The 144179-nt window shown below is 35.1% G+C and overlaps 1 protein-coding gene across 1 annotated transcript; it reads right to left on the reverse strand.

Annotated features, from left to right (window-relative positions):
• Positions 1 to 5004: 5004 nt before the first annotated feature.
• CD2AP (CD2 associated protein) lies at positions 5005 to 116007 on the reverse strand. Its single transcript, XM_081032300.1, has 18 exons — positions 115615 to 116007; positions 91607 to 91767; positions 76177 to 76330; positions 68203 to 68303; positions 64965 to 65085; positions 48411 to 48598; positions 46198 to 46276; positions 45702 to 45796; positions 44476 to 44580; positions 43055 to 43091; positions 41954 to 42016; positions 26340 to 26505; positions 25837 to 25979; positions 18791 to 18903; positions 17989 to 18090; positions 16270 to 16451; positions 12507 to 12570; positions 5005 to 8197 (listed from the first exon to the last, which is right to left on the reverse strand). Exons 1-18 carry the CDS (start codon positions 115616 to 115618, stop codon positions 8156 to 8158), a joined length of 1920 nt encoding a protein of 639 aa, XP_080888426.1. The 5' UTR covers positions 115619 to 116007; the 3' UTR covers positions 5005 to 8155.
• Between the last annotated feature and the right edge of the window lie 28172 nt (positions 116008 to 144179).

Below are 144179 nucleotides of genomic sequence, written 5' to 3' on the forward strand. Positions count from 1 at the left end.
CAGGTAGTGTGGCTTCGTTCCACAAGCCCTGCCATTCTGCTACATAGGATTTGGGCCTAAGATGATCGGATAGACACTTCAGAGAAATCTGCTTCTGGAACAAGGTCTGGGGAGGCATGTCACACACCTCAGGTTGTCCTTCATTTTATTCCAAACCTCAAAACGTTTAGTAGGTATTGTTATTACAAATTGGTTCCTTATTTGGGAATGTGTTTATCTTAAATCTTTTTCAATCTACTATTATTTCATTCTATTTCTCATTGTTTTCAAGGAAGAGGATAAAGTGTCATTACTCTGTCATATCTGATTTTATTTGTATTGTTAATTGAGTATTTCTAAAAATACACTATATTATGAAATGTTAACAAGTGATCTCCTTTATTAAAAAATTAAGCTACTCAGTGCTCTTACAATAGTTTCTGGAAAAAACACAAATACATGGAGATTAAACAATATACTTTTAAAGAACAACTGGGTCAAAGAAGAAATTAGAGATCAAAAGATACATAGAAACAAATGACAATGAAAATACATCCTACCAAAATTTTTGGGATGCAGCGAAAGAAGTTTTAAGAGGGAAATTTATATCATTACAGGCCTATCTCAAGAAACAAGAAAAATCCCAAATAAATAACCTCATGTTACACCTTAAAGAACTAAAAAAAGAAGAACAAGTGAAACCCTAGGTCAGCAGAAAGGAAATAACAAAAATCAGAGCAGAACTAAATGAAATAGAGAACAAAAAAACAATAGAAAAAATTAATGTGACAAAGAGCTGGTTCTTTGAAGAGATTACCGAAATCGACAAACCCTTGGCTAGACTAAGGTAAAAAGAGAGAAGACACTAACAAAATCAGAAATGAAAAAGGAGAAGTTATCACAGACACCACAGAAATACAAAGGATCATGCAAGAATACTATGAAGGACTATATGCCACCAAATTCAATAACCTAGAAGAAATGGACAAGTTCTTAGAAACATACAGCCTTCCAAGGCTGAACCATGAGGAACTGGAAAATCTAAACAGACCAATCACCAGTAACGAAATTGAACCAGTCATCCAAAACCTTCCCAAAAGCAAAAGTCCGGGACCAGATGGCTTCACTAGTGAATTCTACCAAACCTTCAAACAGGATCTAATACCAGTCCTGCTCAAACTCTTCCAAAAAATTGAAGAGACAGTACTCCCTAACTCATTTTATGAGGCCAACATTACCCTGATACCAAAACCTGGTAAGGACAACACAAAAAAAGAAAACTACAGACCAGCATCTCTGATAAATACTGATGCAAAAATCCTAAACAAAATTCTAGCAAATCGAATACAACAATGCATTAAAAAGATTATTCATCACGACCAAGTGGGGTTCATCCCCGGGGCACAAGGATGGTTCAACATCCGCAAATCCATCAATGTGATACATCACATAAAATAAAGGACAAAAATCATATGATTATATCAATTGATGGAGAAAAAGCATTTTACAAGATACAACATCCATTTATGATTAAAACATTTAATAAAATAGGTATAGAAGGAAAATACCTTAACATAATAAAGGCCATATATGACAAACCCTCAGCTAGTCTCATAATTAATGGTGAAAAACTGAAGCCCTTTGCTCTACGTTCAGGAACACGACAGGGCTGTCCCCTACCACCTCTGTTTTTCAACATAGTGTTGCAAGTCCTTGCCAGAGCAATCAGGCAAGAGAAAGAAATAAAAGGCATCCAAATTGGGAATGAAGAAGTTAAATTGTCACTCTTTGCAGATGACATGATGCTATATATAGAAAACCCTAAAGACTCCACTAAAAAGCTATTAGAAACAATCAATGAATACAGTAAAGTTGCTGGCTACAAAATCAACGTACAAAAGTCCACTGCATTCCTATATGCTAACAATGAAATCTCAGAAAAAGAAATACATAAAACAATTCCTTTTGCAATTGTAGCAAAAAGAATAAAATACCTAGGAATAAACTTAACCAAGGATGTGAAGGACCTATATGCTAAAAACTATGACATTTTTGAAAGAAATTGAAGAAGACACAAAGAAACAGAAAGACATTCCATGCTCATGGATTGGAAGAATCAACATAGTTCAAATGGCCATATTACCCAAAACAATATACAGATTTAATGCAATCCCCATCAAAATCCCATTGGCATTTTTAAAAGAAATAGAACAAAAAATCATCAGATTTGTTTGGAACCACAAAAGACCCCGAATAGCCAAAACAATCTTAAGAAAAAAGAACAATACTGGGGGTATCACACTTCCTGACTTTAGCTTGTACTACAGGGCTACAATAATCAAAACAGCATGATATTGGCAGAAAAACAGACACATAGACCAATGGAATAGAATTGAGAACCCAGAAATAATACCACATAAGTATGGACAATTTTTGATAAAGAAGTTCAAAACATACAATGGAGGAAAGACAGCCTCTTCAAGAAATGGTTCTGGGAGAAATGGATAGCCACGTGCAAAAGAATGAAACTGGACTGCTATCTGTCACCACGTACCAAAATTAATTCAAAATGGATCAAAGACTTAAGCATAAGACCTGACACAATAAACTGCATTGAAGAAAACATAGGTACTAAACTTATGGACCTTGGGTTCAAAGAGCATTTTATGAATTTGACTCTAAAGGCGATGGAAGTAAAAGCTAAAAAAAACGAAATGGGACTATACGAAACTTAAAAGCTTCTGCACAGCAAAAGAAACCATCGACAAAATAAAGAGGCAACCAACTGAATGGGAGATTTTTGCAAACAGTGCCTCTGATAAGGGGCTAATATCCAAAATATACAAGGAACTCATGAAACTCAACAACAAAAAAACTAACAACCCAATTGAAAAATGGGCAGAAGACCTGAAGAGACATTTCTCCAAAGAGGACATACAAATGGCCAATAGACATATGAAAAAATGCTCAACATCACTAATCATCAGAGAAATGCAAATAAAAACCACAATGAGATGTCACCTCACCCCAGTCAGAATGGCTATCATCAACAAGACAAATAGTAACAAGTGTTGGAGAGGCTGTGGAGAAAAAGGAACCCTCATACACTGTTGGTGGGAATGCAGACTGGTACAGCTGTTATGGAAGGCAGTGTGGAGGTTCCTCAAAAAATAGAATTAACCATATGGCCCAGCAATCCCTCTCCTGGGTATCTACCCCAAAAATCTGAAAACATTTATACGTAAAGACACGTGTGTTCCAATGTTCATTGCAGCTTTGTTTACGGTGGCCAAGACATGGAAACCACCAAAATGTCCTTCAATAGATGAATGGATAAAGAAGTTGTGGTATATATATACAATGGAATACTATTTGGCGGTAAGAAAAGATGATACAGGAGCATTTGTGACAACACGGATGGATCTTGAGAGTATAATGCTAAGCGAAATATGTCAGACAGAAAAAGAAGAGAATATGATTTCACTGATATGTGGCATATAAACCAAAAACAGAAGAAAACGACAAACAAATGAGAAACAAAAATTCAGACAGACAATAGTTTAGTGGTTACCAGAGGGTAAGGGTGGTGGGGGGAGGGAGATGAGGGTAAAGGGGATCAAATATATGGTGACGGAAGAACTGACTCTGGGTGGTGAACACACAATGGGATTTATAGACGATGTAATACAGAATTGTACACCTGAAATCTATGTAATTTTACTAACAATTGTCACCCCAATAAATTTTTTAAAAAGGGAAAAAAAAAGTTTCTTTTAATAACTTTATTCACACAATTTTCTAGGAACTGAAATGTAGCCAATAAGTAACACTTGTAACCTGATAGGAAAGAATACCATCTAATCGTTGTAAAACAAAAACATCTTCTGTGACAGAAAAAATTATTGGCTCTATACAAAAAATATTACCACGTCTACATTTTTTCCCTTATGTACAATCAGCATATTCACAATAATAGGTGACAGTAGTAAAATAAAAGCAATAATGGTTAGGATTCTGAAAAAAATTTTAACACCCAGACCGAGCCTACAGTCCTGTCGCTTGAATCTTAAGAGTCATCAAACCAAATTAGATCCATTTGAGTTAAATTGCTCTCTGCTTCTATTTCCTAGAATGAGACTAAATCCAAAAACTCCTACCTTCAGACAAAACAATCTGCACAGAGGCTGAATTAGACCACCTCTAAAGCCCATTCAAACAGTAAAATTCCATAATCCAAAACTTGACCAGCAGGTACCGTCAAAGGCCTCATTTATGCCTCGTGTTCGAAAAGGCAAGTAATTTTAAAATGAGATTGTTTCAAGTAAATGCCTGTCACCCTTATTTTCCATATCGCTTCACAATGGTGTCTCTTTACTATGAATTCAGATCTCCCAGTGGATTTCTAGAAGGCCTGGAGTCACGTATGCGGCCTATTTTCAACCAGAGTACATAGGCCATGCCATTCCCAACTCTGCCTTGTTCTACCTTGTTTCTCATGTTTACCAGGACATTTTAAGTTCAGAAACCCAAGAAGTTTATGAGCAAGTTTACGCTTAAGGAACCCAGCAATGGGCTCAGGCATGACTTGTAGTTTTAAAATCCTTATGGATCCTGTTTCCATCTTCTTTATACTCCATTAAGTTTCCTTCTTTCAAATCAGTTTTTTCCAGATGACAGAAGAATGTAACTGTGGTGAGTTCCCGTGCTGAGACTAGTTCTTTTTGTGTCAAAGTTTTTAAATCTCAGTCTCTATGTTAATAACTGAATTTAGGCAAGATACTCTCCCTCAGGCCAATCACTGGGTGGTCAGGGAGGCAGGATTTGTAAGACAGTAACATCATATCCATCACTGTAAAATACTTTTGAGAGGAGTGAAAGAGCAGCTTCCATTTGTTTTTAAAAATCTACTCTATGCCAAGCACTCTTCAAGATACTTTAAATCATTTCAAATTCTCCCAGTATTCCTGTGAGGCAGAACATGTGATCTCACAGTTCCAGGTGGAAAAAGACTCAGTAAACATCACACAGGTCTAGAACTTTTAATGCTTTCATTTAACTGTTTACATTGTCTGGTTTTTTTTTAGAAAACTCAAAAGTAATATAAAATAATTTTCATTATACTCTGCAATAAGCATATATGCTAAAGTTAATAAAAAATAACCAATAAGGACTGACACAACTGGCAATACTATTCTTTATTAATTTTTCTTTTTGAAGGAGAAGCATGCATTTTTACAGCACCTGTAAACAACTCAGTGAGTTTTGAGTTTCTGAGTTTCCCCCTATCTATGTTTCTACCCCTGCCCTGGAATGTTAAGGTCCCACAACACCAACTGCATTACGTAACAGTGACTAAAGGCAGGTCAGGCAAAATAAGGATAAAATCATTTTATGGCTAAAAATATTCATAGCAGCAACTTTTAAAAGATGATTTTTATTAAATCAAGTCATTGCACTTGGTCATTTTATTGCTACAGCAAAACAAGGCCATTACCTTTTTAACACTTCTCATTTCTGATTTTAACTGATTGTCTCTTTCTGTTCATACACTTCAAGTTTAAATGCAAGCATAAAATGTTTACCAACAAATCTAGAGAGCACTTGGGTTTTTTTCTTAATATGATCACAGTAAGAAGCATAAGAGAACCAGCTGTTATACCAGACCCATTTCTCTTCCTATCTGCAGTTAATTTTTTCTAAAGAGGTTTCAGACTTAAATTTTGGAAAGAAGCTTAGTGATATCTCTCTCTCTCTCTCTCTCTCTCTCTCTCTCTCACACACACACACACACACTACTCCTAATATTGAAATGTAATTAGTAATATTGTGTTTCAAAGAATAGCAAACCTGAATAATACATTCACTAATAACTTGGCAATGACAGAGTCTGTGCTGTTCACCTCTCGTCTGTCACTTATACTCATAGAAAAAAATAATGATTTATCCCCAAGTAAGGCTTTTGTTATTACATACCATTCTGTGATATAAACTTTATCAATAGGAATACAATTCCCATATCAAGAACGAATACTGGTAAACGGCTAGATTAAAAGAATCAGTTTTCCCTTTAAGTTTGAATTTGTTTGGTTTTCTTTACTATTTGGTCAAAGGCAGAAAAATACAGATAGTACTTTTCTATTTTAAGGAAGTATAAAAGCAAATACTTTAAATGTGTTTCCATACTCATGACCATCTTGATTTGACGTACTAGTGAGAAAATGACCAACAAAAACTTTAAGAACAGCCTGAAATCTGCTGGAAACTTCCTCCGCCCAATTATTAGGCTGAGGAGGGGTCACTTCATAGATGTTTCCAGGCAGAAAGCTAGCGGATGATTTCTAGGACACATTGTTTTTATGTTTACCTAAGGACTGTCATTAAAAGAAAATAAGATCTAACTTATTTAATAAGGAAATCATTCATTTGACAAGTCATTTAAAAACCTTAGGAATAAACAATTTTGTTCAGTAGTGACCTCTATCAGAAGACCTTAAGGATTTCAAAGAGTTAAAATGTACATACTCAATACAATCAGGTTTCCCCAAAAGCATGAATTAAGTTGTGAATTTAACATTAAGTAATTATATACTGGAATTTCTATTATTTTCTACTTCAGTTCTTTTATTAGAAAGAGGCTGACAAAATTTCATTAACACAAGATTTCAGTAGTATAAGATCAAAACTTAAAGAAAAAATATTGATTTGGTTTAAAATAACATAAAATGGAAGTGTGAGAGATGGTACTTAAAATCTGAAAATTATTTGTTATAATAAATCTTAAAATCTAAATTTTTGCAAATGAAAAGTCAGATTTCTACTTTTAATATAAAACCCTACATTTTGAGAATGCAGATACAACATCTAAAATTTTTCAACTTTTCGTAAATGACTTTGAAGAAACTGCTAATTCATCCATCTTGTGAAAATGAATTTTGAATAGTCAATTATAGTTGGTTTTAAATAAGCTGAGATATTACATTTTATGATATACTAACACTCTTTTTAAAGTTGTTTACAACTTTATGACAGTCCAAAATATCTCCACCACTTAGTTTGGTCTATTACATAAATTACACATTGTAAAACCTGAGTATTTACATAATGACAACTTGTCAAAGTATGACAAACCTTACACTGAACTTTAAATTTTGAGTTTTGTTTTCTTAATATTACTATTAGAAAAAATCGGGGGGGGGGGCATAAAAAAATTAAGTCACAAGATCATGAAATGAGTAATATTTCTGTAAAATAAGCAGAAAAGTACAGCAATAAGGCTGGTGTTTGCATACTATATGTGCTGTAGTTTCTAGGCACAACACGTTAAGGGTTAAATTGACATTTTTAGTTGTTCAGACCTAATGAATTTATAATATAGCTCATATTTTCCCCAATATATTTAATAATCCAATACCTCTTAACTAAATTCCTTTTATGAATTCTATAGTGCAAGCGATATAAAATATTCTAAAAGCTGAAGAAATTATTTATTTCATTAGTTATTACTGTAAGCATGGGTGAGTAATCTGGTATATAGCTAGGAAACTCCTATTTCATCACCCAGACTATAAACAGCACTGCAAACAAACAGGCACAACAGTGTAATCCTGGGTAAGAAGCTAAAAGTGTGTGTGGGGGGGTACCTATCTATATCTATTTATAGATATAGATAGATATATACATACATACATACACACACACACACACACACACACACACACAGAGTTTATATCCCTTATGTATTATGTATGGGAAAAGTAGTGACTACAGTTACTATAAAGCTAATTTGTCCTCTCAAATAGTATATTTTACAGATTATTTGTAAAGATATCACCATATTTATAGTATAGATCTCTTTAAAAATAATACAAGTTTCAATAAAAAAACTATTGTGAACTTTCCTTTTTATACAGATTCAGTAGTATTTTCAAGCAAACTAAAAAAAAAGTTTGCAATCCCAGCATATAAGAAATAAGGCCTCTTTTTTTCATATTGGCAAAACAAAATATATAAAAAAAAAAATGTACCCTCCCCCTACTTTTCTAGACATTATAGTTCATATATCCATATTTCTTTATCACAACATCAGCATTTGTTATTTTTAAGTAACAAGTCAGTCGAAGTTCATAGTGTTGCTTCTGAGTCCCTGTAACAATAAAAACTCCGGGTCCGTGCCACTTCAAGAAGACAGGACTGCTTTTTTCAGCTTCTCTATTTCTACCTGAAATACAAAACACAAATTGAGCAACAGATAAAATATTTTCACTTTAATAAATAAAGTTCCTTTATTTTACGTCGTTAAAAACTGATCACACTTGCGAGCCTCTGGATGTTGATTTCCATTCTAAAATCCAATTCCCCCCAGTATGCACAGAAAACTTCCAATGGTATAATATAAAAACGTTTAACAGAAGAAAATGTCACAATGTAAGTTCCTAAATGGCACGTAACAACAACAAAAAAGGAATTACAGGTGCTTAGGCCAGAACAATGTTAAGTAATGTCAACATTTAAAAGAACTAAGAAAATCAGCCCTACAAAGAACAAGAGAACCTTTGAAACCAAATTAAGAAATGTACACATACTGTAATTAAACAAAAGAGACAGTACAGAACAGTGAAAATAAAAAAAGACCAGTTTCATTCTGTATTTTTTCACTTACAACTGTGCGATATTGGTAAATCACTTAACAAATCACTTGGTCTCAAATTCCTCATCTGTAAACAGTAAGTTCTGTTCTCTAAAGCACAGAAATATATTTAAGATTCAGTCAATGTGTTGGAAATATTTCTACCTTTAGGCAAACTGTATCCTTAACAGAAATTCACAATTCTGAAAACTTAAGAAAAAATGGAAATCCATTAAATTTTCACAATAACTAGTTATTTAATTTTGACATATTACAAATAATTAAGTTAAGACTTAAAGAGATTAAATACCATGCCAATGGTTCCATGCTAACAAACAGCACAGAATTTGCACAGATAAGGCGTAAGGCTCTAAAGCCTAGTTTGCATATTCTCTTCACAATTCTATCATGTTTTGATCATCTTTAACCTTTCACTGCATGTGGAAATATTTAGGCCTTACTTTCTAACAGCATCATCTCTCTACCCAACAGGGCAGACAAGTAATACATTCTATGACTAACCTCTACCGTTCATTACTAAATGATGAACATTTCACCATAATCAAAAAGCAGAAATCAGTATGTTCACAATCTCCTAAGGGATTCTTCTTGAATCACCATTCAAGAATGGTTGTTAATTCCAGGATCTTTTCTAATATTATTCGTCAGCTAATAGGATTATTAGCTAAACATTTTAGCAGCTTTGGACTGGGAAAATCTCAAGTCTTCAGACTAGATTGAAACAAAAATCCCCAAAATCTTCAGCCTTATGTGCTATTATTGTCTCTATTCTAAAGTACATTAACCAACTGTACCAATAATAATGGGCGAGGATATATAGAAAATAGTAAGAAATAAACATTGGTGGAAGACAGAGTAGGGTGTAGAAACAACCTTGTATGTAGTCAGTAATACTCTTAACAGACTGCTATTTGTCATAGATTAAGCTATCAGGCAAATACTTTTATTGCTAGTTTCTCATCAAGCTCTTTTATGTTCGTTGTTCATCTTAATTGTTTTTATCACTCCTCAGTATAATTTAATACTATATAATGTTAACTTCAAAGTACCACTTTCAATCTTTGGGGAAATAGAATTTCTCCTTTAACTATATGATCCTAAAACTCGAATGCCTGAATAAGCGTGCTTTTATAAATACAAGAGTCAAAACTTTCCTCATTAGGAAAAAAAATGTGTAAGTCAGCGAGAGGCTAAGTGACAGCTGATTTTGCTGGGTTTGTTAATCAAATGAAATTCTTCAAAAAAGAAACAATACATTTGACTCTTGTTACAATTTTTATGACAAATTAAATCATGTATTGAAACTTAACATTGTATTAGCTCCTCTTTGTTTACCTTATTATCTTATGTTCATATATGAATATAAATGTGTACATGTAAAATAGAAGGAGTGGAAGGATTTTTTTTTAATTTCTCAATTTCTACCATGGTACACATTGGATATTTAAGACCTTTTTAACATGTACCCACTAACATTTATCAATGTGACAAAAATTTATTGTCTATCTAATATGTACATAGCACTGTGCAAGGAGCTATGGGCAAAGATAAAAACAGACACAGATCCCACCTTCAATAGTCTGACAGTCTAAAAAATGGGCAAACTAAGTACATAATGTAACAGCGATAAGATAGAAAATTATAACTTATTCATCTCTTCCAAAACTAAAGGACATGTATTTGGAAGAAGACAAATTACTTTTAATCAGAAGACTGGTACCAACTGATACCGGGTGACTTGTACCAAGGTGATTCAGCTAGGCCTTGAGAATGTAGAACTTGGGCATGAGAAGATGAGACAAAATAAAAATCTAGGAAAATACAATAAGAGTAAAATTCAGATGACTAACTGTAAGGGACAATTGAGGATCACAAATGAGGAAAGAAAGATAAACCACGATCAAGCACAAAAAAACTTTATATGTCAAGTAGAGAAGTTTGAATTTTATTCTGTAAGTAATAGAAAGTTCTTGAAAGTACTGAGCAAAAAAAATTAATCTGAGATAATGAGAAAAACTTAAGCAGGCTACCCAAAAGATAAAAGCATGATAAAAGGACAGAAATAGTGGGAAGAACTGGATAAGGGTTAGGATGTAAGTTAATAGGACTGAAAGCGAATGAAATTAGAAGAGAACAGAGGTTATCATTTTTGCATGCCTGTAAGAGGAGCAAAACCATCAACAAAAACAGAAAATCAGAAGAACAGGAAGGGCAGATGATAAATTTAATGGGCGACATACTAAGTGTAAGTTCCATGGAACAGCCAGGGAATCTAATGGCTAGAATAACACAGAATAGAAGCCAGGAAAAGAAGAATTAGATTTAGGTGGAAGATGAACTAGAGCTAATCACGATATTCATGAGCCTAGATAAGAAAAGAGAGCAGGAATGCAGAAAAAAAGGGGGCCTAGGACACCACTGAAGGAATACCTCATTTACATTAGAAGAAAGGAAGAGATAGAGAAGTTAAAGACAGAAGAATGCAGTATCACAAAGACCAAAGCAAACTTTTGAAAGAGTGGCAGTGATAAAAATGTGAAATGCTACAGAAACTGCAGACATTGGAGTTGCCATCAGAAAACCAAAAATGCAAGGAATTAAGGACTGAATTAAAGGTGAAACACTTAGAGACTGCAAATTTATGCTTTTCTGTTTGTTTTGCAACAAATGAACCCAAATGAAAAGAGAAAACTACAGTGGATCAAAAGGAAAGCTGGACTGAAAGAGGTCTTTTCTTTGTTTTATGAATAAAGGAAAAAAAATGAGTATTTTCATGGAAAGGAGAAAGAGCCAAAAAAGGGTGATATAAGAGTAAAAATAAGAGTTTTGATAATTTACCTAAGACCTTCACATATATCACCTTAACTAAAACCAAAGGAGGTTATGTGACTTCCTCAAGTTCAAACAGTATAACTTAATCCCTAATAGTAAAGGTTCTAAAGTCTGGCTGCTTCTGTTAAAAATTTCAGCTCCACTAGTGACTTAATTATTCTAAACCTTAGTTTCCACACCCTTAAAATAGGAACAATAATCCTTACAAATTGTTATGTGTGTCCAATGAGATAATGTATAGAAAGTCTTAAGCATAACTGACATATGGTGTAGAACTGAAAGTCACGAGTAAAGTCAGAAGAGGAGCTCAAGTTTTTTAACAGAAAGTCCCATGTTCTCTTTGTTTCACAGTGTTAACAAAAGAAATAGGTAAGTAATGAGGCAAAGTAAAAATACAGAAGAGTATAAAATACTTAAAAACAAACAATGGAAAAAGCCTCTGAAAAATGTCAGGACACACTTTCCCTGACACACGCAGAAAAAAAGACTACAAATGAAAACCAAAGTCAGTGAGAATGGAAAAAAAGTTAAGGAAGATAAAATAAAATAAGTGAAATGGTAAGTCATCAGCAGAGTGAAGACGATAATATTATAAAGTAAACTCTCAGTAAGAAATCAAAGTCAGCAAAATCTACAGCTATCCCACCACCACCAGCTCTGCCCCTACAAAAAAATGAAACAAAAAGAAAACAGACAAAAGTTAAAAACTGTGGGAAAAGAGAACTATAGCTCAAGAAAGAAGCAGTGTTGAGTGTAAACGATCTAGAACTAGACACTCTTAAGAGGCAAGCACCATGTTTGTTTTGTTCCATGCCTCATGCACTGCCAATGGGAGTAGTGCTCAAAAAATATTTACTGAATGAACGAATGGAATGTGACAGTGACAGGGAGTCAACAACAGATTAATTAAATGGCTGCCAAGCAGCCGGGAGTGTCCAACTGAAGTAGGACAGCGTAATTTGTAGTGGAATCAATCACCCAGCTGGGTTGGAATAAACATGTCTGGTTTATGCTGACCATAATCTCAATGCTGGGAGAAATGAATTACCTCTAGATTATTTCTCATTGCCTTCTCTTCTTCCAAATCTTTTCGTAGTTTTTCCAGTTCTTTCCTTAAAAACAAAGCATTTATTTTTAAGTCTTTCAATTATACAACATATTTGACTAATATTAACAGGATCTCTGTTGCCTGACATCCCAGAACACTGGGAGAACTTTTTAAACAAGAGCTATTTTGATTGACAAAAATTTCAAAATCTCTAGTTGGAATGGTTCCATCTGACAGTTAAAAACTCACCAAAACCATGACAAACCTATCTGAGATTTAAAAAAAAAAAAAAAATTTAAGTGAATACAGAACAGCTCATAATAAAATAAAGAAATAATAACTGGCCTTGAGAAACAATTTCCTATATTCAGTTATCACGCATTTTCCCAGAGCCTAAACAATTTGGGAAGATGAATGTCAAAACATGTCACAGTGTAAGGCAAATTATAGTTTATTTAATAAGATAACCTGGACTTTATACATTTCTCTATTTTTTAAAAATTAAATGTTACATTAAAATTCCAAAACCAAACCAATAAGCAAAAAACTGTAACCAACAATCCCTCTTTCATAACCCACATTTTCATTTTTCTGGGCTCCCTTCTCTTTACATAGTCATTTTTTCCTCCGTAGCTGTAAGTATATAATTTTTATTGTATCATTTCACAAAGTATTTTGAAACATTTCCATGCTACTGAAATTTTCATATTCTGAAGATAGTTGCTTCATACTCAAATATCCAGGGTTTTTTGGTTTGGTTAGTTGGTTTTGGGGGGAAGCTAAAAAAAATGGGAAGAATAGGAACTTTTATTAACATCACGAATACATCAGTATATCAAGTTTCTAAATAAAAAGGTGTGGACATTTCTGGCCTCTCAATACATACTGGGAAAACGCTCTTCAGGAGTATTGTCAAAATAATAGCGTGAGAAACTCGTGAAAACTCATGAACAATACGAAAAAGAAAGGAAGTTTGAAATTATATTGTTTTAAAACTAATTTTTTTTGTGGTTTTAATGATTAGAAAACCATTTCTCTATACTGGCAGTAAATTTTCCACTGATTATAATTTTTAAAATAATATTTAACTCAAACTTTTCACCTAGAGCCTATTTTGATGTGATATAAAATGTACTTCTAAGCTAATTAACTTCCCGTTTCCATAAGGTTATCACTAAATTAAATAATGCTTCCTTTCCAATTATTCTATTATTCTGAACTTATTATACATTTTATTTACATCTAAATTAGGATTTACTTCTAGACTACCCTGCTTTATTTATCGATACATATAACAGTATTATATTATTCTAATTATTTGGTTTATGATCTGATAATTTAGTACCAGTCTCACATTTTTATTGCTCTTTTTAAAAACACATTTATATAACATAAAACTTTTATGTAACATTCTGTTTCCTTTTCACAGGAACAGGATCAAACTATACATCTTCTATATTAACTTTTCTACTGAAGAAACAGATTATTAATGTATTTCTCTGTCAATCTCTTTGGATTTTTCAATGACTTATTCCATCCATTTCAGATTTTAATACTGAATGCATCAAGACTATTTATGTATTTGTAAGCTACAAAGATATAATAATAAGCTAAAACCTAAGAACTCCAAGTTAGCTTAGGAAATAAAATATTATTACCAATACCTCTGATATCGAAAGTGACTCTCCCTCCTCAGTCCCATTTCTCCCCCCTCATTCATTGGAAAAGTTTTATAGTATTTATTGTACCTTTCTTCTTTCTAATTCTATCACATACACAAATATATCATGAAACAACATACTGTTTGGTTTTGTACGCTCTTCAGCTTTATATAAATGAAATACCATATACATGTCTCTGATTTGCTTTTCCCACCCCCAACATTTTTAAAATTAATTCATGTTCACACATGTAACTAAAATTCATTTATTTTTATTGCTGTATATTGTACAGTATTTCTCTGCATCAATATACACACGTGCACATATATATCATATGTATTATATACATACATAATCATATAAATTATATATGTATATATGTATATACAAATATATGTATATATATATATGTGTTGCTCTCCTGTGATGCTCTTCTTCAGATTAAAACTGTCATCCATTTCATTTTCCCAGAGTAAGACTTCGAAAGTATCTTACATTTTTAAATATATATAAATCATATTTTTATTCATCTTACAGCTAATTTAAAAGCACCTACAAGCAATTTATATACATAATTATTAGTTCACTGAAAATACTACATGTGGTATCAAAAATGTAGAATGTCAAAATCACCAAATCAGGAGACTTCTTGGATACATGGGGCGCTTAGTAAATATATACTAGATGAATGAACTTACAGTTTATAATGTGCATATTACAGAATCTTTAAAAAAATTTGCTCTCAGAAGAGCAATTAAAGAAATTTAATTGCAATTAAAGAAAATTTAACTCTCAGAAGAGATAAACTGAAGGAGTCAACAAAAAGCCATCATGTATTTATGCAATTAAACACACTCTGTATATGATATACATATGCATAATATACAGGGTGCCAAAAAAATTTATACACATTTTAAGAAAGGAAAACTGTATTAAAATTGCAATGCTCAATATATACCGATAACAAAAGATGAATACAAGTCACGTTTGACTTCTGCAATTACAAGAGGTGCTCAAAGTGGTTACCATCAGCGTCCAGACACTTCTGATTACAGCGAACTACTGCTTGAGCAATGTTGACCAGTGTCCACTTGTATACAGTTTTTTGGCACCCCCAGTATACAGTTTTAAGTAGCCATTCAAGATAATTTTTTTATTTCTATACAACAGACGTCTATGTAAGTACTCTGCAAACTACAAATACACCATATTATTAATCTCGATATTATTTCTAATAAAGAATTCAATGCCTACTGCGTATTGGGGGAGAAATGGTACATACAAGCTCAGAGGTAACATGGTCTCTGGTAGTGACTTGTATACCAGATTCCATTATTCCATGAAATCCTTTTAGAGGCTACAGGAGAAGGTGAGAAAGGGGAAGAGCACCTGAACCTTCACCCCCAGTTCATTAGTTTATCTGATTTTTGATCTGTTTACCCACTAGGCTTTTGCAGAATTATGTTTAAAAGATTAACAAGTTTTAAAATTCAAGTAACAATGGTTATAGAAATGATCTCTGACAACAGAAGATATGGCTTTTGAGTTCTAGCTCTGCGATTTAAGAGCTGTGTGATCTTAGGTATATAGTTTTACCCCTCTGAACCTTTACTACTTCATTTAAAAGAAGGGAGGAAGGCAGGGTAATCTCTTTTAAATTTATTTTAGCTCTAAAACATACAGAACTTTCACTTAGGGTTATGTCTTACTATATACCATTATCAAAAACTTTCAGAGTTAAAAGAGCCAACCCACTTGTTTTATAAATACCCAACTCAACCCTAGCAGAAATGGCAATCAAATTCCTCTGATAAATAAACTAAATATACAGATATACCACAGATACAAAATACAGCATGGTTTTCCTAATATTTTAAAACTAATTAACCCCGTTACTGGCCAGATTTCTAGCCTTAAATTATAGGTACACATGGACCTTTCCTAAAATTGGGCTACTAGCACAAGTTTTCTAATTCAAGCTTTTTGCCAAGAGGAGAGAAGCACTATTAATGAAAATTTCTTTGAAAATAAACTTGTTCAATTTAGAACAATTCTTTACATGTGCTAAGTAGTAGTCAAAGAAGAAAACAAGGGCTACTTACCCATGATCCTTTTTTAGTGCTTCCACAAGGCACAGCAACTCAATCATCTCAGCTCGAAGTTCATCCAGTGAATTTTTCTTCCCATCATCTGCTTCTACTTTAGCTTTGGTTTCTAATGGAGTTAAAAAAGCAGCTGTATTTGGTTTAGAAGCACTTGAAGGTGTTGAAGGGTACACAGATGGCTGAAAACGATAAACAGAAACATTTCTGATTCTATTTGTACTCATATGTATCATATTTAACTTCGAAAGATTTTCATACCAAGGAGATAAAGTAATATTTCAAAATAAATGGTAAATTTGGAAATACTAAAAGCAGTGCGATGTTCACAACTGGAAAAACCACCAAATAAACTTGCAATCACTAGAGGTTTTTGTGAAGAAATGTCAAGGGTTTTTATAGAAAAGAAAAATCCATTAGATATATCTTCTGAATGGTTTGCCTAGTGGAACATCTAGAATAATACACAGTCCCCTCTTATCTAGTTTCACTTTCTGAGGATTCAGTTACCCGTGGTAAACTGCAGTCCAAAATACGAAATGAAAAATTCCAGAAATAAACAATTCACATTTTAAATTGTATGCTATTATGAGTCATGTGATGAAATCTCAAGCCATCCTACTCCGCCCTGCTCAGAATGTGGATCCTCCCCTTATTCAGTGTATCCACACTGTACGTTTACTCTACCTGCCTGTTTATCACTCAGTAGCCATCTTTATCAGATCAACTGTCATGGTACCACAGTGCTTGTGTTCAAGTGACCGTTAGTTTACTTAATAATGGCTCCAAAGCACAAAAGAAATGATGCTAGCAATTCGGATATGCCAAAGAGAAGCCATAAAGTGTCTTCCCTACCTAAAAAGGTATGTATGTATAGCAAAAAGTATAGCACATATAGGGTTCAATTCTATCTATGGTTTCAGGCATCCACTGGGGTCTTGGAACACATCCTCCACCAATAAGGGGGGACTACTGGATCAGCATTAAGGTATTGTTTTGATCCTCAACATTAAGTAGTTATTATTTAGAATATCCAAAGAGCTTCATTTAAAAGTAATTATGAAAAATTTAGTAAGTGCATGGAAGCAGCATTAAAATGAATACATGGTCTGATACCCTTTTACTATTTCACTAAAATAACAAGTAAATTTTCAGACTGCTAATAGCTGAGAGAATCAGATTAAGTGTATCTGATCAACTTCAATAGCAGCCAAATGCCCTGCAATGAATTTGAGGAGGAACATGACATTCTTAAATGTGAGTGCCAGTTGTGATAATACTACTACCTTAAATAAAAATGACAAGAGTTTATAAGAGTCTTAACACATATATGAGACGGAAGAATCCATGTATTCTGCCATTCATTCCAGTATATATTCACTGCTTATTATGGTGTCAAGCATCAACCTAGGTAAGAAGTAAACAAGTGACTGCTTCTGACCTAATGAGCGTATGTTTAATGGGAACATGAAACTGATCTATGCCTTAAAAAATATGAACTATGTAACATCTATATAATTCATTTAAAATAATGTAAGCTCTTCTAAAAAGCGATCTACAGAGAATAGTGTGACTTACCTTTACTAACTCAATTTTTTTATGAGGAATTATTTTATTTCTTGGCAGAAGAAATAATTCTTAAAGGACACTTTAAATTCCAGTTTTTATGTTCACAAAGAATCTTACTGTGCAAATCTTAGAACACAATGTACACCTCACCTTTGGAGAGTAGCATGAATCCTTTTTAAATTCAGATGGCTTTATGTTGGCACTATCTTCTTCTTTTGGTGACTTCAAGATTTTTTCTGGGCTTTGAGTTGGCTAAATGTTATTTTGAAAAATCAACAAACAGAAAACACCAAAGAAGGAAAAGTTAGTGAGTATTTGAATAATAACTTTTATCACTGTTTTCAGCAGGTACTGTTCCAGATATTCCATTATTACTAACAAGATGTTACATAACCTCACGCTAAATAATACACTTGCATTATCTTGAGGGAAAAACCAGCTTGCCTCCTTAGCAATAAAAATTTTCCCTACTTAAGTAATTTACAAGCACCATAGTGCTTAAGAGCAAAATATATTAACATTAATGTACTACCAATATCATGGGCAAGTGTACAGAAAGCATAAAAAGAAGTTACATATTTAAATACCAGGGTTACTACTACAAAAAACACTACTTCAGGGTGAAAAATGTTCTCATTCTTCCTAACATGAATATGTACCACTAAATTCTAACTATTGTTGTTGGACGGGTAGATTACACAAGTACCCTGTCCCCTTTTGACCGTATGCTCTGTGGTTATGGTCTGAGGATAACTCTTTATTTCTGATTCTGCAACCTTCCATTCCAACCTCTGCTGAAATGAGCATGATTCTTTAACACAACCATTTGCCACCTGAGTGTAACAGCTATCGTCCTGATTTTTAAACTAGTGAAGCTATAAATCCTCCCTTACTCTTAACTTCAGAATGACGCCAGATTTGCTGAATTCCCTACTTTACAACAATAACTCACAGAATGTCCACCATTGAAGCGGCCAGGCAACCGTCTTCCAGGCATCTTCGGTCGATTTGCAGTGAGATGTAGCAAGTTTTCTGAGGAAGCTATGTCATCAAAATTTACAAGATCTGGAGAACAAAATTAAACATATCTACTAAGAAATAACTTTACATTTTAAAAGGTAAGAGTGTTTCTGGATTTTTAATAAACTATAAATTAATAAGAGTACCACTAGGACTCACAAGTTGACCTGTGCTTTTCATATGCATTTGGAAAACAACACTCACCCTTAAAAACAAACTTCCTCTTTACCTGATACATTTTACAGCATAAGACTTTATTAATATTATAAAGTTCATGTTTAATAGACTTAGACCTCAGCAAAAAGTTCTTCTTAAAAGATATAAATCTGTATCATTAGCTGTAGTATAAAAAAGCTGTCACCTTAAGCTCTTGCTTATAAAAAAACATAATTTACTTCTTCAACTCATAATTAATTACAACATATCAGGAAATTAACACATAAAATGTGTTTTAAACTTGAGTATTTAAACTAATACTCAAATTTTAAGGAATCATCTGTATCTGGGACCCTGCTGCTTTCCCACAGCATTTCTCAATGTAAGGTGAAAGTATAGTTTAATGTGTCTTTATATATGTGTGTGTGTGTGTGTGTGTGTGTGTGTGTGTGTGTACACACATACATACTGTACTGTGCTGGGACTTAAACTATTTATAGTTCACTGCACTGGTGTTTAGACATTACCTTATTTAGGAATCGAAAGACAGTTATAAATCTAAGATAAATAGGTCATCAAGGGAAAATGCTATGTAGATTATCCACTTGTTACCCCACCATAAAGGGCGGACCTTTAATCCAACAATGGGTTTAAAGACAAACCTAGGTAATTCGTATATCTGAAATAATAGTATATAATACCTTCCCTTTTCCTAGATGATCCAGAAAAACTTGCAAAAGGAGCTGGTCTTTAATTTTGAAACCCAGGTAGCTATAATTGATATAAGAACCCTAAGTGTAACTCTAGACACTTCCACTGTCAATATTATCTTCCTTCAGCCCAGATTCCAAAGTAGGCGTATAAATCACAGTCAAGATACTCGATATGACAGCAGATATCTTTGGCCTTGTCTTCCAGGTGTGGACTCATTCTTCACATTACCATTGCCTGGATGTTTGTAATGTTTTCTGTCAAATATTTAGACGTCCCACCTCACTGATTTATTTCTTAAAAGAATCTAAAGATTCTTAAAATTACTGCCCTCAAAGCTTATTATCAATTTTCGCATTCAAAGTAATTCATTGAGATCATTTTTGTCAAGGGACGGAAGACACAAAGAGCAAAGGCAGAGGAAGAGGTATCACTGTTTGGCAATATGCATTTTGTAATAACATTAATATTTGTTGACCTCTTAATTCTCCATCTTCACATTCTGAGATTACTTTGTGTGTTCTACCTTAGATCTGACCACTAAGTTAATAAATACATCACGACAGGCAATCTAATGTGCTCAGTTTAATTACTGTCTTTAGTCATTCAATAATTGTCTATAACTAATTATAAAATATGACAAACCATAAGAAACAGTGGTTTTAATGGAAAATGCATTATACTATGGGTTTAATGAAAGAAAAATATACCAAATATACTTTCTAAATATTTCACTATAAAAATGCAACTCAGTACAACACTTAAAATCTCATACATATATAAATGAAAATTCAATGTCTTATATGATACTCTCTATAATGGCATTATCAAGGAAATTAAATATCTCATTTTATTTGTAAATTTCATAAACAAAGAAAACAATCAATATGTTAAAAGATGTTTAAAATATATTGAAGGTTGGAGAGTTAAAAACTGCTTTTCACACTGATAAATGTGCATTGACAACCTACCAAAAATACAAAAATACAGAAAGCTTGAAAAGTACAATCAGTCTAATCATTTTGGCCTGTGAAGATTATTTTCAAATGCATATTTAAGCAACTTGCAGAAAGAAAAAGAAATAAACAGAAAAACACAGAACGGATGAAGATAAATAAAATTCAAAGGGTAAATAAAAGGTAGATCTAAAAATTATATATCATGCTCATGTAAAAAGGCCTTTCATATGTCCAATTTGGGGCTACAACAAGACAAATAATTTTACTATTCTAAAACTCTCTCAGGTCCTCCATTTAAGCCATCACGTTAGTAAAATAAAAGAGTGCACATTTTCAACTCATGATATATTTGAACACTTTTAAATTTACCTAAGAGTGATACCAATGGATTTATACTGTACACATGGCATAAAAGGCACGACAATCATTTAACTCTTGCAATCACATTGCCACATTGTCAGCCATTTTACATTTCTAAAAACTGCCTAAGAAGACAAGGAATTTTTAAAAATCAAAATGAAATATCAAATTTTGGGAGAAAATAAACTGACTTTTATGGTTGTGAAACAAAAACCTTTTCTCAAAAGAGTATCTTCAACTAACTAATCAGGAAAATATTTCCAACATGAATTTCATTTTATTTTAAAATGGAAAACCAAAGGGTTAGAATACACAGACAAACACGTACACTTTTAGTAAAATTACAAAGAAAAATCAATGTGCACCACCTATTTATACGGAATATACTATTTTGATTTCTTTTATAAATTGTTATCTTACCAAAATGGAGAAAGGTAGGATAATTTCCTGACACGTAAGAAGGGAAACATGGCAAACAGGCTAGGAAACAAAATCTGGAAAGAAAAGTCAAGGATAGGAAATGTCTAGAAAAAAGACTAAACCAAAAAAATTATTTTACAAAGCAGGAAAAAGGAACAGTTGTAGAATGAATAGTACCATTTCAATATTTAGCATATACCTATTGTAGATTACCTAATTTGCATAAGATGTGTATTAAATTTTAGATTTATTCTTGTCTTTCAAAAGAAAAAACTATGAGTATTAATTTCAATATACATTAAACTAGAACGAAGCCTCTTTTATTACTCAATGAACACCAAGACAGCTTCCAAAAAGATGTTTTAGTACCAAAATTAGAGTAATAAACCAATGTATTAATGTAATATAGTTATAACTAAAATTAAACCAACCTTTTAGTCAAGTTTTAGTCTTCAGCGTATGACAGTAATTACAATGAAAGACAATTTTAATTCTATGGTTTAATAAAAGAAAAATACGAGTATACCAAATATTCTTTCTAAATATTTCACTATAAAAATGCAACCAAGTACAACACTTAAAATCACATACATATATAAATGAAAATTCAATGTCTTATCTGATACTATCTAGAATGACATTATCAAGGAAATAATTATTAGAAAATAAAATTTTAATCTCTGGTCTTCCCAGTAAATTCTACATTTTGGAGTATAGCGTTTTGTTTTTGTAATCTAGTTTAGATACAGGCTCACTTTGCATCATGTCTACCATTCAACAGGTAGGCAATCTTATTAGAAAAGTCCCACAATAAATTCTTTCTGGAAGAAATAAATGAATAAACATTGGTAAAGTAATTCAAATGAAAATAGATAATCTATCAAATAGAACTGAAGAAAAAGAATGTTTCCCTATTTAATTAACAATAAAGGCTTTTGGATCTCTAAATGTATCTTTAATGTATCTCTAAAATTTCCTTTTAACCCAAGAATTTACCACAGAAAAACAATCAAAAAGGATAAAATCCTTCATTATCGTGCTTTCTCAATGTAATAGCTATGTTAACACTAAATTTTCTATCTTGTATTCTAAAACCAATTGTAAACCAATTTTACTTCCTGGAAAATTAACTTTTTTATTTCAGTTTAGACTATGTAAATTTTATCATTAACCAGTAGTATCAATGAGATCATTCTAACCAATTTTTGATGAAGTATTTGGAAAAAAATTAAAACATGGTTCTAAGAGCTCTGTAATTTGTAGTATTATCTTATATCATATATGAGGATATACCTGGAGGAACTTTTCAAATAAAAAAATAAAACCAAACTGATTGTTCTAGGAATGTTTTCCTTGTATGTACAAAAGCTAAGTCTGTATTTATTTTTATATATATATATATATATATATATATATATATATATATATATATATATATACACACACACATATATATGTATGTTTATATAAGGCTTTCAATACAGGAAAATCATATTTGAGAGTAGAATCAGGAATTTACATCCTTTATAGATGGGAACAGAAATCAAACGAGATGGATTGACAACAGAGGAGGGGGAGCAGAAGGGAAATAACATTTTATAATAACTTCCATGTCAGGTATTCTAATAGGTATTTAATTTGTATCACAGATTCACTGGGTCATTTAATTGTTAGTTAAGCAAGGAAACAGATTAAGAGAAGAAGCATGCCAATGATCAATCAGCTAATAAGTTATAATCCACATTTTTTTTAAGAGCAAGGTCAGTGTACTTTCTACTGTAACATTTCACCTCAAATAATTATTTTACATAATAATGAAACTCCGAGATTTTCATTTTAAACTTTCTGAAACTTATGTTAAAGGGCTAGTTTCACATGCTGCTTAAACATGTAAAACCTCAAACTGAGCCAAAAATATAAATTAAAATATGCCTCAACCTGATGTAAAACTTGAGGCTGTATTGATGCAGAACACAGTTTCTGTCAACATCTCAAAGAGGTGAAACACTTTTATGCTACAAGAATTAAGAATATATAATATTCTAATAAAAAAAGGAAATAAGGAATAGCCTCTGAGTTGAGGTTTGAGACATAAACTATTTGCTAACAGCAGCTATGCCTTTTGTTAGCATACTACTTGTTGACTAAAACAGTACTGTGGATAAAACACTTGCTCAATAATTATTTGCTACTTAATATGAACTAAATTTCCAAAATTTGTATTTTCTGAACTTTACAGTATATAAATGTATTACCACCAAAGACAGCCTGATAGCAGAAGGTATAAAAACAGCAGCTTGCAAATTATCTGCTGTTTTTTTGACCATATATGTAAGTCTCAGGATATATTCCCTTATTCATTTGATGAAAAAAAACAGAAATTACAAAATTTCCAACCCTCTTCCACAAAGCCTCTTTGATTTTTAATGAAAGAAAATAATAACTATGGATATAAGAATTGGGACCAAAAACAAAGAAAAAAAATAGAACTTTTCAACCACCAATGGTTTGCCACTGTTACATGTAATTTCTAATTGAAATGTAGCAAAGGAAATAAAACTTACTGGTGATTGTATATAGAAAAAGTTTTAGGAAAAGTGAAAATTTGTTTTAATTTACTTAATTTTTTTTTGTAATTTCCATGACCTTGAGACAACTAAATAAAGCAAATATTCAAGAACGATACAAAGTAACAGAAAAAAACATAGGCTCTAAATATTACTCCTTCAGCTCCCAAAGAGACTTATCAAAATTTGAGACTTCTGATGAACACCACAGAAAATTGTGGAAATTGAAGATAATACCCATGAACTTTTGATTTCCAGAGTAAAAACTGCACATTTTTCCCCCAACTATTACTTTTAAAAACATTTCTAGCTATATTTTAAATCAAATAGAAAACAGTAAGAATTGATAGAATTATATTTTTAACACTAACCTCAATAGAAATTAAAGGGTATTTTTAAAAAAACATAGTGGATTTTTTTTGTTTTTATTTAACAGTATATAATAACAATTTTCATCAGGTAGAACATACTGAATATATTTGCGTGAATGCCTCTAAAATACAATCAACATCTCAATTTCCAGAAATTATTAATGAATACAGGTTCATCCAGAGTAGGCAGGATCCAAATACACGATGAAAAGATCAATGAAACATTCAAATTTAAAAACTGAGGGAAGCCATGTTTAGAACTTTTGTACTGGCAAATTGAAAATAGGGAAGAAAAATAAAAATCACCTAAAAGTTTTTGAAATGTAGTAAGTAATACATTGTCCAATATAGTGGGGAAAAAAATCTAAGTGTACTGACCTTGAAGTTTAAATGTATGAAATGCTAACAATGAAGCTAAAAATACATATTTAAAGACATTAAACTTTTTAAAGAATATCATAGAACGCTTTATATTAAAAAGATTTAAAGAGTTTTCTTCTGATTTATGTGATCTTGGACACTGATGTGTCTATAGCTTAATTTGTTCAAATGCAATTAGGTAAAAAGAGCATCTGCCTCTTAGAGTTACTATAAAGATAAAATAAGAACATGTATGAGAAAGTGCTTTGAAAACGTACAAAAACTAAAAACAAATTCAGAGTACTATACAATAACCACTACCACAAAGTAATGAGTGTATTGCTTTTAACAGTGAGACTTATCAAGATTTCCCTGTTTCGAGTTTTCTATTTTATAACTAAGAGGTACAAAAGACCAGGAGACAAATGAAGACGATTAATGGGCTGAAAACTCAGTGCTAAAACTTAAGGAACAACATTTAGCTAAGGAAGTAAAGCCTGCTGAGGTAAGGATGTGGCTGTCTGTGTGTGTGTCTGTGTGTTGTATGTGCTCGAGCGTGTGTGCGCGCGTGCGTCACGAAAAGCCGTGTGTGTGTGTGTGTGTGTGTGTGTGTGTGTGTGTGTGTGTGTTGAAAAGCTTTAAAAAGTCTATTTTCCTGAATTAGAAACAAAACTACATTGAGATTAAGTGGAGAAAAAAAAGTCTTCTTAAATATAATCTAATGCTGGCATTGAAAAATCACCTCTTTATTTTTAAACTTTTAAAACTAAAATGTATTCATATCTGCCTGACTTAGGTGGTATGGTCATTTCATTATGAAGGGACAGGGTAATAAATAGATGATCTCTTAATACCCATCTCAGTCCTCTAACTAGTAACAAACTTACGTGAATCAGAAATATTTTGCCCGTTTATCTTCTTTCAGTTTTATTTTTCCATTTTGGCTGTTACACAAATTTTAATTTCCACTGTATCTACCCACAAACAAACTGCATATACAAATTTCTTAAATAATTTCTGAAAACTATATTGGCAACTTTTTTTTATGTTCCACCTTTCTATATGTTAACTTACCTGTTTCTTTAGAGCTCCTAACTGTAAATGAATCTAGGTCTACTGATTTTGGTCTAAGTGGTAGCTGTTCAGAATCTAGCTTTGGTTTTGATACTGGCTCAGTTTCAAATTTCGATGAAATGGGAGACACTTCCCCATTAATCCTGAAATGAGAAAATCAAACATCGGCAAAAATCACTTGTATGTGAAACATGACCATTTTTTTAACATTGTTCTTTAATGACACTAAAGATGTTACTACATTAATACTAATTTTTCTTTCCATTCTATAAAATTATTTTCATTAATGTTAACCTCTACTCTAAGACTAATCACAATAAAATCACAACTGCAACTTAATATGAGTATATTCACCCAGTGTGAATATAAGATTAACATATAACAGAGAATTATTAAAGTCTATAAAAAAAGGAAAACAAATACTTTAAAAATTACTTTGATAGAGCCATTTATGTCAAAGACAGGTACATTAATAAACTAACTTAAAACTAGGTAAAACCAACCTGGCCACGGGAGGTGGTGGTGGAACTGGCTTTTCAGGTCGCTTTGGATACATTGTTCCAGGAGATCTCAATAAATTATTAGCTTTGGTGGGTGGAGTAGGCTTCTTGGGTGGGACTTGTGGAGCAGCTGGTTTAGAAGGTTTCTGTTCCAGCCCTGATTTTTCATCTGATTATTTAAAAATATTTAATAAGTTATTAACAATCAGTACTAGTTAGGTTTTTCTATTACTTAAAGCTAACATCAGGCTGGAGAAGTGTGAAACAGAAGAGAGAAATTACTTGTGTATGTGTGCACAGTTTTACCTGTTTTAAAGTTATAATTCAATAAGCCTAAATATCTTAAAAAGTTTACTTTGGTGGGAAAGGGGATCACTGATAAGATTCTGATAAAAAGAGAATGCCTGAATCTATGTCTTCCCAATAATCTTTGCTTTTAGGGGTGACATTCTACTTAATTATAACCATTTATGATTTTACTCTAAGCAAAGAACGATATTATCTAGACTTAAATCCAGACCACATTCTGAAAATGAAGTAGAGAGAAGTGAAATTGAGCAGGAACTTTAGCGTCATTTAACATAATTATTTACAAAATGTCACGATGACAAAGGAAACAATTCAATTGTTAAGAGAAACTAAGGCTGAGTTGATTAAAGATGAGAAAATTATAGGTTTATATTTATTAATTCTCACCATTGTATTAGGAATTTTACTAACAAGATTTCATTTAGTAATTCTATGAAATAGTAAGAAAATATGCTAGAAAAAAAAAAATCATCTGCATGCCTGGGAGACTTCCACATCAATTTGCCATCAAATTCCTTTATCTCAACTTTCACAATATCCCAAGCCAACCACTTTTTATAAATCTTCTATCAACTATCTTGTTCAAACCATTAAATTCTCTTACTTGGGCCACTAAGATGGTCTCATAATCGGTCTATTTTTCAAGCAATTATTATAATCCATACAGCAACTGAAGTGATCCTTTTAAATCACAAAGATTATTTCATACCCTGTCTGTATGACTCCAGTGGCTTCTAATCACATTTATATTAAATTTCATATGTCTTACCATGGTCTGTAATGCCCTGCATAATGTGATGCATACTACAAATCTGTTCACCTTGCAATGGCTAGAATGATCCTTTTAAGGTATATTTCTTATCATGACACATCCCCTTCAAGCACTCAGATTATTTCCATGACACTTAGAGACAGTCCAAAGTTATTCTTTGGCCTTCAATTCCCATGTCACTTTGTCCCTGGCTCTCTCTTACAGCATCACCTTACCACTGTCTTCCTTACTAACTTCTTCTTTGTATTTCAAACATCCCATGAACACTGTGACCTCACACCTTTGCATTGGCTGTATTGCTGGCCTGGAGCTCTCTTACCTAACCATCTGCTTGGCTTGGCATGACCCTTCATTTCACTGAGATTACTACTGAGACATCACCCATCACAGAAACCTTCCTTCACTGACTACTGTCTAAAATAGCATTTCTCCTCTCTTCTCCCACAACACTCCATCCCCTTACCCTGCTTCATTTTTCAAATGCAAAAAAAAAAAAAAGAAAAATGCTGAAAAAAAACATTGAAAACAATTTTATACCATATTAATAAAAACAATTTTATCACCAATAGGCATGGTACTACGCATATACATGATGACATACTTGGTTCCTGATCTTTGAGGTACTAAGAACAAGTATTAAAACTGACACGTGCACAAATTAGAAATTTGTGATACAGCAGTAAGCAAATGTGTTGTTAAGGCATAGATGTAAAAATGAGAAACTCCTCAGTGCAACAGTGAGTAATTTTCAAAATTTACTTGGTCTTTGAAAACAATGTCTATCACAAGATCACAAATAATTTCATGAGATTTCACACCAATCAGAAATCTGGTGATTATGAATCTTGAACAAACACTGTAAGCCATGGGTAAACAGCTCCTTCAAAATCAGATTTCATCTAACAATGAAAATACAAAATACCATTGTTTCAGTTTTATCATTTATGTATAGCTTCCTTGGATCATCTGAAATATATCGTAGTCTATTAAAACCCTGGTCATCTAAACTTAAATTTCTGCAAAATATTAAAAAAGATGTTTTATATAAAATATCAGGAAAATGTTAAAGGATAACTTAAACAGAAATTCATTAACTGAATATACTCCTTTTAACAGATATATAACAGCTTGAAATCAATTGCGTAGCTTATTCTAAAATAAAAGAACACATATTCGTGGAAATGCAAAGTAACAAAACAAAAAGATTTATCATTCCTGGCATAACCATGATTAGATCAATTATAGTATGTTGATTTATTAAATAACTAATATAAGGTGGCAATGTATTTAAATGCTAGATTTTATTTACTTTTATTGAGGTAAAACTTACATAACATAAAATTGACCATTTTGAAGTGAACAAGTCAGTACTATTTAGTATAGTCACAATATTTTGCAACCACCACTTCTACCCAGCTGTAAAACCCTTCATTCCCCCCAAAGAAAACTCTTATTGATCAGTTACTCCCCATTTCCTCTCTACTCAGCCTCTGGCAACCACTACCCTGCTTTCAATCTCTACAGATTTTACCTATCTGTATATTTCATATACATGGAAAATCTGGGTATTTCATATACATACCGTATTTGCCGGCGTGTAAGACGATTTTTTGGCCCCGAAAAATATGCCTCCAAGTGGGGGGGTCGTCTTATACGCCAGGTACACTTCAGATAGATTGCCCATAGTGCTTGCCCCGTGCCATAGTGGCCTCCCGATGCCCGCCCACTTCATTCCACATACCGTTCAGGCATCAGCAGCGCTGCTGGGTGTATGGTCAGCTGTGTGCGATTTTGCGAGTGTGGTAAATTCGGGTTACCGTATATTTCTTTACATATGCATTGAAGATTCGCGATTCTGCGCTATCATGGTGCCTGTTAGAATGTTGAAGAGCTCGCACTTGCGCACTAGTGAGGTCCCAGGGAGATGCTGATGCAAGGGTGGACCAGACTGCTATAGTGACAGGGCGGCAAACAGGGAGCAGGGACCAATCAAATCAGGCTTTGTATACAGCCAACAGCCAACCACAATACTGCACCATTGTACAGTACAGCATAGAAAATGTCGACCAGTCAAACCCCTATCATCCCTATCATGGCACCAGCCAAAAGAAAGAAGTATGATGCAAATTTTAAACTGAAAGTTATTTGGTGTGTGGAAGGTGTGCGGAAGAGGGGGTAGTCTTATACGGCGAGTATATAACAAACTCTGTATTTTGAGTGGAAATGTTAGGGGGTCGTCTTATACGCCCAGTCGTCTTATACGCCGGCAAATACGGTATACAGTATTTGACCTTTTTTGTCAGGCTGATGTCATGTAGCATGTTTTTGAGGTTCATCCTCATTGTAGCATGTATCACTATTTTATTCCTTCTTTGTCACCGAATAATATCCATAAACCATTCATTCACCTGTTGAAGGACATCTGGGTTGTTTCCACCTTTGGCTATTGTGAACTATACTGCTATGAATATTTCTGTACAACTGTTTGTTTGAATACCTATTTTCAATTTTGGGGGGTATAAATCTAGGAGAAATGGCTGAGTCATATGGCAAATCTATATTTAACTTTTTGAGGAACTACAAAAAGTTTTTTCCCTGCAGCTGAAACATTTTGTATTCCCATCAGCAATATATGAGAGGTCCAATTTCTCCACATCCTTTCCAACACTTGTTATTTTCCACTTTTATTTTAGCCATCCTAGTGAATGTGAAGTGGTAGCTCATTGTGGTTTGATTTGCATTTCCTTAATGACAAATGATGTTGAACATCATGTCACGTGCTTATTATTATTAGCCATTTGTATATCTCCTTTAGAAAAATGTCTGTTTCAGTCCTTTGCCCATTTTGATTGGTTGTCCCTGCTGGTGAGTTGTAATAACTCTTTATATATTCCAGATTTGGGACCCTTTATATATTCCAGATACAGGATAATGGATTTGCAATTATTTTCTCCCATTCTGTAGTTTGTCTTTTCCCTTTCTTGATAATGTCCTCTGATGCACAAAAGTTTTTTATTTTAATGCAGTCCAATTTAAATATTTTTTCTTTTGTTGTCTGTGCTTTTGGTGTCATTATCTAAGAATCTACTGCCAAACCCAAGGTCATGAAGATTTCCTTCTATGTTTTCTTCTAAGACTTTTAGTTTTATTCCTCTTACATTTAAGTAAATAACCAATTTTCAGTCAAATTTTGTGTATACAGTATGAGACAGAGGTTCAACATCATTGTTTTGCATGTGGATATCCAACTTCACGTCAAATTTTAGTTTAGCTAGAAATTCACCAAAAATGAGAAAATTTAGATTAAAGGAAAAAAGTCTTATTGTTAGCTATCTGAATGCCCAAAGGAAGAGATATGTGATACAGATATGATAATTTAAGATAGAGAAAGAAGCAAGAATTATCCTAAGTATATAAAAAAATTTCATACTAAAATTATATGGCAGCTAAAAAATATAGCAAAATAACTGAAATATGTCCTATCTTATGTACTACAGAATACAGCAATATATTACTAACACTGTACATAGTTAATCTATTTATTAATTCAGATGAGGGTTAGTTCCCTGTTGCATGACTAAGAATAAAAAATATAATAATGAAATGATTACAAGTGCATAAATTCTGACTCAAAAGTAAAATATTCCATTCGTTATCAGTGGTCACTTAGAGATTTAGTAGAGAAAAACACAGTACTATCCAAAAAATACCAACCATATTCTTAACTGAATCAATTTTCCATACATTTTAAGACAAAAGAAATCTACCCATATTTATCTCACTGAAGTGACCTGGAGTATAACATATTTTCAGAAGCATAAGTACAAAGCTTAAGAAGTTATCATCTCATGAACATACCTGAGTGACCACCACTCAGACCAGGAACTGATCATTTGCCACACTGAAGTTCCCCTCATGTCTCTTCCCAATTACTACCCCACTGCTCCTAGCCAAAGGTGTCTTCTTACCCCATAGACTACTTTTGCATATTTTAACTTTACATCAATGAAATCAATGATTCATGTTGCTGTGTGACACTAATTCATTCACTTGCTGCTATACAGTATTCTGGTATGAATATACTTAAATTTCTTTATGCATTCAACTGCTAATGGACATTTGCATTGTTTCCAATTGGGGACCAAGATAAATAATGCTATGAGAAACTTCTTTACCTGAGTCTTTTGGTGTACATATGAAGCACACATTTCTGCTGGGTATATAATTAGGAGCAAGCATGCTGAATAACAATATATGGATATACTGAACTTTAGTTCTCCATATTAGATACAATAGCATACATTCTTACAAACAGTGTATGGGAGTTCTGCTGATCTGTAACCTTACCATTTAGTACTATTAATTTTTTTTTTTTAATTTTACCCATTTTGCTGAGAATCTTACTTTGGTTTAAAATTATATTTCCTTGCTGAGCAATGAAATTGAATAACTTTCATACTTTGATAAAGCGCCAATATTCTTAACTATATTTTTGGGCTGGTTTTTTTCTTAATTTGTGGAATTCTTTACATATTCTAAATGAGCAATAATTTGTCACTTATCTGTGTTGCAAATATCATTTCCTACTCCGTGGTGTAATTTTTTCATCCTCCTAGTGGTGTCTCTGTAACAGATATTCCTAACCTTAATGTAGTCTAATCAATCTTTTTTGCCTTACGGTAGGTACCTTATGTGTCTTGTTACAGTTCCTATTCCACGGACATAGAAATACTTGCTTATATTATCTTTTAGAAAATGTAGAGCCTCGATCCACATGGAACTGACTTTTATGCATTTTAGAAGGTAGGGTTCAAGTTTTCGTTTAGTATTATTTATTGAAAAGAATGTCATTTCTCACTATTCTACAGAGCAACTTTGGTCATAAGGCAAGCACTTAACAATCTATTTCTGGATTCAAACGTGTACACAATGGGAGGTAGAGGTTAAGATTTATATATTTCTTATATGGATATCAATCAACATTATTTATTTCATCCTTTCTATACTACAATGGCAACTTTGTTATAAATTGCATGGCTTTAATTAAATGTCTCTCTTAAATAATGCTTCCTGTTTTATTATAGTCTACTTTGCCAGCTATTAATATAGTTACACCAGCAGGAGACTTGGTCCTCATTTGTCACTGCCAAAAGAATCTTTTGCCTCAACTTCAACTTTTACCTACTGCCTTGGCTTTTATGATACCACCTTCTGATCGTTCTCTGCCTGTCTTTATGACTACTCCCTATCAGTCTTCAAGAGTTCCAGTTCAGCTAATAACTTCTTATATGTACACATTCTAAGACTCTATACAAAGTTCTCTTCCCATTCTCACTCAGCAATCTTCTTCGACAACCTGACTCATATCCATAAATTTAACAGCTAACTTTCCAAATAGCACTTTCCCAATAAATGCTTAATACAAACTCTTCGCAAAAGTTCATCCTGTATTTCCAACATCCTTATCAAATTCCATGTGAAAAGCTGAACTCATGCATATTCTTCCCCAGAAACTGTCTCGATTTCATACTTATCTCATTTCCCCATCCTCAGAAACGTTGGGATCCAATTAGTCAACAAGATGTCCTAGTGTGAAAACTAAACCACCTTTTTTATGTCAGACCCTAAATATATCTCAGCATCTTTCACAGATAATGTAGTTAGTGCTCTCAAATCCATCCTACCTTCGTATGATTACACCAAGCCAGGAAGAGCACAAGAGACTAATTGGTCTGTAAGTGAACATGTGCCCAAAGTTGGTCCAAAAAACTGAAAAGGACTTACATTCCAAGGTTGTGGAGAGGTTTTCCTCTCTTTCCCATCAAGCGGACAAGAAATCATGCTGCCCTGATTGCCACTGTCAGCATTCTTGTGACCACAAAGGGAACCAATCTGAAGACAAAGTAGACACTAAGGATGGCAGAATGGAGAGAGAGAAATATAATCCAGGTCCATAATGAAATTATTGAGGTGGGGGTTGGTCGGCATATAACTCCTACTTCTGGACTTCCAATAACATATTCCCTATTGTTTAAGTCAGTTTGAATATTCCGTTCTTTACTCTTGAAACATCCCAAATTCCCTTTTATTTGTACAACCACTACCTCTATCTGAACAGCACAAGGACAAAGTTTCAGAAAAACGTATCTGAACGCATCATGTGAGTGTTTAAATTACATAAATATTGTACTGAGTATCCCCTATGCCCTATACACCTACTGTTCAAGAAACTACACAACCAATGTCAAATAAGACTCAGACACCCCCCCCCCAAGGTTTTGTTCTCATGAAGTTTAGTGGTGTGTGGGGGAAAAGGACAATATAAAAGAAATATCTAAACTAATATGTGACATACAAGAATGTGAAGTTACCTACTTTTATATAGTGAAAAAAGAAGACTAGTGTCAAGAAAGTGACATTAAGCTGGACATTTTAACCGGAACCTGAAAAATAATAAGGAATTAGCCTGAAAAAATTCTGAGGGCAAGAAAAAGACAGGAGTCCACGGGAACGGTACTATACCATGTGACTGTGAGAAGAACAAAAATGGGTATTCTATGAAGATCACATAGTAGAAGATCACATAGCAGACCGTACTATACAGTGAACAAGAAAAATGAAGTATAAGATATATTAGAAAAGTCAACATGGCCCAGATCACCCAAAACCTGGAAGGCTAGGCTAAGGCTAATGTAATCAAGTCTCCTTTTGAGAAGAAAATACTGTAAGTTGGACTTTTTTTTTTTGCAATAGGAAGCACTCATACAAGTTGATGTGTTGTTGTATATGACACACACACATTTATATGAAACGCATACACTTTATTTCCATACTATAAATTCTGAAACCCTTATCACTACTGTAAATAATTTTTGGAGCAGGACAAGATATAAACAAACAGTAAATAACCTTCCTTCGCATACCATCAAAAGGCCTTTCCTAAACTACACAAATGGTTCTCAATTTTGTCTTCAGAATAGAACCATGTGGAGAGCTTTATAAATATTGTGTTTGCCCCAAAATAAGACCTAGCCAGATCATCAGCTCTAATGCGTCTTTTGGAGCAAAAATTAATATAAGACTTGGTCTTATATTATGTCATATAAGACCGGGTATTTGTATTATATTATACTATACTATTACATTACATTACATTATACCCAGTCTTATATTAAAATAAGACCGGGTCTTATATTACTTTTTGCTCCAAAACACGCATTAGAGCTGATGGTCTGGCTAGGTGTTATTTTCAGGGAAACACGGTACTAACATCTGAGTCCGAGCCTATAAAAATTCTAAAGAAGACCCTAGACATCAGCATATTATTTTCGACACCCAGGTAATTCTAATGCCACTAGAATTGAGGACATCTGTACCAAGCTACCCTTCTAGATTAGTTTCTCAAAACTCTTCCGAGGTGCCTGGAGCCACTTCCTGAATATGCTATGCTTTCTCTCATTCTTTTCATATTCTGTGGAATCACCTTCACTTTTCCAGTCAACACATTCTGCTCATTTTCTAAATCTCTGCATAATTATAACTTCATTATTGTGCATATTAACCATTCAACTACCAACTGTCAAAATATCATTTTAAAAAATGAAACAAATATTTTAATCTTCCTAGTAACTAGCAGAAGCCAGCTGTGTCATACATACATACTGATTGATTTTATATTATTGCATGTTTAACATTTGGTTAAGTCATTTTAGGTGTGGGTATAAACAAACAGTATTGTTTGCTACTTCTTAAGAGGTCAAGATTATTTTTAGGTTCAGGCTGAAGTGATATATTACAGATAACAAAATGTTTTGTGCAGTACAGTAGAGATACGTTATCATTTCCTTTCTGGTAAGCACACTAAATATAAAACACAATAGAGTCCTGCCACAGCTCTCAACTCAGAGTCCATATACTACATACAGATTGTGTCACATATGAAAAGGCATTTGAGTTTAGTACCTCCAAAAATAAATGCCCTTAAATGAGTCTTAAACACATGAATTTTTATTTTAATTCCACATTAAAGTGAACTGGATTACACCAAGGTTTGAGAGCACATAATAATTTCAAACCCTACGTGTATTTTGAACATTGACCTCTAAATCACTCTGCCATATGAAGAATACTGATTTAAGAATCCATGGCCAGAGTATGAATTGGAAATCCCACACCTTTTTATTACATTTCAATTTTTGTAAAGTTTTTACTCTGTAAATTAAGCATTCCTTTATTGGCTCACATAAAAAAGAGACGGCTCCTGAGCAAAGATGTAAAGTAGATACCTCAAGATTTCCATTTTAGGCAGTTGAGTTATGTTCCAAGACCTACCTAGTCTGCCAACTTAGAATTCAACATTAGGCAAAAATATCTATCAAGAATGAGGAGAAAAAAATATTTTCAAATAAAATATGTTCCATCTTTAGGTCCCCTATATATGTATTTGGCCGAAAGTATAAAATGCCAACAATTGGAGTACAAAAAACACAATGAATGTGAATAAATTCAACCAACACTGACTGGGAATCTACAGCACACAGATGATGGCTGAAGCCACAAGCTTTTTATGATTAAAAGGATCAATAATACCACAACAAAAGATCCAACTCTGAGAATCCTTATTAATTTTTAGTTCAGTGAGTGAATCAATGAATTAATGATGCTACTAGCCCTCTGCATGGGAACCAGCAGCATCCAATGACTTTCTGTAAGAGGCAAAGTCTTAAGTCTTAAAGAGTCGGTAGAGCCCAATCCTTTTTCAAGGAGATGTGGTAAGATTTACTGGGGTTGAAAGTCCCAGAAATGAGCCAACTAGAACCTCAGTCTGGTAGCCTTCTGTAACAGTAGTGTATTACTAGCATGTGACTTACAGCAACTATAATTTGCTGCCCTTCAATGTCAAGCTAAAATCTGTGCCAGATGCAAAGATTTAAAAAAAAAAAGAAAGAAAGAAAGAAAGAAAGAAAGAAAGAAAGAAAGAAAGAAAGAAAGAAAGAAAGAAAGAAAGAAAGAAAGAAAGAAAGAAAGAAAGAAAGAAAGAAAGAAAGAAAGAAAGAAAGAAAGAAAGAAAGAAAGAAAGAAAGAAAGAAAGAAAGAAAGAAAGAAAGAAAGAAAGAAAGAAAGAAAGAAAGAAAGAAAGAAAAAAGCAACTCTCAAGAAAGAATATCCACCAGCACAACTCTTCCTTCCCATTGCTAATTAGGAAACCAGATTGCCATTATTAACATATTGGTGCTTAGTACCTGCTTGGAGGGGTTTATTATCTGGTTATGTTCTCAAATACAAACTGAAAGAAATGCTCCTCAAGCAAATCTGAGCACAGATTCACCGTCTCTAATAGAAACACGGAACCAGGCTAGGCTGCAGCAGCCTGTATATTTTTCCTGTGGATGCGAATGGGGCCGTGGGGAAGGACATGTTAGAAGGACTTACTAAGCCTAATAGAGCTTTTATTACATCCTACCCTACACATTTATATGCCACCCTACCTGGCACTCTAAAATAAACATCAGTCCATCCCTTCCTGTCATACTTATTTCAGACCAAGAATGAAATGGACTACTGGAAGGTATGTCCAAGAAAGCCTCCCCGAAAAGCAGGAGAAAAACTTGTACTCCAAAGTGTTGATATTGTTACTCTCCTGAGGCACAGCATGTCAGGCATTCATGGTACGTCTGAGAAAATAGGAAGCAGGACAGCACTAAGTAGGTTTGAGAAAATCTACATGGTGGCTTAGGGCAGGGAGTACACAGGGAAGATTTAAACTCCATTTGAAAAACCATCCCATGAAATGATAGGGAGTCACTATTAGGTTGGTGCAAAAGTAACTGCGGTTTTTGCAATTTTTAACCTTTTAAATCCCAATTACTTTTGTACCAACCTAATAAAAAAGTCAAGGGTAGGATGGTAAGTTTCATGTTTTCCTGTAGCTCCTTTTGTTCCCTCCCCAATACAGCAAAGCTTTTCAAAGGGTATCTTTTGTGCAAATAAGAGACATATGTGGGATATAAAACTGAAAGCAACAGAGGAACAAGACAAACAAAAACTCAGACACAGACAATTGTTTAGTGCTTACCAGAGTTAGGTAAAGGGAGAAAGGGCGTGGAAGAAGAGGGAAAGAGGGGTCAAATATGTGGTGATGTATTATAGAAATGTACACTTGAAACCTATGTAATTTTACGATTGTCATTCCAATAAATTAAATCAATCAATCAGTAACAGGAGAATTAAAGTCCTGAACACACATACTGGTGGAATGTACTGTATTTCCTGTCAGAAGGCTTAGGCTCCTTAGCTTGGCCCTAGCTTGTTTGAAAAAGCTCCCTCTGTTTACTGTGGAACAAGGGTGGTACTTTGATTTACCCTTACTTTTATTTAAAAAGAAATAATTTAATCTGTACCAGTATTTAATATTCAGATTGAAACTGGATCTCTACCACGCATGTGTCCAAAGGTTACTAAGCAAAGCACTGACATTTTCCCTATTCCTTGCACCAGATCTACTAAAGCCATGTCAGGTTAACGAGAACATTTTGAAAATATTAAGAATTGTTTCCCTTGTTATATACTTGTCTTCAGTTATAAAAAAAAAAAAAATGTCCTATATTTGCACACTTAAACTTTGAAACCAACACTTTAAAACAAGTTTTAAAATCTTTTCATTTAATTTTGGTGTTAAGATTTAAAAATTTTAAAATGTCTTTTATATTTACTCACATATTTACCATTTCTGGCATTCCTCATTACTTGTGTAGTACATCTGAATACCTATATAACAGCATCATTTTCCTTCTGCCGAAAAGAACTTTCAATATTTCCTACCTAGTATTAATACATACAGGTCTGCTGGAAACGAGTTCTCTCACATTTTGTCTGAAAGCTTCTTGCCTCCATTTCTGAAAGGTATTTATTTCTTCTAGGTAGACAACTCAAGTTGATAATTATTTTCTTTAGACTCTTTGCTTTTCTCTTTACCGCTGCTTTTTAACAAATTTATTATGATGTGCCTTAAGGTGGTTTCCTCTGTTTCTTCTGCTTAGAGCTCACTGAGCTACTTGGATCTGTGGGCTTACAGTTTTCACCAAATTTAAAAATTTTTCAACCATTATTTCTCCAAATATTTTTTCCTGTCCCCACTCTCTGTCCATTGCTTCAAGAATTCCAATTACACATAAGTAAAACCAACTGGTATTATCTCTTAGGTCACTGATGTTCCGTTCATTTTCTTCTAGTCATTTTTCTATACATTTTAGGTAGTCTCTATTGCTTTACCTTCTAGTTCACTAATATTTTCTTCTGCGATCTCCAATCTGCTGGTAATTCCATCTAGTATTTTTTCATTTCAGATATTGTATTCCTCATCCGTAAAAGTTCAATTTGTGTGTGTATACACACACACACCCACACACACTCACTCCCCCCACCATTTCTCTCACCATTGTATTCAAATTTCTTCTACTTTCTTGAATATATGGGATATGTTTATAATAGCTGTTTAATGTCCTTGCTGCTATTTCCATTATCTCTTGTCATTTCTGGGTCTGTTTAAATTGACTGATTTTTTTGAGTTATGGGTTACTATTTTCCTGTTTCTTTCCATGTCTGGTAATTTTTGATCAGATAATAGACACTGTGAATATTTAACACCCTTGGATGCTAGATTTTGTTACACAGGCATACCTCGGAAATACTGTAGGTTCATTTCCAAACCACCACAATAAAGCAAGTTGTAATCTTTTTGCTGGTGAAGGGTCTTGCCTTCAATTTGTAAAAAACACAACATCTGTGAAGCATAATAAAACCAAGCACAATAAAACACAGCGTGCCTGTATTCTTTTAAATTGTATTAAATTTTGTTCTGGAATTTTCCGATCTGTTTCCAAGGTAGGTACAGAGTAGCCTTTAGTCTAAGGTGCAATATACAGGATTTGATGGATTCTATCCAATACCTTATGAGGTCTTTCCACTGTGGCTTGTGGGAACATAAATTTGTGAGTTCCAGAAACTGCTTCACCAAATGCTTTCCAGCAGCTATTTCTTTAGCGATAGAGGGTCTCTTTCAAGTGTATGTAATCCAGTACTCAGCCAAAGCCTCGTGGTAAGCTCTAGAGTGATCTCTGAGTGCTCTCTCTATGCAGTTACCTCCATTCTGACATTCTGTCCCACAAACTGTACCTTGGCCTCCTAAATGCCAATCTCTATACTCTTCAACTCTGCAGAAAAACTGGACTAAATCTGGCGTCTTCGTTTCTGCTGCCTGTAAACTGCTTCTAGACAACAAGCTGGTGTAATTTTCGGGCTTCCCTCATTGGTTTCAGCGATAACTTCTTTGGTAATACGCTACCTGTTGTCCAGTGTCTGAAACTGTTTCATATATTTTGTCCAATTTCCTAGTTGTTTAACTGAGGAGGGAAAATTCAGTCCCAGCTATTTCATCATGACCAGGATTTTGAGCAGATAAACATAATAAAAATGCATAACCTTCCCTTTTGTTTATAAGATAAACAGACTGATTTCAGGGAATATGGGAAGTCAGTATCTGAATTTTAACAAACTCCTGGCTACTATATGGAGAGGACTATAAAAGAAATATAACATAGATAATGAAGCCAGCAACACTCTTCTTACATTTGGTTCTACATATCTTTGAGATTTTTCAGGTAGGACAGATATTATAACCAAGTACTAAAATAAACTGATCCAAGACTCAGACCTAACCATAGCAATATCACAAAGGACTAATCTGAGAAGTATTAAATTTTTTTCATCATAAATAAAAATTCTCAAACATAAAAAAATAAAGGCATATAAAATCTTCCACGCTGACTGAGCACAAATCATGAGAAAGAGAGAAACCTATGAAGGTGCAAAACATACTCAGGAACAAGAGTGTGGTTGCTGCATTAGTGGGTGAAAAGCTTTAGAAGATGATAACAAACATGTAATTTGGGATCAGTTCCTGATAACACCAAATACTAACCAGAATGTGGAGCAACTGGAGCTCTCAATCATTGGTGGGAATGAAAAAGGGTACAGACACTTCAGAAGACAGTTTAGCGATTTCTTATAAAACTAACATATGCTTACCATACGATCCAGCAATCACACTCCTTAGTTTTTACACTGGTGAATTGAAAATTTATATCCATACAAAAACTTGCATGCAAATGTTTACAGCAGCTTTATTTGTAACTGCCAAAGCTTGGAAGCAACCAAGATACCCTTCTAGTAAGTAAATGGATTAACTGGTACATCCAGACAATGGAATATTAATCAGTATTAAAAAAAAATGAGCTATTAAACCCTGAAAAGACATGAAGAAACTTTAAATATGTATTATAAAGTAAAAGAAGCCAATGTGAAAAAGCTACACAATGTATGATTCCTACTGTATGACATTGAAAAAGGCAAAACTATGGAGACAATAAAAAGATCATTGGTTGCCAGGGATTGGTGGCGAGGGAGAAATGAAAAGGCAGAGTACAGAGGATTTTTAGGGCAGGGAGACTATTCTGTGTGATATTACAATTATACATTTGTCAAATTACGCATTTGTCCAAACTCATAAAATGTACAACACCAGGAGTGAACTCTAATGCAAACTATGAATTTTGGGTGATAATGGTGTGGTAATGAGGTGCATTGATTGTACCAATGTACCATTCTGCTGCAGGATACTGACAGTGGGGAAGGCTGTGCACTTGTGGGGGTAGGGAGTATATGGGAACGCTATACTTTCTGCTCAATTTCCCTATGAATCTAAAACTGTTCTAAAAAAATAGTCTATTAAAAGAAATGAATTTGGTAACAATGTGAAATATAAGCCAGATAAGGGACTAAAGTAAGACAAAGAAGTTAAGAGAATACAATTTTAGGCAAGAGACAGATCTTTCTGAACAAAGGAGATATTTTCTCCAAATTAATAACAAAATAATATTTTTAATAAAATACATATGGTACCTTGGAATAACTCTCCAAATTTACATGACAAATACAGGCAGTGAAAATTAAGTAATACAAAACAGGAAAATATATTCAGTTTTTCATAAAGCTATCTTTATTTCAATAAAAACGGGCTTTTTATTTGCAAAAATAACAAACCAAACCTGAACAGAAAGGGGGAAAACTAATAAAAGAAAATAAACTAATATATGCTAAATCACTTCCATGTTTTAAGTAGGAACATGCTCTTAAACATAAGAAATTTTTTTTTTATTTCAATTGGGACGCTATGCAAATAATAAAAGTATAACTATTTATGCTTAGTTTTCTTGTACTTATTTGAAATAACTATAATTAAATACTACATCCTTACTGAAATAACGGTTTAACATTTTAATGACTGTAAATTGGTCAGTTTGAATAAAACCTAATTTCCTATCTTGACAAACTACTTCCACCCAGAAAACTTCAAGCATTGCAAAGTAAATACTGAACACCTATTAAAAATCAGTGTAAATAACTTGATATAAAGAGATGTTTTTCTTATGACGACACCAAAAGTTATTTTTCTGAAAGTGAAAATAATTAGCCTCACCTTTTTCTTCAGGCTTTAAAGGAAAATACTTCTTCTCTATAGACATCAGCTCGGGCTTTGGGGCTGGTGGGGGGAGAGGGGAGGGGCAGTTAATACTTTAAAAAAAAAAAATTTTAGAGCACAAAGACAATTGTACTACTAAAAAGGTTAACTTAAAAATAACAGATGAAAAGAGGGTTTAACAGAAAAAACAATGTACCAGAATCCCTAAGCCCTGTGCATGACCCTACACCTGTCACTATTACCGTAAGTAAATAACTGCAATCTCAGTTCCTTCTTTGTCAAATGAAGGCAATCATATCCTCCACACCACCACTGTCCAGTAGAACTAATTGTAATGATGGAAATGTTCTATTTTTGTGGTATCCAATATTGACTACTGATACTTGAAATGCTGCGATGATGGAATTAAAAGTTCCATTTTAATTAATTTTAAAAGCCCCATGCCTTTTTACTTGTGCTTTCCTTGCTCAGGTCAGAAAACACAAAGCTGAAAACCATGGAGGAACGGAGAACTTACATTATTTTAAAAAAGCAACTTTTTCAAGAAAACAATTTTACAATATTTGTAAAAATCAGAAATTTAAATCTAGAACTTATAGAAATAGACAAAGAGCCAGATTACAAAACATTAACTCTGGAAAATGCTTCTAAATTTTCAACTGTTTTAAAAAAATAAACTCTTCTAATTTGTTTAATCCCCAGCATACTCTCTAAAGGAAGAGTAAATAAATAATCAGTTCTTTGTTTCAGACGTTGACAAGAGGAATTCACCTGAAAAGATACAATAAATAACTGGCCAGGTATATATATCAAGTGTTCTAAAAATATTTAAACTTAATCAATTTTCCTAAGTCAAAATTACATATAACTAAAGTATCCAAATTATTTTCAAGATTTCTATTTTACATAGTTTGTACTTTAAAAAAATACTGATATATTAATGTATGTGAACACTCAATTTTTGTATTTCTAAAACTCTGCATATAGCACATACGTTTTTTTTGGGCAATAAAAATGATTTACATAAGACCCAACTTCAGCATTTTAGAACTTAAAAATATGAAAAACAGCAAACTGAATAATGTATTTCTTACATACCTGGACCCTTAGCAGGAGGTGGTGGTTTCTTTGGTTTCTATAAAATAATAACAGTGAAAATAGTTGAAAACTTACATACTAAATGTAGTTAAAATACATTCTGATAAAGAATAATCAAAATTATATGAACATCTCTCCTCATCCCATCCCTGCCAAAAACTATAAAATAATATCCTAACAACTCCACGAAAGGTCACTGACAAAAAATGTACTGAGTAGAACAAATACCTCCTTGATCAAAATTCAAATATTTCAAAAATTATCACTGTTAGGTAAACCTAAAAAATTTTAATGAGCAAAAATGTTCTGTCCTGTCTCCCCTAGTTTAAGATTCCTGGGCACTATTTTACCCTCTTTTAACAGCTGGGTTTGGTAGGAAGGGAGAGATGGCAGCGAAAGAGGAAAGAGACTTTGTTTAAAAAAAAAAAAAGAAAAAAGTAATAAATATATCTAGCTTTCATTCTTCACTCTTCAGAACTCTCACAGATAAGATTAAAGGCAACAGTCTGGTTGTCCTCAATTCATTCAAATTCTCTTAAATTTTATAAGCATTCACTTATTTTTAAGACTTCATTTAATGCCTTCAAAAACTTGAGACACATTTCTAAGTAAATGACTTTGGTTTTTGCAAATTAAAAATAACTGATAATCAACAAATAATACTGTATAAATATCTAATAAAATACCAAGAAAAGAATGTTTGTTAAGTATAAAAATAAAGCACACTGAAGGCTGAATCATTCCTGAGTCAAATCTAGCAAAGGAAGGGCCTCAGACAGGGTAAGCCTCCACAGAGTTAAACCTTTAGTACTTTACTTAACCTAAAGACTGAAAAAGTTAGAGCTTTCTGCATTGGCTTAAACTAAATATGGTAGACTGTCTTGCTGTGTATGTATTCTCTGTCCAACCCTCCTTCCCTCTACGTATTTTAAAAACTCAATTAAATCCATCCCTCCATGGGGGGGAAAGAAGGGATCAAGTCATACAAAAGCAAAAGATCTCTGATGAATGACTCAAGCCTCACTTTATTCACTGTGAAAAGTAAAAGAGAAATTAAATCCTATAAGGAGGCAAAGACTGCTTTTTACCAGCCCAAAAATACATTGACAGGATAATAGCAACATCAACATTATCTTAAAAATTTTTCAAATAAAAATTGTATGTCCAGCCTTTTTTCTTTTAATTATAATAAAGTAATGAAGTCTAATGTTACTCACCAATACAGCCAGTGGGTAAAGAAAACCAGGAATAAGCCACAGAATTAAAATATTGTCTTGTTTTACTATCATTCAAGTAACTTTTACCTGATCTAAAACACCCCCAATAAAATTATTCAGTAACAATGTAAAAACCCTGTTTTTAAAGAAATACTGGCAAAAGGTTCTTGAAAGTATTATTATCATTGAAAAATAAAAGCTTACTGGAAAGTCCTTGTCTAGTTCATTGATCTGAACAGCAAAATTGTCTGGAAATACTCCTTCTTTACCGTTAAGTTCACCCTTCCACCAGCCAGCTTCTCCAGTATCCTAAAATACAAAATGAAGAACAAGTAAGATAATAGGGGTTATCTTTAAATAAGGAAAAAATTTACAAAATAGGTAACTACTGAATTCCATTATTTTTACAAGAAAAAGAAAAGACCTAAACAGATGAGGTCCTCCTAAAAGAAAATATTCCTTGCATATTACTTCTAGCAATAGTTAATAAAATTAGGTTTATTTTTTTAAATAATTCAAATAATTTTAAAATTTGGTTTATAAGGATAAAAAGTTTGCAGAGGAAAAGGAGAAAGGAAAAGGGAAAGGAAGTGGGAGAGGAGGATGTAAAGAGAATATAAATTTCCAAACTATCTTACTTAACATTCTTCTCAATACTTTATATAGTAAAAATTAATTGCATTATTCATTTGCTTTAGAAATTAACAGAATCTGCTAGAATTTCTTCCAAATACCATGCTTCCGGAGAAATTAGGTATTATCAGTGCAAACTGTGTGAATATTAAAAATTACACTGAACCATCTGACAGTTAATTTAAAATGGGAAATTTTTAAAAAATAATTCTCTAGAGTTATAGCAAAAACAAAATATTTATAAATATTCCTGTATTACAGATAGTAATTATAGGCTTTTTGCACACCCCCCAATACTTCTGGGTTTTTTTCTTTTTCCTTAATTCATTTTTGCCTTAATTCATTCCAAGTTATAAAACTACCTTATTCTTTTAAACAGCTGCGCTCTTTTCCACAGTATGAAGTTTCATAACCATTTAGATATTGATAGACATTTAAGTTGTTTCCTTACTTTTCTTTTTATATTACAAACAACACAATATGCATTAGGTGGGAAAAAATGGAATGAGGTGGAGTAGGAAGTGAGAATGGAAACCTGGGGGACGAGGGAGTCAAGTTAGGGAAAAAAACACTATGATGATTCCTAATATATCAATTAGAACTAAGAAAGACAATAAAAGTTTCCTCAAAGAAAAAATAACTTTCTGAGTACTTACTATGTGCCAAGTTCTCAGGTCACAGAAACAAACAAGACAAAGTCCCAGCTGTTCTAGAGCTTACATTATAAGGGGAGTGTAAGAAGACAGAAATATTTCTGACTAGATTAAATGATTCAGTGAAAAACAGAAATAGCTTACCTTACTTATCAAATGGATTATCTCTCCCTCTTTAAAAGTAAGTTCATCTTCATTAGTACCTTCATAGGCAAATAATGTTCTACAATATTCCTTAGCTAAAATAAAGAATGTAAATAATGTAGCATATATAAATTGATTCTTTCAACAAATACTAAGTCGCTATTTTGTGCAAAGAAATGTACACTAGAGGCTATTAAAATGAATTTAATATTTTCAGTCAATACTATAAATTGAATTAGGTAACAATTTCATTAATCATTCATTCAAATAGTTACTAAGTTACTACTATGCTCTAGACACAGTTCTAACCGCTGGGGTGAGGGGATACGTCAGTGAATAAAGAATATTAAAATCCTTGACTTCATGGTGCTTCTGATCTAGTAGGATTTAATATGCTGATCAAGTAGTACAATGTTAACAAATGTCTTCATTAAATCTAACAATATATTTGAGCATGCTTCATTCCAGGTATGAAAATTTTATTCAAATAACTCACCTTTAATTTTACCGTCAGGGTCTGTTTTTGTTACCTCCACACTCTGAGTTCTGGATCCTAGTGACTGTATGATTAAGGGCTAGAACAGAGAAGGATGGCGTCAACTATTTTAAGTTAGAATAAGTAGAATATTGTTAAACAAAATTTCCATTTACAGTTATCCAGCTTTCCCTAATGGTACTTATAGCCAGGTTAGTCATGTGAATGAAAACTCTGCCATGAAAAAAATAAAGATCTCAAAAGCTACTTAAATGATAGCTCAGAACTCTTAACACTCCCAATTTTAAGAATACTGATACCAATTATACATACTCCAAATTTAGAATCTCTGACATAAAGGATAACAGCATTTGAGAATTTAGTATGCATCAATCCCTGAGCTCAGAACTTTACATACATTATAAATTAATTCAAGAACACTCTGCATAAAGCAGGTACTATCATTTACTCCTTTTATAGATTAGGAAACAGTTAAATAACCTGCCCACAATAGCAATTTAGTAGTAGAGCCCAGATTTAAACCTGGAAAGTATTACTCCAGAAAGTGGGCTCCTAAACACATCACTAACCTTCCTTACAATGAAATAGAGAAGAAAACAATCTTGATACTTCGTTGCTGCTATCTGAATAAAAACATTTACGTAATGTTATAACCCTTATTATAATTAAAGTCCAGTAGACAATTTCCCACTGTAATTTACTATAGTTGTCCTTCCCCATCTTAATACTAATATTTCCTTGAGTTCTCCCCCCCAAAATAACACTATATTGGACCTCAGATTTCATTAGTTAAAAATCTGAACATACTTTCTCTGTGTAGTCTGTTTATCTTTTAACATACTCACTTTAATTTCTCCCATTTTAACCACAGTATCTTCCAATCTGGGGTCACCTATAAACAGCAAATGTGCTCCCCACTTTATCAATTCCTAAATCAGTGATCAAAGCAAGCCTCACAAGGCCATCATAGAGGGTGACCCTGAGACTACTCTAATAACTCTGAAATAGTGAACATAAATGGCAAATAAAAGATTACTAGTGTAGCCATTAATCAAATAAAGTTATTCAACATAATCATAAGCTTTAGAACTGGAAAGGCACCCAAGATCATGCAACGTGCCTCCTAATGCAGACAGTGCTGCTCCAACATTCCTAGCTGTGTTATATGGCTTACAGCACCACTGCAAAAACCACAACAACTCCAATGTTTACCTTTCCAACCAAGAATTAATTAGGCCCCATAATCTTAATGCCTGACAGAGCTAGGATAGGGTACAAAGTACAAGTTCTCTTTCCTGTACTCAAATCATAATTACATGAGAAAATATGTATCACATTAGGAAAGAAAAAAAAAAAATGTTGAAACTAAACCCTTCAGGAGAAAACTCCAGAAATATTTCACCAACAAAAACAGTCTTAAAAGTGCAATATAACTAAAGTAGGCAAGTGAATACTGAAATACCTTGAACTCTTAACTTTAAATAAAGACACATAAATGAGAACTACAAAGGAAAGAATGTCGTGAAAGTTAGGGGAAAAGCCTCCTCCTATCTGAAGTACTCAATCTGAAGCTACAAAATATTAACACCAGGAATAATACCTTTGAAATATTATGTTCCAAAAACTGTAGCTATTTTTCCCCAAAATAAAAACTTAAGGTTTATTTTTCAAATCTCTTACTAGAGCTTATCATTTATGGTATACTCACTCTGATTTATTTCACAATGCCAGTGAAATGTTAAAGAGAAATAAAGTTCTCTGTACATTTAGAGAGAATTAGATTTCACCATTGCTAACAAATCAGAGGTAAGTTAAGCAGTGACTAATTAATTTAATAGCTCACTGTGAACCGTTTTAAAATGGCCCATTTTAGGCTTACTTCAAATTAAAAGAAAAAAACATAATTTTAGCTTTTAAAAGCAAAAGAAAGCCTTACTTTTTCTATTTTTACAGTAACTACAACTAAAACTCTAAAGCTTCCACTAAGAGGCATTTCTGTTAAATTTACCAAAAAAAAAAAATCTAATTTTATAGAAATCAAACATAAACATTAATCACTGTAAACTTAAAAAGAGTTTCTCAGTCTTCTCATTCATAACCAATTACTGGTGATCTCAAAAAAGGAAATTTAAAGTTGCAGGGACTTACGTTTACATTTAGAAAATGCTTAAGCGAGTGGAGTTAATCTAAGTAAAGCCCATCATCAGAATTACCTTTTCTGTTTTTTTCTCTTCTGTTTCACTACTGGATGTTCTTGTTCTAAGTTTCACAGAGCCTTCTTTAAAAATATCTCCAAATCCAATTCCTCGAATTTTCTTTGGCTGTGTAACTGATCCAGGTGCAGTTTCATTCCCATTTCCCAGAGAAGGTAAAGATAAGGCAGGCCCAGTCAAAATAGTTTCTGAAAGAATAATTTGTTTTTGAAGACTGACACCTAGAGTAATGAAAATCTTGACATTCCCCTTCCACAGTGTTTATATTTTATACCTCCTAATAAGAAATGGTAGAATAAAAATACATTAAACGACTGAGTACTAAAATATCTATGCAAGAGTTAAGATGCACTTTACACTGATTTTTTTCTGGATGTTGTGCAAAACAGTAACAATTTACGTATTTTTAATTAGTAAAATGCTAATTAATAAATCCAGGGAATCCTATTATACAAGATCCTTCACAAGAGCACAAGTTTACAGCTCTTGGATAAAGACGATATGAAATGTAAGACTACAACATTAAAGAGAGAAAGTTAACCATTTTTAAAAGTTGTATGATTCAATCTGATCGAAGTTAGGGTGAGTTTCCGAATACAAAAACTGGTAATATCAGCAAATTTTTATTTACTCATAGATGACATAACTTAAGTCTAAATTTGAAGCAGTCAATGAAATCTTAAATTGTCATAATGAAAAACTATTAAAGAAAGTTGAACATTATATGTGTTGTTTCTACATTCTTGCTCAGCACCAGAAGTTTTGATTTAGAGGATTTAATGAGCCCATGAACCACCCCATGGAAAACTATGTAGGAATTTTTTCAGTTCACTTTTCTGGGTAAAAGCAGCACAGTTCTTATCAGATTCTCAAAGGACTTTATAATCTAAGAAACGATATTCTTGAGTAAATCATTCAAGAAAATTCCAGGAACTTTTCCGAATGGGGGTGAGGGATGGAGAAAAACACGTGATGTCAGTTCATTGAACTAAAAGAGTCTGCTGAAGTTTAACAGTAAGAATAACAGCAGGTAATAATAAAAATGGTAGTTACCATTTATTCGGGGCTTAATCTGTACCAGGCAGTTGCTAAACACTGTACATGAATTATATCTAATTTATATAACTACGCAACTTAACATTACTCCTCATTTGGAAAAAAAAACTGGGCAGAGATGTTAAGAGCTTTCCCAAGGCCATGCTAGTAAGCAACAAGGCCAACATTTAAATTGAAGTCTAGATGAACCCAAAACCAGTTTTAAACATTTTAATATAATAATTCAAACAACTAAAGCCTCCAATCACACATTTTAAAATATCTGAGAAGTTAACAGAAACAACTTTTATGAACTTAAGAAATGTAATGCTACCAAGCACAATGATTTACTCTAAACACTTTCAATATTAGCCTAAACCACATATATTTTTGGTTTTAATTTTTTAAATAAACTTTATTGAATATGGTTACATACTACAAAATGAACCCATTTTAAATGGACAATCCAATAATTTTTGACCAATGAAATGTATGCACCATGTAGCAACAATCAAGATATAGAACACATCTGTCACCCCCAAAAGGACACATACACCACTTGTCAATCCTTCCTACCCTGTAGCCTCAAGAAACTGCTGATCTTCAATCTGTCCCTATTGATATGTCCTTTTTAGAAGTTCAAATAAACTTAATTATATAGCACATAAGTCTTTTCTGTCTGCTGCTTCTGCTAAGCAGAATGTGGGTAAGTCATCCATGCTGCTCTACACTTCCATATTTCATTCCTTTTTATTGCTGATCGGTATTCCATTATACAGATATATCACTATTTATCTACCATTATGATGTTAGCTGGAGGTTTTACCCAATTTTAGAAGTTCCCTTCTGTTGCTATTATGGAGAGTTTTTATAAGTGTAGAATATGTAAAATTGTCTTTCTACATCTACTGAGATGACCATATGGTTTTTCTTCTTTATACTGTTAATATGGTAGATTATACTAACTTTCCAATGCGCAGGATAAACCTCAGTAACCATGATTTATAACTGGAAGTTGAAGTTTGCATTTTTTTGGCCACCTTTACCCATTTCACCTACCCCACACCTAATTTCTCTGGCAACCACTAACCTGTTCTCTGTTGTACCAATGAGTTTGGGGATGTTTTTGGTTTTAGATTCCACTTATTAAGTGAGTGCACATGGTATTTGTCTTTCTCTGACTTATTTCACTTAGCATAATACCATCAAGGTTCATCCATGTTGATGCAAATGGCAAGATTTCATTTTTTATGGCTGAATAATACTCCACTGTCTATAACAGGGTGCAAAAAAATGTATACACATGACTTGTATTCATCTTTTGTTATTTGTATATTATAATTTTAATACAGGTTTTTCCTTTCTTAAAATGTGCATATATTTTTTTTTTGGCATCCTCTGTATATAACACATTTTCTTTTCATCTATCATTGGATGGACACTTAGGTTTTTTCCATGCCTTGGCTACTGTAAATAACGCTGCAATGAATATGGAGGTGCAAATATCTTTTTGAATTAGTGTTTTTTGTTTTCTTTGGATAAATACCCAGAAGTGGAATTTCTGGGTCACATGACAGTTCTATTTTTAATTTTTTGAGGAATCGCCCTACTGTTTTCCTTAGTGGTTGCAGCAATTTACATTCCCATCAACAGTATACTATGTTCCCTTTTCTTCACATCCTTGCCAAAGCTTATGTCTTTACAACAGCCATTCTAACAGGTATGAGTTGGTATCTCATTGTGGTTTGGATTTGCATTTCTCTAATGATTAGTGGTGTTGAGCACCTTTTCATGTACCTTTTGGCCATCTTCTTTGGGAAAATATCTATTAAGATCCTCTCCCATTTTTAAATCAAATTGTTTTTTTTCCATATTGAATTGTATGAGTTTTTTTATGTATTTTGAATGTTAGCTTCTTACCATATATGATTTGCAAATATTTTTCTACCATTCCATAAGTCGCCTTTTAATTTTAGTGATGGTTTTTGGCTGTGGAGAAGCTTTTTAGTTTGATGTTATCCCACTTATTTATTTTTACTTTTGTTGCCTTTGCTTTTGGTGTCAAAACCAAAAATCACCTCCAAGACCGATTATCAAGGAGTTTACCACCAATGTTTTCCTCTGGGAGTTTCATGGCTTCAGGTCTTATGTTCAAGTCTTTAATCCATTTTGAGTTGATTTTTGTGTATAGTGCTACTTTTTTATTATTATTATTTTTATTTTTTAGCATTCAATTTTATTAACTTATTAGCTATACCTCATTGTTTTCTTAGGGGTTGCTCTAGCTTTATCACATGCATCTGTAAGTCACCAAAATATACATTCAAATAAGATTATACCACTTCACGTATAACAGCCCTACAACAGGAACAATTCTATTTCAGGTCTTCTGGGTTTGGAGCTATTTTCATACATTTTTATTTCTGTATAAACTATGATTCCCATACTACATTATTTTATTTTAGTCAATTATCTTTTAAAGGAATTTTAAAATGGAAAATAGTGTTTTATATTTATCCACATATTTATCTACATTTCTGCCAGTCTTCATTCCATTATATAGATCCAAGTTTCCATCTTAGTATCATTTTCCTTTTTCCTGAAGAACTTTGTTTTGATCATTCTTTAGACTGTAGGTCTGCTGGCAATGAGTTCTCTCAGCTATTGTTTTGGGGCTGAAAACTTTTATCTCACCTTTACTCTGAAGAATATTTTCATAGAAAATGGGATTCTGGGTTGACCAGTTTTCTTCCTTCAGCACTTCAAAGATGCCCTTCTATTGTCTTCTGGCTTACTTAGTTTCTGAAGACTGACTTGGATGTTACATAGTTTCTGAATCTTCTGAATCTGTAGATTCTTATTTTAATTCTCCTCTATGTGATGTGTCTTTATTCCTCTAACTCCTGAGATTTTTTCACTTTATTGCTTATTTTCAGGACTTGATTATGGTGAACCTTTGTAAGCCCTCTGTGTGAGGCTACCCTTTTTGGATTTGTGGATTTATAATTTCCACCAAATTTAGAAATTTTTTACCATTCCTTCGTTGATTTTTTTTTTTTCCACCCTCTCTCCTCTCCTTCTGGGACTCTGGCTACAAATGTTAGACCATTTAAAATTATAAAGTTGATAAAATGCTTTGCAGTCTGTATGCTCTTTGTGCTAGTTTCTGGATAGATTCTAATGTCATATTTTCAAGTTCAATAATCTTTTCTTCATTAATTAGTCTATTGTTAAAATTTCCCATAAAGGGACTCATTTCAGATATTGTGTTTTCCTATCTCTAGTAGTTCCACATGGTTCTTTTATTCTATCTTCTATTTCACTCCTCATTATATTAAGTTTTCCATTATATCCTTGAGCATACTGAGCATTTTTACTATAGCTATTTCAATATCCTTTTGTACTATTTCCATCATTTCTGGTTCTCTTTCTATTAAGTAATTTTTCTTCCAGGTTGTGGACATTTTCCTACATCTTTATAGCTTATAGTTTTTTTGGTTGTTGAGTGCCAGATTTTGTTGCAATAATTTAAAAACCATTGATTCTCAACCTGGGGTGATTTTGCCCCCCATGGGACATGTAGCAATGTCTGGAGACATTTCTGGTTATCACAACTGAAGACTGCTACTGACATTTAGTGGGTAGAGATCAGGGATATTTGTAAATATTCTATATGCATTGGATAGTCCCCCAAAGCAAAGAGTTCTCTAGCCTCAATGTCATCAGTGACAAGATTGAGAAACCTTGCTTTAATGAGTGATTTTGTTTTCCCCCAGCAAACAGGTAAGTTACTTGCATATTATTATGAAGCTTTCTCAGGGCAGTATTAGAATAGCCTCCATCTTAAAGCTAAGATAGCCCACTTTACCCTGAATTGCCACGTAGTCAATGAAGTTTCTCAAATCCATATGGAGAGAATTCAAACAATCTTTGACCTCGTGTCAGCACCAGGAATTATTCATGTTAATCCTCGGTATTGCTCTTTCTTCAGAAATCCTTAATGTCTTAGCTTGTGGGGTTTCACCCTACACATTCCAGATTGATCTTCATCCAAACCCTTAATCACATTTCTGGAACTCTCTTTCTGTGTCTCTCTTCAGGTATTCTGTTCCATAAATTCTAATTTACTTGGGCTTCCCTGGACTTGCATCCCTAACTTCTCAACTCAACAAAACTGACCACCTTCTCCTGAGGTCCCCCCTTCCTGCACTGCAGTCCAAAAATTACCTACTGACAGAAATCCAGGGCAGTGATACAGGGTTTTCCTTGATCCTTTTATCCCCTTTTCTCAAGAGGGTATTACTAAACCATTGACTGATAAAGGCAACTTTAGCAGATAACTATAAGGTGCAATTTTCAGTTGAGTACTTATGGACATAAAATAAAATCTCTCTTTTAGATTTAGTTACTGTAAACTTTACCAGTCATTAAAACAAGTATTAAAATAAACGCTTAGATATTAAAGATACCTAGTACTAATGGATAGGCTGATTACTTTGGCTCATTGAAAACTGTCAAAACTACTATATCGTGTATTAAATAAATGGTTAGAAGAAAGCATAGAGCAATGGTAAAGCAGATGAACTCTAGAGTCAAACATTCTTGATTCATATCTCACTTCCTCCCCTGTATGTGCCCAGCTTCTTCACCTGTAAATGTGGTATTTCATACGATTGCTATGAGAAATTAATTGATTCCTGTAAAGTGTTTAAAACAGTGCCTAGTTCAGTGCCTATTATTTTTAATGAGTTTAAAAATATATTATTGAGAACCATTCAAGTAAGAGAGAGTACAATCACACAAAAGGAGCAAAAAATAAAAAGGAAAAACATCTTAGCCAGAAGAGCAGGAAGTGAAGGGAACAAAAAGGGGGGAGGAAGGGTAGAAAGGATGTCTCATAATCAAACAAAAGAGAAATCTTACCTATACGGTATTGCTAATATTTTTAAGTGCAATGTTTTATCCATCACATTATCCTTGAACTGCTAAAAACTTGTAGAAAAATTACATCTGCATTTTATGTGTGGCACTGTCAGTCATAAAACATACAACAGCAGGTCTTCCTATTAAGACTAAAACTCTCCCTTCCTCCTTGTCTTATTGAATCTCTACAGCAAAAGCTACTTGAGGATATTATCTCCATATAAAATGACTTAAAACAACCATGAGTTCCAAATATAATTACTTGTTGAAAAGTGCAATCAAGAACTCTTATGTGAGCTAGACTGAGTGCTAAAGAAAAATAATACAAAGTAGAAAGCTGATGAAGACACAAAGCATTTAATGGAAGCAATCCAAGTTCACTATTAAAGTGAATGTGGAAATAATGCAGAGTATCTTATACCAAGGTAAAACATGTAAACCAAGAACTTCGAACCTACTAAAATCTGACATAAACCTACTGACATAAACGTAATGACATAAATTCTCCCTTTTTACTCTAGAGAATAACATCTTTTACCATCACTCAAGAAGAGTTTTAAGGGGCTGGCCCAGTGGCTCAGGCAGTTGGAGCTCCGTGCTCCTAACCCCAAACGCTACCGGTTCAATTCCCACATGGGCCAGTGGGCTCTCAACCACAAGGTTGCCAGTTCGATTTCTCGACTCCCGCAAGGGATGGTGGGCACCGCCCCTTTGCAACTAAGATTAAACACGGCACCTAGAGCTGAGCTGTCGCTGAGCTCCCAGATGGTTGGTTGGAGCATGTCCTCTCAACCACAAGGTTGCCAGTTCGATTCCTCGACTCCCCCAAAGGATGGTGGGCTGTGCCCCCCTGCAACTAGCAAAGGCAACAGGACCAGGAGCTGAGCTGCGCCCTCCACAACTAAGACTGAAGGGACAACAACTTGAAGCTGAACGACACCCTCCACAACTAAGACTGAAAGGACAACAACTTGAAGCTGAACGGCACCCTCCACAACTAAGATTAAAAGGACAACAACTTGACTTGGAGAAAAAAAGAAGAGTTTTAAGATAATCCTGCGTTTCCTAAGAAAATATGTGTGTGTGTGTATTACATGGACTTAAAATCTGAATTCCTTAGTTCCTAAAAACAATCTTCAGAAAGAGCATCCATCTGCAACAGTTAACTTATAAAGACTCATTACATACTACCCGTAAAAGCATCAAAGCCAAGAACAGTCTTTGCAGCTACTCACCAGAAGGAGGATCAAGGTGAGTGTTAATACAGGGTTACAGACCCCGAGGTAAGTTGTGTACCCCCTTGACTCCTGGAGACTAAGCTGCCGACCACCACATTGCTGTCCACCAGCCTTGGCACACCCACCATTCCACGAAGATCCTGTGCCTCACTGCCAACTGCGCTGTATCTCCTTTTGCAGAGCCTGAATAATCAAATGAAACCTCAGCTGACTCCTCCTAAAAGAATTCTTTCTACTCATAAGAGAACAAAATTCCTGAAGAACAATCCATCAGGGTTTCTTAAACATTTTGTGCCATGTATTCATCTCTCTAGCAGCCCAGCAAAGCCTAGAGGAATGCATGGCTCAAAACAATTAACAATCTCTGTTGGGACCTTTTTAGTCTCCTCAGAATTCTGACCTCTCCACTTGGCACCTCCTTCTTAGCATCTCTCCTTTTTAATAGAAGAAATCAAAAGTCAAATATCTCTCCCTCCACTTCCCAGCACTAACTCTGATGTATCGCCGTTGACACTAACCATGATACCTATAGTGTGAATCTCATTCCCTCCACATGTAGTTCAGTTTATAGATTAAAAGAAGTATAAAGAGAAACTATGTACAATAATCAAATTGTAGTGGACATGGCATTCCAATACTGGAATGCAAAAAAAAATAATAGTATTTTATAATGTACAATGGACTATAATTCTTCTAACAGTGACTAGAAACACACACTATTTTACTGATTAAAAAGACTGTCAAAATACCAATTATAGACAGCTCTTTGTCAGGACACAGAAAGAATGGACATCAATTCTTTAAGTCATAATGCGAAAGATCAACTCTTAAATTATAATTTAAAGGATTATGTTTAAAGGATTTAAAAGTAATTTAAAGGATTACTTTTATCACTAAAGTTCTAAAGTCTTTATAAAGCACTCATTTCCTGGCATTCAAATCAATATGTAAAAGCTTTCTGCCTAAAAATTAGAGTTAAAAAAAAAGGGGGGGGAATTATAGTGCACTGAAACCACTGACTTACCACTCCGTAATCACAAAGCTCTACATTTAGAATGCACTGTTATTGTAAAGGGGTTAAGCAAGCAAGGAAGTACATTTTTAACAGATACAATTCTACAAGGTTACTAAAACTCAAATAAGGCTGAACAGTGCATGAAAATGCCCGAAGTACTTATAAAAATAATGAACTACATTCAAATTTAAATGCTTGTTTGTAGTGATCTCATGTGGACTTAAATTTTTTACATATTTTAAGTGCTCAGTTTACATGGCATCATAAAAATCATTCAACATAAGCTTCAATTAATACCAAGTGTTAAATGTTAGAAATAAATATCAGAGGATCCAACACCTATGAAACATAAGTAATTCAGGGGACAGTTTGCTAAGTAATAAGTGTACCATTAAATTTAAGTCAGACGCTTTCAGTACTTATGTTTCTTCTCATTGTTTTTACACATCCTTAAAATATAAGTTCTGACTTCAGAAATGATACCAAATGTTCTCAAATAAGTTAACATAAAATAGTAAATCTATTTGTTATGACTCCTCTATTTATTCCAATCTTAGTGATTTTCTACCTTCAGTGGAATCAGCATCTACACTGAAGGGTGATTTCAGCATCTCAAGCCTATCCCACCCTAACTCAGAGTAATAAAAATTGCTCTGTTTAACACATTATCATGCCACTACTATTCAATTATGGTTACCTCCACATAAAAAGCAAGGAAATTAAAGAGGAAAAAAGGGTAAAGGAGTAAAAATAAGATAATTGGTGGGAGAAGAACTAGTATCTACTATGCTTCAAAATTTGCCAAGTATGCCACGTTCACTGAAAAATAGCACCTGAAAAATAAGGGTATGCTTTATATGAGGTACCAATTCCAAAGAGACACTAGATAGAAGGTGACCAAACAAAAGACAAGCTTTTAAAGGATTCAACTATTTGTTTCTTTAATTCACATAGAGTAAAGCCTTAGAAAAGTTCAGAACATTAAAAAGTCCACTGCAAAGCTAGAGAATATATACAGTGGAAGAATACTTAGAAATGGGAGGCAACTTAAAAATGGAAACTTGGACCATCCAGAAGGCTACGGGCCATTACCATTTCATATTAAATAGCCATGAAGTTCATGTTCTTTACATTAGTTTTAAGCTAAAAATACATCTGAGCTCCTTTGAGAAGTTAACAAACTATAAATAAGGGATTCTTAAAAGTAGATCCATTATAATATATATGGTAGACAGTTTTCTTGTTCACAACTATTTGGTGCCACTCCTTGCAGGAAAATTATATATGCCCATCTGGGGCACTTGGGCATTGCCATGACTGTCCAATACACTAATACACTAATACAATGTTAGTGGAAGTGACATGTATCAGTTTGGGGCAGAAGTTTTACAAGCCATGCTCCTATTTCCCTGCCTCTGCAAGCCTTCAAGTGTGTGTCAGAAAAGGAGCCACTAAGCCTAAGCCCTAAGTGACTATGTTGTTGTTTTAAGCCACTACGATTTTCTGGTTGTTTTCACTGCAGCATAACCTGAACAACATATTATGCTACCTTTTGTTTGAAGAGCAGGAAATATGTTTTTATGTACCTGCAAAAACAAACACTGTGAGGATAACAAGAAAGCACAAATCCTTTCTGATACAGAGCACAAGAGAAGACTCGTTGAATGGAGACAATTATTCTAACATACATCTTTTCAAGATGCGTATTAAATTTTGAACCAGGAGAATGTATTATCTAGCCATACATATGTGACATATATAGTGTGGCCTTATAAACTATAAACCTCATGAAATAATGTAAAATTTTATTGATATGATTATTACATATAATTTTCAAAGAGTGCATAGCTTTCATCTGCTTTTCAGAGGTGTTTATGCACCACAAAATAAGAAGAAACCAATACTCACCCTCTATATAATCAAGATGGTATAACAGATTCGGAATACAAGTCACCCACAAATCCTGAATGATACACGTTTGATTTTGTTTTCATAACACAGTGCTTTCATATAGGTAAGCTAACCATAAGAGATTCATCTACTCTCCCTACAAATAACCAGTACCATTCCCTTGTGCCACAGGAAAGAGATGACATAATCAATTGATATGATGGAAGGCTACCTGTTCTATACATAAATTACGAAATTTTATTTACACTATTCCCTCCCAAAATGCTGGAACTGTAAAAAGTCATGTAAGTAAAATGAGAGAAAGTATAAAACTCAAATAAAAATTATGCAGATCATAATTTATTTTGGAGGTCTCTATACCACATAGTGAGGGAACAAAGAAAAGTAAGGAATAGTCTTGCCTATAAATAGCTGACAGCCTACTGGACAGGAAAGATATATAAACATGTACAACAGGTGTAGGTGCCACAGTAAAAGTCTGCATAGAATGGCAAAATGAACTTCAACAAGTAGCCAGGCCACTCAATGGGAAAAGGATAGTCTCTTTAACAAATGCTACTAGGATATCCACATGCAAAAGAATGAAGCTGGACCCCCTTCTTAAACCATATGCAAAAATGTACTCAAAATGGATTAACAACCTAAACATAAAACCCAAAATTATAAAATTTCTAGAAGAAAACAGGGGAAAAGCTTCGTAACCTTGGACACAGCAGTAATTTCTTAGATATGATACTAGAAGCACAGGCAACAAAAGAAAAAATAGACAATGAGACTACCTACATTAAACCTAAAAACTTTTCTTGATCAAAGGATACAATAAAAAGAATAGAGACAATTCCTGCACATCATGTACCTGATAAGGGATCAATGCATATAAAGTATGTAAACAATATATATATAAAGAATTGCTACAACAAAAATAACCTGATTAAAAAACAAAAGATATGAAAAGACATTTCACCGAAGATGACATATAAATGGTCAACAAGCATAGAAAAGATGCTCAACATCACTAATTATTAGAGAAACACAAACCAAAATCACATGACATTATCATCTCATACCCATTAGGATGGCTAATAAAAAGAAAAAAAAACCACAGCGTTGCTGAGGATGTGGAGAAATTAGAACCCTTTACACTGACAGAATTGTAAAATCGTGCAACTGCTATGGAAAACAAAATGGCATTTCCTCAAGAAATTAAAAATAGAACTACCGTGTTTCCCCGAAAATAAGACCTAGCAGGATAATCAGCTCTAATGCATATTTTGGAGCAAAAATTAATATAAGACCTGATCTTATTTTACTATAATATATTAATTTTTGCTCCAAAAGACGTATTAGAGCTGACCATCCGGCTAGGTCTTATTTTCGGGGACACACGGTACCATATAATCCAGCAAATCAACTTCTGGGTATATACTCAAACTGCAGGCAGTCTTGAAGAGATATCTGCACAGCCATATTTTAGCAGCACTATTCACAAGCCAACAGGCATAAGCAACTCAAACATTCATCAATGGATGAATGGCTAAACAAATGTAGTACATGCATACAATGAAATATTATTCAATCTGAAAAAAAATTGTCACATGCTACAACATGGACAAAATTTGAGGACATTATGCTAAGTGAAATCAGGCAGTCACAAAAAGGCAAATATTATATGATTTCATTTATATGAGGTATCTAAAGTAGTCAAATTCATAGAAACAGCAAACAGAACCATGGGATGGGGCAGAGAGGATAGAGGGTGGGGAAGAAAGGGGGAAGGAGCAGTTGACAGGTACAGCGTTTTGATTTTGCAAAATGAAACAGTTTCTGGAAATCTGTCGCACAACAGTGTGAATATACACAACACTACAAAACTTTATACTAAAAAACTGTTACCAGATACAAAAAAAAGAAGAAAAATGATTAACATGATATATTTTATGTGTTTTTTATAACAATTAACAATTTTCAAAACAAACAAACAAAGTCTATACAGTGGAAACAAGGGGAAAAACAATTAGAAGGTGGAAAAAAAAAACAGTTTATAAAATAACATCCTAGCTAAGATAGCTGCAGTCAGAGCTGAAGATTATATTTCTAATGTTTCCTGGAACATTTCTGAGAAGAAGAAAATTTGTGAAGTTTTCAAAAAACGTGGCAAACAACATATTCTGTTTATGTTGGAACTTAAGCTTCTGGACCACAGAGAGAACTCTGTTCCCTCACAAAACCAACACAGCACTTAGCACAGAGAAGGCTCAAGAAATATCTACTTGATTAAACTGGCCTCTACTTCTTCCTAAGTTCATGTATTTTATCCTAAAACTTAGAGTATAGTTAAAACTATTCATCAAACTAATTTGTAACTTCACTCTCTTATTATTACTGAATTGATTCCTAAAACCCTTACCTGAAAATTTGGCATTATTTATATTCAACTGGCAATTTTTCCACAGTGTCTCATTCATTATTCCTATCTCTCATTATACTGTTTAGTTCCTAGAACAAATTAACACTATTTTATGACTATGTAAAGTAACATATTTATCCATCACTTTCTAAAATTCCAAGGTCATTTCTACATCAACTTTTCAGAAATTGAATTCATGCTGTTTTTCCCATACTCATCACAACCTATTAGTAATATGAAAGATTACACTGTTGTTTCTAAGCATTAATTATTTAATGAATGAATATAAAAGCAAATATACACAGACAATATAAGTGTGGACTTGAAAGTATTACTAAAACCTGTAAGAAAATTAAATTCCCTTAGAAGTATAACAAACTCAATTACACATTTCATTCATCTCTATGGCTGATGGCCTTAAAAATGGAATCAATGCAGACTAAAATGTACTGTGGTATTAAATTGGAATTTGCGGTACCAGCAGGAATAGGCAGGTAGAGAGGTAGATGAATTAGTAGGTAAAGAGATACGGGGGGGGGGGGGGGGGGGGAAGAGAACAAGTATCCCCCAGTATTATCCACTAAGAAGGCCTAGAAGCAGTATCACCACCAGAAGCAATGAAAACACTTGAACTAAGATCTCAATGTCTAACCACGCTCCTTCTCTTAAAAGAAAGCAAGGTTTCCTGGATAAGCATCTGATTCCAGGACTGCAGTGGGGAAAGTTCAAGATGAGCCTGGAACATCTTGTATCACAAAGTAAGGAAATACTCTAAAAATGATGGAGATATGTCAGAAGGACACAGCAGTACAAACTGACCCATAATGACAAAAAGCAGTCTATGACGACCTGGGTCCAGAAACAGAAAAAGAGATGGACTGCAAAGGGACCTGAGGAATATTTTGGGGGTGATGGAAATATTCTGGATATTTATTGTGGTAGTGATTTTCATGAATGTATATATCTGTCAAACTCATCAAATATATTTTAAATAGGCAGAATTTACTTTATGTAAATTATAACTCCAATAAAGTAAATTTTTTTTGTAAAAACTTCACAGAAATTAGTTTAAGGGAGCTCTGACTAGCCAAATATGGCAATATCAAAATAAATAATAATGACAGATTATCAAAATAAATAATAACAGATTAATACCTAGAGAATAAAATAAAACCACTGGAGAATCCACACTGGTAAATAAACAAACTGGGAAGAAAGAAAAGTTCTTTAGAGAAAAATGTAAGAACTAAACCGAGATGGAATGATGGAGAAACAAAATCATCATTTTGTAACTATCATAATAACTGATTCAGGCAAAATTTATCCATGGATGCTTAAATTGTTGGGTGAAAGTCTGATAAGGAATAGGACAGTTACAGTCTCAAAGCATCTCCCCACAAGACATTTATCAATTACAAGGAAAAAAAAACAGTAAACTCACAGCTTTAACCAAGTAATCAAATTTAACATCACCAATAAGAAACACACGGACAAAATGTGCATCCTGATAAAAATGCAGGGAGACATCATTCTGTAGTCCTCTCCATAAAATATAACCTGAAACTAAGCATGAAAAGTCAGAAGAAAAATCCAAATTGGGATCCATTATACCAAATAACCAACCTAAATGCTTCAAAAATGCCAAGGTCAAGAAAAACAGAGAAATGCTGGGGAACTATTCTAGATGAAAGAAACCCGAGAAATAAATGCCCTGCATGCTATCGTCAAAGAGAACAAAGTAGCTAGCTATATAAAGCATATACTGGAACAATTAAAGAAATCTATATATTATGTGGAATAAATAAAATTGTCAGCATTAAGTGTCTTAATTTTGATAATTGTACTGTAGTTATATAAGAGACTGTCCTTGTCCTTAGGAAATATACACTGAATTACTAAAAGGTAACGGAAAAAAATAGATATATAAATACAAAGTGAATGATAAATTAGCGAGTAGAACAAAATGTTAACAATTGGTCAATCTGGGTAAAGAGTATACAGAAGCTCTTTGTTTTATTTTTTGTAATTTTTCTCCAAATTAAAAAAAATATTTCAAAAAAATAACTACTGAAGTTTAAAGAATGGATTTATAAGGTGAGAAGTAGTGCGTAAAAGTACATAGGAAAAGAGCTCAGAATCAGAAACTTTGAAGTTCAGGTTCTTTCAAGAAGACTCTATGTAGAAATAATATATAAATTGTAATTTCTCAGTCTTTCTCTGATATAAAACGGCGTTGTACTACAATTTTTACATTTAGATGTTTGTGAGCTTACTTTATCAGTTCTTGCCATATTCTACCATTTCATTACTTGGTTTTCTCTAGGCTGAATACTTTCTTAAAAAGAAAAAAAATAACTGCACAAGTCTTTTATATGCAAACAAACCATAATTATAAACGAGGATCAAAGTTTTAATAAGGTCTAACATGGTAGAACTAAAAACACGTCACATAAACTTGAGGAATAAACTCAATGATTTCTAGATACCTTTTATCAATTATGTTTAATATTATATTATCTAGTAAATGTAAAATTGAGTTTTTCTCCCAAAAAAATTACCATTAAGTACACTGAGGCTTATAAACCCATTTTCTACACATAACCTCATAATGCTTTCCCACGTGAGTTCTAATATTGAAAGTATTCACAAAGAAGAAACAAAAGAAACTAATAGTTCAAAACAATCTACTATGTTGCAAGCATTATGCTTAAAAACTATCTTGCCAATTCATATAAGAACCCTTTCAGGTATAAATTATTCCCATTTTGCAAACAAAGAAACTACAGTTAAGCAAAGATCACTAAGACATACTCCCAGCCGTCATGGGAGCCATCTAAAGGTAGATTAAAAACTAGAAGTGCACCGCTGGAATGATATATAGCTGCTATGGTCTTAATGTTTGTGTTCCCCCAAAATTCAAATGTTGAAATCCTAACTCCCTAGGTGATGGTACTAGGAGGCAGGGTTTTTGAGAAGTGATTACGTCATGAGGGCAGAGCCCAGGAATGGGCCTTACAAAAGAGGTTCCAGAGAGCTCCATGCCCCTTCCACCAAGTGAGGACACAGTAAGAAGTCACCGGCTATGCACCTAGAACTTGACCATGCTGGTGCCTTGATCTTGGACTTCCCAGCCTCCAAAATTGTGAGAAATAAAGTTCTGTTGTTCATACACTACCCAATCTATGGTATTTTGTTATAGAAGCCCAAAGGGACCAAGACAATAGTCTTCATATTTTGACATTACTCTGGCAACGAAAAAAAGAACAGTGATACTGGTAAACCTTAAGGTTGTATGTGTACCCATCAGTAGCTATGAATCTATCTAATCACTACAAAACTTCCAAATAATACGAGTTAATGCAAGCATGAATGCCTGAACATGCTCACTACTATTTTTTCATAAAGAAAAAGAGCTCTTTATCACTGCATTACCATTTATAAATTTAATTTCTTTAAAAAAAATTCTCCTAAATCCCACAGCAATTTTTAAAAGTAAAAAAATTTAAATCTAGCTTTGGGACAAAATTTTCTCAATTATACTTTTGAATGGTGAGCAAATTGAAGATGAATTTGTGGGCAAATCTCTAAATGACAGAGACCATAAAATTATTAAATGACACTCTAGCTGCACAGAGAAAACAAAATCTATTATGAGAATATGGAAAAAAAACAAAGGGAAGGTATTTTTAATTTCTAAAAAATCTAAAGTAGATAGGACATTTGTAAACTCTGATCAAAATTGTATGTTAAGTGTATCTTAAGTGGAAAGAAATTAAATAACATTAAGTAGTAGCATTTCATAATCAGAGTACTAACGGCTAAAGCAGACATCAGAGAAAAAATATCTTAAATTATTTGCCTAGATATTTAGTTCGTTTTAAGTCCGTCATAGTTGCTTTTTTAAAAAGTAGACAAACTGACGCTCATATTTCAAAAGTAAGAACAGAGTTTCCAAAAATACAAAAAAAACACTACATCATATATAAGGTTTATTTATATCTAATCAAATTTTTTTAAATAATCACCTGAATCTTCCTGGGCTTCATGAGTTTCACCATCATCTGTTACTTCTAATTCTTTCACAAAATTTGAGGGAAACAGTCCCAACTTGTTGTTCAGGGTTCCACTCCACCAGCCTTCTTCTACCTGAAACAGTTCACAACTCAAAAATAAAAATTTCTCTTAAATGAAAATCTTCCCTCTATGGGGAAATTAAGCTACAGAAATGAATGAGCACAAAGTTAATGATCTGAAATAATCCCTTTAAATCTATAAGAAAACACAATGGGGAATATATATATATTTAAATAGATTAAATCTAAATGGATTAGATTAATTATATGGGATTAGTCATATATCAACAGCATTCTGCAACATTTACAATGAGAACTTGTAATCAATTGTAATTTATAAATAATTTTCATGACATATTATTTAAGTATTTGTAATTTTTTTATTTGCAATAAGTTTGATGAATATAAGAATAACTTTCTAAAGGGCACATAAAATTACTAAGCCTTTTACCTGAACAGTGAGTCTTAACCCAGATATGAAAAAGAATCACTTATTTTTAAAAATCCAGATGCCAGGTTCTACCAAACACTCCTCCAACCCCAACCAGAAGTATCCTCAGAAACCAAACTCTTTAGAAAAAGATTTACATTTACTAATAATAAGGTTACCAAATTTTCATAAAGGTACTTAGTAATAATATTTAGTAACTGTCTTAAAATGTATCATTTCTACTAAGGAGGCTAAGAGATATTAAAGGGTAAAACAATTTTTTAAAGAGCAAACTATTCATTGTCAAAAATCACTCTGCACATGCAATATCATAAGTGGGAAAGCTATTTTTTTCTGTTTAAAATACTTTAAAAAACTTTTTTCACCTCATCATAATGACAAACTTGAGTAAGTTATTCACTCAACAGGCAGTCATTATGCCCGAATGTTAATTGCTAGGGAAAGATTCAAATATTAATATGAGAAATTTGTTTATTGTTTGTTTTTTTATTTAGATTGTTTTATTCAGACATGCAAACAATACGCAGATAATTAGAATACAAGAGGTATTACAACTAAAGTATGAACAAACTGCTCTAGGAGCCCAAAGGAAGGGCTTAGAAGAGCTTAAAAGAATCCAAAAAGCCTACTCTACAAAGGAAAATGGCAAAAGAGCTGAATATTAAAGGCTGAGTAAGCATTTTCCAGGTACAAAGCAGGCGAAAAATATGGTGACGTGAAAAATAAAAAACTCAATTCATGATATATAGAGGGAGCCAAAAAAAGTATATACATTTTAAGAAAGGAAAAAACTGTATTAAAATTGTAATACTCAATATATACCAATAACAAAAGATGAATACAAGTCACGTATACACATTTTTTTGGCAGCCCCGGTATATAGCTGAGGTGGCTAGAAGACAAGCTGTTTGAGGGAAAAATGGAAGGTAATAAGTGCGAAAAGTTCAGCATTTTTAGCAGACTTGAGGAGGCACCAAAGGCTTGTGAGTTCTTCAAACTAGACGTGGTCGAGATTATGTAGACCAAACTGGAACAGGCACAACAGAGAGAAACATCAGCAAACTATTATCTACACCTGGAATCCCAAACTGGCAGGAATTGGTTATTAGGGTAAATAACCCTATGATCCCTATTAATTAAGTAATTCTTAAGAGGCAGGGTAGTAGGGTAGTAAAGAATGCCGACTCAAAAACAGACTGTGGATTCTGGCTCCTCTGTATGCCAGGCATGTGAACTTGGGCAAAGATGGGCAAAACCAGATCTCCTAAACCACATGCTCATCTACAGTGTCATCTTGACACTCCCCCCATCAAGAAATGGTAGGCTCTGTCCCCACCCCCTTCAATCTTGCAGGCTTATGACTTTCTTGTGACCAACAGAATGTGGTGAAAGTGACACTATCACTTCTAAGGTTACATTGTAAAAGGCTACCTCCATGTTCGCTAAAATGCTTACACTTAAGAGACCTGAACTGCCATGTAATAAATCTGACTATCCTGAGGACCACCCCACCCCTAACAGTAAGAAAGCCAAGCCAAATGGAGAAACTACATAATGGCTCTCCATAGGCGATCCTAATTTTCAAGTCTTCTAAGTACTAGACACGTCAGTGAAAGAGCCTTCCCGTGATTCCACCGGCACCCAACCTTGAAACTTTCCAGCTGAGGCCCCCAGATATTACAGAAGGAGACAAGTCATCCCTGCTATACTCTGTCTGAATTCTTGAGCCCCACACACATCAACCTAATAAAACAGTTCTTTGCCATCAGGTTCGGGATGGCATGTTATGCATCAACAGTCACTGGAACAGCCAATCACTTATCTTCTGTGATTCAATCTCTTCATAGGAAAAATTGGCATACAAATTCCTATCTCTGGGTCATTTAGAAATTTAAAGGAAATAATAAATGTAAAACACTTGGCATAGTTTTTCAGACAAAATACAGGCTCAATAAGCATTATTATTATTGCCACCTGGCAGAAATAAAACGATCACTTTTTATATAAGGACACTGGAATTTAACATAAACATAAGTGACAAATTACATTACATGATGTTATGACACCAAATTAATCCCTGTGACAATATATACCAAAATATATACTCCGAAAATGAGATCTTCAGCTGACAAATAAACCTTTAATATTCCTTTAATGGTAAAAGCAGAGATATGAAAAGTATTAATATTTTTAAATGTTTTTAAATCTCATTCTAAGATATTAAAATGTGGAATATCTGGTTAATATCTGGTTAAAAATGTGGAATATCTGGTTAATATCTGGTTAATATTTGAATGTGGTAATTCAAAAGCTGCAAAGCTTTTTAAAGATTCTGTTTTTGTATTCCTTTGCTATGTAAAAAGTAAAATTCCTTCTATTTTACTGCACTGTGCCTAAAGTTATTTCAGAATCAAGTGAAAGGATTAGTTAAATCCTTAGCTACTGAGATAATACTTATTTTAATCTTAAAGATTTTTTCCTCCTAAAGACAACAAACACAAATACAATACACAAAAAAAAAAGTATAGCAAGATAAGTTAAGATTTATTTCTACAGATTAAGACAACCTGACATTAATTCTTGCAAGATCCATCTTAAAGTCTATATCCTAAGATTTTTATAGAAAATAAAACGTGCAAAACATATTTTAACAAAAAAATTAGTATTCTTACAAAGCATTCTTCTAATACCAGAGCATCAATTCTAATTGCTGCTTTATCTCTAACATGTTTCCCTTACCTCTTCATTAATGTCAATAATATCTCCCACTTTCAGCTCCAGTTCATCTTCATTTTGTGGAATGTACTCAAAGAGAACTTTACACTGACGCTTCTTGGTCTCTAAAGGAAGGATCATAAAAAAATTAAGTTAAGAAAGATCATTAAAACAAACAATAACACCTTTATACCTTGCCCCCACACCACAATCTACAAATCCCCAAATAAATTAAAACCAACTACAAATAAGATATAAGGCTCCAGGCAATGAAATCTGTACAGCAAGTCCCACCAAGTACACAGAAGTAAATTATCCACTGCCAATTTTGAGACTAGAAAGAGACAATAAAAGACACTGTTGGCAGGGCTGGCCCAGTGGCTCAGGCGGTTAGAGCTCCATGCTCCTAACTCCGAAGGCTGCAGGTTCAATTCCCCCATGCGCCAGTGGGCTCTCAACCACAAGGTTGCCAGCTCAACTACTCAAGTCCCACAAGGGATGGTAGGCTCCGCCCCCTGCAACTAAGATTGAACCTTGAGCTGAGCTCCCGGATGGCTCCCTTGGAGCGCATCCTCTTCTCAACCACAAAGGTTACTCCTGGCAAGAGATGGTGGGCTGTGCCCCTGCAACTAGCAACGGGACCTGGAGCTGAGCTGTGCCCTCCACAACTAAGATTGAAAGGACAACAACTTGACTTGGAAAAAAGGCCTAGAAGTACACACTGTTCCCCAATAAAGTCCTGTTCCCTTTCCCCAATAAAATCTTTAAAAAAGAAAAGAAAAAGACACTGTTGGCACAAGTTTATCAAAGACAGCTCCTCCAAGCCAGTTAATTTTAAGACTACATCCTTAAAATGTACTAATTTAAGAGTTATCTGTTAAAAAAAAGGCAAAATGCACAATTCTAAAATTATTTTCCTAAAGACACATGTGCTCCAATGTTCATTGCAGCTTTGTTTACGGTGGCCAAGACATGGAAACAACCAAAATGTCCTTCGATAGATGATTGGATAAAGAAGTTGTGGTATATATACACAATGGAATACTATTCGGCAGTAAGAAAAGATGAAATAGGACCATTTGTGACAACATGGATGGATCCCGAAAGTATAATTCTAAGCGAAATAAGTCAGACAGAAAAAGCAGAGAACCCTATGATTTCACTGACATGTGGTATATAAACCAAAAACAGCAAAAGAACAAGACAAACAAATGACAAACAAAAACTCATAGATACAGAAAATAGTTTAGTGGTTACCAAAGGGTAAAAGGGGTGGGGGGAGGGAGATGAGGGTAAGTGGGATCAAATATATGGTGATGGAAGGAGAACTGACTCTGGGTGGTGAACACACAATGGGATTTATAGATGATGTAATACAGAATTGTACACCTGAAATCTATGTAATTTCACTAACAATTGTCACCCCAATTAAGAAAAAGAAATAAAAATAAATAAAATATATTTTATCTTCTTTAATAGTTCTATTTTTGACAGATAAAACAAACTCACATAGGTGAAGATAAAAATAATTTATTTTATCCTTTCAAATGAGCTTCATTTATTTAGACAAGTATGATCATTTATAACTATCCAGGCTTGTGGTCCTCAGCTTCTTTCAAACTCTAAGAATTGAGAACTCAGACTCACTATCATCTTTAAAAGTGAAACATTAAAGCAGCTATGGATAGATGACCAGGTATCGTTGGTTAAAGCATTACTTTTTGCTACTTAAAGAAATCAAGAGAAGGCTGAGACTCGGAAGGGCAACAGTGTAAGAATTAATTAGGAAAATCATCAGGAATACAGACGTGTTATTAGAAACCCAGGCTAAGATCATCCCCAATTGCATTCCCAATTGCCAAGTACAGATGAGAAAGTTAGACAATGTAGAAGGCTGATGTAAAAAAACATTAATTCATCTGAAATATGACGCTGGAGGAATGCTGTGGGGATACCCCAGACCACCAAAGATGAACAAGTGGGTCCCTAAAGCAAATTAAGCCTGAAACATCACTGGAGGCAAAAATAAAAAACTAAAGCTATCCCGCTTCAGGCACATTATTAGGAAGGAAGTTACTTCAGCTCTGACATTCTATGGATCTAGGCAATTACCAGAACAGAAGGATTAAATCCAATGGAACCCTCAAAACATCAAAAAATGCCTATTACGTGCAACCAACACCCTGACAGTGGTGCAAAGCAGACATGACAATAAAGTGGATAAAAGAATCTATAGTCTCCAAATAAAATTACAACCCAGTAATAATAGTTCCCTGCTTCTTAAAGGAATAATTGTGTCTGATTTTTCAAATGTTTTACAATAAAAAGAACTAAAGAAAAGTAACATTGACCATACTTTTATAATTAACCTACAGTTGACAGTAAAAATTTTCAAATGTCACTTTTCATCGTCTCAGAGTAAATTTGCGAGTAATAATTTAAGAGTAATGGTTTTATGCATACTGCAAGAAAACTCATCTCTTAAACTAGGTATAGTCCCTAAATATAGTTGAAGTCACCTTGAGAAAATGTGTTCATAAATATGTTCTTTGTAGTTAATAGAAGTTCATAAACAGGGGGCAGATTGTCTATATTATTGAAAAGAAAATTTTATTTGCTCAGAGTGCAGTTCAAAGAAAATATTTTATTCTGATAATCTTAGGCCTTTAGAAAATATAGCTAGGCTTTTAATGAATGTCAATAACTTTTAAAATGATTTAAAGTGAATAAAGTATTAATTAGCCCCTCTGCCTCCAAGCTTATCAATTAACTTCAAGCAACCTGGTTATATTTGAACCCAAAACTGTTTTTGCCCCTAACACCAAGCATAATTTTCCACTGAGTAGTTTTTTTCCAAAGTAGTTTGCAAAATTATTTGCAAAGGAATTTTTCAAAGAAGAGCCAACTGGATAAAAACATCTAAACAACTCGTTATTACCACGAAATGTGAACCTTTTTTTTTTTTTAATTTTTTTCACATGATGCCATATTTAAATATGGTTCACTCCTAAATTGAGATGACGGCCTATACTGAAATCTCATCTATTAATTGGCAGCACAATTAAAGAAATGTTGAGATTTTTCACATTTCAAATGTCGTAGATCCATACACATTGGTCAATAAAGATTTCCTTAATTTCTACAATGTATCAGAACCTCTGCGAAGCACACACACACAAAAATAAAGCAATATATGCAATAACAGAGTTGTCAATAAAAGGATGTGTGAAAATTAAATCTATTTAAAAAATAACCACAACTAGTAGTTTCTTATGACAAGTAACCTCGATACAGCTTTTCAGATCAACAAACAAATTAGTATCAAGAAAGTTTTTTATATCAATATTTTATAAGTAAAGCTATTAACAAGGAAGAAGATAAAGGAGGTAGTACAGAAAAGGCAAAGCCGTATTTCACGTCTTTTATGTACCAGTATTATGTAAGTCTTTCACAAACACCTCCCACACAACAGATGATAAAAACTTATCACTTCACCAATTAGAAACGAGGAACTCAGAAGTTAAATAATCTGTCCAAGATCACAGAGCTAAAAAAAAGAGGCAAAACTAGAATTATACCCACTTCTGACTCCTTAGTCTTTTATCTTTCCAATATATCATGCCGCTTCCTTTACAGATGATAGTGCTTCACCAGAGCTCATGGAGTCCAGTCATGTTGGATCCTTGTTCCCTCAAAATACCCTTACTTGCTTATCTCCATTGGTCTTCCAAAGGTAGCAATTCTATGTGGAATGGCATACTCCCCAATCTTCATGTGAAGGCTATATGCTAAAGGAAAGCTTAAAAACACCTTGCTTGACAACCTCAGTATAAAACCACCCCTTCACTGGAATCGTAACTGCACATTATGTGTCTCTAATATGGTTCTAAATAGTATGAACACTATAACAACAATTACAAACATTTATCAAGCACTTCTTATATTATTTACTTAACGTGTACTTCCTTACATAATTTACCTACCCTCTAAAACCCTCTGTGGTAATTATTACTATAATCCCTGTTTTATAGTAACTGGATGTTTGCCCATTAGACTGTGAGTTGAATCATCTATACCCAGCTTTATTTGGCAGAGTTGCTTGCCCACACTAATACTGTTCTCATGGCCTTCTTACCCACATGCATTAAGGCATTCAGCACATAAACATTGAAATTCTTCAAGAAGTCTTTTTAGAAATGTTTTGTATAAAAAACAAAACCAAATTGTGAGAAATTTCACTCAGTAATTACTTTCCTTAATATTTCTACTAAAAGAGAAAATCCTAAATTTTCAAATGTAGGTCATCAATAATGGTATTTCATGGTTCTAAAAAAAACAGAACTAAATATTCAGATCAAACAGAGCTCTTAAATTATGGAACCATTTCTCACTAAAGATTATTGCTTTCAATCTTTCCATCAAATGTAAAATGAAGAGCATACCACACTCAGAAATGGGAAATTGAGTGCTGAATTTTTAGAGATAGCAACAAACGGATTCCTGATCCATTTTTGGTTCCATTTGGTTCTGGAAAGTATAGCTTCAGATTTTATTGCAACATTTAAATGTTTCTAATATCAAAAACTTTTTTTATCCATTTCCTCCTCTAGTAAACAAAGAAAATCATCAAACATTAAAAAATACAGTGATTGAGCCATTTTATATATGGCTGCATCTTTATTATTTCTTACCCTCAACAATAAAAAAATCATAATACTTAGGCTATTAAATCAAAGATTCAGGCTGCTCAAGCTGCCAGCCATATTGCTGAGACATACCATTTGGTTAAGGGAATCAAAGTATTAGAAAATATCATCATTATCACTATCGTGAAGAAAAACCTCATATGAGTAGAAATGCAGTATCCTGCCTACAATGTACTTTCAACGATTCAGTTGAAAAAAAAATGTATTTGTATATGTATATAGAGATAGCCAACATGACAAAATGTTAGTAGCAAACTTAGGTGCAGGGTATATACCATGTTCACTGCACAAGTATTCTTTCAACTTTTCTGTAAGATTTTGAAATTTTCAAAACAAAATAGAGTTAGAACGCCCTACCTTATTCGAGAGGCTGTACTGGGGAAAAGTCCTTTGACTGAATCTTTTTCCTCATATGAGTCAGAAGAGCTTAATGTCAAAGAGCACAGCCTGAACTAATGCGCCCTTTTTTTTTTCTTTTTTTTTTAATGAGAGCTGTAAAGATGTATTGTCAGTGACCATATTTTGGTGCTGTTTAGAATTTTCATTATTTTGTTCAGTGCTAACTCAATCAAGGGGCACACTATTTGCTACCAACTGTTTTCTAGGGATGATACACTGTTGATTGGCGTTCTAGTCAACTAATTTTTCATTTAGCAATATCATTTCTTTGGGTACACCTACTAGTGATCTATCAGCATCAACTCCAATGTATCTTTTACATTCAAAATAACTAGATGAAAAATCACTTTTGCAGCATTAATTTCCACTAATAATACAAAATCACAAGCACTGATGTCTTTCCTCACACATGCCAAGAATAGATTCCCATCTGACATCCATTCTTTCAAATATAAAGTTAAATATTTACTAATATTCTACACTGACTGTTTATATAGAGTTGTGATGGTGAAAGATGTCAACTCTTGACTCTCTAAGTATAGTACTCTACGCCATTATCTTTGTGCCTGATTTGACAAGGGTCTTAGCAGTAACGGGAGACTTCTACTTGTTTTTGCTATGAGAAATTTAAATTTGTTCTCTTCTATAACTTTAGCAACTTGTAATAATCAACTTTGTCCTGCGTAATTGACATTATTCTGTGCTTGCTCTAGAAAATACAAGTTTGTTTTACCAAAGAAGTTACCATGCTAACTTAACATTCAATAGCAAAAATTGCAATGGCTCCATGGCTAGATTTCACAAAAAAGCCAACACTTTTTTGGCTTTAGAAGCTAGAGAAAGATAGCTAACAAGTACAGTTTCCAGGTATTTAACATTATATTATCTATTTGAACTTGTCCTTTTTAGTTGCTTAGACAAAACTCAACATATACAGATTCACTTGTCCTGGCACGCAGAGATTTAAATTAAACATTCACCCTGCAGTGTTTATCATTATCAACCTTCATAATGGTTTTAATGTATTTTAAAATACATTTTATTAACAGTATGGGTTAGTAGTGTCCACTACTATTTAACATTACAATGAACCACTTTTGAAGAACTGGTCTATTTTGTGAACTAAGGATATGATGCAAACTAACAGTAACCAAAAAAAAAAAAAAATCAGATTTAAGAAAACATAGGCTCGCTTTTCCTGGAAAAGCAACATGAAAGCAAAAACAACCTGCATCCTGTTTTAAATGTTAGCTAGCAACAAATGACAAATTTAGTCCTTGCAGCACATACACTTAAAAACAAGTTATAGAGGATCCTTAGGAAAAACCCCAAGCCTCTTGGCACCAACTACATAATAGTTTTTGTTTCTTACAAGAAAAGGAATTATGACACAAGTTCTTGAGGAAGGTAAAATTTAGCGTGTTCTTTCCTATTAGGAGAGTAAGATTAATAACCTCGAAGCCTTTGGTCTAGGCTTTACTTAAGAAGCTTGTCTCTCTGTAGGTCAAGGAAGCTAAAGAAAGTGTTAAGTAGATTTTCCAATATGCAGAGGTTATAAATAGCCCTTCCAAGGGCCTAAAAATTCTCCTTGTGCACAAAAACTCTATTCAGAGCTCCACTTGACCTGTAGGATGTGGACATATTCTCTGTTAGCTATTTCCCCATCTCCAAATAAGTAGAACTTCAGAGTCCAGGACAATTAGAACACCTAAAACTGTCCATCTTCAGCCAGTGGGCTGAAAGCATTATGAGTAATATCTGAATATTGTTTGTATGTTGCATTTACTGGGAAACAAAGGAGACATAGAACCCTTTAATTGGTCTGTCTCCATGTCATGTTTCATTTTCATGAAAATCTGGTTCTCTTTTATGAAAATAAACAAAGGATTTATACAACCCAGAAAGTGGACGTTTCTCCAAACTTCAGACAGCAGCATAGAAAAGATAACAAGTTGAAATGCAAGGAGACGATAAAATCCACACCTTTTCCTTACATTTGTGAAATGTATGTAAACAAAATGTCTTTACTGTAGAGCCTGAGGTACCACAAGAGATTTAAAGACCACAACATCAAAGACCCTGAACTAAGATGAATACGGTTCAACACTCATTTACTACCAATTACATCAAAGCAAACACAGTAATCAGTATTCAGTCTCTCAAGGGGCTTCAGCTTTTACTGTGTTAAAATGCAATCTGCTCCCATATCCCTTGTACTTCTTTGTACATGTTCAATGTTTAATACTTTTTTATAAGTCATTCCCCAAATAATAAGGTCTTTGAGGACAGCAATATTACCTGTCTATTTTACCACCTTCTCACCACCAGCAAAATAAAACCCAAGAGTTTGAATGATCTAAGATAATAAGATAGACTCTTTAACTCGTGTGTGATTTCAAGAATGGTGCTCTCCCCCCCGCCCATGCCAAACTGCTCTCCTCACATATCTACAGAGTACCAAATACTCAAATGGCACTCTTTTGGGCCAACCACCTTGGAAAACTGAATGTATGTGTTCAGATGTCCAACCACTAAATAAATGTACTATAACATTTCTTGTGTCTATAGTGCTTAAGGATGAATGGACATTTAAGCATCTCATTAAATAAACAGCATTAAAATGAAATTAAGGCCAAGTGTTAACTATTTGGCAGAGCCTGTAACACTAAGAAGAAAACTAAGCCCCATATTGTAATTTATAATTCCCACAGATAGCTGTCTGTAGCTCGCGCTGATTATCACATGAATGACTACATGGGCCAGTAACTGATAACATGAGAATAAGGAAGAGGTTTCTGCAGTCAGCTGCAAAAGTTGAGCTAATTTTTCTTAATATAATTTATGAACAGCTACATTTTGACTTGATTAAATAAGAAATGAGTTATTTACATACTCTTCTTAATGTTTTTAGTTTGTGGATGTGGCTGAATTCCTCCAGCTGGAAGTCCATAGGTGCTTATTCGTTGTACAAGACTTGCTACATTCCCATGCCTTTCCCGTTTGATGGGCAAATTGTCATCCTTGGATTCTGTCTCTCTCTTAATTTCCTATAAGAGAAAATCAGTAACTAAGCAAATTAAGTTATACTTTATTAAATTCTCAAATACAAAATATCAAAACACAGGTACAGTGATTATTATAGAAAACATGACAACAGTTTTCAACCTTTTTCTCTGCCCACACAAATTTAAAGAATGCAACATATTTGGGTAACAATGACTCATAAGTTTGTCTTGTGAGAATTGGAGATACAGGTAAAGAAAGGGAGGCTGACATACCACCTGCACCCCAACACACAAAGACACTCTGAGATACATAAACAAACAATAATTCTAAGTCGGGGGGAACAAACCTCTTCTATAAAGGGCCAGATAGTAAAATATTTTAGGATTTGCAGGCCGTACCAACTCTTGAAACAATGAACTCTGCCACTTGTAGTGCAAAAGCAGACATATACTTAACTGAATGAACATGCTGCACCTACAAAATTTTATTTATGGACAATAAAATTTCAGTTTCATATAATTTCCATATGTCATTAAGTATTGTTCTTTTGATTTTTCCAACTACTTATAAAATTCCTAGCTAGCATTCTCAGCTCATGGACATTACAAAAACAGGAGGCATCAGATTTGGCCCAGGGGCCATAGTTTGATAAACTCTGTTCTAAGTCATAGGTCTAACAAAAGACATACGACCCTTCATGAAAAGTATGAAATTTTATGGGAAGACATAAAGGAAATAAAAGGAAAGTGATGCCATATTGGGTGATTTTAAAAACTCAGTATCACAAAGCTATCAATTCTCCCTAAAATCGATGTAGTGATGCAATGCAATTCCAAAACTGTATTACAGAGTTGGGAGAGCAATTGAATAAACAGGTTCTAAATTTGTATAGAAGAACAAAAGGCCAAGAACAGCCAAAATACTTCAGGAAAAAGAAAGTGAGGGCGTTTTTTTTTTTAACCAAGATACAAAGAAAAACTATGTGACACTATAAATTAGACAGTGTGGTCCTGGCATAAAAACAGACATACTAAAGGAAGCAAACAGAAAGCCCATAAACAGACAAAACTTGATTTACAACAGACAAAAAAGTGAGGGGGAAAATGAATTTTAAAATACATGGTGCTTGTAAAACTAATGTTCCGTATTTAGAGGATAGGGAATGAAACTGGATTCCTACCATATTTAATATTAAAATCAACAATTTCTGTTCATTAAAAGTAATCGTGAAAAAAATGCAAATCAATAACCAGAAGATATTAATATTTTTCACATACAAAGGTAACAAAGAATTCGTATTTCCAGGTGTTTGTGTCTACCACAATATTAACCAGGTGTTACTCTCTAACTGGTAGGAGTTCAGATGATTGACTTCTTTATACTGTTGAAACACGTTTAATGCTTGCTTTTTTTGTTTTTTGTTTTTTTAACAATGTATATCATTTTCAATCAGAAAAGAAACTTTTTAATCTTTGGGAAAACTGTAAAGAATTGTGAAAAGTGATTAAATTATAAATCATAGAAGACATAAAATATTTTACAATATACACTGCTTGCTTCATTTTTATTGGTAATGCACTCAAGGAAAAATACTTCAACTTGCTATTAATACATGACATCTCAACATCTGAAAACTTCAGTTTTCAGACTGTGCGAAGTATTTTTCAAACTAATAAAAACAAAATCTATATAAAGACTGATTGTTACAATCTCAACATGCCAGAGCTGATTCTCTCATGAGCTATATACGTTTTAAAAAACTAAAAGTGTATCTCTGAGAGCTATTGTTGCTTTCTAGCACAAAAGGCCAAGAACTTGGCTTGACATTCAAATCTTGTTCCTCTGGGAAAGTAACTCCAATTTAACCAAATTTAAGAGTACGGTTCAGGAGACAGACGACCTGGGTACAAATCTTGGTCCTATCCTGTTCACTAACTATGTAACTTTGGATATTTATGTTATCTTTTAATAAAAATTAACTATAGGAGAAAGTATGGTATGGTATCTTAATTCAATTAATTTTTCTCATTTCTAAAAAAAAAAATTATCACATATTGCTCAAGACACAGAAACATTTTAATGATCTTTAATATTCTCTGAAACATAATCCCATCCATGAATATTAGATATAATACATCTTCCGAGGACCAAAGATATAAAAGGGGAGAAGCAAATTAAAATACATGTATACAGTCTACCCTGAATGGGGAAAACTCGGGTTTATGGCCTTGCAAACACGTAGTCCCAACTAAGATGTTATCACAAGTGCCAAGTGACCTCAAGGCTCTCAACAAAATTATAAATAAGGTTGGCACTGGCCTCCTCTGCCTAGAAACTCTTCCTGCTACAATCTACCACCACTTGCACCTGCATCTCTCTTACTCTCGCTCTCACCAACCTATTCTCTTTTCCGGTTCCTGGGCACAGAACTACTTTCGCTATCATCTTCACAGCCAATTTTATATATTGAGCTAGTACCTATGAAATGTTAGTAAAGCTTTCCAATGTTTCCTCCTTCTTCTGCCCTTTCTTTCTTTTTATCTAATTGGCCAGTAAGTAAAATACATATTAACACTGTAGCATCTATTTTCTACCAACTTCACTTCCTGACTTTGAAAATGACTCCAGAAGATCCAGTTAAAAAAAAAAAAAAAAGTCCTTCCTTAGAGTATCATGGCTTCACAAAGCAAACTCAGGAAAACTCTGAATCTCATTCCACAAATGAGGAAAACCTCCTACATAAGTAATGTCAATATAAAATTGGCCAAGAAAAAATACAAAGTGGATAGTTTCTATACAAATAAGAATGTGCTATAGTGATTGGCAATATTTCTTAGATAAGGGGTAGGAAGTAGCAAATTAAAGGAAGATGAAAAATATAAGGAAATGAGGGAGCTAAAACGATTGAAGAGAATCTAGTTATTCCTCATCTATTAAGGTAATCAAAGATACTTAACGATTGCACTAACCAAAAACAACTTAAAAGAGCACCAAAATTCACAAACGATTCCTTCATGTTACAATACATCTAAACAACAATTTGGTTATCTGGTCATGGTCAGTGCATGAATATGATCTGAAAATAGACATCAATAACTTCTATGTCATAGAATCAAAGTTCACAAAGAATAAAAACAAGATTAAAGGGCAAGCTTCTTTACTACTTCTTCAATGAAACAGGTTATTTCATCACCCAGTTCCTAAACAGTTACAATCTACTTATGCTAATTAAAATCCAAGGAATATACTTAATTTTTTAAAATTCTACATCCAGAATTTCTAAAAAGTGTTACACACATAGGCATACAACCTCCAACTTTACAGAAGCTTAAATCAGAAGATATGAAAACATGATATTACTGAATAAGGAAAATAAACAAGATTAAATGTTTATTTGGTACACATCCACTGTTTTAGCTTTGACTGGGTCAACATTAGACCCACATTTTAAAAATTACATTTCCAACCTAACAAAATGGTTCACCCCATTCCTAAAGTTTTTGTTTTGTGGAACACGAGTGATAGTATGTAAGGAATGATCCAGAAGAACTACCTGTAAGTCATCAGATTCTCCTTTTCATTATGATTAAACTGGGCACACACACACACAAATACCTTAAGTACAAAGTGAAATGACCAACAAGGAAAAATCTCCTTAATATAAAATCAACATGTAACTTCTAGGTGCTGATGTATCAACACCATCAAGAAAGACAACAACAGATGCAACACAGGAGGACTATTTTGAAAGTTTCTAAACTCATTCTCTCCCCCACCCCCAAATAAGCTATTATCTATGTAACTGCTGCCTCTCACAAAGGGCCCCCTATGTCAACTGTCCCTCCCCCATTTGTAAAAGGGAAAAGTAGGAAAAAGGGAGGGGGGAGTTACGTACATATATTGGCCTCCTACTCCTTTCCCTTTCCTATGACAAGAATGTTTAGTGACAGCCAAGTGAAAGAGTGGGAAAAAACGCTAAAGAATTCTTACCTATTAACATATTCTTTCAGACATTCCACACTGATTGAAATGAACTGAAAATACCCCAATAACTTATAATGGTAATTTTTTTCACGCTAATTTTATTAATTTAAAAAATGTTATTGGTGCTTTCAGTCCTGGGATGAAGGGGTTTGAGGGTAAGAATTGAAGGGAAGGAAGGTTAGTGTATCTAGGACTCAAAAGACACCCAGCCCTACATGGAGGTCCTCTCCAAGATGCTGGACTCTTGTGGCCACAGATGACAATAGCAAGCAGACAATGAGAGCTGATCTGCCAAAAAGCAAAACCGGGAGACACCCCAGAAGCCCAGATTCTGGCACTCAAGCTTCCTGCTTTAAATTATTACTACAACTTGAAATAGCTTAGCAGAAATAACATTAATTCTTTAAGGGAAAAAATTAAAATTTCATCTTCCAGGTTACGTCCCTGGTAAACATTAACATGATTTATATAATAACATCTCAACTTTAAATTTATGGTGTTAAAAATAGGATATAAAAGGGGATGAGGATACAAATAATTCAGTCTAAAAGATTTTCTATAGAAAACAGTCTATAAGATAGCTACCAAATTCCTAAAAGTCAAAGGAGGTTGAGGAAGAGTTATAAGAAATGTATTTTTCACAACAGATACTTCTACACTGCTTGAATTTTGTTTCAACATGTATTACTTCAGTGATTTTTTTTTTAAATAAAAAATTTGGCATGCCCACAAATAACAGTGCTATTAAATCAAGTTGTTCTAGGGAATTTAGAGAAAGATCTTAATTGTGTGAGCACACATTACTAAATCTAAATCCTTACACATCTTTTCTTACATTATCGTATACTATTTCTCTAACTCAGTGAATACAGTAATACTTGAAAACATCACTGCGTTTTGTGATCTAAGTGAACTAACAACCTTCATAAAATAAGGGATTCAAAAAATATAGGTCACATAAAATCATATTATCATTTCTTTCATTCAAATAATAATTCTTCTTATGGAAACAGTGCAATACCAACAGATTTAAAATCTAAATCAGCATTCTTCTAGAAAAAGAATGTTATATTTTAAAAAATCATTGAAACCCTTCCAAAGTAGTCATGTACATCAAATCATCTTATTCCCCATATTGCTACTTAATGTTTTAAAAGTAACTTTAAAAAAAGATTTTAAATACATTTGAAGATCTAATGTCTACTTAACCATTTAACCTATGGAATCTAGAAATAAAATGACACATTTTAAAGTACAACAAGCAGATTTAATAATTTAAATATTTTTTCTAAATAAGAAAAAAACTGCCAGAAATTTAGATCAAAACAAAGAAAAATACACACAAATGATTTTTATTTACGTGTCAGCTTCCTGAAATACTTGTGTGAATAACTTTTGTTTCCTTGTCCATTATATCAAAGTCTACAAAACTTTATCAAGTTCTGAGAACTCTTAAAAAGGGATCAAAATTTCACTTCAAATGTTAAAATATAAGAAACAATGTACTTACTAACACCTGAGACATCTTCTGTGAACATATCCACTTATTTTTAAAAGTCAGTAAAATCATATAGTAACAGATCACATAAATAATTTATAGCACCCTCCAGGATCAGTATAAAGCCCACAAGAAAAACGCTTCAAGGCTCGAAGATCCAAAACTACTGTTCTGCCACTACTCTTTAAATACTGGTATTTCCAGTAACCTCTTCTGGTATCTTATTTCACTGACATTCCTCTGCTTTCTCCACAATCCCCTGTGCTTCAATACCTGTACAACTACCAAACGTGCTTTCTACAGTAAGCAGAAAGTAAGTGCTCTTCCCCTGCTCCTCCCCAACTTCCTGTGACTCACTCAGGTGGTCAGACTATGCACTCAACCATATAATGAAACTCATCAGGAACAAAGTCCACTGACATTTATTAAATGCCTATAACTAGTCAATTGCACTGCTAGCTACTGTCATGTCTTAACATTCACAAGCAAGTCATAAAAGAAAATAAGGGTATCAACTATGCTTTTTACCTTTTACTGAATGCTAATCTATTCTTCTGTTAAAGATAACTAGTATTATATTTTTCTGAACACTGGCTTTATAACAATAGCTTAAGAAAACACAGCTATCCCTACACCACTTCCAAAAGGAGAAACTCTTCTATATAGTGAGTTTTTAGACTAGTAAGGATGTGCATTACAATCTCTATTAAAAGGCATCACCACCTAGATTTCCCCTTAAGGAAAGATGTCCTTTTCCCTATTCCTCCCACTAAGTACAGTTAAAAACTCTGGAAACTATATTCTAAATAAATAGATAAAAATATTCTGAAAAGTAAAGAAAAGAAGGTAGCACAAGCCTAAGAGACCAGGTTCCTCTAAACCTCGTTAATGGGTTTTCACTGGGTTTTCTTTTTGCCTCATATATTCCAGACTGAGGTCTCGAAAAGCTGAAAACCTGGAAATGCCATGGGCAGAGCCAAAACAGCTCCAGGAAAAGCCTGCTGTCTCTAGCGAAGGACCAACAAAAGAGTAAGTATCCTAGCAAGACAGAAAGTTCTCAGACAATAATCACACTACTACAGTGAAATACCACAGGAAAAAGAAAAACTATGGCCCCTCCCTCACCCGTGCCAGTAAAAGCCAGGTAGGGAGCCTAGATTTCCACCTTCAGCAGGCTGTAATGAGGCACCCCAACTACCACCTCTACCCCATATCCCCAGCCAGGGCGGTGCCAGCGAAGGCCAAGTGGAGAGCCAGGACTCTCCTCCCCACCAGATGGCAAAGAGCACCCTCTCCCCCTACTGTGAGCGCAGGCCACAAGGCAACACGAGGCCCCTCCACCCAGCAAGGGGGGCATGGGGGGGCCGACGGGAGCCTGAACTCCTACCCAGCAGTAACAAGGAGCTCTGCCCTCTCCAAGGGTCACCGGCAACCAAGCAAGGAGCTGGACTTGGAGGTAACTCAGTTTTCTTCTTTTCAGCACAGGTTCCTTCTTTAGTTAAATAACGTTTAGATTTAGAAACAAGGTCCTCAACCAATATTCTGATTTTTATATATATATTTTCACCAATACTTCTACCAGAACTTGAACACAAATCCTCAACTTTTAATAATGAGTCTTTCCGGATGTCTGCTTTCTCTCCTTTCCTAATAACTGAAGCAAACTTCCAAAGGCACTTTATATTAGCCCCTCATCTTCAAAGAACTACCTTTTCTATTCCCAAGGCATCAACAACAACAAAAAAAGATCGCTTCCACCAGGTCACTTTTTTATAAGTCTTTAGATCCACAGAAAAGACCTATCACAATTAGAAATAGGAACCAGAACTTACACAAACCCTAACACTGAAAGCTTTCTCATTGTCCAGTTTCTTATCCCGTCAGCCCACTTTTAAGCAGACTTGATCTGTTCCCCCACTACTACCCAACACCAAGACTACAGATTTGGTTTAGGGAACAAGCTAGTCAGACTAACTGCTTATCCCATATTTTCTCATTTTAATTACTTTCCTCTTTATTTTTGTCCTTCTTCAAAAGCTACTTTTTTGAAAGGGACAACTAGAAAAGCTCTAGCTTATTTACCTATTTTATTAACAGTACCTGGGATATTACAGATACTGAAAAAAAAAACCCTATATATTTAGTGACAAAATTAACAATTAGCTGATTTTCTTCTCCAGTTTTCCCTTTCCAAAACAGGTAGGCAATTCCTGCGCAAGAAAACAACGGGGTGAAATAAGGCATATACACGCATAATCTAATTCCCACAAACAACCCAAACAGGTGGGATTCCCCATTTTTACACAGGAAGAAACCTATGCTCTACAGTGAAGCATCCTCAGGAAGAATACACAGTAGGTACAAGTGTGGCTATGGGGGGATAAGGAGTCCAACAGAGGTCTACATGCTGACTCAAAAGGCCATGCTCCTTTCACAGCATACTATCCTCTTGAAGTAGCTTTAGGATGGTAGTTAGCAAACATCACCATCACACTAGTTTACCTTCCTCTAATTTCAGGTATCCTGCTCAAAGGGAATGTATTCCTTTTCTCCTCTGCACCCTTCTGTGATTTATTAACCTTAGAGATGCTATCCCAGAAGACCCAATTTAAAATATCAATGCCATTTCCCACCCTCCGCACTCACTTTCTTCTTTAAAAGCACTCATAACTATCCAAGTATCATCTTTCCGATTTGTTGTTTTCACATGTCCGTTTTCCCCCACCATTAGAATGCATGCTGACAAAGAGGAGGGAACTTGTCTGTGTTATTCACCACTGTGTCCCTAGCAGCTGTAAAAAGTCCCAGCACATAGACCCTCAGTAAATATTTGAACAGTAAATGGATGACAATCAAAAATGAATAAGACAATTTAGAGGCGAGGTATAGGAATATACCACAGCATGCTACAGATCTTATAAAAAAAAACAGTTCAACAGAGAATGCCTGGGGGAATTAAGTTCTTATAGAGATACTGAAGGGAACTATTATCTAAATAAAACTGAAAATCCTGCTACAACTGCTGCAAGAAAATACATGTTGTTTATGAACACTACATGCTTCAAAGAGAGCTTACTGAGGAAGTAGCCTTTATTGGTGCTAAAATTGCTATTAATCTTATTTGCAATGGAGAAAACCATTCTTATTTTACTCACATTTAACACAGCTCACTGGCTGGACTACAATAAATCCTGCATGAAAGTAGTCCCTTGTGTTATGCCACCACTGAGATTTGGATTTGGTACTATACACTGTAAGCTATCCTATTACGTCGGATACACTGAGTCTTCTCATTTCCTTAATTTGTATAATAAAACCTTGTTTTCAGCAGAAGTTCTAGGGATGGAGGCAGAAGAAGAACAAAAAAGAAACTGATTCTACTTTATAAAGTTACTGACAGATAATTTTATATGAGCATTGCAAGCCCTTCTTCATTTTCTAAATATCTTATTATTTTTGCATTTTTCACATATTTCCATTCCATCTTGAGTGTTAGAAATGCCCTTATGCCAAATGCCTTTTTCTAAAATTTCTCGTCTAGTTTTGAAAGGAAAAAAAGTTTGTTTCCATAAAAATTGCAATTTGAGGAAGCAATTTTGATTTTTCTTTTCCCAGGGTCAATTCTAAAGTTACCAAAAGAACTTTTAATTGTGTGATTCTAACAGCCTTCAACAATGCTGATGCTACTGGGGAATTTCAATGGCTCAGGTTCCTATCCCTTTGTCGTTAGGTTCTAAAAAGTACAGAATGCTATAAAATGATCACATTTTTCTAGGAATCAGCACATGCTACACATTTCTCACCTAAAAACAGCCTGACATGTGCCTATCATAGAGCTATCTACTACCATATCCTTGCCCACTATTACCAGTATGACTTTAGGCAAGAATGACACATTCCCTAACTTTCAAAACTGTCAGAATTGAGAAAATATAATGTGAACATGCAAAGTATTTACACAAAAGGCATCATTAACCTATTATCTATCTCTTCACTTCCCTTCCTACTGCAACACTTTGAGCTCCATTATTATTCTTTATAGCCTCAATTCTTCTCCTCTTTAAAACCTTTCCTTCTCACTCAGATTAATCTATTCAAGCATTCTATCCTATCTCTTCCGTCACCAAAAAGTCTTGATCTCCCTGTTGTCTTTTTGTTTTAATATCTTAAACAATATTCAAAATGCACTGTACCACTGGCTTTAATCCACACTTTTGGCCTTAAATCCCACTATTCCCCCATATGAAAACTTTCATTCAGCCCAAGTATTCTATTTAATTATTTTTACCACAAAACACCATTTGCTTTTATCCGACACAGACTACATGAGTATTCACCTAACATTCTATATTTTAAGGATCAATAGAAGTGTTACTTTTAACATCTTTTCTGAAAACTATTTTATCCAAAATCCTTGAACTCCCATCATCTTTACCACACATGTGACATTCAGCCATTTAAGGCATTACAATTTATCCTTCTGTTTACATGCTGTGATCTCCCCCCAGTAAAGTAAGATGTGGAAAATACTCTTCTCACCACACCCCAAAAACTTCATAGTCAATTACTAAACATTTGTTCACTGGAGTGTGTGTTTCATTCCTCAATTACAAAGCAGCAAATCCAATGGCAGAGTGCCAAATATCAACAAAGACACTGATATTGAATCTCAAAGTTTACACCAACAAATAAATCAAATTTGACTCTCTACGTTCGTCCAAAACAATGAAGTTGACAATGTAGAAAGATGATAAACTAGCACACTTCTGAATTTTGACTTAATTCTTAAACATTACAAAATCAATGAGGAAAGGGTAGACTATTTGATAACTTTTCAAGTGGAAAAAATTTAAGTAGTGCCCAAATCACACATATACAAAAGAGCAAGACTGATAAAGAGTTACACTGAAAATCAAACCTTTAAAGCTAATGAACACACAGAAGACTAATCTTTAAGCCTTTCCTGCTCCCAAGTTATACTTAAGACAAGTCACAAAAAGTGCTTATGAAGGATAAAACACACATAAGCAGAAAGACAAAGGACTAGTACTCACAATACATTAAGAACAACTACAAATCAATGAGAAAATGAGCAAGAACTCAATAGAAAAAAATAAGACAGAAATATCTGAAAAAACATGACTAACTTCACTAGTAATCATGAAAATGAAAGACTGAAACATGGGGGATACTGTTGAAGACCTGTTAAGATTAGGCACCCTGCCCGACACCCAAAAATCTGATGGTATCAAATGTTAACGAGAATGTGAGAAAGGTACTTTTTATATCACTGGCAGGAGTTTAAATTCATAATTATATAGCAAGAAATCTGACAATATTTAGTAGAGACGAATCTGTACACAGCTGAGGATACAGCAAATTCTCAGCTATGTATAATAACCCTACAAAAGACTGTTCATTATAGCATTGTTTTTAATAGCAAAAAACTGGAAAACAGCCTTAACTTTTCAAAAAATGTGGCAGAGACATATACAATAGAATAGTATACAACTGTTAAAAAATTAATTAGTGCTACAGGAATTTCTACCATATCATTAGATGTGCATTCCCAAACATCCAATGTTCCGGAAACACACACGCACACACAGGCACACACGCGCGCACGCACACACACGCGCGCACACACACACACACACACTAAAATACCACTGATTTATGTCAAAACTTCTAAATCATACACTAAAAATCCTAATGATTATGTTAAAAGTAGGGTTTGGCGCAGACCACTCTAAATCTATGCAACTTTGGAACCTGAGCACTAAAAATGAAAACAAATAACAATAGTTGGAACCTTAGAAGACAGACATGATTCAAGACTCCAAGCAATCATGATGATGGATTGATTCCGCAGGAGCTATTAAAAATGCATAAAAATAATAGAGTAGAAATGTTGGCGTGTGGATGCTGAAACAGTGCAGACCGAAACAGAGCTATGCATCAGAAGTTAAGAACCCCACAGTGCTAAGACTGTGTAACTTTGAGGAAAATACACAGGTACAGGTGACCAATTTATTTAAAAAAAAAGGTTTTTTTTAAGAGCTAAAAGAACCTGTCTATGCAGGCAGACAAGCTGAGAGCTTATTTCTTTCTTGCTGAAATTATAATTCTATACTCTTTATCCCAGTTTCCTTTACCTAGAAAATAAACTAACACAACTTTATGGTTGATCCGACATCATTCCTGTACTTACCAATCACTTATGAGCTAACTAATTCTATAAAACAAGTTGTAGCCCAAGTGACTATATTATGTATCCACGCTGACATCTCATGCTAATTATAAGTGACATAATAATTATGTAAATGTCTAAATCACACAAAACACTATTTTTGTGCACAAGTAAAGATGTATAAAACTGTATTAGAAGGATACATACAACTTCAGAATCCAGATTGTTGGGGAGAGGGAGACAACAGAGTAACAAAGAAATCAATTTCATCTGTAATGTTCTCTTTATTATAAAGTGACACTGAAGCAAAACTGACAAAAACGATGATATTCTGTATATTAAGTTCATGTATCTATAGTCTTTGTAAAATATCCTTTAAATCATGTAACAATGAACTAACATTTCAAACGGATACTAACATAGACAAGTCTGCCACAAAACAAATTTACAGTGTCTATAGTTTTTCGTAATAGGCTGCAAAAATGTTTTGACCTTTCTATCCACCTTCCAGCCCAACTTGATTATCACTGCTCTTCAGTGTAGCTATCTGAAACAGTAAGGAAGTTTTTTATAGGAAGCCTAGTTCTACCATTCACTCCATAGTCTCACATTTACAAAATAACAAATGTACCTTAATGTCCCGATAAAACGCTTATTTTCAAGTGGACAGTGAACTATAAATGACAACTTCCCTTTGAATCTTCACATACACATCTGAAGTGTGAAAGCCAACTATTATTATTAGCTAAACTACTGACTTTATGCTACTAATATCCTTTCTCTGTTCCAGAATCCAATCTATGATACCATAATGCATTTGGTCCTCGTGTCTCCTTAGTTTCTTCTGGTCAACATCAGTTTCTGAGTCTTTGCTAGTTTTTGAGACCCTGGAAATTTTTTAAGAGTACTGGTCAGATATTTTGCAGAATGTTCCTCGATTTAGGTTTGTCTGATCTTTTTTCTCCAGCTGAGACTGCAATTATGGATTTTAGGAAAGAATAAACAGCACAGAGGCAAAGTAGATACATGTCATCACCATAATTTATACCTGATTATGCCTTTCTCATTTGGTTAAGGTAGTATTTGCCAGCTTACTCCATTATGAAGTTACTGTTAGGATGGTGCAAAAGCAACTGCGATTGAAAAGGTTAAAAATAACTGCAAAAACCGCAATTACTTTTACACCAACCTAATAGTATTTTTTTATTCCATCTATTCTTTAGTCCAGGTTGAAGGGGGTGGAGAGAAGTCTCTACAAATTTTTGGAATAATTCTGTAAAATTTATCCCTTCTCCCCTCTTTATTTACTCAACCATTGATTTATATTAACATGGATTCATGTATATTTATGTTGTGCTTTGGGTAATAATCAAATACTAGGTTATTTTGTTGCTCAAATTGTTCCAGCTCTGAACACTGGAAGCTCTTTCAGGTTGGCTCCTATGTTGCTTTGACATGGGCCCATGGGTTTTGGTTTTCTGAACACTTCCTTACGTGCCGGCACTACTAGATGCTGCTCTAGGGTCATCCTGTATTTTCCCTGCACCAGCCCCGAAATCAGCCATTTCTCCAAGAACTCCTGCTTCCTTTTATTGGAGAATGATATTTAGAAACCAAGATCTAGGCACTGGGTATCTACTGGCGTGTCACTAGGCTCTCTCAGTAGAAAGAGCTGACAAATATATGTATGTACTAACCCAAGTATAAACACATATATATACAATTATTTCTGTAAGTATCTATATATATTTTAAACAAAACATGAGTTCCTACTGATGTTTCCAACTCTAATCCAATACCCAGATTAATTTTTAATCCCAGATTGAGCTTCCCTCTAATACCTAGCATACTCAAACTGGATCCTCTATTACCAGGCAATTCATTAAACTCAAGTTCTAGTCCTAGCTGTACTGAAACAGTAAAGTAAAATATGTTTCAAAATGGAGTCCCATGATAGGTCCTATCTCCACTACTGGAACTATACACCAGCACACAATTAGAACTACATAAAAACTTTTCAACTTTTTAACATTTTTTTTTAACCAGTGTTCTATTATTTCAATATAAAACAGCTGACCCTTAAAAACATGCATATGAACTATGAAGGTCCACTTACAATTTTTTTCAATAAATATTGTAAATGTACTTTCTCTTCCTTATGATTTTCGTTAACATTTTTCCTCTGGCTTTGTTTTAAGAATACGGTATATAATACATTAACATATAAAATGTTTTAATCAACTATTTATGTCATCAGTAAAGCTTCCAGTCAACAGTAGACTATTAGTAATTAAGTTTTGGGGAAATCAGGTTATACTTGGATTTCAACTTCTGGGGGGCAGGGGTCAGCACCTCTATCCCTCCTTGTTGTTTAATGGCCAACTGTATTTTCTCTGAAGAGCCACTTTCCATTAAAAAAGATGAGACGCCAGTGTCATGGCTTACTATATACACACCATCAATATAACATTTTAAAGAGAAGAAAAGAGAAATTATGTGATTTGCCCTACATCACACTGCCAGCAAAGGGCAAAGGTGGAACTTAACTGTTTAAATCTAGTTATTCTACTCCAATTTCCATGGTATCTGCATTACACTCCCTTTTAGGTATAAAAAAGAAGTCAACTTATAAAACAAAAACAAAAGTAAGTTTCCCCCATAAATTCACCCCCAACTACAGCTTCCTCAGTTGTTTCAAGAAACAAAATGTAGTTAGGTGAAGTGTAGTGAATTTATCTTGTCTAAAATCAATTAACAGAATAAAGCATGTGTTCATACTTAGAGGTAAAACCACAATTAAAATAAACACACATTTATTCAGGGAACAAATATTTACTAAACAACCACATTGTGTGGGCATTCTAACAACAACTGTGCAAGTTAAATAAACAAATGAGACACACACTCTAGCCTTCCCAGAAGAACTCAGTATCTCATGAGCAATACGGTTGGATATAAGAAAACTAATACAGAAAACAAGACAATTATAAATGAAGTATAACTATACAGATATTCTTTACTTTTTTTTCCTTCTCTAAACTATTACTTTATCAGTCTACAACATTTAAGAATCTTGATTGTTTTCTGACGGAAATGACTAGAATATTTACTAAAAAAGAAATGTTTGGTGGTAGTTGAAGAGTAACTGTTACTTTGATAGATTAACTGCTGCAATGCTGAAGTGACAAGGTACAATAAGACCTGAGTAAACAGGCAGCAATCCTTGGTTTCAGTTCAGATGCTATGTCTTCTTACCTATCGGACATTGAGTAAACCATTTAACCTCCTATTCTATGACACCATAATTAAAATGAGCCTATCATCTGTCCTACTTATTTCACAAGAGTTTTGTAGGCTCAAATAAGAATGTACACAATAAAACAACTTTTTAAACCACTTTTAAAAAGATAGGTAAACAGGTACATACACACATACACATACCACAAACAGCGTTATTACCCACCAGGACACCAAGCAACAATGATATCCATTATAGAGGTATTTGGACCTCTGATTTTTAAAATTCTGCAGAACAAAAATTTGTCTAAAATATTTTAGTTTTAAATATATACACACACACATTTCTTAACGTTAAAAATTAAATCTTATAAAGCAACAGCTAGAAATTTAACTGAGAATACTTACCTTAACAAAATTATCAGGAAACATTCCTCTTCTCCCATTTAATTCTCCTTCTAGCCATCCTTCCTCCTGTAGTTTTTTCACATTCCTGATGATTTCCCCAACTCGAATGGTTAATTCATCATCGTGTACAGCGTCATAGTCATACTCCACAATATAGTCAACTAAAAAAAGAAGAAAAAAAAAACCTGAATGTCTAAAATTCATGAAACACTATTAACCATATTGCTAAACTTGAAACTAAGGAATCTGTTTAGCAACCATATTACAAAGATTATCTTCAAGGTTTACCTCAATGATTTTAAATATTTGCCTACATCAGCAATTTTTTGATTACCATCCTATGAACAGCACAGCACCCATTTTAAGTAGAAGCCTAACACAATGTATAATTCATGTCATCAGTTGTTCTTACTGTAAGATGTATACCCTTTGTGACAAACTCTAAAAATTAATCCCAGGATCCGCCCCCATCTCTTGACATTCATGTCCTGTAATTCCCTCTCTGATCGTGGACATGACCTATAACTGACTTCTAACCAACAGAATATGACAAACACAATGGATTCTATGTGACGACATAAGACGGTAATTGTCTATCTTGCTAGGAAACTCGTTTACCGGCTTTTAAGACGCTACGCGGTGAGCTGGCCTGTGAAGAGGGCCACTTGCCAACTAAGGGAGGTCTAGAGCTGACACAAGCCAAACATTGAGGCCCACAGTCCAGGAGCCCACAAGGAACTGAATGATGCCCACAACCATGTGAGCTTCGAAGCTCATCCTTCCCCAGCTGAAAACCCAGCCCTAGTCAACACTCTGACATCAGCCCTGCAGAGGACCCAGTGAGCCATGCCCAGACTGACTGCTGAATCACAACATCAGGGAGATAAGTGCATATTGTTTAAACAGCTAAGTTTGTGACAATATTGTAACAAAACAATAGAAAGTGAATACATCCTAAAATGAAGGTTAATAAAGATCTATTTCACCTCCTCTAAGTATAGGGTTTTAGATTACAGGATATGATATATGCATGTCATTAATATTTTATAGGGCTCAATGAAAGAAAATAACAGATCTCTTATTCAGATGTCAGACAAGCCATATCTCCATTCATCTTTCCTCCTCCTACAAAAATAAGAGCACACAGACGTGAAAACTACAACCAAAAAAAAAAAAAGGGAATGGAAATATAGGCTGACACTGTCGGTTGCCAAATCAGCCATTCCCACACTGACTCCCCCCTTCCTTCTTCCTTTCTCACTGAACCTTGATTTTGTTCAGGTATTTTGAGACCCTATATCTTTCCAAGTGAGGTTCTCTCGGTCCCAGGGTTTAACTCTTGACTAATGTAAACCAGTACTTTTCAAATACTAACTAACATATAATCAAGTCATCTTATTTACTTGTAAAAGTCATCGTGCTAACTTGGAGAATCTTGTTTAAATGCAGACTCTGATTCAGTAGGTCCCAGGATACCTAATGCTGCTGGTCAAAGTAGCAAAGGTATACCATGTTTCCCCGAAAATAAGACCTAGCCAGAGACAATCAGCTCTAATGCGTCTTTAGGAGTAAAAGTTAATATAAGATCTGGTCTTATTTTACTATAAGACCGGGTATGATATGATACAATATGATATATGATGATATATGTATATGATATGATATATATGATATAATACCGGATCCTATATTAATTTCTGCTTCAAAAGACGCATTAGAGCTGATTGTCCGGCTACGTCTTATTTTCGGGAAAACACGGTAATAATTCCATACACACACACACAAACACACACACACACACACACAAACAGAAACACACACACTCCTTCCCTCCGTTCGTCCCTCCCTCCCCTCTCCCTCTCTCTCTCTCTCTCTCACACAGGTTTTCCAATAGTCATGTGATGGATGATGGATTCTGACCAGTAAGATGTGAGCAAGGGTTCTGGAAAGCTTTTATTAATATTTGACCTTAAATACAAGTCACAAGGAAGGAATGTCCTCCTGCAGATTCTGGATATACTTCAGTGAGAATTTAATGCCCCAAACTGTTACAACTATTTGAGATAGGAAAAACAGCAGATATAATTACTAGGATGGAAGTCAACACAGATGAATATGACCTGGATCTTTGCTAAATTAACCAACCCCAGAATTAAAACACAGTACTTTTAGATTTCTTGTTATAAGCAGTTTTTCCTTAATTTTTCAAGTATATTTTAGGCAGTATTTCTATCTGCTGCTGAAAACATGCCAACCTGAGAAGGGAGCCAGCGAGAATTTTTTTTCTAATTTATGAGAATGAGTCCATAACTAATATAGCCAGGAAGAGGACTTAAAGAACTATAACTAAGATATCAAACTATTCTGCAGGACCCCAGAAATTCAGGAAACGAGGACTCATGGGAAATGTAAAACTGAATATGGAGGAATTCATCTCCATATGGAAGAGCTGAGACCCATTACCAACCACAATAGCTCTAAAACAATCATGCTAAGTAGGCTGGCATTTTTCTCCTAAGGCAAAAAACTAAAAGGTCTCTCTCTCTCTCTCTCTCTCTCTCTCTCTCTCTCTCTCTCTCTCTCTCCCCCTCTCCCCCTCTCCCCCTCTCCCCCTCTCCCTCTCCCTCTCTCTCTCTCTCTCTCTCTCTCTCTCTCTCTCTCTCTCTCACACACACACACACACACACACACACACACAGTTTGGGGAAACTAGTATAGCTATGGATGAGCACTCGTTTCTCAGAGAAATCACTCCTTATTTCCAGAATTTACAGGTCTCCAGAGTCATGGGCAGCTCCCCAATACACCCACCTCCGCTCACTCCCCAACCTTCCAGAAAAATTTAGTCTTAAAGGTATTAAGTTTGGAAGGGGGTTGGGGGGTAGAAAGGCAGAGGGAAGAGTCTGGTGTGTGAAGCCAGGGCCAAGAAAAGCAAAGGTATCCAAAGTTGGGGGTGGGAATGAGGCAATCAGAGCCACGGTAAGGTAAAGAAGGCATCCACTTACGGGGGCTTCCCTAGTGCTGTACATCAGGATTCTAAGGCAAGGTGAGCGGGACATCCGTGCAGAGGCAACCTGATATGGTGTCAGAGCCCAAGCACAGCAGAGAGGGCATCCAAGCTAAGGGACAGGAAATATCAAAGGCCAAATGGTATGAGGAAGAGAGGGGCAGATTTCCATGCAGTGATGTGGGAGGGTGAAGGCAACCCAGAATGGGGACTAACAGCCAAAGCAGGAGAGGAGGTGTCCTGCAAGGGTGGGGAATGACAGCAGAGAGGGAAGACTGGCTACATGCAGGGGGATTGATAAGTAAATATATTAAGCATAACGGAAGCCAAATTTCTCTATGTCAGAGGAGAGTTATAAATAAAAAGAGGAAAAGCTAGGTTCAATCCTGTGGTAATAAACGGGAATGAGAAGTATCAGCATGAACTTCCATTTTCAATATATAAATACACACACACACAGTTCTGCCCACTGAAAAGGCCTGAAACCAGCCCAATGGCAATGAGCAAACCTAATGATGAATCTCATAAATACCACATTCTACAAAAGGAACAACCAGGAATCCTTGAGAAGACAGGCAATTCCAGGGCTAAGGCAGGGAAAAGTACAAGATAAGCCCGGAATGTAGTGTTGTGCCAGAAAGCAACAAAGTTCTCAAAAAAGACGATGTGATGCCAAAGGACACTGAGAACTGATTATCAAAACGGCGCCTCCTGGGCATATCATGACAATTTGAGCATCACCATAAATAAGGACAGTAACAGACTATACTCCACTGAATAAAGTAAGAAACCATGAGTTCATACATGTATTAGGTTGGTGCAAAAATAACTGCAGGTTTTACCATTATTAACCTTTTAAACCGCAACTACTTTTGCACCAACTTAATATAAATAAATGCTAATTTCTTAAATTTTATAATTCGCTTATGATTAAGTAGGAAAGTCCCGGTTTATAGAAAATACACACTAAAATATTCAGAAGAAAGGCATCAGTCAGGGAAAAAATTCTTTGTACTAGACTTCTAACATTTCTATAACTTATTTCAAAATTTTTAAAAAATGTAAACATGTACAACAAATCTGTATCTTCAGGAGATGTACAGGCATACCTTGGAAACATTGCAGATTCAGGTCCAAGACCATCACAATAAAGACAGTATTATAATAAAGTAAGCCACACAAATTTTTGGTTTCCTCGTGAATTTATGTTTACACTGTACTGTAGCCTATTAAGTATGCAACGTGCATTATGCTTAAAAAACAATACAGATACCTTCATCAAAAAAACTTTATTACTAAAACTTTTACACGGCACCTGAGCCTTCAGTGAGCTGTAATCATTTTGCTGGTGGAGGGTCTGGCCTCGATGTTGATGGCTGCTGACTGATCAGGGTGGTGGCTGCTAATACTATGGCAATTTCTTATAATAAGACAACAATGAAGTTTGCCACATTAATTGACTCTTCCTTTCACAAATGATTTCTCTGAACCATGAGATGCTGTTTGACAGCATTTTTCCCACAGAACTTCTTTCAAAATTAAGAGTCAATCCTATCAAACTCTGCCCCTGCTTTATCAACTAAGTTTATGTAATATTCTAAATCCTTTTGTCATTTCAACAACCTTCACAGCATTTTCTCCAGAGGTAGATTCCATCTCAAGAAAACACTCTTTGCTCATCCCTAAGAAGCAACACCGCATCCGTTAGTTTTATCACGAGACTGCAGCAATTCAGTCACATTCAGGCTCCACTTCTAGTTCTAGTTTCCTTGCTATTTCCACCACATCTGCAGTCACTTCCTCCACTGAAGTCTTCAACCTCCCTTAAAGTCACCCACGAGGGATGGAATCAACTTTTTCCAAACTCCTGTGAATGTTGGTATTTTGACCTCTTCCCCGGAATCAGAAATATTCTCAATGACATCTAGAATGGTGATGTCTTTCTAAGAGGTTTTCAATTGACTTTGCCCAGTTCCATCAAAAGAATCACTACCCGTGTCAGCTATGGCCTTACAAAATGTATTTCTTAAATAATAAGACTTGAAAGTCAAAATTACTCCTTGATCCAAGGCCAAAGGAAGAATGTTGTGTTGGTAGGTATGAAAACAAGATTAATCTCGTTTGTACATCTCCATCAGAGGTCTTGTGTGACCAAGTCATGAGCCGCTGTAGTTGGAAAGGAATCTTTTTTTTCTGGGCAGTAGGTCTAAACAATGGATACTCAGTAAATCATCCTGTAAACAGATGTGCTGTCATTCAGACTTTGTTGTTCCATTTATAAAGCACAGGCAGAATAGATTTAGCATAATTCTTAAGGGCCCTAAAATTTTCTTAGTAGTAAAACAGCACTGAGTTCAACTTCAAGTCACCAGCTGCATTAGCCCCTAACAAGAGAGTCAGCCTGTCCTTTGAAGCTTTGAAGCCAGGCACTTACTTCTCTCTAGCTGTGCAAGTCCTAGTTTGCATCTTCTTCCAATATAAGGCTGCTTCATCTACATGGAAAATCTGTCATTTACATACCCGACCTTCATGAATTATCTTAGCTAGTTCTTCTTGAGAACTTGCTGAAGTTTCCCCATCAGCACCTGCTGCTTCACCTGCACTTTTATGTGACAGAGAGGGCTACTGTCCTTAAAGCTCATGAACCAACCTCTGCTAGCTTTAGTCATTTCTTCTGCAGCTTCCTCACCTCTCAGCCTTCACAGAATTGAAGACCATTAGGGACTTGCTCTGGATTGGGCTTTGGCTTAAAGGAATGTTGTGGCTAGTTTGATCTTCTACCGAGACCACTAAAATTTTCTCCACATCAGCAATAACGCTGTTTCACTTTCGTATCATTTGTGGGTTCACTGGCGTAGCACACTTTTAATTTCCATCAAGAACTTTTCCTTTGCATTTACCGCTTGGCTAACTGGCACAAGCTGTAGCTTTCAGCCTATCTCGGCTTTCAACATGTATTCCCTACAAAGCTTAATCATTTTTAGCTTTTTATTTAAAGAGAAAGATAGGCAATTCTTCCTTTCACTTGAACACTTAGAGGCCATTTTAGGGTTATTAACTGGCTTAATTTCAACATTGTTGTATCTCAGGAAATAGGGAGGGGAGCAGCGTGGAGCAGTCAGAATACACAAAACATTTACCAATTAAGTTCACCTTATATAGGTGTCTTTCGAGGGACCCCAAAACAATTCCAATAGTAACATCAAAGATCACTGATCACACAGATCACCAATAAAATGAGGTATGCCTACAATCAAGTTCATAAAATCTGAATAGAATGCTATTAAAAAAAAACAGAAAGAAAAATTATTTAGCAATTTCTGCATTCTAATATGTCATACTTATTTGGGGGGGAGAAGGTGGAGGAAATTCCAAGAAAATTTTCCAAAAAAAGGTAAACCAAAGAGACATAAAAACAATATATGAAAGCAAAGACAAGACACAGATGATCAATCCAGACAATCCAATATGCATAGAAAAATATGAAGAGTTATATTCCAAAATGTTAACAGACATCTGAAGTGATTTGAGATGCTACTTACTTATCTCCTTTTATTTCATCTTTAGTAAAGATTAATCTTATTCAAAAGACAGGTCTGGATTTGGCCTCATCTCCTGGGAGGTGATCTCCAGGATTTTGGGGAACCTTGGACACCTTTGTTTACCTGGGGACTGCACCAACACTCTAACAAAGTAATTATGTTGGGAGCTTTGGGCCAGGCAGGATCTGTTCTACCTCTGGAAGGACTAGAAACTAACATTCAGTCACATGGGCAGTCAACGGTATCTTCTAAATAACACTGGACACCCCGGCTCAGGTGGACTCCCAAGTTGGCAGTATTCTGCATACTGTCCACACATAACTGCCAGGAGTACTCAGTGCGGGCCCTGCTTCCAGGGAGAGAAGACAACAGGAAGCTCCATGCCTGGAATCCTCCTGGGCTCCACTCCATGCTTCTTTTCCCTTGGAGGATGTTAATCTGTACTGTATTGCTATCATAAACCAGAGCCAAGAATATGACAACTTTCTAACTTTCTTTGTTTTTTTTTTTTTAATTAAAATTGATTGGGGTGACAATGGTTAGTAAAGTTACATAGGTTTCAGGTGTACAATTCTGTAATACGTCATTTATATATCACATTGTGTGTTCACCACAGAATATGACAACTTTCATACCGTCCTTCCAGCAAATTATTGAATATGACGGCAGTCTTGGGAAACGGCAAACTCTGCACTGGTGCCAGAAACGAGAGCAGTATTATGAATGTTATCTCATACCTTAACACTTTTCTGTAATAAACATGTACTAAGTGGGTAAAAACAAGTTACTAAAAAAACTATACTCACTAGACAGCATGTAACAACTATTATTTACTGAAAACTCAAAACCGTTTAAATAAAATCTTATTTAATTCAAGAGTATACTATACAACTATGTGCAGACCATCGCTTCCAAAATCAGCGCCCTCCATATTTTAAAAACTCAAAAAACTCACTCTTTCATTGAAAACTGCTATGTTAGAAAGTAAATTAACAAAATTCCTCCACCACTTAAAACAATTATGTTTGACTAACTTAAGAAAGGGGTTTACATTAAGCATTTACTTAAAGGTAGACTAAATAAAACGTCTAGGGGAAAATGCGTACATCCTGATAAACACTGCAGGATTCTAAAAGGTAATGCAGGCCCTTGTCTATCATTAATGGCTCATCCACTTGACCCACACTCTTTTATCAAACCAATCATTTAAGGTTATAAAGTCTTTGGTTGTGGATTACTCATCTTTCATTTTAATTGTAATAGCACCAAAAGAGAAAATGAACTTTAATTACTTTAGGCACTTATCAGTTTATTTTTAAAGTGTAAAGAAAGCAACCCAAATTGATCAGATACAACATTTTAGCATTTATGTTATCTATAGGGATAATAAAGATTTTACAATATGGCCTCAAAGAACTTAGATAATTTGGACCAAACATCCCAGAAAATATAACTTAAAAAGCTGGAAGAAATATAAAAACCAACTTCTTAAAAAGATTAAAAAACTAAAAATATAGTAATATAATCAAATAAAAGAAATCCAGATGAAGAATGTACCAAAAGACACAATAAGTACAATACTGGGTTTACTTTTGCTCTGGGAGATTTTACCAATTCTAAAGACACAACTGAGAGGTTAAACTGTACTTTCGGCAGCTCTGCAGTTTTAGGGTATAAGAGTGGAGTCCAGGGACCATCAAGGGTGGTACCTCTGCGAAACCACACTTAAGCCCAGTTTAACGTTATTTGTATGATTCAGGAAACCTCACACCTTGACTGTGGATTGTGGTTCAAGATAAGTAACCAAAATCTTCTCTAAGAGAAGATATCCTAGACCTAAAATTGTGTCAAGAAATGATTTTTTTATTTACATCATCCAGAGAAAAGCAAAGATATCCAGGCACGTAAAGTAATAAAACATCATAAATAAGTACCCAGAGAAGCAAGAAATTGTCCAATAAACCCCAGATACTGGACTCATCAAATATGGACTTTAAAATAATATTTACCATGTTCACAGATATATTAAAAAGTTTACCTTGGAAAACTGACACACAGGTGAATAATATACATAGTGAGAATGCAAACTTGAAAAAGAACCACAACACAGGTATTCTCCAACTGAGAAAGACAATAACCAAAATTAGAACTCAATAGATGAGCTTAAAAGTATATATTGGTTATAACTGCAGAAACTAGCTAAAAGAAAAACAGAGAAACAAAAACTAACATGAAGTTGAGAGAGACATTCTTGTCTTGTACAATTCCAACCTCTGCCTCCCTCTGCACAAGGCTTCCCCTTCTGTGTTTGTTTCTGAAATCTCCCTCTCCTTACTCTGTGTAAGGACAGCAGACACTGGATTTATGGCCAGTCCTAAATCTAGGATATCATGTTAAGATCCTGAGTTACATCTCTGCAGACTCTATTTCCAAATAATGTCACATTCATACTTACCAGGGCTTAGGACTTGGACACATCGTTTTGGGGACAAAAAGTCCGTCTACCACAAACATTTAAATGGTAATTTTGATGAATTGCTGGAGGCTGAGTGTGGAATATCATGAGCAGGAAACTTCTGAGGACTGTAATCTTGGCTGAGTCCAAGACTTCTGTGGGTTTTACTTCTAGGAACCCCCTACAGGTTCTCACAGTGAAGAGCCCATAAGATCTCTTTGTAATTTCCAGCAAGGGGGAAGAGAAAAGTAATCATTGTGAAATAACTAGGAACCAAGAATTCCCCATAACAAAGACCTCCTCTCCAAGAAAAAGACTTCACCAGAACCTTATCCCACCTGCCTCATGTGGGGGATGGGGAGAGCTAAGAAAGACTTGCAAAAGTCACAGTCCCAGAACATAGACCCATTAAAAATTTGAGACTTAATTCTAAAATAAAGGATGCTTCTCTTCACCTACACCTACGGCCACACTAATGGGACTCCACCAGTGTAATAAGAGTTAATCACTGCTGAAAGAGTTGCACGAAGCAAGCACTATCTGAGAAAGAGTTCACAGGGAAACGCAAAGACAGCAGAAAGTATCTTCTGCAAAGAGAAAATTTAATTTAAAAAAAAAAAAGAACTGAACATCCAAGAACTGTGAAACAATTTCAAAAGCTGTAACATATTCGTAATTGGAATACCAGAAAAGCGAGGAGGAGCAGGAAACAGAGCAGAAAAAAATACGTGAATAATGCTGGAGAATTTTTCAGAATTAATAACACGTACCAAAGTACACAGCAAGGAAGCTCAGAGAACACAAAATTGGATAAATGTGGAAAAGTCTATACCTAAGCATACTATATTCAAACTGCAGAGAACCGAATACAGAGAAAACCTTGAAAGAAGCCTTAAGATAAAAAACTTTACCTTAGGAAAGGATAAGAATTTCCATCAGACTTCTTCCTCTTCTTAAACACTCAAGAAGGGAGTGAAGTAAACTAAAGTATTGAAAGAAAAAACTACCAACTCTAGAATTCCATATTCAATGAAATTATCCTTCAAAAGTGAAAAACAAAGATTTTTCTCAAACAAAAACAAGAATTAGTTGCCAGCAGACCTGCCCTAAAGGAAATGCTAATTGAAGTTATTCAAGGGGAAGGAATTCAGATCTACATAATGAAAGGAAGAGTGAAGGCAAAGAAATAAATGAAGGTAAAACAAAATTTTACTTTTCTTATTCTTAATAGATTTAAAAGATAACTTTAAAATAATAGTAACCATGCATTGGATGATTATAGCGTATGGAAAGGTGAATGAATGACAGCAATGTCATAAAGGAAAAAGGAGAAATTGGGAACACTCTATGGTAACCTACATTACACATGAAGGGTTGTAGAGTTATTTAAAGATGAACTCAGATTAGTTATAAACATATATTACAAACTCTAGGGCAACTACTAAAATAATTAAGTATAACTGATATGCTAAGAGGACAAAATGTTCACAAAATGTTCAACTGAAACCAGAAAAAAAAGAAAAGGAGGGGAAAAAAAATCAACGAAACCAAAATTGGTCATTTGAAAAGATCAATAAAATTCATCACTCTCTAGAAAAATGATGAAGAACTAAAAAAGGACCCAAATTATCACTAGACTTCACATTCATTAAAAGAAATAGCAAAGGAAAACTATAGACATACCGGTATAAAGCTTCAAAGTTTTGGGAGTTTGGTAGTTTCAGATAACCTGAATAAACTATTTTAAAAATTGAGATTGTAGTTATAAACCTTCCAGAAAAAGAAATCTCCAAACCCAGATGGTTTCCCTGGCAAATTCTACCAAATATTTAAAGAAGAAATCTGCCAATTCTACACAATGAGATAGTCCTACACATCTCTTAGAATGCCTGAAACAAAAAAATAACAAGGATGTGAAGAAGTTGAAACTCACAAAAAGAATTTCGCAGTTTCATATACAGTTAAACATACACTTACCACATGACCCAGCAATCTCACTTCTAGGTATATACCGTATTTCCCCGAAAATAAGACTGGGTATTATATTAATTTTTGCTCCGAAAGACACATGAGGGTGTATTTTCAGGGGGTGTCTTATTTTTGCATGTACAACAATCTACATTTATTCAAATACAGTCATGTCATCTTCTGGAACATCGTATAATGTGCTAAATGCATCCCTTTGGCTGAAGATCTTAACTGAGGCTTATTTTCAGGGTAAATCTTAGTTTCAGGGAAACATGGTATACACTCTGAAACAAAACTTATGCTCACATAAAAACCTATACACAAATGTCCCAATAAAAAGCTCTTAGCATGAGACCTTAACCTCAAGCTTTGTCCCCAAAAGTATAAACTTCCAGGCTAAATTAGCATTTCAGTTTATCAAGATATGCAGATTTATAACATGTAAATTCAGAACTAATTTATAGTAGGTCAATGGTTCTCAACCAATATAATTTTGCCCCACTGGGGACATTTGGTAATGTCTGGAGACTAGATGCTTCTAGTATCTATTGAGTAAAGGCTAGCGATGCTGCTAGGCATTCATCAATGCACAGGACAGTTCCCCACAACAAATAATCTGGACCAAAAGGTCAATACAATATTTCCAAGGTTGAAAAACACTATGTAAGGGGAACATGCTACATATGTATTTTCATCTCACACCATATCCCATAATTCTAGTTGAGTAAAAAAGAATTCTTAAATACACATGGAAGGAAGTAAAAAAGGAAGTGAGGAAAGGAGGGAGGAAGGAAGGAAGGAAAGAAGGAAGGAAAGGAAAAAAGGAAGGGGAGGGGAGGGCATGGCAAGGGGGAAGGGGAGGAAACGGAAGTATCAAAAATTGTGGAGAGAACTTTCTAAACTTAAAGCAAACAAAACAATTTCAAAGCAAACAAATTGGAAACTGGGAATAAACATCTGCAGCAAAGACAAAGAATTAAAAGTATTTGTAAGAATCAAAGAAAATATATGAAAATCTACACTGAAAAACAAGTAAAAGAAAGTTAAGTATTTAAAACGGAACGGTGGTCACTTTAGAACTTGATCCTCACAGGAGGAGGGTAGTAGGGGTAGAAGAAAGACTTTTACTTAACAACTTGGCTGCAGGTGGGTGTTGGTGGAATATTTTTTAAGGGGTCTACTAGTTGTTAATAGGTGTTTATTTTTAATAGTATATTTTTAAAAACAAACTTGTTAAAAAGAAAAAAGTGATTTTTTAAAACAATGTCTAAAAACAAGCTTAAATTTTTTTTAATCCAGAAAATTTTTAAAACATTATGCATAAAAATATTGACGGCAATATAAAAATTTTCTGGCTGTTCAGCCTTAATAAATATGTATTCCTTTGATATTGAACAGTCACTTCATTAAAAAATTATATAAACAAATTGCAAACAGGTTTGAGTTATATGGGCATTCACTACAGAATGTTTACTTTGGTTTTTGGTCAATATAGTATAAATATCACAATGACATTTAATTGGGTCTCTTAAATGAACCTTATTCTATGTAATACCACTGGTTGTATTATATCATTGAGGATTAACCTTTGTTTATTTAATACATCAAAGGACAAAACATAGAAAGTTATACAAAAATTAAAAACAAATTGCAAGTTCAGAAACAATAAGCTTTATTGTCAAAGAAGCAATAGTATGATAAACACTTTAAAGACTCCATCTCTTATTTCCTATTAAAAAAAAGAAAACATACTTTTATTTTTTGTCTCCACTATTAAATATTTATTCTTTACCATAAAGCAAAAATCTTTACTAGAAACTCCTTATTTCCAGGACTATCTTTATCATAAATGTCATTAACCAATGACATTTCATTATTTAGATCCCCTCAAGTTACCCAGATGCATTAATCAAAACAGTAATAAGAAAGCCCAGTTATCATCCCTAAAGTCTTTTTCGCTATATATTAGAATTTGTCATTTATTTCCTCAAGCTTGTTTCAATAAAGAACTGATAAGCAGCATTTTCCAACAGATAAGTTAAATCTATTCATTCTTAAGATATATATATACATAAAACACACCCTTTCTTTTTTCTATTTCAAATAGAGTGCAAACATTTACATAGTATCATATATACTCTTAGCACATATCCAAAAAAAAGAAAATACAGTGTAAGTAAATTTTTACACAGTATTACATTCAACATTACTAAATCAGACCAAAGGTGACAGATACCCACACACAAAAAAAAAAGAACCTTAATCAAAAGTTAAAAAAAAATGATTTAATCTCACACACTGTTTAGTCCAAAACAAAGAAATTACAATGCACATGATTAATGCCACCTCCCAAAATAATAAATCCTAAAAACAGCAAACACAAAACCCATCTAAAGAGCAAACCAGTTTAAAAATTCAATTAAATATTCTTTATGCAGATTTTTATTCCATTAACTTTGAGAAAACACTAGAAATTAGTTTTAAGTACATTTCACATCAGGTTAAAGATTTATATGAATATTCGTCATAAAGTTTTATAGAACTCACCAAAAAAATCCTATGCTAACCTACTGGGTATGTTTCTTAAAAGACCTACGTGTAACATGATTAAAATCTGTTAAGTCTTTTAAGAGAAAATAGTTACCCAAATATATGAGCAATGTTAATACCAATCTACCATTTTAGGTGATAAGTATTTAAATTTCTTTATTTTTAAACCACATTAGGATAGTCATTTCAATTCGTATTACTTGCTCTGTTCTCCTTATTCCCAAAGTGTTTTAAGAAATAATTAAAAGGACACGCTTTGAAATCAGACCAAAGCAATTTTGAGCCTACCTTTTCCACATTCTGATTCAACCTTGGGTAAGAATCTACTTCAATTTCTGAATCTGAATACTGGGAACAATGATGTTTTACCCCAGAATGCTCTCTTGTGGGGATTAAATGCTCAATAAAATGCCTAGCATTATAAGCATTTCCCTAAATGCCAACAAACAGCAAAACAACAGCTAAAAAGAAATTGTAAGCTTACCAAAAAATGGGAAGTTGCTACAAAAGAGTTTCACTCGCTTTCTAAGTAGACTTTACAAACATAATGAAATGATATAATGGAAAATTTTGAATCATTTTCATTTCTCCATATTTTTAAGCACCCACCAAAAATGCATGCATTCAAAAAACAATAACCTAAATTCTTAGAATCAAAGTGTTAAATTCAAATTGCCAAAAAACATTATCTGGCCAGGGACGCAAGCAGGGGACTATGCTTTACTCATCTTTGTATTCCCAAATCCCATCACAGTGCCTGTAGTAGAACATGTACTCAACAGCAATTTGTAGCATTAAAAAGATGATATATTGCTTAAAATGTTAAATTATTTCCACATAGGTATAATCACACTCAATACTCATTCAGCAAATAATTGAGTGACTGCTACTGGGAGGCACTTATTCTACGTAGGCGCTTGGATATATCTAAGGGAAACAAAAGCTCTATGCACTCCTGGAGTTTATATTCTAACAGGGTGAGACAGAAATAAACATAATAAATAGGAAATCACATAGTAAGTTACAACGTGGACAGAATGGATTTTAAAAAAAAGTAGAGCAAGATAAGAGGATCAAGAATGCCTATTATCTGTAACCCAAATGACACCTTTCGGAAGAAGAGTTAGGAATTCGTTTCACATGTCATAGCAGTTAAGAGTACAAGCACTGGAATAGGATTGATTACCTGGATTCAGTACTAATTACTTACGGCTTTTGTCTTTGTTTCCTAATCTGTAAAATGAGAACAGTACTCCAAAAATGTATCATTTGCTGTGATAATTAAATGAGGTAACATCTGTAAAATGCTTAAAACTATGCCTTAAACAGAAGTATTACCTAATAAATATTCACTAAATGTGTTATAACACCTATCGTGTTTCCCCAAAAATAAGACCAGGTCTTATATTAATTTTTGCTCCAAAAGACGCATTAGGGCTCATGTCCAGGGGATGTCATCCTGAAAAATCATGCTAGGGCTTATTTTCCGGTTAGGTCTTATTTGGTTAGGTCTTATTTTCGGGGAAACATGGTATTACAAAAATATAAACACGGTATTACAATAATATATTACAATCTCCTGACTAATGATTAAGCAACTGGAGTGCAAGGATTTTGCCCACCTGTTTATTTTTAGTGCTTCTGAATGTGCTGTTTGATACATACAAAGAGCTTCAGAAATATTTGTCAAATTTAAACCAAAATATTTACTAACAAGATAAAATTGTAACTATTATTTTTCTTGGAAAAAACAGTTAGTGTTGGATATGACTGATTAAAGAAAAGTAGAAATGTTAGGATGTGGAAAAGAAATCATGTATTAGCTATGCAACAGTCCTTCAGAACTTTTTTCAGATCAGAGCTCACTGAAAAGCCAATAAAAATTATAGACCTGTTAGCCAGAAAAATTCCATCACAAAGGTCCATGCAAAATTTTATGTTTAAAACTGACAGGTTTTAAACTAAAATGTTTCCCCAAGTCATTTCTGAGAACTTAGTATCCCCAATAATTATTTGTTGTCCTTTTGAGATTTTGACCAACAGCATTCATTTCTTTGTGAAATACTACTCCTAATCTTACTTCTCTCTAAAGGTAAGAATTATAAACTGAAAGAAAAGCTTTATTACTAAAGCCGATTTATACTTCAAGTAACAACCCAAATGTCTTTCAAAAGCTTCAACTTCTCTAATACAACAAGAGCCAAGAGCCAAAAACTACATTTTATTTAGAAAACAGAATGAAATAAACTTTAGGCCTATTACATGCAATCCACTAAACAATATTTTTTTCCATGAGAAAATGTATTTATTTAATTACATTGAATTGTTACTAATTAAACATCAATACAGAATTAATCAAATGAGGCCAAAAATGATTTATCATTAAACCTTAAAATAATGCAATTCCATATAACAATTTACAATTGCATAATACTTTACAGCTATTTTCATATATACTCCCATTAGATTCACAAGAAACCTGTAGGGCTTACATCCTAAAACTGCACTGTCCAGCTGGCAACCACCAACCATAGGTGTCCACTGAGCAAGTGAATTGTGGCTAGTCCAAACTGAGATATTATATTAATGTAAAATACACACCAGATTTCAAAAACAGAAAAGGTAAACTGTCTCATTAATAACTTTTTATATTGAACATATGTATTTTCTTTACCCCAACACATCCAACATATTAAAATTAATTTCACCTGTTTCTTTTTTTAACATAACCACTAGAAATTTTTAAATTTATATGTAATTTATCAATTCAGTAAGCTTCAAAGAACACATCTATACCTGCTTCACAGCACCCATTTAAGAAAGTATAATTTTACAGTACCACCACCATTTTTCAGTTATTTAAAACAAATTTTTAAAGTAAATTAAGACTTCATGCCTAAATTTGTTCATCATGATAAACTGGAGATTCATATAGAAATGTCTTCTCGTCTGCAAAACAGGTCATTTTCACTTTATTTACTGTAAGCATTTAACATCAATGTAACATACAGGGAGTGGGCAATTCGACAGACCCACCTAACAAAACGCTTAGTATCTCAGATTACTGATTCTCTACTAAAAGGACTTAAGAGCCTCAATGAGTCCTACAGAAAGGATTAAAGAGTTTATTTCTAAAATGAAAGACCTCATCTACCAACTTGAAACAGGAGCTCCATAAGACAACATTCTGTTAGTCTGGTTTTGGTGGACATATTTCAATATACTTAAATTTTGTATTATTCATTAGACTGGCCCTCTATCCCCAATTACTCCAAATTAAAGTATTACTGAATCACAGACTTAGTGGACACATACCAGGTTCCAAATTTTCTGCTAGTTATTAAGGGTGTCAACAAATTTTTTAAACAGAGGAAGTGATGTGATCTCCGCATCAATGAGCCAGGAGCCAAGTAAGGTCAACACATATAAAATGAAGAAAACAACAAAACAGTTTTTTATTTAGGCTATAAACTATGAGGTTCTAATTATAATTCAATTGGGTTTTATAATATATAAGGAATATAAGAAATTTAGAAAATTTTTGTGGGAAAGGGGTTACCTTGAGATTTAAAATACAGCTTTTACATTTCCATTTCACATTCATTCTGAAAATTCTGAACTCTCAACAGATTTATTTTCGTCACTTAAGATAATTTTTTTCAAACTGCTTCGTAAAGTGTTTGATAAGAATGGTCTACCTAGTAGGTAAGTAAAATTAGTCTCTTCATTTTACATACCATGCACACATAAACACTCCAAAACAGGAGGTAAAATACTCATCAGAGTGTAACCTGCTGCAGCAAAGCGGGAAATTCAATGAAAGTCTAATCAAAAACTTTGATATTAGCAAAACAGATTTCTAAATAAAAGTTTGAAAATATACAGAAAGACTATCCATTTGAAAGAGCAACTTTAAATGTTTCCTAAAAACATTATGATCTACTTTAGACAAGATTGTATGGTCTCGATTTTACAAATATATGAACTTCTATTCTTATAATACAAAACAATTGGGCATTTGATTACAATAACCATGATAAATAAAAATACTCTAGGAATGACACAGCTATAGTTAATAAAATCAGTCTAGATGTGAGGTAAATTTTTGGCCCCCTCAGAACAAGCTCTGATGGGTACTAAGAAGGTTAAGACAATTTTAATATTTCAGGTAAAAGGGTCTTAAAGACATCAGTCCAAATGAAGGCAAGCTTCAGTCCATTAAAGACTCACTCAGTACCAGGAGTAGGAATAAACTTTCTTGGCTACTGCCAAATACTCCCTATGTCATACGTCAAATTAATGAGAGATGAACAATTCCAACGTGCCTTCCAATGTAAGAATCTATATGCTAATCTTCCTCATGCTTCTCCAGTACATTTTTAACATTTCTGACATTGGCATATATCCTTTTAATGTACTATTACTTCCTCTCTAGTTTGGATTTCTAATGATTCACATGTTGTCATATTCCTATCACAACACTGTAAACCATCCCAACACATTCAGACGCTCATCAACAACTAGACGGAGGGAGAGGCAGGAGCATTTATATCAGTTTCCAGGGGTTGTGGGAAATTTTTTTTAAATCCAAATGATTCTAATAATATGCCCAACCCCCAGTACTGTTGTAAACTACCTGAGGCACCACAACTTGTATGTCCTAATACCCCTAGTGCCTAGCACGGCATTAATCACAATACTCACATTAGGGCAAATTCTTGATTAATCTCATCTAAAACTCCTTTCCTTGATGATGTGACCTTGTGACAGAACCTTTCTCTCAATGTTGGTGGTAACTGCTTGCTACTGTTACCATATATAATTTTCTACTATATATTTCTACTATATATCTACCATATATTTTTCTACTAGAAACTCCTAGTAATTAAATGCCACACAGTCACTGACTTTTATAATTACCTGGACATTGAATCATCAAAAAGAACCTAAACTAAGTGGCATTAAAATAGGCACTGGAATTTAGGATCCCACTTTAGTCATCTCTACCTTGCAAATTAGTTGAGAAACAGAATAGTATCATGATGGGAAGTTTAAAAAAGTATACAAAAATGTGAAAGATTATGAAATGCAAGTCTGTTGGAAGCATTTAAAGGGCTAATACGGCATAAATAGGTTCTAGGAAAGAAAGAGTCCATAGCCCTGCCATATCTGACACTAAATCAGCATCTAAGGCTAGATACCAATTTAGAATAATGAATTTTTAAAAAGGAGAGTTTCTTCTTAAGGGTAAAAGCTCCTTTAAGTGCAAACAACTAGTAAAACATCCAGTGAGAAAGTAGAACATCCAGGCACCTGAGACCTTCAGAAACTAACAAACAAAATCCAAAACAAAACAAAAAACAAATAATATCAAATTTAGTCCAAAGGAGGAAACACTTAGGAGCCCAGAAGGAAAACCACTTGGGGCTAAAAGCCAAGGTTATGACCAAAAAATGAAAGTATTTCGTGTAGTATGGTCTTGGGTCAGAGAAGCCCTAGTAAGATTATGAAGGGATTCTATCTGCTTAACAGTGGTAATAACTGACTCTGAAATCGTCTGAACATCCATTTAACATAAACCTAAAAGAAAGCTGGGAGGAGTGAAGTGGGGGGAATGTGAGGAAGGGCTGAACAGGACAAATACACTCTACAAAACAACCCCCCCCCCAAAACAAAAGACAAGAAAAGTCTATAATACCTGCCAACACCACTTCAGTGAAACCAAGGGACCAACAATTAGTAGTACTTTCAAGTTTCTTATGCCTTACCTGCCCATTTATTATACTTGCAATTATGAATACTTAACACTGTTAAGGACTGAGAGCTTGTTTCTAAAATGGAAGGGTATGTTGGGCGCATGTTGCAACTTTGTAACCTGCTTTGCACTGGGTCTGAAAGCAAAGGACTGTGGTGAAAATGAGATAGCAGCAAAGAAAACAAGCAGACACATTAAATCCCTGGGACCAAATAAACAAAGGGAATAGGAGACTGTGACCAGGGAATATCCTCCAGCATTCCGACAGAGGATCTCATTTCACCCCAGTTGTCATCATTTACATCACGTTTATAGATCCAGCTACTATGTAGACAACTAACGTGGTCCCAAGACAAAAAACATATGTCAGATCTATAGCTTAGGAGTTCAGCATCTTGTCAATTTTACTGCTTGGCACACTTTAAAAAATTTCAAGACCAAGCCATCCTGGAAAGAAATATCTACCTTGTATCTCTCTTAAGAGACCTGGACCCTGTCTGGTTTTGCTTCTAAGATGCAAAGCTGAATCTCTACCTGTGCCTGCTACCAACCACCATCCCATTCCCACACCAAGCTGGCCTGCTCCTTCTGTCCACACACTGCCTTCTACTACACATTAACCCCTCATGCTGACAGGCGGACTGTAGGCATACACCATTATGGATGGACGGCCATCCACATTTTCCCAGACCAGTTTTCTGGCCTCTCCCCCATCTAAAAAGACATACATCCTACTTGATTCTGCATAAATCTGCCTAGTACTTGGATAACAAATCCTACAACTAAGCAAGTCAAGCTAAATCACAATGATTACCCAATCTACCTAAATTTCAATCACATAGTAGGTTTATTGAAAGAATAGCCCTTTGTTTCACAAACTAAAACTTTCAGATCTCTCACAACTTACTTCACCAGTTTACCAAGGAAGCAGATCTGCAGCTCTTTACCATTTTCACCCAAATCAAGAATCATTACATCTCTTTCTTTGCCTATCTTCAAGCCCATGACGAGACACCATTTCTTTATATAATTAGAAAATTAAACATTTATCATACTTAAAAGTACATTTAATAGGATGTTCCATGACTAAGGAGAGGAGAAAAAGAATCACAGATTTGAATTATGTATTAATAAAAATTTGGAGGTATTTTTGATTGGCAATATGGAATGAACTAAAAGCACTTCATGTTTTATAACTTTTATATTAAATGTCTTAAAATTTAGATCACCTTATTAAGTTAATCTGACATTTTATTTTGCAAACCTGTCATTTAAAGAGATGCAATCTTGAGGCTAGTTTCTATAGGAAAATATAAATTATGAATGTGAATTTTCACACTTAATGTGATTTTATGGAGTTGTAATTATTCAAAGTGTGAAATATTTAGAAAAATCCTATCATGAGTACTTACTAATTAAGGAATACAACTGATTATTAGATTTACTAGAGATGCATCTTTGAAACAAAAATTTCCTAATATTCCTCTTTTATGCTCTAGATTAGTTTAATTGAAGTAAATCCTGAGACTGAAAGGTGAGCCATTAGCAGGGAATTTCCATTTGCCACTACTTATCTGTATGAATCAAGACTTTCTCCATCAGTGCAACAAAATAAAGAAATAAATCACCATTATGTAAGTGCATGTCATTTCTAAACCAATTGCATATTTTTGCCCATTGAAACTACCTTCTAATTTAAACATGTTAACTTATTTATGAGATTATAAAAAATAATTTAAACAGAAAAGTTCATAACCTTATCTAAAATTAAGAGATTTTCAGTTAAAATCCACTTAACTTTTTCAAAAGCAGAAGTTCACACATAGTAACACTTTTGTGCCACTTGTTTTCTGTTTTATTCCACTCCAAAATGCAGATCTGTACTTTGGAAATAAGAAAAATAACTATTGCTTTTCTAACTCTCTAACTCCCCAAATTCTTTCATACATAATACCTCAAATTTCTTTATGATAAATTTATAATGTAGAAATTAAAACCAGTGCTTTAGTTTAACATAAAATACATAGTCTCTGCTAGTACTCGTCCAACTTAGTTTTTCCTAAACTACTAAACTTACTACCAACAATGGACTTTCTCACAGTATACCCAATATTGAAAGTATTTTCCTACATAATTTTTCCAAGGAAATAATATATGAAATTCAATTTCTGCATTAGTACAAAACCATCTCATCCCACTGGTCCTTTAAGTACAATATGCTGCTTCTAACCAAGATCCAAAATTGAGAACTGTTTTTTCAAGTTGGAGCAAGAATTGGGGAAATCATTTGAAAATAAAAACAGCGACCTACACTAGCACTATTCTAAGCACTTTATAAGTATTTGCTCACTCAATCCTCCTAACAACCTATGAGGTTGATATTTTCAATCCCATTTATAGATTAAGAAACTGAAGCAAAGAGGTTAACTAATTACTCAAATCACAACAGCTAGTAGGTGGAAGAGACAGGATTTGACCTTAAACTGTTCCAGTCCAAAGCCCACGCTCTTAACTCTAGCTGTACCACTTAAACGTAGGACCCATCGCTTAATAGGTATCCAAGTTATTTCAAAACAAAGAAATTAAAGACTTTGATAAAATACTATGCAACTATTTTTAAGCTGTCATCTTAAATCATGACAAATAAAGACTGCTGGTAACAAAACAAAGAAAATGCGATTTATATTAAAGAGGAAACTCCTTTAAATCATTTTGAAATTTTAATATGAATTAGTACATAACCAATAAAGTTAAAGTATACATTCATATGGAAATGTATGACAAATACCTTTCAAAAATTAACTGCAAATGCCCCCAAGTAATCAACCTTCAAAACACATTCTGAGTAGTCAAGGTGAGAGTATGCAAACATCACATTTAACCAAGATGATATGGCAACTTACCTAACCAGAACACAGCAAAGAAGTCACTAAAAAAAGGCCTCTCAACAATCAAAACAGTTACTTCAATGTCCAAGTATTGACACTCATTTACTTTACTCAAGAGTCTCACACACTAAGGGTCTATTTATATTTCCCTTATAGAGAACCACAAATCTGAATGATTTCCACACTTGTAGAAAAACTAGAGAACGGGGTGTGCAGAGGGACTTAGCACAGTGACAAGCACATCCAACAGCAAGCAGAAAAGTATTTAAGTAACTTCAAAACGCAAAGGAATCTGATCAACAATCCTATATACAATCGACAGATTCTCAAGGCAGCACTGTACCTGATAGAAGATAAATTATGACCCCAGGTCATCAAGAGGCTTAATTATATTCTCCATCCTGTTCAGAAAAGAATTGCACATTTAATTTTGGTATGATTTTCAACAAACGCAGTTAAAGTGGATTTATAACTTGATGCGTAAAGAAATAAACCCTGAATTACCCAGTAAACTCAACTAATCAATTGGAAAGGAATTTATTTTAAACTTCCAAATACCAAAGGTTTTCTACTGTTTGAGTTTAAAAGGACTGTGTACAAGTTACCTGAAAACAAGGAGGAGATGGAGGAACATAAAAGTAGAAACATAAAAGTAGAAAGCCTAAGAAAACACAGAAGAGCAGGGCGAGCGTCTATAAACACTGTGCTTAAAGCATTTCCCAGAAAACAACGTGTGGGCAGAAGAAGGTGCCACATCAGCAGGCGTCTGTATTTGTCCTGCTTCTAAATCATGTGTTAGTTTCAAAAGTTAATAATTTTGGTGACTAGCTTGTGGAGATGAAGCAGCATCAACTCTCCTCAACTGCAGAAACAGCGACAGCACCCTCCTGATTTACTCTACAAAACCAAAACTAAGACGACGCTTACAGAACACGCTCATGCCTTACGGGGACACAAACTTGTGCTGTAAAGTCGCACACTGATTTTCTTTTTTTTAACGCAGCTCTTTTAAATTGCTTCTTGTAAAACATTGCGGGAGACAGTGCCTAGCCCGCACTGCACTTTGCTGTCAAAAAAATCGTTCCACGACGCCCCAAAACTCCCTTTCCAAGCCCACTCTGCTTCCTCCAGCCCCCACCAAAACGTGAGGGCAGACAGCAAACAGCACAGAAGGCCTTGGACTTTTCCCTCCACGAGCAAGGAAGTCTGACTCCAAACAGGAAACTGCCTCTCGAAGGGGGTTCAACACCGAAGTCCTACGAAACCCCAACGCGGTCCTCCAGGAGGGATTTAACATTTAAATGCCGACGCCCCGGCCCAGGCAGAACCGCCGTCCGCCCTCAAGCTCCGCCGTCCTCCTCCAGGCATCCCTCGCCGGTTTTAGCGGGGGGCGCGGGGGTGGGGGGCGGTGGTTGCCTTTCCCAACATAAAAAAAGGCAAGACACAAAACAGCTTAAGAACCCATCTCTACAAAAGCCTCGCGGAAGATACGCCCGTCGAAAGCGCTACTTCGTGTAGGGTTTAGACCGGCCTCCCCCACGGGGGTGGGAAGAAGAAGGGGCTGGGGAAGCGGCCCGCTCCCGGCGGAGCGCCGCGGGCGCCGGGCCGGGAAGGAGCCGCCCGCGCGCCCCTCCGCCCGGTTCCCTCACCTTCGCGGGGAGCAGAGAGAGGAGGCGGGCAGGGGGCGCCAGGCGGCCCCGCGAGCCCGCCGCCTCCTGGCCCCGCGCGCACAGCCAGCGAGCTGGGAGGCAGGGGACGGAGCGGCGGCGGCCCGCGTCCCTTCCCCGCGGACCCCGGCAAGGGCGCCCGCCGGCCGGCGGTGGGAAGCGCCCCGCTCTCTTACCCATGCTGGGGGCCCCCGCGGGGAGAAGCCCGGCGCCGCTGCTCCTCCTCCAGCTGCTCGCGCGGCCGCCGCAGCGGCAGGAGGCGGGCCCTGCGCTCCGCTCGTGCCCCTCTGAGCTCAGTCGGGGCGACCAGGCGCCTCCATCCGCCCGCGGCGCTCCCCGGACAGTCCCGTCAGCGCGCGCGGCCCGCGGGGAACAGGCGGCGGCGGCGGCGGCGGCGGCGGCGGGAGGGCCCTCCCCCGCCCGCCCAGACGGCGGCTTTCCCACCCTAGGACGCTCCCGCCGGGGTGGGCGGGCCCTGCCGGCCCGTCTTGGCCGCGGGCTCCAACCCGGAGCGCCGGCCGAGCCCGGGAGCCCGCCCCTCGCCTCTCCGTCCACGCCAGGCGCTCGAGGACGCGGAGCCCGGGACCGACGTGGAGACCCGCAGCGAGGCCGGGAAGGTGTCGGGACACAGGCCGGGGAGGACGCAAATCTCGCGAGAAGCCCTCGCTCCCCGCCCCGCCCCGCCCCGCCGCGCTCCAGCTCCACACCCGGCTCCGCGGCGGGTGCCAGGTGCGGTGACGTCACGGCCGGGGGGCGCGCGCTCCCGGCGTCCAGGTGCGGCGAGCGCGTGGGGGGAGGCACCCGGCGGAGCTGCGCTTGGGCCGCCGCGCTCAACTTGGGGACGGCTGGGCCGGACGTTGTGTGTGGTGGGTCGCTCGGAGCGCTACAAAGAGACTTTGCTGCTAGGCAGAGGGAGTCTGCGTTGCCCCACTTCCGAGGCAGCGACGTGCTCGTGTTTTCTGCAGCACAGCAAGCTCGTGGGGGGGTGGGGGGGACCTAAAAGAAAGAGGCGACGAGAGAAAGGGACTGAGCCCGCTGACTTGCCCTCGTCGGAGGGAGGCCCAGCTGCTACCGCGACCCCAGACTGACCCATCAGAAGCATTGCTTCGTCGGAAAGATACCCTGGGCACGAAATAAATTATATTCTACAAAAGTAAATTATTGGATCAAATACATGGTGATGGAAGGAGAACTGACTCTGGGTGGTGAACACACAATGGGATTTATAGAGGATGTAATACAGAATTGTACACCTGAAATCTATGTAAATTTACTAACAGTTGTCACACCAATAAATTTAATTTAAAAAAAAAAAAGGAAATTATTGGTTTCCTTTAGTCTCAGCTCAAGACAATTTTTAAACCTCTTTTCCCTTTTGGAAGTATAATGTGTTACATGATTGGGGGGGGAGAATAGTCATGATTGGGAATATTCCAGGCATTTTTTTTTTCTAGCCTCAGTATGAAGAGGGGCGTAGGATTATTGTAATCCAAAGCTTTCCTAGAGTGAAAAACAAACACAATTAATTCCTCCAGCGTTTTCCCCCTCTTTTAAGTGGAAGTAGACCCAATTCCGGTACAGACGTGTGGGAGAGGAACGTTTGTCGCATGCCAACTACTGTGCCTAGTGCTTTTTAAAGAAATTATGTCACTTAATCCTTACAATTATCCAATACTGAAACTGCCTTTCCCTTTCGAGCCAGGCAGACGTAGGTTTCTGAAACTCAGTACAACCCTTACGTCTTGTAGGACCTTGGAAAAATGAACCTCACTGGACTTCAGTTTCTAGAGTCCCTGTAAAAAGTCTTCACAGTTCAAAACAGTGTCTGGCACATTGTCACACTCTGTAAATGTCCATTCCCTGTATCCCATCCATTCTCCTACAGCCGGCTTTTACCATCTTTTAATTATTTTATTATTTCTAAAAAGGTTGCATATAATGCCTTACAACAAGAATTGTTGGTCACAATCAGAAGCCAAAAAGGAAACAAGGAAAAAATTTAATATGCACACGTACACGTACACAAAATGCACATGTTGTCTGTGTTGGGTTAGAACCACAGAACACATTGTGCCTTTTTCAACCAACAAATACTGAGTATCATGTTCATTGTCCCCTACCAAGCAAACCCCCAAAAGAGCTGTTGTACAGCTCTTATCCTCGAAGGTTTTGCATTCTAACTAGGAAGTGAGACATTAACACGTAGTTTGTTAACAGTATGAGGTAATAAAGGTCAAATGCCTGAGAATTTAAAGGAAAATAAATTGTTATGGGTAAGGCAAGATTCGGGAAGAGGTGTAAATTGAACTAAAACTTCGAGGAAGGCAATAATTTCATCCTGGAGGAATCCTAGAAGTAAAGAGTGTAGGTGGACATGCAAACAATATTCCTGAGCCTTAAAGAAATCTGTGTGGCTCCCGCAGCATATAAGAAAGTAAATCGTTTAAGATTTGAAAGAAAGAGGCTGGTGGGAGGCCAGTCAAAATTCATGAAAAGAAACAAAGAATAATATATTGGATGAGAACTAATTCCTAGGTCTCTAGGATCCTAGACATTTCAAGAAGAAAGACCAATGAATAGAACTGAAGAGAGGTTAAGGAAAACAAACAGGAGAGAAAAAAGATCACTGGATGTGACAATAAGGTTACCTTTGAAAGTATAATTTCAGAATATATAATACATATAACTACTTATTCAGAATATATGTAACAAGTTAAAAGTCAATTAAAGGTTTCAGTGACTAAATGAGTGAGTGATAAGGAATGGAGGCCACAAGTAAATAAGTTGACCACATTTTTTTAACAAGAAGTCAGGTCACATGATCTGGCAACAAGATAAAACATAATTCTATCTTAGAAATCTCAGGGTCTGTATTATTTTCACTTACTACAGAAAAATCATTATGCGTATTCAGAGGGCAATATCCCACTGAGGTAATGTTGAGATATTGGATCATAAAAGAAATTGGAAGGATCAGGGAATGGGACCCATAAGAAAGGCTGAGAAAACTGAAGTAAAGCTAAGAAGTAATCACGATCCTGGAGTTAATGCTATCTTCCAAAGGTAAATTCAAACATAGTAGAATGAAATCCAGAAATTTATTTTTTAAACTTACAAAATGGTATGTAAAACTATGTCCCAAACTTTCAAGTACTAAGCAAATATTAGTTATTAATTACTCCATGGAGCTCTTTTCATCTTGTAACTTATTTCCCCAGTGAGACCTTCAAAGTATGGCACTGTATTCTATTCATTTTTATATAGCTAGCACTTTAGTTAGCTCAAAACATTGCTTCTCTCAGCAATAACTATTGTTACCGCAGACTCAAAGGGGTTGGCTTGCCTACCTGCATCCAAGAGGAAAGAAAACACAGCAGGAGTTTGCAGCAAAGAAAGGTTTATTTAAGGAATTGGCGCCAAGTCTAGAGACACAGGTGAGCTCGTGGTCCCAAAAGTCTGGCTCCCCGAAGGCCTCCAGTGACAAGATTATATAAGGGAAAAATCATTAATCATGGTTGCTGTGGGAGTTGGGGCTGGGAACTCTAGTGATTGGCTGGGGCTAAGGCAGGGAGCAATTGATCACGGTTTCAGGCCCTGGTTGTCAAGAGAATTATTCCATCCAGTTTCCAGGGGATGCAGTCCGTGAGACTATTCCGCTCTCATGCGTTCGAGCTGAAACAACTGGCCAAGGTGTTAGCTTTGTTTTGTTAAAACCTACTCACTGTTTGAAGTTTAGATATCATATCCTAGTCATGGTTGATAGACCTGAAGCTTTATTCCTAAACGAATTTGATGCTGACCAGAACCTAATGGCTTAAGAGCTTAATGATTAAAAGGAGTGGACTTACAGTATATGCACAGATAGGAGAGTCTGGGGAAAGAATGCAAGTGAGTCATAGTTTTATCCAGCTAAACCAAGCTGGCTTGGGTTACAGCAGAATGCATGCTAGAGACGTGAAGCTCACCTGCGGTTACACTATTAGTTGGAGCATAGAAAATATGATGAGAAGATAATCTCATACTTATCAGATATTTAGATTTAGCCTCAAATTCCTTTCAGCTAAAAAAGATTATCTTTTCTTTTTGTCTTTATTCCCTTCATTGTTGTCCTATAATGAATTCGGTTGTTTTCTATTCATCTGTCTTCACCCTTCTTTGTATTCCCAGACAAATCCAATAATAATGGATTTGTCAAATCCAATAAATACCTCTCTGACTACTCACTTTTGTTTTTCTGCCTAGTACTGAATGTGTAGATCTGGTATCAAAGAGAACATTACAATCTCTGTAACAATGACACAATTCAGACCAACCTAATTCATGCTAAATTGCCATCATTTCTTCTTAATATTTTCTTTGGAATTTATCAGAAGACATCTATATTGAAAAAAATCATCTACCTTCTTTCCTTCTGGTAAAAACTATTCTAACTAGGAAGATTATTTCTGAAGAAAATGCAATTAAATGTCTACGAGGCCGTGTTATTTTTAACACAGTCTTACAGGCTCAAATCTTAAAGGTGACTAATTCTTTTTTGCTTCTTTATTCTTAGTTCTGCAGTGGCAGATTTCCTGGCCATTTTCCTTAGTGTTATCTTGTTTTGGCTAGGCTACTTTACGGTACACTTAATCACAAATGACATCAATCTATAACCCGAATTTTAAAATCATTCTGTAATAAACAGTTGCAGGAAATATAATCTCAAACACAATGCCTATACTGTGAGGTCATTAAAGCTAGGAAATTGTGCTGCTTAAACTGGTGACCCATCATCTTGCAAGGAACTTCTGCTACTCTGCTAGCAATTTGGGGGATGTATTCAGACATATGACCACTCTAAGCACTTTCATTACTGAACACTAAGAAAAACTTTAGGTAAAAACGTGATGAGCCCAGCCAAATGACTTGCCACTTTGCCAATTGAAAGGACCATTTTAATGTTATTTGCACTATAATCTGATGGTTAGTGTCATTGTAGAGCTGATCTATGATAGATAAGTCACAGAGCCTTGTAGACCTTCAAAGAATCTCTTTCAAAAAGCATTACTTTTTCAAAATGTTAAAGCTAGTCTCATTGAAGTGTCAGATATTTTAAGTAATCTCAAATGACAAAAACATTTGTATTTTTCAAATACCAGGCAATTCAATTATACACACAATATTATGTAAAGAATTTCCAGTCATAAGTATACATTCTTTTCAACAAATATTTACTGATCACTCATTATAGGTCAGTATCTGCTCTGTCATAAAGATAGACATAGAAAATAGTCTTTGCCCTCAAAAGAGGAAGTATTGGGGAGACTTTGAGCGTATTGGAGTTGCCCAATAAGAAGGACAGGGAAGGGTCTGTAAGCAGCCAGGACAAAAGGCAGGCGTACAATTGAAGCCGTGGGATGCCCTTTGGGGGGCCAGGCTCAGGCAACAAGAGTCAGACAGAGAGAGCCTCATGTGTTATGGGAATGACTTCAGGTATTATTCTAGAAGTTATAGGTAGTTAATTTTAAATAGGTAATTGCTTTGCTCTTTCAGCCATGTCTACAGTCACAGAAAAGAATTCACACCTCTGAAAAAATTAAATGTAACACATTTGGTTCGGGAAGCACTGATTAAGGACCTATACCCTCAACCAATTAGTAACTATGTTTTTACTAATATAAAAAAAGTTAACTAATATAGTATACAGGTACTATGTATTCTGAAATGCATCACAGGAAGCACAAATTCTGCCTTTAAAGAGTGTGATTTCCAGCTAAGAAATTTAAGACATGCTTAACTGTTTTTGAACTTATGCTTATTTAAGTAAAATTCACCTTATTGCAGAGAATCTGCATTTAGAATCACCATGGCACAGAGCAGTAAGTAAGCTGGGCACATTCTCATTTTAGTAATGAATTTGCAGTATTCTCATGTAGATCACTTTGCAAATTTTAAGCAGTAAAATACAACTGACCTGTTGCCCAATAATCGGAAGACATTTATACATATCACAAGTTACTCTACCACAGGGTAGCTTTTTCAAAAGCAAAAATATTAGTAATCTGTTAATCTGTGTTTTCTTCACTTGTGAGTTCATATAAATAACAAAGAAGGAATTTTAAAAAATAAAACGCAAAAAAACTCTGAACAGCGGATTCCGTCTATAATCATTACCATTTCTGCATCTGGTCTGTGACACTAAAATGCACTCATCAAACTGTTATATTTCCGTGCTTCTGAAACAAGAAGTGGAAACTTTATTTCAAATCCCCATAACTTCCCTAACTGCACAGATGACAATGTGGGTTATGTCCCATCTGACACTGGAGCTTTTAAACTGCCTATTCTGACATTATTTTGATGCTCAGAATTAAATGCCTGCCAAAGCAAAAGACGCTCACAAAGCAAGATGTTCCTCTTTGCATATTCCTGAGACTTCACGGTCCATTCTGCTGGTTTCTGGGCCACCTCTCACCACTACCATAGCTGCAGCACATTCTATATGTGGCTCACAAGCAGATCTCCTCACATCTCCTAACCCAGCTTTGCCTTTTCTCAAATCTACTTAAATATCTGAGGGTAAATTCCAGTGAATCAGAATACTTCAACCTCCTTATTCCTGAGGCTTATACTAACACCTCCAGATTTCAACCAGGGAAACTGAGTCACTTTAAATGATCTCCTTCCACTCTGCCTACCTTCTGCTTTACAGAGTTGATTCATCTTCAACATGGACTATGTTCCCCCGCCCCCCCTTTTTTTTTATCTCAACAGTCATATCTCATTTGGAGCCTTATAACTTTATACTTGGGTTACCTTTTCTTCACCCTTAATTTCCTGAACTGTATCCCCCTCCTTCTTCTTTTCTCATTCTTCCTTCCCCACCATTTTTCTCTATCGTATACCATATCTCTCATAACTCTTTAACAGTCCTTTGATCGCCAATCCAGTTTGCCCGGTCTAGTAAACCCTACGCATGCAAACTCTTTGATCTCCTAACCCGCCCTCACCACCAAATATCTTTTCACGGAATAATCGTGGACCTTAGTGGGATTATTTTAAGGTAACAAAAGTTTTTACACGTTAATAGCACATACTCTCAATGAGGTCCTTAAAATAAATCAGTAAAGTAGGTAATAGTATTTCACAATATTAGCCACAACAGCAACATGAATAACAGCTAACACCATCTGACCATCTTAAGTCTTGGGCACTGACCTACACACTTCACAGACTTCCTCCAGTGTGATCCTCATTCCAATCCTTTGAGTCATAGCATTACCATCCCCATAATAGAGAGCAAGAAACTGAGACCAGTAATTACCTTGCCTGAGATCACATAGTAACTATTAAGGGGCGGAGCCTGTGCTTGAACACTGGGCTAATTCCATAGCTAATGTTCCAGGCTATCTCAAGTCAACTTGTTCCTTGAGCCATGTTATTTCTTTTGTTTAAAGAGAAAGAAGATGAAAGAGAGAAAGGGATTGGAGGAGGATCTAAAGGAATCCTCCTTCAGTAGTTTGTTATAAAGATCAATCAGGAAAGAACCTAATACAGAGTAGATACTCAATGCTAATTTCTTTTCCCACCTTTAAGCATTCATTGCGGACCTACTCTGTGCCAGCTACTGTAGAAGGTGCGAGTATAGATGGGTGTAGAGAAGTGATAAAGGAGACATGGTCCCTACCCTCATGGAGCTTAGGATCTAAGGGAGGAAGTTGCATTTCCCAAGCACACAACATAAATCATCTCTATTACGTCTTAGCTGTCACCGCCTACATGACTCCTTCTTAAATGTTATCTCCTTCCCCATCAGCACTGTGCCCCGTCATGTGGTGTATTTTTCTTTTGTAATATAGCTATTATCATAAAAGTTTTATTTCCTGTCATGACAGTGATGGCCTTGAAGACTAGACTGGGTAGACTATGTCCTACCTATCTTTACACTTTTTTTTTGCTAGCTATTAATACCTAGGAGGCTCTCAATAAGCACGTACTACATTTATCAACAGAGAAACACTGTACAATTATTTTTCAGTGTCCCCACGATTTTAAATCAAGGAATTATTGCTTTAGTGATTCGATCAGATTGCTTTTATGGATGCTGTCTTATAAATGAATTATTTGCCACTCTGTGGCAAACTCTTCCTGGAGATGATTAGCCAAGATGCGATTACCTATGATATACGCTTAACTAAGTGGTTAACTAAGGAAGACAGACTCTGCTGAACAATTAAGTAATCACGTTAGTTTTTACACGCCTGAATTTTCTTAGAAATACCTCAAAAAAGCTGAAGAAGGATATTCTGAATAAATACATTCCATTTATTACAAAGTCAGAATTTTTTCTAAAAACTATGGATGGGAGGGACTGGTGAAATAAACACTGATAATGAGAGAGAAGTGCTGGAGCAGTCTCACCTACCCTACAGCTTGCATCAGAGCAGCCACTCTTGACAGGTGAAGCTTCGCTTTCTTCAGCCCTGCAACCCTGCGCAGACAGAGATTATTGTTTCTATGCATGCACATGTTCTCTTTCCACCATGGAAGCACTTTATTATTCAAACCTTACCTCTCACCCCTAAAAAGTACATAAAGAATGAAGAAATCCAGGCTGTTACAACATAACAAGGTTATGCTCAAAACATGTTAAAATTAAAGAGTCATGCATGACCTGCGGGTTTGGAAATTAGTCACTTACCCATGTGCTGTTTTTACCTCAAATCAGGTAAAAAACGAAAACAAAAAACCCCCCAAGAACCCAGGATTCGGAGATGAGCTCAATGTTCCATAATCTGATTAAACAATTAAATAAAACATTTACAAAAGATAAAGAGGTGATCACCACACAGCAGAGCTTTGTTAAAAGACCATCAATGTTCCAAGGCCCAGGGAAATGATATTATGCCAAGAAAAACACCCTTAGAGGAATTCCCATTTTTAATGTAAGTTCACATTCAGATCTCTCTTTCCAAATGCAAGTGTTAGTTGGTGGGTGTATTTAAATATTATTTAAACCAAATGAAAGGGAAAGGAACTTCACGGCAGACACTTTGTAGAGACGGGAACTGAAAACACACGGGGACAGTATCACTTGTGGGGGAGAACCCTAAGAAAGAGGAACTCTCTAAACAAATTTATTCAGAGAAATATCAGACTGCAAGAGGCCTGAGAGAAAATCTCTTATTTACGCATTCATTCATGCATTCATTTTGGGAGGAGAATGTTTTAATCATGATGCAAGATGAATTTTTTTTAATGAAATGATGTATTGAAATCAAATGTATCCAGTATAAATAAAACGTGGGCCTATTCTTAAACCCATATATTAATCACATCCACATTTTTATGCTTTTTTTCTGATTATGTAAAAAATACCTGCTGTACTAAATTCAAACACTACAGAAATGTGTAAAGTAAAATGTGAAAGTCTCAAAGAATCCCACATATCAGAACGGCCACTATTAACAGTTTGGTTCACATTCACCAGAATTTTCGTTCATGTTCTTAGATGTAAATGGCTTATAATTACACTCTACACATTGCTGTGCTCTTTTCCATCTATCAGTAGACTACTTCCATGCCAATGCATTGTCAAGTTGTTGCTTCAAATGGTGCATTCCATTGTTTTACTGCACCATGACCAATCCTATAATGGACATTTGAATTATTTCCAGGTTGTTTTATTTTTTGGTACCGTAAACACTGCCTCAGTGAATACCTTTGTATGTATGTTTTTGCACACTGGTGTGAAATTTTTCATAGAAGTGGAATGCTAGATCAAAAGCCATCCAAAAATGTTGTACCAATTATAGGCGTACCCTGGAGTACTGCAGGTTTGGGTCCAGGCCACCTCAAAAGCAAGTATCGCAATAAAGTGAGTCATAATCTTTTTGTTAGTGGAATGTCTTACCTTCGATTTGTAAAAACAGAAACAAAAACTAACATTTGTGAAGTGCAATAAAGCGAAGCACAATAAAATGAGGTCTGCCTGTATTGACACCAAAACTCGAGTATTAACTATCTTTTGAATTTAGTCGGTATGGTAGGAGAAGTATTTTAGCTCATTGTTTCAATTTATATTGGAATCTTTGTAGATTGAGTATTTTTACTTCTTTGTCTAAAAATTTCCAGCCCATGTGACCATATCCTTGGCTCATTTTTCTATTTTTGTTAATTATCATTTTTTTTCATTAATTTCTAACAACACTTTATTCTAGGAATATTAGTTGTTTCTCTGGGTATCTATTTGTAATTAGATCAGTTTTTCCTTTTCCCCTGGAAGTGTGGGAGGTGGAGGGGCAGGCACAGGGTGCTAACCCCTGCAGACTGCTTTCCCAGTCAGCTGGCTTCCAGCTGAGTTTGGACAATGAGAGGCACTCGTGGAAAATTGGAATGTGTGGAAGGCAGACTAATAGCCCCTCAAAAACACCAAAGTCCTTGTCTCCAGAACCTATGAGTATGTTGTGCTACATGGCAAAGAAGAAGTGGGTGGCAGATGGAATTACATCTTTGTACATGTTTGTAAGTCAGCTGACATTATTTTTGGAGAGCATCCTAGGTTATCCAGGTGGGCCCAATGTAATCACAAGGGTTCTTAAAAGTGGAAGAAAGAGCAAAAAATAGGATAGCCAGAGAGATGAAAGCATGAGAGGATCTCAGCAGGTACTGCTGACTTTGAAGATGAAAGAAAGGGCCACACCCCAAGGCAGGTAGCCTCTAGGAGCTAGGAAAGCCAAGGAAACAGATTCTCTTCCAGATCCTCCAGAAAGACATGTAGCCCTGCTGACATCTTGGTTTCAGCCCACTGAGCCTGTTTCAGACTTCTGAACACCAGAACTGTAAAATAATAAATTTATATTGTTTTAAGTCACATAATTTGTGGTGATTTGTGACAGCAGCAATAGAAAACTAAAACAGAGGGTGAGAGGAAGGGACAATCCACTCCCACCCCCACCTCCTGCTTTAAGCAGCACCTCTAGCATGCACCAGGACTTCCCTGTCTGTGGTTTCTGCTTCTACCAGGGAGGCCTGCATAGTATTCGCTTCAGCTAGGTGACCCTGGCCCTTGGGCTCTGGGAACACCATATTTTCCCCTTTTTCTCTCCAGGGGCTAAGAGGTGACCAGCTATTGATAACTTTTGAAATGCTTACCATCCTCTTTTTGGCTTCTCTCCTCTTCCATCACCAACGAGAACAATTAATTCCTTTATTAGATTTGCCCTGTTTCAAGTATTTAGAGATATCCTTCCTTGGTTGGATGCTGATAGAGTCCAAAGTGTTACAAATATGTTTTCTTGGTTTGATGTTTGTTTTCCTTAGTTTGATGTGACTTTTTATGGTGCTTTTATGCCATTCATAAAGTTTAAACTTGCACATAGTTAAACTTATTGAACTTTCTGTAATGACTTTTGAGTTTTCCATTACAGGTGAAAGGTCTTTTGCCCTCCAGAATTATAAAAATAATCTATCATTTTACCTAGTTTTAAAATGTTATTTATAAATAATATATAATCTCAAAAGTTTGTGTCCTACGTGTACAGCTTGCTGAATTTTTACAAGCTATACATTTCTAGTCATGTTATAATTTCACCTTTTAGATTTAAAGTAATCCATCTAGATTTAATTTAGGGTGGACAGAGTAAGATTGGAATTCAGGTTTGTTTTCCTTTTAATGACCAGCCATTCATAATATTTAAGAACAGTAATCCATATTTCTCCTATGGATTTAAAATGCCACCTCTATTGTATACTTAATTCTGCGTATACTTGATCCATTTCTGGATGCCAATCTATCTACATCCATATTTGCTTTTCACTATTTCCTAATGTTTTATTATAAAATTGTGCTAAATACCTCCGCGCCTTAATCACACAGCCTTCGAATGTAAGCTGTTTTAAATGTTTACAAAAGGCCCTTGCCCTTGCAAGAAAGAGTGAGTCAATATTAAAAACAAGCTCTCGGCCAGGTAACGTAGTTAACAAATTGTGTTGTGTAACTGTGTGCAGATATTTATCTTTCTACTGCCAGTTTAGCCAGGATTTGGTACACGTAAATATTTAGTAAATAAGTGGTTTCTGAGCCTGGCGGAGCATAAAAAGAATATCATACACACATTTTGACTAAATTCCAACTGATTGAGTCCTAAAATCAATTTTCATCAGAACTCATGGTCAGAGCTGGTTATAACCATCATAGATTGAAATTCTGGCATATAATAAATCTGAATTTTTCATTGAAAATTATTATTCCCACTTTGTTTAAAATCTTAGAAGTTAATTTCTAAGTTTGACACTGGAGAGCAGGAACAATAATTTATTAGTGCTCTGGCCAGCTCAGTTGTTCCTGTGATCAGCATTATGCATATTTTGTGACCCTAACTATTTTAACAGTAGTAGTCATTTTAACAGTAGTCAAAGGGTAGGCACGATACTTTTAGCCAGCCATCAAGTTTTCTAATTTCCCTCTTTTCCCAGTGGTATTTGACTAGGGCAATGTTTCCATAAATAAGAGGTATATGGAATTATCTTCTCATAGCATTTTTTAAAATCTTGTTTTATTATTTGGTTAGCGGTAAAATTGTATTTGTGGTTTCTCATTTTTTTCCCTGTTTTTCATTTTTTCAAAGTTTTTACTATGTCTGCATGAAGATAATTTAACATGAATATTATTGGAGGTGATTTTGAAGTTTTTCCTTTCCATGGAACATTGAAATGGTGTGATTGACATCCTTGATAAGATAGGGCGGATTGTAATGGTGGCACTAAATCTTCTATTTTGAGATTTGGACCTCTGGTATAATTCGATTTAACAAGTGAGCATGCAACTACAACAATCCTGCCTTTAATTTTTCATCACACAATGGAAAGAATTCCCAAAGAAGAATTTTCCTTGAAAGATCAATTGTTTAATTGCAAATAAATAACTAAGAATTAAATACATTTCATAAACATTATTTTATTTAGTGCTATAAATGCCAACATTCCCAACGGCTCTACAAAAATTGGAATTAGAAAAGACCATCTCGATTTTTCTTCCTTGTATTGTTATTTAACACTTTATAAACATTTACGGCCCAAAAAGGAGACAATATTCTTCCCAGACTCTTTCTCAATATTTATTTCTTACTCTCAATATAATTCATTGCGTTTTCCAGCTTCTAGAAGCCTTTCACATTCTTTGACTAGTGTCTCTTTCTCTAGCCTCAAAGCCAGGAACTTTGCATCTCTCTGATGCAAGAATGCTTCAGTAGTCAGTTCTCCCTCTGCCTGACTCTTCTGCCTCTCTCTTCCACTTTTAAGGATCCTTGTAATTACATTGGACCTACTGACTAATTTAGGATACTCTCCCCGTTTTAAAATCAGTTGATTAGCAACATTAATTACATCTAATTCCCTTTGGCCATGCAATGTAGCGTATTTACAGGTTCCAAGGATTAGGACATGGACGTTTTGGAGGGGCTATTATTCTGCCTTCTGCAAGATATATATATATTGTATATTACATATATGTGTGTATATACATATATATTATATATGTATATATAATATACTATATATAATATACAATATATAATATATATACATACATGTATATTATATATGTATGTATATATGTATATACGTATATGTTATATTTTATAAATCAAGATTCAGTTGCAGAGAGTATAATCTACTCTTGTTAGGTTAAGCAGAAAAGAACCTACTTCAGCAGTGTTAGAACTGTTGGTTGAATAATTAACTGGACTTCAGCTCAACTTCTGGGAGTCATTTTCAAAGAACATGGTGCAGAACTAGGCCACCAGAGCACTGAAAATACTGATATAATCAGGTAAGTGTCTATGGAATCTGGAAGCTGTGGTTAGGGCTATGGTTTATAAAAGACATCACCTCCACTACAATCAGAAAGCTGTCTCTGCTAAATTGGGAATCCAGCACTACACTGCTGAAACTTGCAGCCTCTGCCATGCTTCACCAGCAAGATGGATGCCTCTTCTCTTGTCCTATCTCTCTCCTCACTTAGCTCAGTTTCTAAATCAAGTGTCATACAAGTTCATCTGTTTAGACTAGAGAAACCTAAATCATCCAGGAACTCTGGTTATAACAGAGTCTAGGAGATGTTATTTTTAGCTGTCTAGCCTCTGCAATGCAGGAACGCAAACCAGCAGGAGGTTGAGAATAGATATTAAACAAATTAAGCAAGATGTCTGCTAGAATCACACAAGGTATGTTTCCAAAAGGAAATACAATAAGCTGGAATAGTGGATGCAGCTGGGGAGGGGAATTGAGTAGTTTCAGGATGGGATGGGATGGGAGGCACACTTTATTTTTATTGTATATCCTTTGTAATTATTGAAATTGATACTTTGCATGTGTATTGGTTATTCACAACTAAATAATTTTTCAAATGGTATAGGGCAAAATGAAACCAAGTAAAGTAAAATAAAAATAAAAAGATCTCCAATGATTCTGATATTAGCTAGTCCATACACCAGGGTAACCATATTGCTTAATACTTACAGAAATAAATGTGTTTTCTAGTTAATCTAATTGAGGAAGAACATAGGTGAAGCAGTAATTGATAATTATTGGAATTCAGTTTTATATTTTTATTATTATTGACATCATTTGTGGATAAAAAATAATCTTTATTCTTAGATATTCTCTTTACCTTGCATTTTGCTCTCATTTGTGACTTTCCCATTTCCTAGTGTGAATAGGTAACTAATATATACACAAAGGACTTACTTTCAATTATCTATCATGTTGATAAGGCTAACCGTTTGGACTGAACTCCATAGCTAAGAACCACAATTCCACCGTTCCTACCTGCAAGGATTATAGGCCTAATGCCAAAAAGGAACAGTTCTACGGGATAGTCTTACTAAAATAAAACCTATTAAACTATGACGGTATTTTGAAGAGTAAATTAAATATAATGCTGAGGCTGAGAGACTAGGAAAAGGATGTATTTAAAGAAACAAGGACAGAAATGGGGAGTCCAGAGGAAGTGGTATTTTGGCTGGGGAAGATGAGCGGATTTACACAGCATTGGGGTTGGCAGCTGGAGATGGTCTTTCAAATAGCAGAGACTGAGCAGTCAGTTGAAATGAGGAAATGAAATTTAAGAAAGGGCAAGTCTGCTGGATATATGCATTTAATAACCATCAAAACCATGAAAAAGATCTTGACGAAATCTGCTTAACCACAGGCTACAAACATGTTTCCAACATACATAGGGATATACACTCACTCTTAGTAATATAAAATTAGCACAATCAATAGGAACTGAGAGATGGTAACCTAAGGCTTCCTCTTTGAAAAACGTGGTATAGGATGTAACTGCAGTCAGGTTGTTGACCCCTCTGGGCATCTCTCTGAATTGGTCTGTGCACTCCCTGAGACTAAAGAAGTTAAGTTTAGTCATTCCCTAGGTGGCTACAGTGCAGCATGGGGAGAAAATATGCCAATTTCCTTTTATGGCAATTCAGCGATTTCTGAGAGAATAGGACTTTATTCTCCCTCCCCATCCACTCCCCGCAGCTTTATTGAGGTAGAATTGACATACAAAAAAACCTGCACATAAAAAATGTATACAGGGGTGGCCAGATGGCTCAGTTGGTCAGAGCGTGTGCTCTCAACAACAAGGTTGCCAGTTCAATTCCCACTTGGGATGGTGGGCTGCGCCCCGTGCAACTAAGATTGAAAACAGCGACTGGACTTGGGGCTAAGCTGCTCCCTCCACAACTAGATTGAAGGACAATGACTTGACTCAGAGCTGAAGAGTCCTGGAAAAAAACACACTATTACCCAATACAAAATTAAAAAAAAAAATATATATATATATATATATATATATACACACACACACAATTTGGTGAGTTTGAATATACAGAGGGTGACAAAAATGTATACACATTTTAAGAAAGGAAAAAACTATTAAAATTGTAATGCTCACTATATACTGATAACAAAAGATAACAAGTCACGTTTGATGTCTGCAATTACAAGAGGTGCTCAAAGTGGTTACCATAAGCCTTCAGACACATCTGATTACTGGGAACTACTGCTTGAGCAACGTTGACCAAAGTGTCCACTGGTATACATTTTGTTGGCATTCCTGGTATACACTCAAGTTACCATCACCATAATCCAAGTAATAAACATTTCATCGCTTCCCAAAGTTTCCTTATGTCCCGTCCTCCCCCACTTCTTTTTTCTTGTGATAACATGAGATCTACAGTCTTGACACATTTTAAAGTACATAATACTTTATTAACTGTAGGCACTGTGCTGTGCAGAAGATCTCAATGATAGTCACAGCCCTTTGGAATTGGACCATTGATTGATAGGGAAAAAGGGTGTGTAACTTTGTGTGGAAAAACTTAAAACAGGTCCTCTGCGTACACACACACACACACACACACACACACACACACACACAAGCTGTAGAAGAATTGCCTTCAAAAGTTAATTACTGACTAGAACGAGGAAGACAATTCTTGGCTGCTCTCATTACCAATCAATAGAGCCTGTGGAAATCTGCATATATCCCCATCATCCCCTGGAGAATTCACTGGGTGTGGAGGAAGAAACTACTTCAGGCAGTGCTCTGACCCGTGACCAGAAAGCTGACTCCATCAAAGGACAAAGTTGCAGACACTCTGTCCGATACAACCTCAACTGTTTGGCAGCAACTGTGGATAACAGGAGAAGAGCCACTTGTCTGGGGCCGAGGAGTTCAGGACCCCAGATGACTCAGGCCTTTTCTAAGGGAGACTGAAGGAATGCCCCCGTGGGACAATGCATACAGGGCACTGGGGACTTTCCTGTTCCCGTAAAGCCCCGTATAAAAGTTCTGCTTTGTCAATAACGTTTGAAATAAAGATGCTAGAAAATGTGGCTGTTGGCACCAGGGATCAAATAGAATAATTCTGTCGCTGAGATGTTTGCCTCTGCGGGTGTGCTTTCACATTGCTGAGAGGCTCAAAGCATCTGCTCCAAATTACTTCCTGGATCTCCTCCTGTAGTTCTTTGAACACAGAGGTGTTCTCTGTTCTGTAAGCCCTTCGGTGCTTCCTTATAAGGAATAGGGGGTATGGACGGTGTTCAGTGGTGGGCAGGGGAGGAGAAGAGTGAGAAAGTTCATTAGAGCAATGGTTCAATTTATTATTATTTGAAATAGTGGAGCATCTTTTGTTTTCCCAAATGAAATTTGATGCACAACCCTGATGTACTACGAAAGCAAGCTTTTGTGTCTGAGGCTGGATGGTTGGTGTTAGATCATTCCTGCTCAAGCCCAAAAGTTGACCCTCCTAAATTTTGAAAACGATTACAATTACAATTAATTCCTTTAAAATAGTATGTTCTCTTTTAAAATTTAAAAGTCTGTGCAATAATGACTATGTTAAGCCAGAATCTATTCATGATTTAATACCTGTTGGTATGAATTCGTTTAAATCAGATTTCTGTTTTTTTCCTAATAACTGGGTGAAATAAAGCCACCAGAGATTGTTAATTTTAATGAAATAGAATGAAAATAAACTTAGTTATGAAGCATATGGCATTATGAGATAGGGTAGACATAATAGAGTGTCTCGGGATTGTGTTTGGACACCGGTTTTGATTAGAAGAGACAACAGGTAGGATGCTGTGACCTTGAGGAGGGACTTATTGCCACCTAATATGGCATTTAAGCCACGTATTGCCTGTGTGACCTTGGGCAAATTCCTTGACCTTTCTGTGCCTCTGTTTCCTCATTAATAACATGGCCATAATAATAGTACGTATCTTATAGTGCTGTTTTGAGGAGCCAATGCATTGATTTTTTTTAAGCCTTAGGACACTGTTTGATACATAGTAAGCACTCTGTAACTGTGCAAAGTAACAATTTTTGACTCAGGATTCATAGTAGCAAAAGGTATCTATCTCTGCTTTAAAGGTGTCACACACTAAATTAATTATGCAAGTTATTTTCCTAACCATAGCATGTAGTTTTACTTTACTTAGAAGTACTGTGATAAAAGTTGGTCTGTGTCTTAATCAATACTAGGCTAAAGAAATCAATAACCTTTGATATCAAAGATTATATTACTGTAATGTATATAATAATGTATGAAAATTTTTGAAGGCAACAAGTGAAAGATTTTGCATCTGCAAAATAACAGTGAAAGAGTTTGTCACCAAAATGTGTCCTGGCACAAAATATTATCGAATGTTACTATTTGCCAATATGAAGCAAAAATCTAATTCAGATATTCTGGAAATAGAAGATGATTTAACAGATAAGAAACCTTGGGGTACTATGCAGGTGATTAAGAAATTTACCGAAAGTTTAGAGATGCTATGCAAACCTACAGCTTCCTGCTATTCTGATTATTTTAACTAGGGAATCCCTGCAATTCTGTAACAGAAATGTGGAAGTACAGGGTTTCACGGCTGGAAAAGGCCATAAAATGCATTTAATCCAACTACCTATCTGGTACTTAAAGCTGTGGCTGCCAAGTGGAATTCGGTCTATGCTCTAACCCCACCTTCCATTGGGAATTAGCTACTTCTTGAGGTAAAGAAACTTCTTCAGATACCTCTGAATGTGAGAGTTCTATATTATTGTGTTGCACTCTGCCCTCTTAGGCCCGATGTAATGTCTTATCCTCCTTTCTCACTGGCCCATTTTCGAATGTGAAGGTAAATCTTTTACTCCTGAGTCTTCCTTTTTCCAATCTTAGTATCTCCAGTTCCTTCAACCTTTCCAGCTGGTATGTTCTAAAGGCCTTTCCACTCCTGGTTGACATTCTCTATTCCAGGTTTTTCAACAAACCTCTAAAATGCATCAGATGCCCTGACAAATACAAAAGAGAGACCTAACACCTACCATTCTAGACCCTCTTCTTTTGTAAATGCAGCAATGAGCATTTTAGGTAACTGCAAGACGCACATCTTTTCCTGTGGTATGGTGGGATTTTGAGTTTCCAGCGTGATTCATTTTGTCCTTGTTAAAATTTAAATTCAACTTTTGTGATCTTTTTCTTTTGGATTACAATTTATTGCCATTCAACCTACCCACTCTCTTATCCGTTTCATGTCATCTGGAAAGTTGACGAGCGGGTCTTCATTGATGTCAAAATTTCTAACAGAGTCTAGGACAAAGAGATTTTGGTCTCTATATAGCTTTACATCATTTTGCTCTACATCATTGTAGATTTACACCTGCACCACACTCTCTTCTTCCATGCTGAAAATGACACCATCTATATGCTCAATCACCTCCTAAATATTGGATACATCAGCAGTTACACTGGACTCACAAGTAGGTAAAGCAGGCGGTGATTTCCAAGGCAACGTCAAATTTTCTCAACCTATCAAAGTGCATCTCCAATTCATTCTCAACCCCTTGTGTTCCAAAAGTATCTGAGTTTTTTCCTTCTCTTATTAAAATGTGCCAACATTTAATAACACTCAATCCTTTACTCTTATCTGGGTGTAAATTTATCAGCAAATTCCCTGGCAGCAGATTTTCACAGGGAGTAGAGTGGAGACAGCAGGAAGGATCTGGGAAACTAAGAAGAATTGAAAGAAGATTGGAGATACCCTAGCAAATTCCACTTACTTCTGCCTATCCGATATGTTTGGACCTCAAACTCTTTCCACAGTAATGCATGATAATCTTGTACTGTGTCTTTGGTATTTCTTTTGTTTCTTGGTTATTAACTAACAATCCATGATGAGTGTAAATATAACAACATATGAATAACAAAATGATGTAAAGCTATATATTGAGGAAAATCTTCATAGTGGGTGGTAGGTATCAGCTAACTGATAAACCAAGTAACAGAATAATGAACAAATTCCATTAACCACAATCCTGTACACGTTTTAAGAAATAGGAGAAAAGCAGATCCCATTGCTGCCTATAATACCCTGATCTCCTGTATTATTGGCTGGGAAACATTTCATAGTTTTGCACAGAATTGAAAGGTTCAAAGAGTAATAACACATAAATGTCTTTTTTTTTTTACTGCAAATAAAATTTTATTTTATGTATCACATAAATGCTGCCTCGTGCCCTTATCCAAGTGGTGTGACCATTTTATGTCCACTTCTGTATTAACGGAATTTTCACGATTTACATCTGTCAGTACATCTATCGGTGAAAGTTTAACATTGAGATGCAATCTCGCATCTATATCTGATGTTTTGCAGATAGCACTGTAGAAGAGATGTATTGTTAATCACCTTTTCATTTGAGACACCTTATGTAAAAAATAAGTCAATAATTTAGACCTAAGTTTCTAAGGGAGATTTTTAAATGCACTTATAGAAATGGTTATAGACAGTAAGATTTTCGGAAAGTCTTCCATGCCCACATCCTTTTGCAGTTTCTGTACCATTTTGTTTTCTTGATGCTTTCCTTTGCCTGCAGAAGGGCCCTGGATGGGATGCTTTGCTTGACAGCTTCGATGTCCTGAAATTTCTGTAGTTCTTTGTTTTTCTGCAACCTGTTCATCATAAATTTTGCTTGGTGTTCGTGTTCCATCTCTTCGACTCTCTTCATTGCATCAAGTTTTATTCCACAGCTCTCGCTGGTATTTGTTTCTATATTATGGTAAATGTAGAAAATATTTCTGCATTTTTCAAATTCAAATGAATTATCTCCTGTAAACGCTTTACCAGCTGCTCTGTGGCATGTTTTAGTCCACCCGATCTTGTAAGGATTGTGCTTCTTTTTTAAGTTGTTCTGACACTTGGATTTACAGAATCTGAACACCCTGAAAGCACTGTGGACGAAGTTTATGTGGTGGCAGCTGTGGTTCATCCGTCCGGAACAGAAATAACAGCCGTCCTTCTGCAGGCTCAACCCACGTGGGATCCCCAAGCCAACGCCAAGCTTGAGAGAGAAGACATAAATGTCTAAGAACAAGTAGAAGAGAAAAATACCTTTATCTACTCTCATTCCAGTGAACCTAGTGCTTCCAAAGTCACTAAAAAGGCAACTAACATTGCACAACACTAAGAAGATGTAGTAAATGTATTCTGAATGTTGTAGTCTTGAATATAGTCTCAATTAAATTAAAAGCTATCTCGAGACAGCCAGTAATCCCCGTCAATTGATGGGTTAAAGACTTAAATGTTCCCTGTATCAGAGCTTCTCGAACTGTACTGTACCCTCACATCACGTGGGGATGTTGTTGAAATGCAAATTCTGATTCAGCCGTTGAGGAGGGGGCAGCTGAGATTCTGGATTTCTAAGTGTCCAGGTGAGGCTATGAGGCTGGGCCACCCACAGGGGATTCCAAGACCCTCTCCAGAGCGGGCAGGAGAATGCTAAATAACAATATCAACCTTGTTCAGTGAAGTGAAGTATGTGGGAAAACTAGAACAGCCTCAGACACAGGCCACATACTCTATCTGTTTCCTTGTTTCTTTCAGTCCCTGGACTGTGTGTGTACCTGGCAGGCATGAAACGCCACCATCAACAATGAAAAACAAAGACGCATTGTTACCCCAAATCCGGCTGTCTCCTATCTAAAAACACATCACCCACTGAAACATTATTTGAGTTTTGTGAAGCTGTAAAAGCTGTGGTTACATATAAACAAACACCAAGGAAGAAAGACGGGTATAGAAATAGCAGGTGATGAGGAAACGTTAGCAGAGAAGAATCAGAGAGCATTTGCTGACAAGAATAAATCCTGTATAATAACTCCTATTTGCCTTCAGACTGCGATATTCTGTTCAGGAAGTGTTTGTATAGTCCCCACATTTGTAAATAAAAGAGCTGAATATTTGCATGAAAAGATGATGTGAATAAGTGAATTCAGTATACTGTAAACTACCTCTTGTTATTGGGGTGGGGATAGGGGTTAGGGTTGATAAAGGCTACAAACCATTATTGAATACCTACTACATAAAACTGATTTACACGAATCATATCATTTAATATCCATTCAACCTTGAAAAGTACATACAGGACTAAAATACTTATTTCACAGATGATGAATCTCAGGCTCAGAGAGATTATAGAAGTTGCCTAAATTTATGCATCAGCAGAACCAGGGTTTCCAATCCATTTTCTCTCCTAAGATTTTAGAATACCAATCTGATACATTGAAAACTAGACAAATGTCTGTTTTGGTATTGCGTAAATATTTTGAGTATTTTGAAGAATGATAGCCACTAGCAAGTGGGGTTTGGGTAGGAAAGGCTACACTGAGGACAAGTGCTTTTCAAATTATTTCTTAAAAATACAAATATCTATATAAACATGGAGAAATTCAAACAACATATGAAAATTACAAAATGAAAAGTAAAATCTCTTCTGCCTCCCTTCTAGAAAAGGGATTGTTGCGTCAATGATTCAGAATTTCTAATGTTGAAAGTGAACTGACACCTTGGGACGCTTAACCATGGAGTTGGGAGGACTGTGGGTGGAGTTGGGCCCCTTGCTGACTCTCTGGTCTTGACTTCCTATTGAACTCTGTGGTAACCTCAGTGGTGGGGGGCAGAAGGGGGGAGGAGGTCAATATAGGAGGGAGGCATGTGGTCTCACTCTGTTTTTTTCTGGCCATGAAGGATTGCCCTCCATGTGTGCAGGTGCACGTGCCTTTGCTTGGTGGTTCAGTTTTTGTTTTGTTTTTTTTATTTTTCCCGAATAAACTTTTTCTTTTGGTGGATTACCTGGAGACACTAGGGATGGAGCCCAGCATCAGTATGGTGTAGGAACATTCCAGGTGATTTAAAAAAAAGTTTTTTTTATTAGTTTCAGGTGTACAAAACAATGTGATAGTTAGACATTTACACCCCTCACAAAGTGATTGTCCCCTCCCCCAATCTACTACCCCTCTGACATCTTATACAGCTGTTACAATTCCATTGACTCTATTCCCCATGCTGTACTCCACATCCTGTGACTATATATATAAAATTATAGTTGACATTTAATATTATTCAGCTTCAGCTTCAGGTGTACAATGCAGTGGTCAGGTATCTACACCATCCATGAAGTGGTCTCCATAATGAGACAAGTGTCTATTAGATACCCTACAAAATCTTTACAATACAATTGATTATATTCCCCAAACTGTCTTTCATATGCCCGTGGCAATATGTAGCTATCAATTTGTGCTTTCTAATCCCCTCATCCCCACCACCTTCCCATGTACAAACCATCAGTTTTTCCTCTATGTCTCTGAGACTATTTCTGTTTTGTTTGCTCATTTATTTTGTTCTTTAATTCCACATATAAGTGAGATCATATGGTATTTGTCTTTCTCTGTCTGACTTATTTCACTAACACAATATTCTCAAGGTCCATCCATGTTGTTGCAAATGGTAAGATTTCATTCTTTTTTATGGCTGCATAATACTCCATTGTATAAATGTACCACAGTTTCTTAATCCAGTCATCTACCGATGGGCATTTTGATTGTTTCCATGTCTTGGCTATTGTGAATAGTGCTGCAATAAACAGGAGGGGTGCGTATATTTTTTCAAATTAGCGTTTTGGATTTCTCTGGATAGATACCTACGAGTGGAATTGCTGGGTCATAAGGTAGTTCCATTTTCAGTTTTTTGAGATCCCTCCATACTGGTTTCCGTAGTGGCTGCACAAATCTGGAATCCCATCCAGATGATTTTGAGGCATGAAGACAGGAAGGACTCTGACCTAGATCACCCCTAAAAGAAAATCCTTCACACTGAGGCTGCTCTCACACAATTTATTTGATCTGAAGGTTTGTTCTTGTTCCTTTTTTCAAAGTTACTTTGAAACTATAAGCATTTGTTGATAAAATGCAAATGGAATACCTTTCCACCAAGTCGCGGGTGATGTATTTGAAATCTCAGAACAAAGTTGGTGAACAGGTTAGGTCTGTATCCACCTGTCTGTGTGCCCAAGCAGAGGCATCAGATGTCTCTGAATCATAAGATCTGGCCGGCTGCTTCCGGCATGTTCACTGAATCCTAAATCCACAGCCAGTAGAGTCCACAAGTCAAGAGTTGTTTTTGTTTGTTTGTTTTTAATGCTCCTGGATGGAAATTTCTTTTCAAGTATTATTTCCTCAAATCCATAGGAAAATTAATATGCACTTTCAGGGATTTCTAAGGACTCCTTGTTGTGTGCCAAAATGTCATTGACACTGTTCTGTTCTCATTTAACTTCTTTGAACTCAGCGAGTGGAAATAACAATGGTGGTTTGAACAGAGAACCACTGCCCTGGGAAAACAAATGGAAATACATAGTAATTTGTCAAAGTCTGCTTGATAGCCCAAAACTGAAGATAACTTGTTTATTGTGTAATTTAATAAGGAACTGATTTAATCACTGTAGTTCTTACAACAACAAAGATCAGAAAGAGCTCCCCCTGCAATCCCAGAGTTGCAGTAGCAAACCTTGGCTAGGACACTAAATTCACCTTGTTATGTGAACACTGAACAAGAAGGACAAACATGAGAGCTGATCGGCTGCTAAGGGGCACCCTGTTGAATACTTGCTGGCCTCACTTTAAAAACAAGGCACATTCTTTTAAAATCAGTCTTGTCTTCAAATCTCTGTGCAAAAGCAGCCCTGGATACACAAAATTAGGGAAAGAAGGCTGAGCTGGGGCAGTGAAGCATGGACATGGACCTTGCTGAATGAAACTTAGATGCAGTTTCCTTTTCATTTCTTTGATCAAGTAGTTAACATTTTTTAAAGAATAATTTTGTTTCTGGCATGAAGAAAGAAGACATAGCACGTGTTAAAATACAAAATCAACCTGTAGATCAGTGACTTCTCATGGCTTACTTCAAAGGTTGGTGTTCTGAATATTTAGAATTTTATATCAAGAATGCAGAAGTTCTGGACCATAATTTCTAGAATATTCATACCCAATTTGTAGACTACAGTTTCTAGAAAAGTGTGATTGTTTACATGGATTGACACTTATGGTATAAAATTATAATTTTCCCATTTCAAGTTCCAGACACTAATGAGGGGATGGCCACACATTTAGATGTAATACCAATTGTACTTTAAGGTAATAAGCAACTTAAACCCCAAACAATTCAGAATTTAAAATTGTTAAAACAAGAAAAACAACGAAAAAGAATGAACTATGAGAAGAACATAAACTAACAAAACAAAAACAGCAGCAGGATTCTGACTAAGCCTAATTTATTTTAAAAAAACAAAATTTCTTATATTTTTCTATTACAGAATGGTACAGGTCTTTCAACTTTTGTTTTGCTAAAATAGTCAAGTGTGGCCCCACAGTAAACATTCAGAAGACAAAGGTATGACAGTATATCCAGGACTATAAAAACCTAGATTGGTTTATTGACTTGGGCCACAGCATACAGGAGGGTGACAAGAAAGTAATGTGCCCATGTGAAAGAAGACAATGTAGCAATTTAGATGAACTGTAACACTAATTGTTCCTCCCACTCCCAGGGAGAAAAGGATAACTGCTATGGTTCCTTATAGAATGGTATGCCAGCAAGCCAAGGCTTTCTGTGATATCTGTCATAGCTGGTAGGTTCAAATAATAATATCACACGTATATTCCACCAACTTGATAACACAGCTTACCATTTCCTATTATATATTTATTTGAAATTTTGAAGATTTGATATTAAAATGAACAGAGAGATAATTTTTTAAAAGTAATATTATTCAGCAACTTAAAATGCACAAACATATCACAAAGTTATGTTAAAAATCATTCATTTGGGTGAAGGGGGTAAAAACAAAATCCAAAACAAAAAAGTCCAAAAAAGAAACAAAAAGAAATGATTCATTCAAATATTTATTCAGTGAATATTTACTTATCATGTACTATATGCCATGCACAGTTTTAAGCCCTGAGGTGATTTTCCTGCTCTCAATATAGTTATAGGATTTTTTTAAAAATAAAATTCAAATTTGATTGATAATCCTTATTCCTAATTTATTTTGCCAAGATTGAAAGGAAAGAATTCATTCACAAAAGCATGGCCTAGAATGTATAAAATGAGACTATTTCAGGGTGACATTTTCCATTTTCTGGAACAAAAATGTTAATGTCAGTGAGATAGAGGGGTTTGAAACTGTCAAGAAGTTTCAAGTGGCCAAATATGGTAAAATTCCCACTTCTCCAAATGGTTAATATGTTTGGTTTTTTTAATATAGAAGATAAACATGGCCTACCTTATCATAAAACATGTGTCTTAACCACTTAAAAATTATGGAAGCTACTTTGAAAATGTAATTATACCTTGCAGATAATGGGAGAGAGTGTAAATACAGGAGTTCAGGTATTCAAAACTGAATAGAGGTGCAGGTAGGCTACTCCAAGGTGGAAAAATGTTTGGAGCAGCACAGGAATCTTGAGACCCATAAGCAGGAGGGCAGTGAAAGAAATGAATAGATAAGAGTAGGGCAGAGTCTGGTTAAAGAGACTAAAGATGAGGCTAGGGGGAAAGACATAAGAGTTGATTTACTGAAACAAAAAGCTGGTTTACAGATCCTTTTTCTCCTTTTCTAATATTTTCAATTCTCTCTTTTGCCTTCCTGGATTGGTCACATAGAGTATTTTCTTCATCCTGTTCATGAAATCCTTTACCTGCATGCTTCTTAATGTTTCTGTCAATTATGTATGTTCCCTCAATATTTAGCCTGGTTGTGGAAAGGAAAGGAAATTGTTTTGAGTTATTTGATCTGTCCTGATATATGAGACAAGTCACTAAAATTGGAAGAGGACTCAGCCTCTCTCCGTAAAATGAAGGGGTGGGTAACATATCAATACAATAGAGCTTATGAGACACAGAAAACTTGGCTGTAGCTGGCTTCAACAGCTCAGATTTTTTTGGCCAGAGATTGAGCAGGCTTTATGATTAGTTTAATTAAGAAACTCCAGTTCCCAGCTGTACTAATCTCTATGTATTAGCTCATTCTCAAGGTAGCGTTCGTCTTGATGACAAAATGGCTGCAGAATTGACAAGCTTCACATCCTTATCTCACAATGTTGAGAAGAAAGAGTGTCTCTTCTGTTGCTCTCTTTAAACAAGAAATACTGTTTTACTAGAAGTTTCCAAAAAACATTCCTCCTTTTGGTTCAAACTGATCCCATTCCATTGTTAAATCCCATTGCATTAATTTGCTAGGGCTGCTATAACAAAATCCTACAGATTGGCTTACACAACAGAAATTTATTTTCTCACAGTTCTGGAGGCTCCAAATCCGAGATCAAAATGTCAGCAGGGTTGATTTATTATGAAGCTTCTCTCCTTAGCTTGCAGATGGTTGTCTTCTCCCTGTGTCTTCATGTTATTTTTTTCTCTGTACATGTCAGTATGCAAGTGTTCTCTTATAGAGATGCCTGTCATATTCATATAGGGCCCACTGTAATGATCTGATTTTAACTGAACTACCACTTTAACGACCTTATCTCCACCTATGGTCATATTCTGAGATACTAGAAGGTAAGACTTCAACATAGGAATTTTAGGGGGACACAATTCAGCCTATAACACCCATCCTATTGTATGTCAGGGACTTGGCTGATTAGATTGGCTTAGACCGAGATTCTGAACCAATGAGATCATTCCCACTGCTAAGTCCATTGTCAAAACTCATTGGCAGCATTGGAGAGGGTGTAAAATGAAGTGAAAACTGGGCTGACAGAGGGAGTCAGCAGCTAGCAATCAATGTTCACTATAAGAGGGTTGGGCTACGTGATTGCTGACACACGTGTATATTCTAGCTCTATAACTCAATAATTCAAAATCCCAAGTACTTTTCTTCATAACGTACTAAGAGTTAATTCAATACAAAGCAATAGGTGGAGCTTTGATGACAGTAGACCAGAAAGAGGGATCAAAAAGTTACATTGCCAGAGAAGCCAGCAGGGCAGATGACAGTCCCTTAGACTTATGGCTGTATTATCTCTTAATAGCGGTGATGGAAAATAAGACCAGGAGCTCCAGTGGCTATATGTGGAGAGGGGGCAAGATGGCTCAGCACATCTTATATTTCATCAAATTGAATATGGTCAGAGTTCCGTAAATATCAAAGGGTGCTGATAAAAACAGTGGACAGAAAAGTGCTTCAGCCTTTGACTCAATCTCTTAATTTTTAAATTAAGCCAGGAGAAATTTATGTTTAATAGGTTAAAAATGGTTCACTACTGGCAATTTCATGGTTCAAACTAATAAACACATTTCCCAGTAGACCCTAACCATCTGTATTTTTACACAAAACAGCAAATATGAAGAATTTATGGAAGAAAAGATAGCTTAGAGCATAAATTCACTTTCAGCCTGATGGCCCCTATAGACTCTATGATACAGTATAAAATAATGATAATGACAATCTTGACTGATAGAGACAAAGCTTGATTACATCTCACAGTTTAATTTCTGTAATTAGAAAATATATAATAAATCTAAAAACATTCAAACAAATTAACAAAAAATTGTGGCATTATTTTTTAGTCTTGGTTATCTTAGGTATCTTTCCCTATTTATACCAAGTAACTGAATCCCCTACTGTAGATGGGAAAATATGATTTTCTGCATTTTATATAAATAGTAGAAAAATGATTCTACTCCCTAACCCTAACTTCCACTTTCCCAACTTTCTAACTTTATTGGCACTGAAATCCCAAGACTGATTTGATAGGTCATTTGTTTTGTTTGAACCTCAGATTAGAATTAAAAATTGTATATATATATATATATATATATATATATATATACGCGTATATACATATACATATATATGTACATATATATGTGTATATATGTG

Source organism: Rhinolophus hipposideros (genome assembly GCF_964194185.1).
Source record: "Rhinolophus hipposideros genome assembly, chromosome: 3".
Lineage (NCBI taxonomy): Eukaryota > Metazoa > Chordata > Mammalia > Chiroptera > Rhinolophidae > Rhinolophus > Rhinolophus hipposideros.

What these genes read in the sequence shown, in the direction of transcription:
- CD2AP (XM_081032300.1), bottom strand. An exon ending in TGAAGCCCAGGAAGATTCAG is followed by an intron (nt 48,599 to 64,964) that starts GTGATTATTTAA and finishes TTATTCTTTCAG; the next exon opens with AAACTATTTTGACTGGGCCT. An exon ending in GCTTCAATGGTGGACATTCT is followed by an intron (nt 18,091 to 18,790) that starts GTGAGTTATTGT and finishes AATAACATTTAG; the next exon opens with CCAACTCAAAGCCCAGAAAA.